The sequence below is a fragment of the Colletotrichum godetiae genome (assembly GCF_030913485.1).
Source record: "Colletotrichum godetiae strain CBS 193.32 chromosome Unknown BDP55scaffold_46, whole genome shotgun sequence".
NCBI lineage: Eukaryota > Fungi > Ascomycota > Sordariomycetes > Glomerellales > Glomerellaceae > Colletotrichum > Colletotrichum godetiae.
Window position 1 is genome coordinate 13,863 of NW_026851294.1, and position 133,379 is coordinate 147,241.

Below are 133,379 nucleotides of genomic sequence, written 5' to 3' on the forward strand. Positions count from 1 at the left end.
ATTAGGATAATTATACCTAGTATAAATAATTAGGGACCCCCTCGGCGGAGGTATCCGCCGGGGCACTAATATGTACGATACATTATATAATGGGAAAACTAGGTATATCATATTATATTCTTAATTACTAACTAACCGAACTTCGATTATTACCCCCCTTTATCGACTTCCGCCTAACCTTCCGCCGCCCCTATACCTAAATAGCTAACTTTACCTACTTTAATATATATAAGACCTCTTAATATTAGCCTATATAGGTAGCTAGATTTAATGTAATAGCTTTTTTTATATGTAAATTAATAAACCTTTTAATAATACTTTTTAATTTTATAATAAAGCGCTTTTTTATACTAAAGGCTTATTTAAATATAGTTTTAAGCCTAGTATTAATTTACTAAATCTTTAATCTATATTAGCCCGGCTATTTAGAGTATTAATAATCTTATTTAGGCGGATTTTATATTATTAAAAGGCTCTATGTTAATCCTTAGGCTTACTTTTACTAGCTAAAATTGCCTTAGCGTTAAGCTGGCCGAGGGCGTTTAGCCCGAGAAGGGCCGATTTACTAATTAATATTATTGGCCCGCCGAGTACTAACTATTATATACGCACCTAACTCAATATAATAATTTTAATTTAAAAAACATAATATAATATAGGTAAATAGGTTATATAGCGGCGTAGGCCGTTAAGGTCGGCCTTAGAAGTTAAAGACCGCCTATAAAGATATTCTAAACTCTAATATCAAAGTAGAGGCTTTTAGAAAAAAGGCCAATATAGCCAATACCTTACTATTCTTCTTTTCCAAAGCTCATAAAGATTTTTATTTTATTTTTTATATTCTATATTATATATATAAATATAGATATTCTATTATTTATAAATATATTATTAAATAAACTTATTAAATAATAATATCCGTTAATTACGTAGTATATAGTTGTTATTTAAGAGGTTAATAATATTTATCGCCCTAAATATATCTACTCCTCTCGGGCTTAATTAAATCGGCCTATTTAACGCCCTAGCTATCGTAGCTTATAAAGGTACGCTAGTAGAATAATATAAAACCTTCTAAAAGTACGATATTTAGTTAAGTAAAATTATAAATATTGTAAATAACTATATTAAATATAATATTAAAATCCGATTATTAAATATCTGGTTTAAAATTATATTTTATAAAGCTAACTTTATAAAGATATTTTATAATATAGAAAAAAGAGATTATTTAAAAGGTCTATAAACCTTAATAAAAAAAAAGCTATTATACTAGATCTAGCTATCTATATAGGCTAGTATTAGGAGGTCTTATATACTTTAAAGTAGGTAAAGTTAGCTATTTAGGTATAGGGCTAGAACCTAGAAGGAATTTATGCCGCGGAAGGTCGGGTGGAAGCTATTAGTAGTTAGAAATATAATATAATATACCTGGTTTTCCCGTTATATAATATATTATATATGTTAGTGCCCTAGCGGATGCCTCCGCCGAGGGGATAATAGATTTATAATAAAACACTAGTATATATAATCGAGATATTTCGAAAATAAAAATTATAATTATTAAGAATTAAATATTGTAAGGGTGCCCAGTGCACGGGCACCTAACCAGGCCTGGCTCAGCCATAAGGCTATAGCTAAGGCTCGATATAGCCCAGCCACAAGGCTACCACTAAAGCTTAGCAAATCTTTAATAAAGCCTAGCTTTAAAAAAAAAACTAATTCTTATAATGACCTTATAAAAATATTAAACTTAAACTTATTTAATATATTAGACCTACTTTTTATATCTTTCTTAATTATAATGCTTAACTATATCTTTTATAATTCTTAAACTTTTATAAACTAATATAATTAATATAAAATAAAAATATAGGATTAATATAATATAAATAACTAAAATAAAAGAAAATATACCGATAATATACCGATAATATACCGATATCTTTTAAAATAATAAATATTAATATAAATAAACTATAAATATCTTTTATTAACTATAAATATAAAGCTTATTAACCTTGAATTAATATTAGAATAATTAAGGCTTTAATTTTACCTATTAAGGGTATATTATACCCTATATTACATCTAGGTTAAAATAAAAAGTAAAATTAAACTCTAATATAAAATAATAATAGTAGTTAATAATAACTTAAGAACCCGCTAATTTAAGTATAAAAAAAAGGGTAAAAAAAAATTAAGGAAAGTAAAGGGGTATATATACTACTATTATATAAGGGAAGTAATTAACGGGATATTATAAATAAAAGGCCTAGTCCTATAATAATAGCTTTTTTTTTAGCGACCTTATTAAATTACTTTATTTAAAATAATTAAAATATTAAAAAGAAATCGCTTATTTTCTTATTAAAAGGTCGGTAAAGTTAGAAAAAATATAAAAATATAAAAACCCCCTAAATTATAATTATTAGATATTAGGTAATAATATAGTAATAGTCTAAATAAATAATTAAATTTAGGCGGTTAAAGAAATAAACGACCTCTGCCTAGGGGCCTTAAACGGATATTAAATCCAATAGGCCCTCTTTAAAATAACTTTATTAATCTAGATATAATAAAGAAACTACTAAATAAGTCTTAATAATAAAATAAATTAAAAGGTCTTTTTTTTTATTTATCTACTAAAAATATATCGACCTTGAAATATTAAAAGAAAAATCAAAAAATACTTTAAAGAATTAAAAAAAAAATACCCTTATAGTTTTTTATTAAATAGAGTATAATTTATAATAACGTAGGGTCGCTTTTTAAAAAATAGTAAGAAAGAGGCCCATAATTACTTCTTTAATCTATTAATAAAGCTATAAAAAATAATTTAATATTAAATCGCTATTAATAAACCGAGGATTATAGCTCAAAAAGTAGAATACCTTTATATATTTTACTTAAACTATTAAGGTAACTATAACTATATCGAGAATAAGAAGTAATCCGGTATTAAATTAATAATATAAAAAAGCTTAATACCTTTAAAATTTAATATAATTATTATAGTAGGTCGATTATGTGTAATAACGTAAAGGTCCTTATAATTGAGGAACTATAATGCCGAACGGTTATGAATAAGGATTAGGCTAAATAAAAGCTTCATAATATACTATTTTATAATAAAGTAGGATATATAGACCGATACTATTATAACTTACTAAATAATATACCGATAGGATAAAAGCTAGATATATTAAAGATATTTATTAATATAATCTAAAAAAGTTAAATAATAAAAATAGATAGTTTAGAAAATAAAGAAGTATAAATATACCGCCGGTATTATCTATACTCTTTAAAAAATTAGTATATATTAATATTACTATTCAAAAGCAGGCCTTGATAGTCTAAGGACTTATTGAAGGAGAGGTTTTTATAGATATAAATAGCTGTTTTTAAATAGACTTAATTAATATAAGGTTATTAAAAAGACTAGGCCTATATTGAATATATATTAAAATCCCTTTTTTATACGGAATCAATAGTAAAAAAATAAAAATAAAACCGGCCTTTTAATTAATGTTTTTTTATTAGATTTGGGAGGGCGCCTAAGGAAGATCTAGTAATTATTTATTAAGGCCGTAATAGATATAAAGACCTTAATAATTTTACTTAAAAAAAGGACGAAGATCTAATAATAACTATCCTTTAAAAATTATAAAATAAAGCGGTTATATTTAATAAAAATACGGTAATAAATCCGCCGGTTTTAAAAGAAACTAAATATAAAATCGATTTTTAAAAAGAAATAAAACTACTATATAGGCCTATATACCTTTTAAATAAATAATAACTTAACGAATTAAAAAGATATATCGCTAAAAACCTTAAAAATAAAAAGATCATCCCCTTGATAAATAAAATAAGAACCCCGGTAATATTTTTTTTTTTGAAAAAAACAGATCTATTGGGCTATATGTAGACTATAAAAGGCTAAATAAAATTATATTAAAAAATAAATACCCTCTTTTTTTAATTAATAAACTTCTAAATAAGCTTAAGGGGGCTTAATAGATTTTAAAAATTAATATTAAGGATGTATATTTTATATCGTAATTCAAATAATAAATAAATAAAAAATAATATTTAGGATAAAATACGGTTATTTTAAATATAATAATACTATTTGGCCTTATAAATATGCCTATATCGTTCTAAGCTTATATTTACTAGGTACTTACCGATTTATTAAATATATACTATATAATATATATAAATAACGTCCTAATTTACTTTAAAAATAAAGATTAATATATAAAGGACCTAAAAAGGGTCCTTAAAAGGCTAAAAGCGTTTTATTTATATATTAAATTAAATAAATATAATTTCTATTAATTAAAATTAAAATTCTTAGGATATATAATTACCCTAAAAGGGGGTTTAATAAATAAAGACCGAATATAATTTACTATTAAATAAAAACTACTATTTATATTTTAAAAAATATAATTATTTTTAAAATTTTTATAACTTTTATTATAAATTTATATTAAAATATTTGAATATAATATTATCTATAATAAACCTTTTAAAGGGGAGTAAGTCTAAAAGAAATAGTAAGTTTATTTAAATTAATAAAGCCTAGGCCGTATTTAATAAACTAAAAAAGGCTTTTATATTAGTAATAATATTACGCTATTAAGACCCTATAAAAGATACTAAAATAAAAATAGACGTCTCTTAAAAAGCAATTTTAGGTATTTATCTTAATTTATAAATATTAAATAATACCTTATAGCCTATTTTAACTAAAAATTTATTAAAATAAAGTAGAAATAGGCTATAGGATAATTAACATTCTTAATTATTATAAAAAGCCTAGATTATTAAGTAAGATACCTTTAAAAAACTATAAAATAATTTATATTTTTATGGATTATTAAGTATTTAAGGAAATTATTAATGTATTAATGAAAAATCTAAAAGAGCACTTTTTATATTAAATATATAGATTATTAGTATTTAATTTCGATATTTAACATTGGCCTAAATCTATAAATTTAAGAAATAAACTATTTAAAAAGCTAGATTATATAGAAGAGGAAATAAGTTATAAGAATATACTCCTTATATTAATAAGTAAATTTAGCCTAATTAATGAACTTTTAATAAAGGTATAAAAAAGTATAATATCCTTTAAAAAAAAACGGAAACTTTAAAAGTTTATATAATTATAATAAAGATAATTATAAATAAAGTCCTTATTATAAACGTCCTTATAATAATAATATAAAAATAGAAAAAAGTAAAATTAACGACCTAAAATAGATAAATAAAGATTTAAAAAGAATATATTTTAAAAAAAATTATAAAAGAACTATTTAAAGAAAAGATAGTATTTTTATAAAGGCCCTTAAACGTACTTATATCTTTCGTTAAAGAACTTTAAAACCTTAATAAAAAATACCGGATTTAATTAAAAAATATTAAGGAGCTATAGCTAAAATAAAAAGGTATTATTAAAATAATAAAGGTACTCTTTTTTATAAAGGACGATTAGTAATCCTTCAAAAAACGTTACTATAAAAAAATCCTTTATTAATATTATAACGACCTAAAATCGGGATATATAAAGATAAACAAAATAATAGAATTAATAATAAGAAAGTTCTATTAACTAAACCTCTTAATAGACGTACAGGATTATATAAATAATTATAATATATATTAAAATATAAAAATCCCGAAATATAAATTATATAGATAACTATAATTATTATTATTACCTATATACCCGTTTTAGAAAATTAGCTTAGACTTTATTATATTATTAAATATCTATTATATATTACTTATAAATAAATAGATAGACGGAAAAAACGTACTAGATTTTCAAAAGATACCTCTAAATATATACTAAAAGCTTAATAAGTTAATAGGCTATATATCTTATAAAAGCGGAGTTCGTATATAATAATAATAAGTATTTTATAATTGGTATATTACCGATAAAGGTAATATATAGATATTACCCTAGGTATATTAAATATATATTTATAATATTAAGGGTTTTAATTTAAGGGGTATAAAAATATCTAAATTATATTGCTACTTTAAAGAAAAAGTATAAAAATAATAATAAAAAGTAATGAAAATTTAGGCTAAAGAATATAATAAAAAATATTAAATAAAAGAATTCCGTTAAGGATAAATCGTCGGCCTATTAATAAAGAACTTTAAATTTAAAAACAAAAAGCTAGTACCCCGGTTTATTAAAATAACTATCATAAATAAAGTCGGATTTTAAATATATTAGGACTATCTATTAAAATAATACCGTAAAATATATAATATTTTTTAATAATATTAATTAAGCTTTAGAACTTATAAAATAATAATAATAAAAAATCGGCCTTATTATCTGACCTAAAAAACGAGCTAAATAAATAAAAATAAAGGAAATTATTATATAGTAAGAGAATAATAAATAGCTATATTACTTAACAAAATAAATAAAATAGCTAATAAAATACTTATAAAACGTATAAACTAAGGTTAAAAAGTTTCAAATATAATTAAAAAAATATTATCAAAAATAAAATAATTAGTTAGTAAAAGACCGGCTATTATAAAACGGAAATTAAAAATAATTATTATTTTACCTATATAAATACCTCACTTTAATAACTTATAATCCTTAAGGAAATTAAGATCCTTTTTATAAACCTAAATAAGCGTATTATTAAACATTAAAAAGTAAAAAATAGCTAAATAAAGAATATAGGTACGTCGTTATAGGGAATTAAAGTAACGATTCAATAAATAATATTATAAACAACCTAAATATAAGTTCTATTAAGGATATTTTTAAAAGGTTTAGTTTAATAAATAAACGGTATTTAATAAAAAGAATACGATTAATAAAATAAAAAGTTATTAAAATATTAATAATGAAGTTAGAAATTATAAAGGCCTCTTATATAACTTAACTATTAATTTTAAATTATAACTTATTTTTATAATAATAGTAATATTTTTATAAACTATTCTTATTAAACTTACTTTTCTCCTCTTAAATCTTATATTTTTCCTCCCCATTTTTATATTTTTCCTCTTTAATCTTCTCCTTTGAAAAAAAAAATTTAAAAAATTTAAATAACTATTAATCAATTAATAAACCGTTATAGAAAAAAAATAAGAATTATGTTAAAATAAAAGGTAATTAAGCTAAAAATATTAATATGGAAAACGCTCGATAATTTAATAATAAGGCCGTTTGAAAGATTAAAAAGAACTAATATTAAGGGGCTAAATAATAAATTGGTAAATATATTTCGGGTTATTTTAAAAACTATAAATACTGAAATTTATATTAAGTAAAATTAAGGAATTATAAAAAAAAAACAAAAAAAAAGACGATTAATAAATAATAGATCGGGGGTAAATAAATTATAAATATCCTTTAAAACAATATATAGCTAATTAATAATATTATTATTAAAAATCGTTTATAAAAGACTAATTATTAAAAAAGCCTAGGATAAATAATATAAAAATTATTATATCTAAATTAGTAAATAATAAGCCGGTAATAATAATATTGAAAAGTACTTTTAAAAAGTTAATTATTAAGGAATTAAAAATAAATAATATAGTAATCGTTATATTTAAGTTAATAACGGGACTTTAAATAAATAAAAAAGTAAAATAATAACGCTTTATAAAATGCTTATTAGCAGTATCTATACTTGTGTATATGATGTAGAATATGATGAGAATGAAAAGAATCCTTGCGAGCTCTGAAGAGCAGCAAGATATTAGCCATGTTGGCCCTTTCTTTGGAAGCCTCTACTTCGACGTTAGAGTTCAGAACATCTCCGGCGGCCTTCGACCTTTAAGGCCGACCTTGACGGTCGACCTCTACCGTCGACCTTGACGGCCCGCGCCGCCGTGCGGCAAGTAACCTAACTACTTATATTATATCGTATCTTTTAGATTAAAATTACTATATTGAGTTGAGCGCGTATATAGGGCATATTATATATATTATATAGTTATATTATATACCGTATTATATGATTTCCCTTGGAAGCTGATCCCGTTGAGGTTAATCTTTTGCGCCTATAAAGCTGGAAAAAAAACCACTATATAAAATACTTATTATCATTATTAATATCCTTAAAATTGACAATAATAACTTTAAATATAATAACTAACTATATAGTAATAAAAGTTTTAAAGACGGACTCGTTATTAGTAAGTTCGTTATCGTTACCAATAAGATTATCGTTATTATCGATAGGTTTATTATTATTACTAATATATTTATTATTATTACTATTAATAGGTTTATTATTATCAAATCCCTTAATTATATAGCCTGTTATTAGTAAGTTCGTTATCGTTACCGATAAGATTATCGTTATTATCGATAGGTTTATTATTATTTACTAATATATTTATTATTATTATTATTAATAGGTTTATTATTATTAAATCCCTTAATTATAGAGCCTTTAGCGGCGCTATTTTCCTTATTAAATACAATAAAGCTACTCTCCTCCTCACTCTCTTTTTTTACCTTTAACGTTATAGTTAGCTAAGGCTTTAAAGTTCTATTTAATAGAAATTAATAATAAAGCTAATTAATTAACGGGTATAGAATTAATAAGGCCGATAATATACTAAAAAACGGGATTATTAAAGTATTTAATAACGTTATAATAAAACATTATTTACTTAAAGAATATTTAAAAGTTAATAATTTTATCTTTTTTAATTTAAGGACCTAACTTACTATATCGTTATAAAATAATTAATTAATAATATTATAAAGATAAATAAAAAGATTATAATATAAAAGTATAGGGGCTTAAAGCTAATTAGGTAATCTATAATATTATAAAGATTTATAATTAAATAAGCTCAAAACAAATTTAATAAAAGAATATATAAAAAAAGAACGATAAATATATAAAGACTAAAATCTAAAAATAAAGTATTTATAAATTATAATAAGTTTTTATACCTAGATCTAGTTAAGGGCGCCTTTTATATTTTTAATTTATAAAAGGTCGATAATAGATTTACCTATATTTATTTCAATAATATTAATATAAATAAAAGTATTAAGGATAATTCTTTAAAAAATATAAAATATAATTATTATAGATAACGCTTAATAAAAAATAATAAAAGTATTTTAATATACTTAAATAGCACTATAAAGTTTAATAAGAATTTATAAATATAAATTAATAAAGATACCTTAACGAACTACTACGGAACTTATAATAATATACTTTTTTTTAAATTAATAAATAATAAAATATTAAATATTTATCTATATAATAAATAAATTTAATAATATTGTAATAAATATAAGTAAAATAGCAAATAAAGAGCGCCTCTAATAAGGCCGATAAAGCCTTCTTTTAATCAATACCTATAATTAATAAACAACGCCGTTAAAAAATAATATTTATAATAAATAAGCAGTAATTAATTAAATAAGGGGAATATAATAAAAAAAGAAAAAAATAGTTATTAAAAAGTATAAAAGTCCGTTATTAATAAAGGAAAATTCAATATAATAATTAAATAATAAAGAGATAAAAAGTTAAAAAAATAAGAAAACGAGAATATTAAAGTAATAATATTACTTAAAAAAATATATAATATTAAAGCGGTCGTTAATAACCTTTATATAACGGTAATCGGTCGCTAAATATCGGTATTAAATAATAATAAAACGGTTATTATAATTTATCAATAATAAAAAAAGAATATAAGAAATTTAAATTAATATAATAAAACCTATATTACTAAAATTACTAAGAATAATATATCAAATTATTATTTTTATTATAAATAAAAAAAATAGTTTTCAAAATACAAAAATTATAATAATTTATTAATAATTATTGGACTTATAATATTGAGTTTATTAATAAAATAAGGCTATTTATTAGTAATAAATTATATAATAAATAGCTATTTTAAAGGCTAAAGCTCAAGAAAAAGAGGGTAATTATAAAGGTACTTAATATATAGGTACTTAATTAGGCCTAGTTTAGCTATAAGGTTATAATTAAGGCTCCATATAGCTTAATTATAAAACTGTAATTTAGGCTTAATAAATCTTTAGTAAAGCCTAGCTTTAAAAAAAAAGCTAATTTTTATAATGGCCTTATAAGAATATTAAGCTTAAATTTATTTAATATACTAGACCTACTTTTTATATCTTTCTTAGCTATAGTGCTTAACTATACTTTTTATAAATATAAAATTACGGTTTATATAGATTATAAAAATCTTATTAATTTTATAATTAATAAAAAACTCTAATGAATAGTAAATTAAATAGACTAAGCTCCTCTCGGAATTTAATTCATAAATTATTTATGAAGAAGGATTAGAATATAACAAAATAGACGTTTTTAATAAAAGATTAGATTATAAAGTTACGGTCTTTAAAAAAATATAGATTATTTTTAAATTTAATAATAAAGGCGACGTTATATTTATTATTAAACTCTTTATAAAACTAAGAAAATTGATATTAATATAATTAAAAAAAGAACCTTTGAGCTTATTATAGAAATCTATGATATTAGGGTATATAGCTATTAAAATATTAGAAACAAATATAGAAATATATTAAATAATATTATAATAAATCTATAGTATAAATAGAAGTTATTAATATAATTAAGGATTATGAAACCTATAAAAAAAAAGTAAAAAATAGCCCTTATAAGCCCTATAAAGAGCTGTAATTATTATTAATATTAATAGAACTATAGTAATTAATCTCTTAAGATTTTATGATCAAGCTCCTTAAATCTAAAGAACTATTTACGAATGTATATTATAATAGTATTTAATTATTGTTAACTAATTTGCTGAATATATCTACTTTATATTTTAAAAGAAAAGTTAAATAATAATAAAAAACTAATATATACGTTCTTTAAAATAGTAATTACGAACTACGGATTATTAACTAAAATCGTTTTTAATAAAGATAAAGTTCTATTAAGGGGGCTGTATTAGTTAGCTAGGGGGGCTATATCCTACTTTTACTATACTAATTCGACTAATAAATGGCTAGGGATTATTCTAGCCTTTTATTATCAGCCTTGTATAGACTCGGCTTATATAAACTTATATAATTTAGAAATTATTTTAGCTTTTATTATAATAATTAAAAAATCTTAACGAATCTTAATTTATATTAATTTTAATTAAAACTTTCTTAATTACGGCCTTTAATTAATTAATTAAACTATTAAAATTATAGCTCCGCTAATACCGTCGAAGCTAGAGGAGCTTTAAGTTATTTATTATTTGTTTTTATTACCGGTTATTAGACTTTTTCTACTTTTATCTTTTAACTTCTACCTCTTATTATTATCGATTATATACTTTATAAAATTAATTTATTATTATTATTATTATATTTAAATATTAATTGATTACGATATATATTCTACTTAATTAATTACGGCGCTAAGTTCTAAGCTTTATAAGGTTATTTAAGTACCTTCGCTGTTAACTAAATTAGTATTATCAAAAAGATAAGTACCCTTAAAAAGAGAGGAATCGGTAAAGTACTATAATAAGGGATATTTTTATTTTTTAGGCGCCTATATAAAATAATAATAATGGTAAAGTCTTTAATATTAAATAGAATATCTATAATATTCTAACTTGATAGTAAAGTTAGTATAATTTATAAATCGATGAAATAAATTTATTAACGGCTAATATAATTATTAATAAATACAATACGATATATATCGGACCGTAATAAATAGAGAACTTTATATAATACTAATTATAAATAAAAACGCGTTTTTAATATAAAATCAATTATTAAAGGGTATTAATTAAGAATTCTATAATTATCTAAGCTTAATTTATCTTTATACAAAATATAATTATAAATTATAAAATATATAATAATAATAATAATAAATTTAATAAAACGGGCTTTTTAATAGAAATATTATTATATATAAAAGTTATTATAATTTTTAATTATAATAGAAGGCCTTATATAAAATAGTTCAATAATTAAAAATAGGTTTTTATTATTTAAAGTATATATATATAAATAGCTAAATTATTGCATCGTGTCTTTTGGATTGAAATCACTATATTGAGTTGGGCGCGTGCATGGGGCACATTGCGCGTATTGTATAGTTGAATTGCGTACTATATTGTGTGAATTCCCTTGAAAGCTGATCCCGTTGAGGTTGATCTTTTGCGCCTGTAAAGCTGGAAAAAAACCACCACAACCACCACATAAATAGCTAAATATTACTTTTATATATTATTATAAAAGGTAAATATTACCTTTTTTATAGTATATTAATAATTCATTCCCCACTAAATAGTATATCTACCTTAATAAAAATAGATAAATAGTAAATAAGATCGGCCTAAATTAATTAGAGTATTTTAAAAAAATTATGTAAAATCTTATATAAAGGGTATTAAATAAATCCTTATTTTTAATAAATAAAAAAATATATAAATTAATTTAAAATAAACTAAAATTATACCTTTTAATTTAAAAATAATTATTTTTTACTTAGATTTCAAGTTAAAAACGCTAATATTATTTAATTTATATTTAAATAATTAAGGCCCTTAGGACCTAAAGATATTAATTATAATATATAATGCCGTATAGAGTTTTATTTTAAAGCTAAATATTATAAGCTTTATATAATAAATCAGATATCAAATAAGTATTAAAAAGTTAAAAATATATAATTATATTTTAAAAAGTTATTCAATATTATTAAGATTAAAACAATTTAAAAAAGGGGATTATTAATATTAAAAGCTAAAATATATATTATAAATATATTTATATAAAAAGAGTAGAATTATATATTACGGCTAGCTAGTCATAATAAAGTAAGTTTGTAGAAGTTTAGGCCGTAAGGACTAAATAATAATAAATAAGGTTATTAAATAATTTTAGGAAATTATATTTTATAAGCTATAAAGTAAAGCTTTAATAATTAATAATAATCTTACTAAAGGGTTCTTAGTAAAGATAATTAAAAGTAATTATAAAATCTAATATAAAGTTAATAATTAAAGAAATTATAAAAAGTCTATTTTTAAGCCCGGCTTAAGTCTATATTAAATATAAGTTTTAAATTTAAATATATCCTTTATTTTATATTATTTATAATTATCTAATTATTAATTAAATAGTCGTTCGTTTTATTCATTTATAAATATCTATCTTATTTATTTATAAACGTCCGTCCTATTTATTTATAAGTATCCGTTCTTTATTTTATTATATAATTATAGTTATATAATTTATTTATAGTTCTTTTATTTTAAAGGGAGTCTTCCTAAATCTATATTTATATATATATAATATAATAGCTATTACGGTCCTATAAGGTAGGACCCTAGCTTTATTATATATATTAGGTCGTAATATTAGCTCCTCCTCTTAAAGATCTAGTCCTTAGGCCTATAAATAGGTCGTTTATTCTTAAGTTAGGGAATCATTAAATATATTTATTAAAATATATTAATATAATATTAAGTCGAATTAAAAACCTAAAATTTTAAATAGCCGTATTTTATTATAAATTATTATATATTATTTATTTTTTTAATAAAGGTATAAAAATAATACCTTATTTAAACTATTGTTTATAAGGTGTTTAATATTTAGTCTTTTTTAATTCCGAGATTTATAAAATATATTATTGCTTAAGTATTTTCTACAATACTTTTATTAATATTATTTATATTTATAAGTATTTATATTTAGTTCTAGTTAGTTATAGTTAACGGTATAATAAATTGTTTAATAATAAAATCCGATCGCTTTAATTATAAAGAATAGGTAGAGGAATTACATTTTTAAGAGAGGGCTATAGAGTTATAAAGGAAAATTAAAGCTTATTAAAAGGCTTAGATTAAATTAAATAAGTCTTTATTTAAATTAGAACGCCTTCGTTTTTAAAAGCAGATAATATTTATAAAGAGTTATATTATATCTAAGGAATTTTTTAAGGATATTAAACATACTTCCTTAGTAATATAGAAGGTATAGGCTAACGGTATTTTTAAAATTATTAATTAAGATATTATAATAATTAGGAGTTTTAAGTTCGATTTTAATTTCAATATTCCTTAAAAAGTTGTTAGGAATTTTAAAAGTTCGTAATAAGTTCTTATATATTTTCCTTATATCCATAATTTTTTTATTTAATTAAGAATTCTCGTGTTTTATTCTTAACTTTATAATTAATAATCCGTTCGATTTTGTATTTTAATTAGTTTAGTTTTATAATAATATAATCGTTTATACATAAACCTTAAAGTACTAGCTTTAAAAATAAAATATAGAATACCGGGTAATATTTTATAATATTAAGGAGTCTTAATTTATAATTAATATTTAAGACTTTTTAAATAATTTTAAAAAATTTAAACTTTTTATAATCTAACTTACTATTTAATTACTTTATTTTAATATTTTAATAAAGAAAATAGGCGCTATTTCCCTTTTTAAAGGTTAGTCCTCTAATCCTTAATTTATTAACGTATTTCTTTATATATTCTTTTATAAACTCAAGGTCCTTTATAGCCTTAACCTAGATCTCTTTAAGTTTCTTTACGTCTATTACTACTTTTATAGTAAATAGTCCTTTATATAGTTCTTTATAAACGGTTAATTAATAACTAATATTAAGCTAGAATAAGGATTCATTTATACTTTCGCTTACTATTATATTATATACGAACTAGGCCATTAATAAAAGTTCTACTTAATTATTTTATTAATAATTTATATAATAGCAGAGATATATTTCGAGAATTTAATTAATTCTTTTTATTTATTTATCGGTTTATAAATGAGATAACGTTAATAATGTATAGTCCATACCGAATTATAAAATTAAGGATCTTTAAAACTTAGTAATAAATAGTTTATTTTTAGTAAAAACGATTTTATTTGGTAATCTATAGTTTACGATTATTATTCTAAAGAACGTATATGTTAGTTCTTTAGTATTATTTATTTTCTTATAAAATATAAAATAGGTATATTTAGTAAATCGGTTAACGATAACTAAGATATTATCGTAATATATATTTATAAGTAGTTCTTTAGATTTAAGGAGTTTAATAATAAAGTCCTAAGAGATTAATTACTATAGTTCTATTAATATTAGTAATAGTTATAGCTCTTTATAGGGCTTATAGGGGCTATTTTTATTTTTTTATAGGTTTTATAGCCCTTAATTACGTTAATAATTTCTATTTGTATCGTAAATTTATTATAATATTATCTAATACGTTTTTATATATTTATAATACCTTAATAGCTATATACCTTAATACTATAGATTTTTACAATAAGCTTAGGGGTTATTTTTCTAATCGTATTAATATTAACTTTCTTAGTTATTATAAAGAGTTTAATAATAGATATAAGGTCGCCCTTATTATTAAATTTAAAAATAACCTATATTTCTTTAGGGACCATGACTTTATAATCCGATCTTTTATTAAAAACATCTACTCTATTATTTTCTAATCCTTTTTAATAAATAATCTAGAAATTAAACTTTAAAAAGAATTTAGTCTATTTAATTTACTATTTATTTAGATTTTTATTCGTTATAAAGTTAATAAGATTCTTATAGTCTATATAGACTATAACTTTATATTTAGTTTTTAATAACTATAATTTCTATTTTCGAAATCTTTTAATTATAGCTATTAGTTTTTTATTATAGATCTACTAATTTAATTTTAATTTATAAAATATTTTTAAATAGAATATATAAGGGTAAAGTTTTCTTTATTTATTTTATTAATTTAGAATTACTCTTATAATAAAGTCCGAGGTATCGATCTTAATTTTAAAAGGTCGTTTTAAGTTAAGGATTATAGTTATTAGTTCGGAAATAACTATATCCTTAACTTTAATAAATACTTTTTTATAATCTAAGTCCTAAATAAATATTATATCCTTTTTAATTAGGTTATTAAAGGGTTTAATTATATTAGTATAATTTTTAAAGAATTATTAATAGAAATTAACGAATCTTAAGAAGGTTTATATATTTTTAATATTTTAAGGTATAGGCTAGTCCTTAACTATTTCTACTTTTAATAATTATATATATATTTATCTTAATATAATATTATATTTAAGAAATTTAACTTTTTAAATATAAAACTTATATTTTTTAGGTTCGGTATAGAGCTTTATATCCTAAAGTTTTTAAAATATTTTATAGATGTATTCTTTATATATTTTGAGGTTTAAAGAAAAGATAAGGACGTCATTAATATAGACGATAACGAAAATATTTATATATTTTTTAAAAGACGTAGTTCGCTTTTATTTAAAATATAGCGGGTATATTAATAAGTCTAAAAGGTATAATTAGATATTTAAAGAGTCCTTTATATGTTTAAACTGCTATTTTTTATTCGTCGCCTTTTTTAATTCGTATTTAATTAAAGGCTTTTTTAAGATCTATTTTAATAAACTATTAGGCTCTATATAATAGATCTTTAAATTCGGTAATAAAGGGTAAAAGGTAGTAGTTTTTTTTAGTAATTAAATTAAGTCTTTTATAGTCGATTATAGGTCTTAATTTTCTCTTTTTCTCTTTAAGAACGAAAAAAAGTAATATACTAGCGGGAGATAAAGAAGGTTTAATATAGCCTTTTTTTTAATTTTTTATCGATATATTTATTAAGCTCTTTTTGTTTTAGTTTGTTTATTAAGTATAATAGATAGAATTTAGGCTATATCCTTTCTTTAAGTTCGACTTTTATATCCTAGCTACTATATTCCGAAAGTTCTATAAATTCTTTTTTTAAAATAAATAGTTTTATATATTTTCGGTATTTTTTAAGTATAGTTTAAAGTGAATTTAATCCTTAATTATTCGTATTAGATGTAATTATCTTAATTGGCTTTATTTTTTAATATAAGTAAGGTATTTAGGTCTTTTTTGTTTGTTAAGTATTATATAAGACTTATTTAAACCTTTTCTTTTTTTAAGTCGTTTAGTAATTAAGTCTATTTATTAAAAATAGCTTATATTCTAATTTATTTATAAATTATATTTTCTTAACTATATAATTCCTAAAATTATATCTTAGTTTGTTTTTATTTCCGTAACGTTATAGATAATCTATTCTATTTAATTATTAATATTTATTTAAAAGGGTATAGTTTCCTAAAATATATACTTATTACTATTCTAAATCGGTTTACTTTTAAATATATAAAAAAGGTATAGTAATCTCTTTATTTTTTATTTAATTTTAAATCTCCTTATTATTTAGGTTAATATATAGTTCGTTTAGGTACCGTTATCGATTATAGCATATATTTTATATCTTTAGATATAAATATTTAATATATAATAATCGGAGTTATCTATATTAACTATTACGAGGGACTTAATTTTTTATTTTACCTTTTATTATCCTTACTCAATTAGTATTTCTAGTTTTTCAATTATTTAAAAACCGGTACTCGTCCTTTTTAAATAAGTTATATATAAATTTTTTTAAGTCCTTTTGCCTCTATCCTTTTATAGTAGAATATAGGGTATTAATAATATTTTAAATATGGTTTTTTTTTAAATAGGGTTTCTTCCTCTGAAAAACGATTTATACCCCTTAAATACTTTAATATTAATTTAGGTATTTAAAATATATCGGTTTTATAGGTAGTCCTATAAGCTAATAATAAAGTTATCTAGGTTTCCTTAAAACGAGCTAGTTCTTAGTTATTCTTCCTAAATCTTCTTTTATAAGAGTTATTATTTTCGTAATTTAAATATAGAATAGATTTTATATTTATTATATTAGTATATATTTTAATCTTTTTTAATATTATTAAGGTACTTTATAAGGTAGTATAGGTCTAAAGAAAAAATAACGACGTCGTTATTTTTTATATCTATAGTCTAAGAAGGTAAGTTTATTCTTAAATAGGCTTTAAGAATTAATCCGTTAATAAATTATTATAGGTAATATTAATTATCGTCCTTTTAATAAAAATAATAGTAATAATTATTAATTAGGCATTTTACCTAAAAAATATCGTTATATTATATATAAATTAAAATTAATTTAAGGTTATCCTAAATTATTAATAGTATCTCTATATCTTTAATATAGTTATTCGTTCTTTTAAAAAGGACGAATTAATTATTTTATAATAGGTAATTTTATTTTTATTCGGGTCGTTTTATAATTTAGTTTTTTTTAGGATTAGAATTATTTTCCTTAAAGGTATTTTTATTAATAACTTCTACTTAAATATATCGTTATATAATATTATAAAGTTAGTCCGAGTTATGGGACGATTTTATTTCTTTATTTTTAGATATTATTATAATTTTATTAAATTATTTAAAGTCTATTTTACTATTCTTTATAGATAGTTAAACGTTCGATAGTAATAGAACGATATTATTATTTTTAATAGTATCTTTTAAGTATTTGTTAATTTCGTAAAAAAGTTTAGTATTAAAGGTTTATTACGTTATAACTAAAGTTTTAATATTTTTTTTATCGTTTTAGATTTTTATTATAGTAAGTATTTTAGGTTTTTTTGGTATTAATTAGCTAATTTTTTATTTTTTTAATAAATAAAGTAGTCGTTATTAAAATATCCGGTCTATAAAAGTTATTTATAGGGTGCTTCGGTATCTATTTTTAAGGTACTTTTAATAGTTATGTTAATAGTTTTAGCTTTTTTTTAAAGCCTCTTAGGCTATTTATAATCTCGGGCTATATATCTTAATTTATTATAATTATAATATCTAAAATCCTTTATAAAGGGTCCTTTAATAGTAGTACTAAGGTCTATAGGACTATTATATTATCTATAGGATATTAGCTATTATTTTTATTAATAATTACTATTTTTAAAACGTTCTTTTTATTTTAAGAAGTTTATTTAATAATGTTTTTTAAAATTAATTTAAGGTCGTTAGCCGTCTTTTTTTTCTTTATGCCGTTTATAAAATTAGGTATTAATCTAAATAGTTTATTTTATATAAAGTAGGAATTTAATAGGTTAATCTATCTTAATTAATTTATCCTTAACTTTATCTTTTAGTCCGAAATAAAAGATAAAGATACGAGTTTCTTTAGTTAAATTAAGGTATATTAAAAAAATTTTAAATTTAGCTATATGATAAGAGGCGGACTTAGTTTATTAAAGGTTAGCTAAATTACGTTCTATTTATCGTTTTTTATTTAGGTCTTAAAATAATAATTCGAGGGCAGTTTAAAAACCTATTATATTATTAAAAATAGTAATAGTTTCGGTTTTATAATTCTTAAGGTAGCTATTATTATTAAAAAAATCTTTTTAATAAAGTTCGAACTATTTAAAGGCTCGTCCTTATAAAAAGGTAGTTATATATATAATATATTCGGCTTTATTTTAGAAATTTATAGTATAGAAAGTTTAATAAGTTTTGATTTAAATTAAGAATCCCTTAAGTCTTTTTATAGTTCTATTAAAAGTAGTCGGAGTATTAAGTTTGAGTTTTTTTAAATTATTTATAAGGGTTTTAATAATATTAACGGCGGCTTTAAAGGTTCGAACCTCTTAAGCTAGGTTATTAAACTCATTAATTTTAAGTTTTAGGGTAGTTATTATTTTATTTAATATAGATCGTATATATACGATATTTTTACTATTTTTTTTAAAAATTATAATTAAATAAACGGTATTATTATTAAAAAGCTTAACTAGTTCTTTATTATATTTAATACTTTTATTAATAGTATACTTTATTTAGAAATAAGTATCCCTATTAAGTACCGTATCCCCGTCCGAATTATAAGTAACGTTAAGTATTTTATTATCTTTAATAATAGTTAGTTCTTAAACTAAGTTTTTTAACTAATTTTTTTTTAAAAAAAGAGGTAATAAGGGGCGTATTATTAAAAAAAGACATCGTTCTTATTATTAATTAGTTTTTAAAAAGTTAATTTATTAAATAGGAGCTATTAAAATATTATGGCTAGTTAATTATAATAAGGTAAGTTCGTAGAAGTTTAGGCTATAAGGACTAAATAATAATAAATAAAGTTATTAAATAACTTTAGGAAGTTATATCTTATAAACTATAAGGTAAAACTTTAGTAATTAATAATAATTTTATTAAAAGGTTCTTAATAAAAATAATTAAAATAATTATAAAATCTAATATAAAATTAATAATTAAAAAAGCTATAAAAAGTCTATCCTTAAGCCCGGCTTAAGTTTATATTATATATAAGTCTTAATTTTAAATATATTTTTTATTTTATATTATTTATAATTATTTAATTATTTATTAAACGGTCGTCCGTCCTATTTACTTACGAACGTCCGTTCTATTTATTTATAAATATCTATTTTATTTATTTATAGGTATCTATTTTTGATTTTATTATATAATCGTGGTTACGTAACTTATTTATAGTTCTTTTATTTTGAAGGGAGTCCTTTTAAGTCTGTACTTATATATATATAATATAATAGCCGCTACGGTCCTATAGGGCAGGACCCTAGCTTCGCCATACGTATTAGGTCGTAACATTATATAGGTAGCGATATAATAACTATAAAAAGATTAAATATAATATATAAATATATTAGATAGTTTAAAAGACCTTTAAAGAAAAGGCTAATAAGTAATTCTAATTAATTTTATATAATATAGCTTCATTAATTTATATAAATAATAGAAGGGTATTCAAAAGTGGGCGACTTACTATAATAAGCAACTTACTATATCTATACGTTAGGCCTAGCTTAATTATAAAGCTATAATTAAAACTTAATATAATTTAATTATAAAGTTATGACTAAGGTTTACTAAATTTAAATAAAGCCTAGCTTAAAAAAAAGCTAATTTTTATAATAACTTTATAAAAATATTAAGTTTAAATCTATTCAATATACTAGACCTACTTTTTATATCTTTCTTAATTATAATATTTAGCTATACTTTTTATATTTTCATAAGCTAGTATTAAGAGGGTTTTAAAGAAGTTTTTATTATTTTTAAAATAAAATATTTATAATTTATATATATTCTCAGGCTAATAATAATATACAGCTATTACATTATATAAGAGTTATACCCGTATATTAATTATTTATACCCGGGTATAAACTCTCTAATTTATAATATAGCTATATTAGTTCTTAATAAAAAGGGTTAATAACTAGAGGTTAATTAATTAATAATTAGATACATAATATAGCATACTTAGTTTTTTTGTTATATAATACATTGTATATATTAATACTTTAATAGATACTTTTAATAAGGTGATAATTAAATTATGTATTATATTATATAATATTCTTTAAAAGTTGCTATAAGAATTAATCTTTTATATTTATAAAGCTAAAAAATAATAATAAATTACTATATAGTATAATATTCTTAGTTTTCCTAATATATAACATATTATATGTATTAGTGCTCTAGCGGATGTTTTTGATAAGGGGATAAAATCACGTACAAAGGTATTATATTAAAAGGTAGGTTTCTTATTCGGTTTTGATGCCGTACGTTTCTGCTCACGTGTTCACTATCCGGTCGGTCCTGTGCTGACTGTCCCGTAAGGACTGTCCAATCAGCCTTTCTGTAATTCGATCTCATGGATGCTAGGACATCGCCTATCGGGGAGCGTTATTCCAACCCGTCTCCAGTTTAAAATATTTTTGAACGGGCGGTACGGAGAGGTACCTCTGACGTATAGGATCGGTACCCAGCCGCGCCCCACAGTACGTACGCAAGGCTACCTTAGTCTCGGCACGCCAGGGTGGGGCACTCGCCTTTTCCACACCTCATCGGACCCCTTGCGTATGTGGTCAGGGGGGCCTTCGTGAGGAAAGGTGGAGACTAGCCAGGAAAAAAAAAAAAGGAAGAAGGAAAAAAAAAAAAAAAAAAGGGTGCGAGCTTTCCCTCGTCCCAGTATTCTGTCGTTGCCCAGTACGCAAATCCCATCCACCACCCCCCATAACAAACGAGGACGCATGTTATCAATACCTCTTCTCTCCCATCGCCATAAGTGACCTCGTCTCTATCTCCTGGATGATCTTGTCCAAATAACAATCGCCTTCCATATTCATCCGTACATCCCATCTCATCCGGAAAAGCTCAGTCGTCGCTAAGATGCCATACAACACACGCCGCAAATCCTTGTCTCTGCCGTCGCTGGGCATCCACGTTCCAGGGAGCCATTCAAGTCGCAGTTCGGCCACCGCCGCCCCGAGTCGAAGCAATTCCGAGAATGGGGGGAACCGCGTAACGATTACATCGACAACAGTAGCGCGCCCGAACAAGAGACAAAAACGCTCGCATGGGGAGACATCACAAAAGCGTCCCGGGGACGCTGTTTTCGATCACACGCCACCGCCGTCGCCGACAACAAGTAATGTCGAGATGCAAGAAGCCCACAGCGACTCTGAGTCTGCCACTCACATGAAAATCGAGGGAATCAACGACGAGATTGTAGAAGCTACCATTGCCCAATTACAGGCCACCTGTAACCGACCTCATCTGGTGCGAGAGCTGGCAACTGTGCTTTCGCAGCAGATTCCAATTGTCAAGAAGTAAGCCCTACAGCTCCATTATCTGTAGTCACCGATTTTCTAACAGATTCGTAGTTCCGCAAATCCCTGCGCCATTGTTTCTTCCCGCCTCTCCGCCTACCTGAAGCGGTCCTGTTGGAGCGGCCGGACACCTTGCCCGATGGCCAAGGAACTCGAGAAGATACACCCGCGCCGGACATATTTCTTTCTCACAACGCGCCCAAGACAGCCCTTTCCAGAATCACCAGCCTTCGCTCAACGCGCCGTCATTTCTCCGTCTCTATCTAGCATCGCATCTGGATCCGACGATGGTGACGACATCGATCTTCGCCGGCGGGATCTAAGTCCGTCCCCTGAGGTCGATCTTTCCTCTCCTGAATTTGATGATGGTGACGAAGACCCTGCCATGCCTACTACGCCCGTTGGGTCACTACCAAGCAGTTTTCGGTACACGAGAAGCCATCGCAGCGCCTCCCCCCCTCTGGAGAAGGATGAACGAGAGTTTACCCAGACAGCCGACGGTCTGCAGAAACGCAAGCTCGCTCGCGAAATGTCTTTGACAGGCAATGGCGAACAGTCTGCCAATGCCTATGAACCGGTACGGGATGATGGCATGTTCGACGAGAAAAACAGTGTAGCCGTGAATAGCGGATTGGCATCGATGCATCAATTCATCACGAGCCCAGCCTTTAAGGCAACCGTCCCGACGAGCGCCAGAAAGGAAACTGACGGCGACAGCTGGTTAAAGCTGGGGGGCCTCCTAGAATGGGATCATAGCCCTGAAAGCATTGAACTTGACGAGCTTGACTGTTTGCTGGACTCTTGTTAACGGCCGTGATATGTTACGTGAAGCTAAGGCCTGCTCCACGTCCCATCTCACGGTATCAAGTGTCGACTGAAGATTTTAGGGGCAATCCAATGCCAGGTGCGGCTTGATCTGTCGATCCTGAAATCAACTGAACTCCTTTTCTGGAGATTTGATACTTGGTAGGCGTTGCTTGACGATGACGAAAACGAAAGTGGAACCACGGCATACGATAACAGCGTGAAGTTGATTTCGTTTGGGAGTACGATCAGGGAATGGGCGGATGTCTTTTTTGTATCAGTAGTTGTAACAGCAGCTGGTCCCAAGGACGTCTGCGCAGGCTTGGTGTTTGGGAATCTAGGCCGGGAGGAAAAAGCTCAAAATTTGGCCGGGTATGATTGAAATGAAATAAACAAACCTCCCCTTCTGTACAAATTTTCAATGTCAGCTGTTGACGTCAACTTGCGGTCCACCTCGGGACTGCAGAGAGTGTATGAGGACTCTTCGATTGCGAGTAGATGAAAGACTAGGTGTCGCGTCTAAGACACATTCGAATCCGAGACTTTCAACTCGATCCACAAGGTCGTCCCAAGCTGTGTAAAGTACGGGCGATCAACCTTTGTGACTTGAAGTCCCGGTGTAGACTTTGCGGCGTTCTCGACGATTTCAGCAATGTCTCGATTCCACCAGCATCCGTATTCTAAAGAGGGGGTGAGTTAGTTCGTGCTGATAGTCCCAAAGGAAGATAACAATCCTACTCTGGAAATGGGAAGTTGCAGACTTGTCAAGTAACCCGTTGACAAATCCCCACCATCCTCTACCATGCTCAACGAGGACGATCTTGCCTGTGTTCGGCTTGACTGTACGGGCTAAATCCCGAACCATTTGTTCTGGGTCGCGAACACTACACAGAGAAAACGTTGAACAGACAAAGTCGTACTTAGCCTGCGGACAAGGTTGCTGAGGGGGAGGAGGAATATATTCGTGAATGTCTGACCGGAACATTCGTAGTCTACCTGAGAGGTAAGAGATATTACTCCACTCATCAGGAGACGGCGCAGTCTGGTTCTCGGTTATAGGGTCTATGCCAGAAAACTCTGTGACAGTTTCTGTGAGCTTTTCGAGAGCGACGCCAAGCATTTCACTAGAAATGTCGACCCCTGTATAAGAGATTATCGGTACCACGTCGGTCTTGGATACTTGTGCGTTGGGCTTTGGCGCTGCAAGTGCCTGGACTGCTGAGTTCGATCGAGAGCTGAGAACATGACTCCAGTCGTAAAAGGGAAGGTTACGGCCGGTGCCCATTGCGACTTCAAGCACATGTCCGTAAGCCTCTACAGCAAGCTTTTTCCGCAGAGAGGTGATGCCCATCAACCATTCTGAGCCCTCGAGACTTTGGTCAAATTTCTTGGCTGATTCCTTGGTGAAGACATTGGGTCGACCTGTCGGGATCGCATCTAGCGCCGGCTCTGAGCCCTTGTGGCAGCTCGAAGAATAGAACGAGGATGCCAAAAGGCTGATATATATCCCGAGACCCAGAGCTACCACCCCGGAGGCAAGCAAAGGTATCTTCCTAGCCTTGAAGATGGCATCAGCTGTTTCGAGAGTATTTGGAGCGGGGGGACTCGAAGGAAGTTGATTGGTACGACGAGAGGCGTAGCTGAGAGATGATTAGCAATGCGTGTTGGGCAGGGAGCGGTGAGACTAACGGCCGTGGAGCTCTTGGACCATGGCCCACAGGCCGATTGGAAGCTAGTCGTCGAGATATTGTCAGAAAGCTACAGGCAGCCTGACGAGGGGCGCTCACGCCGACTGTGAGGTGTAGCATGGCTCGGAATCGCTGCCAGGGCCGGTATCAAGGTGTGCAGTGGTGATTTCGGGAACCAGTTGCGGTAGTGTTAGATCATGCCGCAGCTGCCCGAGGTACCACCATGCCACATCTACGAATATACTGCGGTAGATTGTGGAAATACTGACCTTGCCTGGCGATGTGTGTGTGTGTGTGTGTGTGTGTGTGTGTGTAGGTGTGCACAGCCGGAGCGTTTAATGACCCGCTAGTAAGCTATGGTCAGGTCTAGGATTATTGATAAGATATCCGAATCCGTAGAGGTGCACCACCTGACTACCCTGCAATAGCTAGTATTTAAATGTGTGGGCCGTGTCCCGCATCTACCATCCGCTGGGTTATGTCTTTCAACTCTGCTCCCCGATGCCATGGGAGTTCCGTGAAGGAATGAGTATCAGTAGAGACTCGGCGAAAACGCGGTTGATGCTGAGTGTAGGAAATATGCGCCATTGCTAGGTACCGCACAACGACTATATGTTTTACCCAATGTTGCCAATGTTGGCCTGCAAACGGTGACAACGAGTGTGATTGCTTTGGGTTGCCGAAAGACCCGGCATGCTACCGGTTTGATGATTTATTTCTTCGTACTTTCGGCGTCAGCTCGACGCAGCTGAAGTATCGTATCTAGCTTCAGCCAACCTTTCGCGCCCCATCCTGCAACCCCTGGCTGTACCTCTGGTCTTATGGATGCATACCACGAGAATGCTTTGCGATCCATCTCACGAGGTCCAAGGTTGCTCCAGCTATCGAATAGCAGCCTAAGAGCTCCGAGGAGGCGGCCTAGGTTGCGTGCCCTCTCGGCTTCATCCTCCACCTTGCTCATCTTCTTTTGTTTGGCTTTGAAAGCACTCCCGCCGATACTATCGCCTATGGGAACATCTTCAGATTGGCCGGTAGCAAAACTTTTGAGTAGGTACGCCCGAGCTGGTTCCGGACGATGTATCGGAACTCCGACGACGTTACGACTTGTTTCGCTGGCACTACGGCTACCGGATCCATTGTTCGTGTTCTGAAGATCCAGTGCCCAAACGGCCACATCGTCACATCCCCCGTGGATCTGTGTGAGTCGTAGCCGCTGGGAAAGCGCCTCTGTGACGACGTTGCGCATCAGCCTCCAGCGATCTGGACCTAGCATCTCCCCTCCGAACCACCTGGTCAGCACTACGATCACATCGACAATGCCAGCCTCTCTGATGAGTCTTTGTATGAATTCGCCGCAACCAGTTTCGCCGTCATCCTCACTTGCCTCGCGTACCTCTCCCGATCCCTGGGTTTGCCCGCCGCCTTGCCCTTGCCTCTTCACTCGATAGGCCCAGGCGTTATGTGTGGCTGTTTGTAGTTGTGGCTCAGATAGTAGGAGTGAACGAACGAGACCTGGCGCCTGAGTGCTGTCCTCGACATTTGCCACTCGCGCAACAAAGGTGGACGATTTGGAAGTGACCTGGCGGCTGGCAGACCACGGGGTTTCTGTGAAAGCAGCACTGCCATGGTGTTGCTTTGACGACTCTGACGGCTTCCCGCCTTGCAAACCATCATCTGTTGCGTATTTTGAAGATTCTGGAGCCGCCAAACCGCTGCCAGGCAAGTCGAAGTCGCCTCTCTTGAGAACAGCTATAGCTCTGCCCATGATGTTGACCTTTGGCTGTCCTTCGCCCCACGAGCCGTCTTCGTTGCCGGCCTTGGCCAGTCCAATGCTGATGGCCTTTGACTTTGAGTTGGCGCTGACAACAGCTTGGGCTAGGCTGAGACGACTCGACATAGGCTGCGTTGGCATTGTGTGTCTGAGAAGTTCCAACACGAAGGCCAACATCAATGGCGCCCGATTGGTGTAAATGGACGCCCCGGCGATCTCCTTCTCGTCCATAACAACGGAAAGACTTAGGGCAGCCTCCGTATCCTCTAGATGTTGGGCTGGGCCCTCGGAGTCGTCGCTGGGGTGATGGATCTTGGGACGCTTCTCACTTGGAGAAGTAAGATGATGCCCGGATCTTTTGGTGCTTCCCCTCTTCAGGTGAGTCTTGCATGCTGTCTGCAGGGCCTTGGCCGTCTTTGAGTCGCCAAGGCCACGCTCTATCAGGTCGAGCGAAGCGTTGCTTATTTGCTGAATACTGTTCATATGCTCGTGAGATTGGTGGAATCAAAAGCAGAACCGCGCACTCGATCAACACACCTCCGAAGCTCCACTGTCTGCAGTGCTTTGACCTGGCCCATTGCAGCCATCATCGATACTCCCTTTCTAGAGGTGATGACCCTCAGCAATTCTTGAAGATCCTGTTGTGAAGCCATTTTGAAATCGGCCAGGACTATGGTGTCACGGGTTGCTTCCTCGGGCTTTGCTTGTATCGGAAGCGTTAAAGAGAAAAGGTCCAGGCAGCGGTGAATGAGTTAAGATAGTATGAAATGGCAAGGGTCGCGTCAAATGATGTGAATGAGCGAGTATTGGCCTCACCCGGAGGCACGGCAGGTAAATACCTAGGTGAGATACTCACTATGATAGTTCCGACTGCACTGAATCATTATTCATTATACCTTCCTATCCGCACATCGCATGCCCGTTGGCTGTTCCTGCCCACCACTACAAACAAATCAGGCATTCGTCCTCCTTGCCTTGTGCACGGGCATTTTCACCGAGTACCCGGGTAGGGTACCTTACCTATGGATACATCGCCGCGGGGAATATCTTGCCCAAAGTATTCCTGCGCAGCGAGGAAAGCACCTACCTTACTACGGATACGTCACCTTGCCTTTGGTCAGGGAAGGTAGGTAACTACCCACTCTACCTAAGGTAAGATACTCTGCATTGGTATTGAGTATGGGTAGCTGATGCGGCGGGGAACGTCACATGCAACTGAAAGGAAGCGTTTTAGCCTCCCGAACCGAATGAATGTGCAGCAGCTCTACACTTTGCCAATATACCTCTTTTTTTTTCGAGGCAATACCTAGTGGAAGCCGTCGAAATTGGCAAATTCCAGCTGGCGAGGGCGAAGGATAGCAGAGCGGCATGTCAGCCCAGCGCCACACGTCTTTGAACTGGTACGGATACACACCCTGACACCTACTCAACGGGGCTTGAGCCACTTTGCCCATCATCATCCCTTTGCTCAGACCAGCTCGAGCTTTAACTTGGACGACATCATTCTCCACGACTTGATCACTTAGTCATTGTGACTAAACTTAGCTGCCCGGCAAACAGCGACATCTGTTCTCTGACACAATGGTACGATCTCTGCCCAGTATTGCGATGATTCGCAAGCTCTGTGATTCTAAGTCTGGGTGTGATAGGAGGTTTTGAACAAGGCATCCCGAGTGGCCACGTCCAAGACTGCACAGCGTACACTTGTGAACGTGAGCCTCCTCGTGGGCACGTCGCTATTTCTGCTACCCTTTGCTGCTGTCGCCTCGGTCCTCTTTTTCCGCGACTACCTACCTGAGCAAGTAGTGACGACCCCAGTCCATCTCCAGTACGGGTGAGTCTTTTTTGCGCCCTACCTGCTTCAAGATTAACACAACAAGGACGTTGCAGGCTAACACCACCTCTAGATCAGGAGCGAATCCCTTTGGAACAGCAACCATCCCGACGTCTGCTCTAAGGACGCAGCAGGAGTACGATGTCTCCGTCACTTTGTCTATGCCCCGTTCGCCTGCCAACACTCAACGAGGCAACTTCATGATTGCCATCCACCTGTTGGACGTTGGCGCCTTGTCGGCGGGAAGCGAAAAAATACAGCCTCATATTGCTCCTGAGCCATATGCCCATTTCGATGGAAAGAGAGTCCTTCTGTCTTCGCGGCGGCCCGCTTTGGTGCCATATCAAGATCCAATGGTATCGATGGCGTCGCGAATCCTCTTTCTAGCCTACCATGTTTTGTTCGCCGACTCGGAAACATGCGTTCTTAGCGTGCCTATGGCCGAGCGCGTTGAGTTGGCCAAGGGCTCATCCTTGCCCGCCTCAGCATACCTTGAGCTTCAGGGCGGCCAGGATATCGAGACGTACTCTGCCTCGATTACACTGACTGCTCAGCTTCGGGGCTTGCGTTGGCTGATGTACAACTATCGCGTGATGACTTTGACCGCTGCCGTCCTGTTTTTCTGGGCATCCGAGATCCTGTTCATGGTGGTGGCATGGTTGGCATGGTCTGGGCTCTCAAGATCGTCACCAGGCTCTGGCGTCAATAATGGAGGAGCCTTGTCGTATAGTAAGTCGATGGGTCAAATCAAGCGAGAGGATGGAAGTGGCATTGATGAGCTGTCGGATGCCCCGAGGACCTTCCCTACCTACGGGAATCAGGCTCCGTTACGGTATGAGCCTGAAGTGAAGGATGAGCAACACGTGGGGCCTCGTGTGGACGACCTGCTCCCGTTCGGTGGTGAGGCCGACGATGAGGAAGAAGATGACGGAAGGGGGTTCAGAGGGGACTCGGGTATTGGGACGAGTTACAGCGAGGGAGGTTCCAGTAGTGTGCGGCGGAGGTCATCGCATAAAAGTTGATGGTGCTTGCTGTGGTGGTGTTATCACCGAAGTGCAATTGGGATCTAGCGAGAGTATCTTGAGGCTTGAGGTCACAATACGTTGGGATGGAAAAGGTAAAAGGCTAATGATAAAGGCCATTGAGGATTCGTCATTCACTTTATGAAATATTCATAGCCAAGCTGCTTGCGTCGACTTCCTCGGATTGTAAATATACTATGAGCCTACCTTACCTTACCTTAAGGTTGCACAAGCCCCATGATGGGTAAACCAGTCAACGGTCAGCAGCGATCTCTGTGGTGCCATAGTGACAGGCAAGGTGCATGTAGGAGGGATTGGTGTTAGACCTCGCTGGGGTACGGAGTATGCATTCGCTTACCTAACAGGAGGCGGGGGGGGGGGGGGGGGGGCACCTGAGGTAAGGTACCTAAGCAATTAAGGTAAGGTAGGTACTCCGTAAGGTAGGTAGGTATTCCGGGCCGCGACTTATTACGCCTATGGCACTTCTTGGATGGAAGGAAGTGCCTGCCCCCACAGTGCACCAGTGCATTTCATCCCAGCGGATGTACGCAGTATTGTTATGAAGCTGCACTTGCAAGTCGCGGGAACATCCAAGCACGGACACGGGACACCCAAGGAACCTTCCCCCTCCAGGGCACTATCTTGTCGCTTCCTTGCCCTCCCACACCGCCAGCTACCGCCGCCATCGTCTTGAGCCTTATCCTATCTTCGACAACACCACGAAGTAGCCACCAATACTCTGTCTGGTATTTTTCAGCCTCATCATCTCCTACCTGTCGACAATTTCCTCTCCCAGATCCCACGCGTTTGCCTCTCCTCTCCCCTGTCGTCGGGGCAATATGCGCACCATTTGTACCTAGGCCTCCCCGCCCAAAGTCTCATTGCCCCCAGTCGCCAGATCCACATCAACCAGATCCATGCAGAGACGGTGAAGAAGAGCAATTTCTACTTCAGTTTCGACCTCATAGTCGCATCAACTGCTGCCCCAACACGCCGCAGTCACTTGCTACTTGCTACTGCGACTTTGATATCGTCGAGCCAACAATTCGCTTTTGGGAGCAATCATTACTTGCGCTCCCCTCGGCAATCACCAAAGGAGGAAGCAACCCCCACTATTCCCACCTCGTCCGCCGTGTGCCGCTGCGTATCCCGCAAACCACTCACGAAACTATCGACTGAACAAGTCATCCAGTCTACGGCCTTCAGCTGACCTCGCACAAATTACCCCAGCTGTCTGTCCGCCGCGTTTGCAAGAAAAACCTTCTGATCGCAACATTGTCACTCGCGACCGCGGTGCCCTCCGCCAACTATACTTCCTTACTCGGACTGCGGCGCCTCTACGCGCTCTAGTCCGCCTCGCAACCATGCCCTGCTTTAAAGGGATTGCTGTTAGCATACATGCCAACGGTGCCCCTCTTCCCGAGCATGGTATGCAAAAGCAGTCACGTCTGTCACGGATTAGCACCTATATACCCGTGCCTCAACCAAGCATCAACCCCGATTCGAACAAGCCCGAGCCTGCCAAGTTCGCCATATCAATCACACTTCTAACACCCGGCTTACCGATCCCGTACTCGACTCCAAAGTCTACCGAGACGAACCCTTATCCGAAGCCCCAGTTCGTCGGAGGCCTCCCCACCGCCGCTCAAGGCCCTTCGAAGTTCTCCGGAGTTGTCAACCCCTATATCCCCATGACCAATTCTGAAAATGAGACGATAGCCGCCTACATATACTTTGACGGAAGATCCAAGGAGGAAGTTGCCACGCTTCTGCGGCCGGGTGAAGAGACCTGGGTTAACAGTCGTTGGGTCCAGGTTCCCGACTCGGAAGGCGGAGGTCTTGCCGAGCGCGAATTCCTATTCCGCGAAGTCGGCTTGGAACGCTGGCTGAATGGCTTAGACCTACAAGGTCATGATGCCGCAGAGAAGCTGGAACGTCGCCGCCAAAAGTTCGAGAAGCGACGTAGGAGGCAAAAGGCTACACCTGGAGCGACAAGCATGCAAGTTGAGGAGGGTCCCAACGGCCCCCGAGACACTCTGCGTTACGGTGCCGAGGACGGATCCCCTGTTGAGGCTGTTTTCGGCGAAGACGACTCTGACTCCTTGTCCGATGATGATGAGATCCCCGAAGCAACTGGACAGATCAAGGTACTGATGTTCCGTGTGCTTGCTTCTGGCGAAATAAAAAAAGGAGAGTACTCTCCACAGTTCGACGCTCACGACGATGACGATGATGCGGAGTCCGGAAAGCAAGGCAATGGAAAGAGCGGCGTCGATGCTGATGTGGAGCACACCACAAGCTTTGCCAAGCCCAAGACATTGGATCCGAAGACTATCAGTACTCAGACCGTTACGGGCATCGACGGCCCCGACAAGCCATATGCTTCTTTCACATTCTTCTACCGTGGGGAGAGTAAGTCGGCCAGTTTCTCAAGAGATGAAACATTGCTGCGTTCTAGGAAGCTAACAGTGTGCAGGGCAACTCCAGAAGATTGGCATCATTGCTTCCTCAAATACAGCCCAGGCAACGCCAGGATCTGCCAAACGCCGGTCTGGGCAGCTAGACTTTTCTAGCCTCGGCCCTTTGAAGACATCTGGCACTGTTGGATTTTCTGCCTTCAGAGACCAGGATACAGAGGCCACCAGACGACGGAAAGCCCGCAAGAAGAGCAACGGTAATGTTGGGGGAGCTCTCAATGACGACAGTGACGACGATGACGACGAGAGTGAACTTCTTGGAAAGATGCAGGATATTGATGAAAAGGACATCAATAACAAGCTCGCTCCCGAGGATGTCAGATCTCAAGGGGAACTTGCCGATGGCGTGAACCGTATTCGCGTACGTGTCACTTCTCTTTCCCCCTGTCTAAGCTTGGTAACTGACTTCTCATAAAACAGCTCAAGAGAGCACACTCAGCCGAGCCCGACCGTTCTGAAAACGCAGGTGCCACGAATAACTCTGCAAATTCGGGCACGTTTGGTGGTCCGTTGATTAACACTACGAGCGCTGCAGGCAATGGCCATCTTTCTGGGGGCGCGAATCAGGAAGCTAGTAATGATGCTACGATAGAGGGAACGATCGGAAGCCCTTTGAAGAAGCACCGACCGAGCATTTCTGGTGGTGAAGACCAAGTCCGAGCTCAATCAAATAACACCACCGGAGGTTTGAGCGATGTCATGAACCGCGGTATCCCGGCACAGACAAATGCGCCGGCCACCTCAAGTACGAATGTGGAGGAGGAAGAGCTGTGATCGTGCGGTTATACTGGTTCTATCAGGTTCTACCAGGGGAGGGGGGCTGCGGAAGTCTGGTTCACATGGTAAAGAGGGCAGACGATCCGTGATGATATCCACGACAGGCGAGTGCGATAAATGAGAAAAGCGTCAGAGCTACGAGGAGGCCTGCTTGGTGGTTTTGTATGTCGCTCTGGCGAGTCAAGCGGCGATTTAGCTACGATACGACCGCGAAGAAAGTCACGAAGCCTGACCTGCTTTCAATATAATCGTGTATTCTTGTATGTGTGTACTGCTGTGCGGACTCATTGTGTAGCACTCCGTGCCTCAACTCTTAGGGACGAATAAAGTAGGCATCCCACATGAAAAGTCTACGAGTTTTGCTGAAGGAGTGAGGGAAGACCTTGAAGGGGGAATGAACCGGGACCGCCTTGTTTGCTCGAAGAGGAACATGATTCTGAATTTGTGGACAGCCTCTGCTGTATCTGACAACCAGCTCGCCCAGGATAAAGCCAAGCAAACTTCCTGCCTCTAGCATGGACCGTAGTTGACGACACCGGTCGGTCGCTGTCAAAATTGTGATCATCCGCTCTCGCGCGTACGCCAAATTACTGGGGGAATGAAAGTACTTTGCCCGAGCGAAAAGGCCGAGCAGGGGATGAGGCTGAGGATGAAAAGTGCCACGACCATGTGTATAGGTCTCTCGAAGGCATCGTCTATTTGGTCTGCTTTTACTCGATACCTCGACACCAGGGCTGCCACACAAAATAACCATCTGTTCCTGATTTCGTTCCGAATCTTTAACATGTCGCCATGTAGCCGCTTTGACGAACAAGGAATGAAGGCTAGGCGCTTCAGGATCGGAATGTCCAACATACCACCAAAAATCTCATTATCGTACATTAGCATAAATACTACAGGTCTTTTCCGTGATTTCCATGTAGAACGCCCTGGGAAGGAATCGCCACCCATGTCTCCTTTTTGTAAGCCCCCATTCCGCCTGTATCCCCCACCCGTCTTGTGCTGCAATTGATCCGAAGAACACACCATGCCGTCGCCTAATCTTATTAAAAGACGTGACCTTTAGATTGGAGCCGAACCTTCCCACACAGATTCTCATGCGCGCTGTAAAATGGCATGGAAGCGTTCAATGACCTGTTGAAGAACGTGGTATTAGTCATTGCTGAATGTTGACAGAGTCGGACAAAACTGCTTCGCTTACCTCCGGGTTTGACTTGACGAATGGGAGATCAAAAAACATATATTTCTCGTTCTTGAGCAACTCAACAACTGTCACCATTAGACCCCAGGGCTGGGGCCAGTAGCCGATCAGGCGTTCCCAAAGCACTCGCGTGATTTGCTGCCTGATCTCCGTCTCCTCAGGATCATTCATGTCTTGGCCGAATATTTCCAGTAAGGTACGGCTAAAGTAGTTGGTGTGGGCATTGGGGAAGCGCAGTTGATTTGCGATGCTGGTGATGAGGTAGTAGCGGGCCTCAGGGGGAAGCTCGCGAAGCAAGATAGACATTGTAGCCACGTCTGACGATGCTGGGTTGAAGACATCTGTACCCTTCTGAGTTGATTGCTGGACAGCATAGTTGCCGACATGTAGAGTGACTGCCTCGACTACTCGCAAATTGGCATTGATGGGCACATGCCCAAATCCGGTGTCGGATCGCTGGCTCTCTACAATGGCTCGAGTAATGTGCGCCAGTGTATCTTCGGAGGGGCCGTTCTGTAGCGCGTGGTCAAGGACATCAAGCAAGCCCAAGTCCCGGAGAATGGACGCAGAGTTGTCCAGGGATTCGGGGGAGTCTCTCACACCATCTACTCTATCAGCTTGCAGGCCAGGGAATGAAGGATCCGGCATCTTAGGATGAGCCGCTGGGTTCGCTGTCAATATGGCGTTAAGAAGTTGCTTGCAGTGAGGAGGGACACTAGCTATGAGCTGATGTGAGTGTGCCGCCAAGTAGTCCGAGTAATCGTGCTGCAGAATAACAAGTAGCTTGAGGGTGGCGCGATAAATTTCCCGCGCTACATTGGAGGGCTCGATTGCTTTGACCTGTTCGCCAATGTGTTCCAGAAGTAGTTGCAGAAGCTTGGTAAACGCGACCCACCCAGAGCGATCCTTCATGACTGTGGGTAAGAACGCCCGATGTTGGAGGAGGGAAAGCCAGCCGAAAACGAAGCCAGGAAGATATTTCGGCCCGAGGTCTGCGAGTCTAGCAGCGAAGTTCAGAAACAGCTCGGATCTCTCAGACTCGGGGAGCTGCTCTGCAGTGGAGCTGATTTCGTAAAGGAGAACCGACAACAGACGATGAAACACCCTTTGGTTGAAGTGATCCGCACGCTTCACATGGTGATGGTTGAGTACGAGAGTGATGAAGGCCAAAACGGAATCCAAGTAGACAGCCCGGCTTGGCGTCGGAGTCGACTGTGCTTCACCATGAAGTCTGATGAAGATGTTGATCATCTTTGCGAGGGCATCAACAGCCAGGAAGGCGTCCGTCAAGGTTCCCGTCGAATGGACGAAGTGCTCAAATCTGTCCACCGACATGTCTGTTGCGATCCTGAGGAAGACAAAAAGGTCGTCCTTACTCTTCACGACGCCTCTGATTTGCATTTGCTGCACGAACATGATGGACGAGTTCTCCGATCCGTCGGGGTTGTTGCAAAGATGGATCCATTCGTCAAACACATATTCCATCTGGTCCTGCTGGAGTGCCCCTTCGCTCTCCTGCTGCGCAGTTTGCGGCAGCGTCTGACCGGAAAGCTTTGCTTTCAAGCGCTGCCCGATCACCGAATCTGGCTCATCCTGTATCCAGGACCAAGCAGCCTCGAGTGTCCGAACAAAGTCGCCATAAAGCGCCATTGGCCGGTTGCCGAGGAGAGTCAGATCAACCATCTGGTCCAAAAAGTCCAGCGAGCCATCTTTCCTTTGCTGCAGCGCTTTGGACATGGACAAATCAATGTTTCTCCAGTCGAGAAGATCGGTGCGCAACAGCGCGGCAAGGAGTGGCATTTGGAGGAAGGTGGCTCCAGGCTGCTGGCGGAAGTGAGCAGTGACGCGGTTATTCAATGTGGGACCAGAAATCTTCCGCAATGTCTCCAGAACATGGACCAGGCTTTCCAAAGCTAAGTTATCGTCGATTGGGCTGAAAATCAACTGGATTATTTGATCGGCAGCAAACACCGCGAACTCGTCTGAAGTCTGTGATGCCTTGATCATATGCTGGACCAATGCGTCGACCACATCTAGGACGGGATGAGGCCTCGGGAGGTCGGCGAAGTGTTCCTCACGCGCTTCGGTCGCCACGCGCTGCAGTTCCATGAGAAGCTTCTGAACACGTTCAACCAGGGCGCGGCCGTCCATTTGGAATGCTTGAGGTCTCGCGCTAGGCATCGCTCCATTGTGAACAGGGGCGTACTGCTGAATCTGAGAGCCGAGGTGTTGGACGGCTGGCGCATCTGCCGCAGCTCCCAGGCTAGGGACGGTAGAAAATTGGTCTTGTAGAACCTCGTTGGCTAGTGATCTGGTCGCATCAGAAGCGGAGGGTACGTGTGATGGAGCATTCGAATTGGTGGTTCGAGGCTGGCGGGCAAAGTCCTCGTATATGGCCATTTGTTCAGGGTTCAGGCCGCCCATGCTTGGTGACAGCTTGAACGGGTTGGGAATAGTCCATGCCCATCGACTGAGAGAGGCATCGACATATGGCTCATTAGGCCGCTGGAGGCGATGACGACGGCGTGCCTCCAGTTCAGGCTCGATCATCTCCTCAATCTCCGGTACGGCTCTCTCCTCGGCTTGCTTCTCGATAATGTTACATGCGAGATCAAGGTTCGAGTTTACACACATGATGATAGTGCCTTCTGGTAACCCTTGCGGCAGATCATTGGATGAGTTTCTCATATAATTCGTGAAGTTGGCTCTCAACGGCTCCTTGGAGGTCACCAATGCCAAGCTTCCGGCCGTCGCCTTCACCATGCTGATGGCCGATGTCCTGACCCGGTTTTCATCAGGCTCAGTCGCAAAGTCTTTGTGAATCATCTGCTGTGTGGAAATGGCAGCAATAGTAACCGATCGGTCCACCACGGGCTGTATGATGTCTTGCAAAGCCTGGGTAAGAGCAGTGCGAACGATCTCGTGCAGGCGAGTAGCCGTGACCACCATCTCGTTGGTGGGCGGAATGTGAATAAGTGGACCAAGGTCTGGGATTGATGCAGCAATGACCTGTGGCGAGAGACCAGCTGTAACGCCAGTGGAAATCCCATTCAGAGAGAGATTCTCAAACGTCTCCAACGTGTCCTGAGAAACCAGCTCTTGGGCGTCTTCGACAGCCGCACGGTTGAGAATCTCGCCAGAAGGCTCAATACTTTTATGATCAAGATTGAGACCTTTGCACAACACTTCAATCTCAAACTTGAGATTAAGCTTGAGCTCGGCATGGTGATACAACTCGATGAGCAAGTGAATGATATCCATCAGCCATGGGTTTGGTGGTCGAAACACGGTGGAGTTGACGCCCTGAAGAATGACTTTGCAAACGAAGGGGATGACCACGATGAGCCTCTTTGTGTCGTGGGCCTCGATCAAGAGCTGTTTGAAGGCAATGTTCTTGTGCTTGATCGGCTTGTCGCGTGCTAGGGTAAGAAGACCAAGCCAGCCTCCAAGATTCTTGAGGTGCGAGCGTTCGGTCGAGTTCTGCATGGTGGCCTCTGAGTTGAGCATACGTGCAACGCTGACGTATGTCTCTCTCAACACCTCTCCCCACAAAATCTTATCCTCGAACAGCTTGACTAGTTCAAGATAAACTTGGTGATAATTAGGCTGCATCTTGGCTCGTTCCTCGACAAGGTGGCTTGCGAACCATTGCTGATAACGGTGCTCCAAAATTTCTCGCAACTCTTGACACATGGTCTGAAGGGTTGTCTCGGTAAGGTTATTCAGTACGAATTGGATCTTGCCTTGTGTATCGCTTGACGGCTCCTCGCAATCAACTCCAGGCGACCGGTCAGATGCGTTGATAGACGAGAAAGGCTGTGGTTGACGATCCGTGGGTCTGCCTTCGGTAACGTTGCCGTTGGAAAGAGACTCGTTATTGGCATGAGCTGAAGGCATAACGCCATTGCGCGAACGTGCAAGCTCATCCTCGTGGTCTCTAACGACGTCTTCAGCTTTCTTCCAGGCCTCAGTACCTTGTAGGCCTGGTATCTGCAGTAATTGTCGACAGAAGCCGGGCCATTCTCGGAAGCGAGAGAATAATTGCATCAAGGCCTGGAGCCCAAATTTGTACATCGAATCCTCCGGCGAATAGTCCCTGACAGCCTCAAGAATCATGCCAAGACCAATCTTGAGTGGGAGATCTGAGATAAGCTTATGGGAGATAATGCCGCCGAAAAGGACTGCGGTAGTCGCAAGTGCCTCTAAGGGGTAGTCGACATAATGAGCGTACTCATCGAAAAGGCCGTGGATCATGCATGCGAACACGTCTTGGTCTAACGGATCGCGAGAACGTTTGTATCGATCCAGGACCTCGACGATATTGCGGACTTGAATTTCGTCCCCGTACATCTTCTTGTAATGCTCTTCCATCTTGCTATTGGCTGCGGCAGGTAAAGCGTTCCCATCTTTACCGTTGGCGTCGATGAGGTCGTCGAAGCCTTCCCCATAGTTGATCAACCTTGGGTAGACAGTGATACAAGATCTTTGCACCATGATGAGATCCTGCAAGGGAGTCTTGGGCAGAAAGTCCTCCAGAATTTGCAGAAAAGCAGCCACTGTTCTCACTTGAAGAGTGGTGCTGGATTTGACGGAAGGTTGGCCATCGGGAGGGCGCTGGAATTGCAATTCCAGGTTTGCCTTGATAAGGAGAAACTGGAGCAAAGACCGCGCAATTTCGTTGCTTCTCTCAGAGTTGAGTCGCGCCCAATTGACCAAGTCAAGATATCCTTCGGCGTGAGCAAGCGCTGCAAGATCGAGCCCAAAGCCATTTGACAAATAAACAAGTTCATCGAGCCACTTGTGTTTCAACGCATGCTCAAAAATCAAGGGGAGATCGGTCGGTTTGATGGCATGTGCCTCAATAAGCCGCTGAATCACCCATTCCTTATCCTTCTTCCACAAGCTGTCGAGGACGAAGTCATATTCCGTTGATCGTTTGTAGAGAAAGCTTTCGAAAAGCGAGTTCAGCGTATCGACTGCCATCGTTGGCCATGGTTTCGGCACACCAAATGCGGAAACGACAAAGATGTCTAGGTTAGGCACCACGACTTCCTGAAACAGGCGCTTGGCTTCGACGCTCTGCGACGCGTGAACTGAGTGAAGCGCAACATGGAACACTGCTGATAATGCCTCGACAGAGACCAAAGCATGCTTGGCCGCGAACGCCGCGCGTTGTTGAACCTCAGGGGCAGATTGCGAGTAGGTCTCCAATGTCAGCGTTGGAATCAAGCCCGGAATGGTACTGGCGTCAAGCTGGTCCGGCTGAAGCGAGGCAAACGCGCAAATGAAGGATAGCTGGGTTTCTGGATGTTCCCAATTTCCACCCCATAGCTTCTGGATGTCAAATGTTTGGTCCTCTTCAGCGATTGGGAGCAACGCGTTGTACAGACGGAGGAACTGTCGTGAGGAGATTCGAGCCGATCGCTGATCGAAGTACGAAACCACGTCTTGCCACCTGAATGACGAAGGGAGAACTCGACGGAGGGCTGCCGCAAGAACCGACGGGTCGTAACGGGGTGTCTGGCTTATGGTACTATAAGTCAGGGCGATCGACACTTGCTCCTCACTGAGCTGAACATTCTGAGGCCGATTTTGCAGGTATGAGACGCAATTCTCCTCGTCTCGAGTGAAGTCGCCGCCCGTTCTTTGGATATACGTCGCCAGAGCATTGGGAGGTTTGTCGGCCAACACTCTCACCAAATCAAGCGCGGCAAGCACTTCAGATGGCGGCGGGGCCTGGTCTCCGTGCCACCTTGCCTGAACTTTGTAAGCTAGTTCAGACTTGGACGCGGCGTTGAAATTTGGCGGTTGATACTGTATGAAGCGATCGACGAGTACAGCGATGAAGGAATCGGTTAAGTCTGCGTGCTCTTCTAGTTCGCGGCGGGCAAGAATGTTCACAAAAGTCGGGAAATTCGTGGACAAGATGGCATCAGCTAGGTCGAGTAGTCAGCGTCAGAACCATTCCCCCGCGGGAATAGAACAACCAACCTTTGGTTTTCAGATCGGACCTGGATCCGGTTTTGAAGGCTAACGCCAGTATCGTCTTTTCGAGAGCATCCAACTTGAAAGCTTCCATGAATGTCGACATGTCAAAGTCGCGGAAAAGGTCTTCTGTGCCGGTTTCGATGGACTCAGCAATCTTGTTGGCTTGATTGACGTCGTGAGAAATCTTCTTCATCTCGCTCATAAGAAGGTGAAAATTGCCGTTGGTCCCTGGCCGTGTATGTCCATGGAAGATTTGGCCGGCATGGGCAGCGACAAGGCGCGTGAAGTACTTTGCAAAGACCTCCATTCCGTGTTCATTGATGAGCTAAGAAAGATGTGTGCGTATCAGCATTGATCAAGAATCAGACCAAATTTGAGATAATTTGGCTGCAAGCTCGATATGGGTAGGAAGGCTACCTTTTGTAGTTGTTCTGCTTGTGTCTCCCACTTGGCGCGGTCCTTGTCCTCCTTGATGGCACCGAGGAGGAGGTAAACTTGGGCGACAGCGATTTTGACCAGGGAATTTGGCCCTGTCGGACTACTCGTACTTGGACTTGCGCCTACAGTCAACACAGCGGATTGCGATGGATGGGTCGAGTGCCAGGCTCCTGTGTGCGGTGGCTGTGAAGGATGTGGAGAGAATGATCCCGACTTTGGTTGTGGGACCATGGGAGAGTATTGCGTATCGGAGCTGAAGGAATCTGGAAGGAGGAGCAGTCCGTCCTATAGCAAGACCAGACTAGACCAACTTCCTCGATGGAGGCTTCCGTTATCGAGCCGCCAAAGGAAACTATTTCGCGATCGAGTACGCCAACATCAACGACAAGCACTTCCAAAACTGTGGATGTGGCCGTCGGCGCGACGTGGCGAGCAGCAAATGACGCAGATAGTACGCGAGTCCGTCGAGAAAGAAGACTAGGCTGAGGCGAGGATGCCTAGGTCGTGTCCGATCGTTGCTGATGCGATGGGGGTGTACTGAGCAGAGGAGGGGAGGGGACCTGGCACTTGAGCCAGGTCGACCGAGAGGGCAATCTAGATGCCCACCGATGTTCGGGCGGGGATCGATGAAAGGCGCCTGGAAATAGCTCGTGCTTGCCAAAGGTTGAGAAGGAGGAGGATTGGAGGGGGATGGAAAGAGGGAGAGTTCGTAGAAGATGCGACGTTGATCGATCGGGAACGCCTATCGTGCGGTGCTTGACAGCTTCGCAAAGAGAAGAAGAAATTGGAGTCTGGCTGGATTGGGAGGTATGTGAGGACGTGGAGGCTCTCAGGTCGCCAGTAGGGGATTGGCTTGAACATGCACAAGGCGGAGAATGGATGGCAGGGAAAATGTGCCTTACCTAAGGTACCTGAGCTCATGGGCGAAGGCGAGGTATGTACCCTACTGAGTAAGTGAGATACCTGCCTTAGGTAAGGTACCTTTACCTTAGGTTTCTTAAGGTCAAAGGCTGAGGTGGATGCACCTACACCGCCCAGGGCGGTCAGATTTGACAGAACTGAACGCACCGAAGACAGCCCAGGTAAGGTACTTTAAGTGACTCTCAAGCAACATGCTGCACTTAGGTACTTACCTTATGGGCATAGCTCAGGCAGATGCTTTGTCAAGTCTATCTCGGGCTCGTACCTTAAGCTGTCCTGGCTTCTTTGGTGCTCTGGGTTTCCCGGTACCTATGTAGGTATCTGGTATCTGTACTGACTGGATGCGTAGCTAGTTGCAGCACGTGACCTATTGCTTGAAACTCGAAGAGAGGCAAGGCAAGGTAAGGTACCCAACACCTGATGACCGGGAGTTCCCTTATGGATGCAAATAGAAGACACCTATTTAGACACCGGGCTGACCTAGGTACTCTGTACCTTCCATTTCCATTACCTTGAGGTGCCCGTCTGTCTAAGGTTCCTTAGGGTGTTAGATACCTAGGTAGGTGGGCATTAGGACCCCAAATGCCCTATTGTCCCTGCCTGAACTACCTTAGGTATTTCGCTACCAAGACGGATACCTAAGGTACCCTACCTCCAACTCACCTCAGGTGTCTTACCTAAGGCAGGCATGCTCGGCCTGTGAATACGCTAAACTCAGTCTAGATGGGCTCCTCCACTTAGGTAAGACAGGATGAAAGCACTCAACTGCATGTCGCACACCTGTTGAGTCTCTTAGCCACCTCGTCTTATGTAATGACATGGTTACCCGGCAACGCAACCAAATAATATTACCTTGCTTGACCTGGCCATCAATCCATCAACCGACCGATCTGTCGCCCGAACACAGCTATTGACGCCAGTGTGGCTCTCAACCCATTCCGGCTTTCTTCCAACCCCAAAAGGCCAGGAACATCAGCTTGAGTTTCTGCACATAGTGGCTCGAGGGCTCTCTCTTCACGAACCTTGACACATTACCCTACTGTTAAGTAGCCCGAAACGACCGTACGCAACGCCATACCTATCTATCCCAAGTCTTTTTCACATCAAACGGCTTCAACGCAGTCGTAGGCATAATGCCTACATCCACGGCAGATGGGCCAAGTGTGGCTTTGTCCTGTATGTTGCAGTTCTGGGTATCTACGATAAAGCAGGAGCTAACCGAACCGATATGTAGTCGCGAACAACTTCTGGGGAAAGGAAGATGCTGGCGTAGGTCCTTTGCTAGATCGCATGCTTGCTGCGAAACAGACATGCGATGAGTTGAAGGCCTTCTACGGCGGTAAGTAACATCACTAGGTCTATTACAGCCGATAGCTAATGTCCAGTACAGCTCGTGCCTCTATCGAAGACGAATACTCCCGAAAGCTCCTCTCCTTGTGTCGGAAATCATTGGGATCCCATGAGTCAGGAAGCCTGAAGATATCACTCGACACTGTTCGAGGCGAGGTTGAATCAATGGCGAAACAACATCAGAACATCGCGGCGCAAATGAAGACAGAATTGGAAGAGCCTCTTGCTGCGTTTGCGGGTGGTATGAAGGAAAGAAGAAAGATTGTGCAAAATGGAATCGAGAAGATTCTCAAGACGAAAATACAACAGACACAACACGTTAACAAGGTCAGTTCTGATCGTATCCCCAAATCCGGATTGATCCATGAATATTCCGAATTTGATCTCGATGAGCCATGCATTGACGAAAATGACAGACGCGTGACCGATTCGAGCAGGAGTGTCTCAAGATCAAGGGCTACCTCGCTCAGGGCCATATGGTCATGGGCCAAGAGGAGCGAAAGAACAAGGCAAAGCTAGAGAAGACGCAGATCAGCGTTGCGACCTCTAATACCGAGTACGAGAATGCTGTGAAGGCCCTTGAGGACACGACAGTAAGGTGGAATCGCGAGTGGAAGGCAGCTGCGGACAAGTTCCAAGATTTGGAGGAAGAGCGTCTCGACTTCACAAAGAGTAGCTTGTGGACGTTCGCTAACATTTCCTCTACTGTCTGCGTCAGCGATGATGCTTCTTGCGAAAAGATCCGCTTATCACTAGAGACGATGGATGTTGAAACGGACATTATCAGCTTCATCAAGGATCAAGGGACGGGCCAAGAGATCCCAGATCCGCCAAAGTACATCAATTTCTGTCGAGGAGATGTCAACGACACGCAATCGGAAAGCTCGGACGACGATAGCTACTCCGTCGCCCAGTTTCCAAGGAGCATAAACCCAGCATTCAGGTCATCTTCGCCGCAGCCCTCAACATACGAATCGCATCACGATCCCAACTCAAGTCTTGCTCAGGACCTAGGACATAAAGATCCGCCATTAGCTACTCCGCGAAGCGTTATTGCTCCAGAGTCAAGGCGTCAAGATGCAAACCCTTCTGCGTCTAGACACCTCGTCCATGATACAACACCAAAGGATGCCAGTTCCGCCTCAAGAGGATTCGGGATAGATCTGGGCCATAAAGATGCAAGCCCAACCTCAAGAAGCTATCTCCAGGATACTGGCCGGCGGGAAATCTTGCCCTCGGCCGCTCGTGAAGCACCACTTGCCACACAGAGACCTTCAGACAAACTGCGACAGGCAGCCCCGGCTGCTCACCCCCAGGCTCAACAGCAACAGCAACCAAACCGACCTTCTCTTGACATGGGTCAGCGTGGATCATTTGCGTCAGTGCCTCACGATCCGTACCCTCTCGACGGTATGACAATGCTTTGCCGTACCGGCCCACCCTCGGAGCGGAGCTCGCACCCGCCCTCAGCTAGGCCTTCTAGCCGCGATTCTCTCAGCGATTACTCGAACCCGACCTCGCTTTCAAGCCAAGAACCGGCGAGCGGCAAAGTGTCGCCCGTCAAGCAGGAATCAGTCAGCGTGGCACCAGTCTCGGATAAACAAGTCCTCAAGAAACGAAGCGGCTTCTTCCAAAATCATAGCCCATTCCGTCGCAAAAGCACGAAAGAATCACCAGGCCCGCCGGTGAACAGGAACACCTGGCATCCCGTTACATCTCAAGGAAGTCCGGCTCGAAGGCCCCAGTTGCAAAGTCAGGAAACATCGGACCTCCTAGGAGACAGATCAACCATAAGCCCGGAGCCAATCGATGCAAATGCTAGTCTCGCGTTGAATGTTGGGCAGAATGTTTTCTCCGTTACGACTCCGGACTTGGAGAAGAGGAAGGGATCCAGTGCTCCCGCCGCTCAGCCTGAGATGGACCCAATTGCCTTGGCCCTGGCCGAGCTCAAGGGGGTCGGTGTAGGAAAGCAGTCCAGCGTGCGTGTTTCGGCAGACCGTTACCACGGCATTGCTACCCCGACGCCCGGCTCCCAGCAGTTCTCCAGGTCGGTCCCAGCGGTTGGGGGCAACAACGCAACGGTAGGGGGACTTCGAGGTACGCCGCCTCCCTATGATCAGCAAGTCGTTCAGAGACTCGGTGTACCGCCCCAGGCGGTGACAGCAAAGGCCATGAAGGAGACATCAGCCAAATTCACCGACCAAACCCGTAGTATGTTTAACCCGGCCAACCGCCCTGGGTCAAGCTACGGTGGGACGTCCAACTCACGGCCAATGACACGAGGTAGCGACGTCCCTCGAGCAGCGTCACCTGCGCCCCTCCGAAGCGCTTCCCCGAGAACGGCACCGATTGAGGACGTGCGAAGTGGCTACAGAGGTGCCCCGCGCAATGCTTCGCCGAGAACTGGGCCAAGCGAGGATACTCGGAGTGGATACCGGTCAGCGTCTCCTAACCCGCAAGGTTCTTTGGGTCGAGGCGCCTCGCGAATGAGCAACCCGCCGAGAAGGGGATCAGAACAGCCTTACTATCAGCAGAAATCACCAAGCGCAATGTCAAGAGCGGCGTCTCCAGCTCCTTACTTGGAGAAGATGAGACCGGGCAGCAGCCATGTCGCCAATGAACTGGCTGTCCAAATCGCGCCTGTCGGTGATGAGGGCTATGGGTCAGTGCGTGGTCGTGGTGGGAGTCGACCTGGAACGAGCTCCAGCAACCGGGCCATGGGGCTCTACGAAGGGGGTGGACCACCGGGACAGGGCGAGTCGAGACAACGCAGCAAGAGCGTGGCAGACCCCTCTCGGCAATATACTCGAGATGGCCGGCCCATTTTGCATTTTGGTAAGTGCTGGCCCTACAACACGAGGAAGACGGTGCTAACTATGTTGCAGCCAGGGCATTGTACGTGTACCAGGCAGCTATCCCAGAAGAACTAGGATTTTCCAAAGGAGACCTTCTTGCCGTCCTGCGTCATCAGGATGACGGCTGGTGGGAAGCTGAGATTCACGGTAGCAATGGACGCATGGGGCTGGTCCCAAGCAACTACCTTCAGCCGTGTTAAAGGAGTTGGGATGTCAGCGTGTTTGCTTTGAACGAGGGAGTCGAGGGGCCACGAATGGCTGAGTTGACGAACATCCATGACATAAGCGAGATTCCTAGGAGTTTGACAACTTTGATAGGTGGTTTGGGATATGCCTTACCGCAATTTGGAGTTTGGGTTTCCGATGATGCTGTATAATTGCGCTTAGCCAAAGTTGTTGGTCCTTTCCATAGACAAAATAGGCACTTAATGACAGTAAGCAATACACTTGTACTTGAGCGATAGGAGACTTTCTGGGCCCATGCACATTGCATTGTTAAAACCTGATGCAAAGAAACGGAGGGGCGGCGTTATTGGGATACATGTATGGATACGGATATCGAGTATCAATGGAAGAATCATCGGATCTTGCCGTTGGTTGTAAGTCTACCTAGGTAGAATATGACTCTTGTACGCCGTAGCTCGGGAGAAGAGTGACCAAGCCGAATGGGGTCTCGGTATTTCCTGCGCGCGCGGTTGCTTAGAAGTGGGTGGATCTCGTCGCGTGCTGACCAACGGTGGCGTCCACGAAACAACGCAATGGACGCTCTGAGGATTACGAGGTGTTACTTGTCATATGGATATAAAGGTTAGATGAGAATACTGTTCCTCAAAATTTTGGGGTCTTTTGGCGTTATTAAGGCTTAGTCCATTGACTTATCGGTACTCATCAAATTCAATTCTAACCTAGACATCATTACCCGTTGAGACGCCTACATACCTTAATCAGGAGAGAAAGTTGCAATGGCCGCCACTACCCCGCTCTATGCCTATGTCTCCCCTCGCGAAGGATACGAAAATGCCCCCCCGCTGCCAATTGAGCTCAACGAGGATGGCAAGAGCTTCAGGAATCCACCACGAGAGGGGTTGAGTAAGACGTATGAGGAGTTCCCGGCTCCCCTAGACACCGGGCGCCAAGGTGGCTTGTAAGCGACCCAACATAGCAGCGTACCTTACTTCGCGCTTTGCTGCAAGGCTAACATATGCACGGCAGTGACGTCCACATTTACCATTTCCAAAGCAATCCAGAACAAGTGAAGCATGCTAAAGACCTTTGGGAGCGCATCCGGAGGGAATGTAAGTGTCTTCAACTAATCCGACTTGGGAGAAAGGTCTGGCTAATGCTTGGCTCATGGTTCAGTCCCAGAGTTGAGGATTTACCGATTCTGGGAACAACCCATCGGCCCCCATCCCGTGGCTATGTTTGAAGTCAATATCTTCACGCCAGCGCAGTTTGGTGCATTCATACCGTGGTTGACCATATACCGAGGCCCTCTTTCCGTGCTTATTCATCCCAACACCATCGAGGAAGGCGTTGACCATAATGCCACGGAGCTCCGCAACCACACACAAAGAGCTACGTGGATGGGCGAAAGGTTGCCTCTGGACACCAGCATTTTCTACCGCAGAAAAAACTGAGTAGTCGCGCAGAAGGATTAGGTCGCGTAGATTGGATTTCACGAGAATAAAGTCATTCAAGACCCCGCCTCTTCTTACGTATTACCTCGCGGAGTGGTGACGTATCTTCGGCACATTTGATGAGATAGAATGCCCTTGGTGAGACTCACTTGAGTAAATTACATTAGTATCTTCCGTACATTTTTACTTTTTACCTACTCGATGAGTACCGCAGACCACTTCTGCCTTGGTAAGGCATGTATAAGTTAAGCCCGAGGGAAGCTTTTCGGGCCTGGGCATGGGAGGTCCAGATAAGGCAGTATCTTAGGCATGGGCAGTGAGCACCAGTCCAAAGTCACGTGGCCGTGTGGCAGCATTGACTTCTCAGATACCTTACCTTTGTGTCCATGAAGTAGGTACATGACTGCCCGCTGTTGCTGCTGCTGCTGCCATGACGTCATGTCTTCTGGTTTGTCAGCGACGAGACATCCGATCCATCCTATTTTCTTGCATTCTTTGGTATTCCACTGTACATACGGAGCCCTCAACCCAATCACCCAGGTTGCCTTGACTGAAGGCGGGTACCTACGCAAGGTACCTACGGATATCTTCCCTCGCGTGCTTGCCTAAGAGTGAAGTGCCTACTCATGGAAGGCAAGGTGGGCGAGAATACATCTAATCACAGGTTATTCACTCCGGCGATTCTATAGCAGACAATTTCATCCACCTTGCGTCGCGTCCTCTTTCCCCCGTCTACCTGTGCGTCTATGGGTTTCTCAACCTAATACAAACATTCACTTCAACGAGTGCCACAATGGCGGGTCGGAAACGAACCAGAGCCACCCGGCCCAGGGCCGCAAAGTTCGACGTACCGGATGTCTATCAAGAAATGCTGTTGGAAGCTGCTGTTGATGCCGGTTCATCAGCATTCTTAGAGCCCCCTGCTAAAAGACTGAAGCGACCTGGGGAAGGGAAAGCAGAGACTGCATCTGTCAAGTCACAGGTGATGGAACCAGAAGGATCCGAAGAAGACGAAGAGGCGGACATTGAGTTTGAAGACGTGGTTTTGCCTCCGGCGACCGTCCAGACCATGTACAGGGATTCCGATGATGAAGAAGATGACCTTGACGATGACATCGAAGAAGAAGAAGTCGGGGATGAGGAGCCTATCGATTTCGACGAAGTTGATTTTGGAGCCTTGCAACATGGCTCAGGGAATCAAGAAGAACCGCAAAAACTGACTCTCAATCTCTCAAAGCATGCCAACATGACGACCAGCACAAGAAAAGGAGCCAACAAACGAAAGCCAATCACAAAGGAAGAAAAGCAGTCGCGCGTATCAATACATAGGACTCATCTGCTGTGTCTTCTGCTACACACTGCCCTCAGAAATCGTTGGTGCGATGATGAACAGGTTCACAAAACCCTGCGTCCTCTGCTCTCGAAAAAAACAACTGGCTACTTGACACCGAGCTCCAGTCTTCCCCAATTTGGACAGACTGAGTCTCTAAAGAATGGCCTTCAGCAAGCTGGTGCCGTATTCAGGTCCAAATTTCAAATAAACGAACGGGGCCTTCGTCGATCACTATGGGCAGAAGATCCTGGTCATCTCAACGACGTGAGTCTATCCCAAGGTATCGCATCCGAAGAAGTCTGCTAAACCTATTGCTCTAGTACCAGCCACCTAGCAACATGGATTCATGTTTAGACCGTTCGGACTTCAGAGTTGCAGCAAGGAAGCTGGCAGGGTCTCGAGACACCGGCGCTCAGTTGTACTGTGCTTTGCTGAGGTCCGTAGGAGTTCGCGCGCGGTTGGTCTGCTCACTGCAGCCGCTCTCTCTTGGGTCAGCCGGTCCAACTCTTCCAAGAGCCAGAGACGCAAAACATTTGAAGAAGTCTACCAAGGAGGAAAAAATAAGGTCTCAATTACTACAATATCAGCCGGGTGCCGAAGAATCTTCGTCTTCCGCCTCTGCCCTGACTTCACCACTCCGTCGACTAGGCCACCCGAACGCTGCAGCCTATCAGTTACCAACGACGTCAACTTCACCGACTCAAAGGCGACAGGTAGAGGCTCCCGTGAAGATTCGCGAATCGAGCTTTCCGGTGTACTGGGTGGAAGTGCTAGACGTAGGCCACCAGAAATGGCAGCCCGTAGACCCTTTGGTGACGAACTCCATGTGGAAACCCAAACAACTGGAACCCCCGGCAACCGACAAGGAGAACTCTCTCACATATGTCATTGCTTTCGATACTGATGGCACAGTCCGAGACGTCACTAGACGATATGCCAAGGCATACACGGCCAAGACACGTCGTCTGCGCATTGAGACAGTCGTTGAACGTGGTGACGGATGGTGGCGCAAGGCATTGAAGCCATTCAGCCGGCGTCGGCTGACCGATCTCGACCAAATCGAAGACAGCGAGCTGAATGCGATTGAAGCGCGCGAACCGATGCCGCGAAATGTGGCAGACTTTAAAGACCATCCGGTGTTTGCGTTGGAGAGGCACCTGAGGCGCAACGAAGTCCTCACGCCAGACGCGCATCCGGCAGGAACGGTAGCAGCAGGCAGCAGAGCTCCATTGCAAAAAGTGTATCGACGTAAGGACGTCCGAATTGCCCGAAGCAGGGACAAGTGGTACCGTATGGGTCGCGAAGTCAAGCCGATGGAGGTTCCGGTCAAGTTTCTACCACGAAGGTCCAACGCGAAACCAGGCGAGTACGCCGACGATGGCTATGGTGGAGACGAACGCAATGCCACAGGAACACCAGTTTTCACGCATGATCAGACAGATATTTACCGCGCACCGCCGGTCGTCAACGGGCGAGTTCCAAAGAACAAGTTTGGTAACATCGACATATATGTGGAAAGTATGGTACCCGAGGGAGGGGTCCACATCCTCGATGAGTTCGACACAGCTGCCAGAGCTGCCTACGTGCTCGGAATCGAATACGCGCCAGCTCTGTCAGGATTCCAGTTCAAAGGCAAACACGGAACTGCGGTGTTCAACGGCGTCGTGGTCGCAAAGGAGTACGAGGAAGCCGTACGCGCGGTGATGGTTGGGTTCAAGGACGTAGACGCGCAGGAAGAGCAAAGCAAGCGATCTCTGGTCGCCATACGCACTTGGAGGCGGTTTCTTGTGGCACTCCGGATCTTTGAGCGCGTGTGGGCAGGCGCCGAACCCGAGGAGCGGGCCGAGGAAGAAAGGAAGTTGACTGAATCTGTCCTGACCGATGTGGATAAGGGTTCAGAGGGGTACAACATAGAGGAGGGCGGAGGTTTCCTTATGGAAGACGGCGTCATGATGGATGACCCTGCGCAAACATCGACCAGTACAGGGCTCATGATCCAGGCTGAAGCAAGGGAGAGTACGATTGACTCTGGTTCTGAGAGAAGTATCGATTCTGCTGCCCCAAATGCACATATAGGCACGGGCGTCGCCGATTCTGAGGTAATGGCTGATAGGGGTGGTTTCCTTGTTGATGCCGAGGACGAGTTTAAGACCATCAGCGCAGTTGAGCAAGCTGTTGGGGCCGAAGGCGGGTCTGGGGCCAAGGGAAAGGATGATGGTCTAAGGACAGGAGAGGACGACGAAGTCGAGGATATGCTGAGCGACGTGACGGAGGAATATGATATGGAGGAAGATGAGGGAGGTGGAGGGTTTCTGGTGGATTAGGGATAGGATGAATGACCCGGGCGACTGAGATACCCTAAGAATAAAGCCGAACTTGAAATCCGATGCTACGATTGTTTCCTGCTGCGTGTATAATCAATTGGAGGCACATTGTAAAGATATTTGAGACACATTTGTGTTCACAAGCTACCTAAGCTACCTGTGTCTCTGTAGTTTGTGTGTGAATACCTACCTACCTTAGGTAACTCTTCTCCCATCCCGTGGAGCTTTGGAGAGACTCGAAACTCGGCGAGGTGGCCCCAGCTCCTTGGAGTCGCACGGACGGAACGAGGCAGCTACGTATTTTCAACGGTGGTGTACGAAGTAGGTAGGTACCTTCCCACACTTGCCGACCCGTCACCCCAGTGGTTTTCCCGGCATCTCTAGAAAAAAAAAAACTCTTCCAGTCAAGCACCTCGGGCCCATGCTCGACTCAAAGTATCCACTCTCCACGTCCCCGGTCCCGAACAAACCCTGACGAACCAGGAAAGCCCGCCCTGTGCTGACTGAGAATCCCCAAGGTCAAAACTCCAGCGCAACCCGGATCAATCAACGCCTTTCCAACCTCCATCGGCAGCCTGGTTCTTCCTATTCCGTCCACCAGATCGCCTGCTTAGCAGATCCATCACGACAGCCCGCGTCGGACTATCTTTTGAAGAGAGAGTAGAGGTCAGTCAACCCGAATGATTATTTTCCCTCAACCTCCACGCGCTTTACTGCCCGAGTGACCTGCTGCTGTTGCGGCGGCACTGCTGCGATGAATGAAAATCCTCGCAGAGGCCATCGTTGTCGTACCATTGCGATTGACGATGGCTGCAGAACTGCTCGCATCACAGCTGAATTCCGCGACTCGCGCCTACCTGGAGCTTGTCGCGCGAATGGATAGGAAAACTTTTTGAGGATGCAAGCTACGATTCCGATTTGTCGCGTCGCAACGGGGAAGAAGAGAGAAAATTTCACAAAAGCCGGGAGAGTACAGATACTAAACAAATAGTCTTTTCTACAGTCAATTGAAGTCCGCCTCGAGCTCGAGGACTCACCGCTTGGTCGTGCAACCCAATCGCGACGCGCTCTTGTGCATGCACGAATTCGCACTACACATTTCCATTGACGCGTCTCTCTGTTGCGAAAAGCCTGCGACTTCCTACATCTATCTCCCGCTTGCCGTCGAGCAACGAGTGCTGTCTTCATTTTTGACGCAATCCTCCCGTCGCTCATTCGCCATCTTTCCAGCTGATGCCCAGTCCTACACCCGGAAGCCCAGAGTAATCGACCCTACTGTGTCTCGTGCAGTAGTGTCGCGAAACGAAACCGATAGTGTTCGACTTCACACATTCTGCCATAGGCATCTGTCGCCATGACTTCGACGCAGGAAGGCGAGACGATAGAGGAAGAGAGATTGAAGGTGGAAGATCTCCAACAGAGCAAACTGGAAGACGACAGCAGAATGCATGAAGACGGCTTGCGAGAGGACCGACTGGCAGAGGACGACATCCAGGTAGACGGCATGAACGACGATCGCACACAAGAAGAGGCACTCCACGACGCAAGGATGGATGAACGACTGGAGCACGAGAGACTGGAACACGAGAGTTTGGAACACGAGAGTCTAGAACATGAGAGATTGGACGAGGAGCGCATTCCGACTTATCCTTCCCCTTTGCCAGAGGAGCGACTCCAGGAAGCCGATCGAATGCAAAACTATCCTTCACCTTCGGCCGAGGCTCAAGACAGCGGCCCTTACTATCACGCGGATACGCGGGACGATGAACACCAAGACCAGCAGCAGCCGCCGCCCACGCCACAGCAGCCGTCGTCACACTCCGCCAGTGTGGAGGAGTTGCAGTTGGCTGCCCAGCTTGGCCAGGATCTTGCAGCAGAGCCCCTGATGCACGTCACAGATCCTGGCATCAATGTCGAAGATCCAAGTCTTCGTAGCATCATGCCCAATCCTCATTCCCATTCTCATTCGGAGCAACCTCAACCCCAACAACAGCAGGCACAGGCACAGGCACAGGCCCCAACCCCGGCCCAGACACAAACACAGACGCAACCGCAGACGCAAGCTCAAACACAGGCTCAGCAGCACCAACACCAACACCAGCAGCAGCAACAGCACCCTCATCAGCCCCCTCCCCTCCCGCCTGCCTCTCGTTCTTACGTGCCCGAGGAAGCATTGCCCGAGTCCCTACAGCAGCACATGCCTATGTCCATGCCCATGGACCATCATCATCTTGCTCAGCCATACGCCCTTGGTGATAGTACCCCGCCTAGAAAACGGTCCAAGGTATCTCGCGCGTGTGACGAGTGCCGGAGAAAGAAGGTCAAATGTGATGCCCAGTCAGATGCTGGAGACAGCCCATGCTCCAACTGCAAGCGGTCTGGCATCCGCTGCATGTTCAGCCGTGTTCCTCAGAAGCGCGGCCCAAGCAAGGGGTAAGTTGATAATGGTGCATGCTTTTGTATCTACAACGTTCACAGACTGACAAAATTCTTTAGATACATCAAAGAACTTGCCGACAGGATCAACAGCATTGAGGGCAAGTTGGAGATCCAAAGTGAGTCATTGCCACCCGAGTCAATGGTAAACTGGACTTCTGCGGCAGCAATGCTTAACTCCCTGTCAGGCCCTGGTGAGGACACCAGCCGGAAACGACCATTCTCCAGCATCTCCAGTACCGACCTCTCTACCCCAGCGCCACAAAGACAGGTCGCCTGGGGCAGCGACCCTCGTCCGCTTCAGCCTATAACAACACCGTCTGATCGTTACCAGCCATCCCCCTTCGCCACCAATGGCTTGGCACCTCAGCCTATGGCTTTGCCTATCAAGAATGACATGCAGCCGCGGCCCCCCGTTGCATCAATGGATGGCCCTGTGGCCGACATGCCTGATATCGACCAGGCGCGGGATGTGGACGAAGAGGTTTTCAACGGGTGTGTGGTCAATTCCTATGAAATGTTTGACCTTCTTGAAAACGCGACTAATACAACTCTTAGCTACCTCACTATGATCCATCCTTACTTTCCATTCCTGCCGAGCAGCAGGGCGCTAATCCAAGAATATCTGGCCCAGTGCCCCGGTCTTCTGCGGGAAGCATTCGTAGAGGCTCTGTCGGGAACCATCCACTCATTCCCTTCTTTTCAGTCGGGCACCCCTGGAGACGTACGCCTTGCCCATACGCTCTTAGTAGAATGGGAGGCTAGCGATTCGACCTCTCGGACTGCTGTTGCCAACCTCGTTTTCCTTCAGACACTTCTCCTCATGATTATCGAGGCTGATATTCGACCACTGGGTTCCATCGGCGCACCCAAGGAATCCCTTTTGGGTAGGGCGGTAGCGAGCGCCAATACCCTGAAGCTGTACCAGGCCAAGGCAGATCTTTCCGAGGCTGAAGTTGGCCCAGATAACGAAAGCCAGCTTCGTGTCAGAATTTGGTGGTCGTTGGTTTTGCTCGATCGATGGAATGCTGTGGGTGCTGCAGTGCCTTCACTGATCCGAGATGAAAGCGTGGTTCTGGCACCTGGTCTAAAGGCAGTCATTGGCGAAGTGCCGTACCTGCTGATCCGTAAGTTCTTCCCTCTTTTCTTTCCCTCTTCAATATAGAAAAGAACTTCTGTGTCGGTGAGTGAGAGCATTGCAGGGTGCTGACTGTAGCAGGTGCATCTAAGTTCCTCAGTCGTGCATCATCCATGATTACCAACTTCCAAGAGCCCCTCAACTCAACCTTTGCGGACCGTATGGTGGGTTCTTTCATGGATGCGTGGGTAGAAGACTTCCGCGAGGATCTGCCTGCCCATATCGAGCCCGACACTTATCCTGTTGTCCATCTGGTCTATTGGCACTGCCGCCTACTGGCGTATCTACTCAACCCATCTGCCAAGTCGACCGACGTCTTGTGGCCCAGTCAAGAGTTGATCAACCTCCTGATTGGCCATTCACAGCTCATCACGCCCTTGCACCATCACTTTACAGTCCTTGCAGTGCTAACGCTAGTCGAGTTGGCAAAGGTGGACAAGACAAAAGAGGAGGCCACGAGGCTTCTTGGTGAATTCCGAGATTCTTCACTTCCCGCTTCCGTCTTTGATGGACTGGTTCGGGACAAGATTGCCGATCACCTTCGTCCATCTACCAACACTGCCGCAGCTCCACCTCCGTCGGCCATGGAGGCAGCTGCGAGCCAAGGTCTGCAGCATCTGGCGGATTTGGCAACTCTTTCATCAGCGGCCGTGGAAAAGACGGAGGAGGCACCCGCCTACCGCACTGCGCCCGGCTACGAAGATATGGGCTTCGACCCTCGGCCATTACTGCTTGTCGGCTATCTCAATGTTGTCCGCGCAACTCAACAAGCAGCCTAGGAACCTTCTCACCTTGCGCAGATCGAACAACAACAGCAGCTGGCGCAGCGAATAACGGATTGTCAGCAGCCACAGGAGGCGAGGGATGCTGCAGAGCCACTTCATGTACTGCATCATCGACATCATGGAAAGGAAGAAATGCAGGTGCAGGGGTACCCACTGCTGCTGGAGCATCAGGTTCCAGAGCAGTGTGGTAACAAACAGGAATACTTCTGCAATCCGGAGAACACGGACCATGCGGAACACACAGAAGCGACTGGCAAAAAGTACTACTGGTACTATTGAAGATGTTGATAGCAACACCTCGATGGGAGAGTGTAGCCATGTAGGAAGGATGCTCAAGGTAGTCATTGCACAGAAGGTCGATATGAATCCGTCAGGTGGTTTACCTGCAAGGTTTTATCAACCGGGGAAACATATAGATGCTTGCGACACTGCGTGGGTGGCTCGGAATTGGCTTGTAATAATAAGAAGTGTAATGTACAATTAGTTCTCTCTATAAGCCACGTCCCTATATGCCCAAGCCTATTCTCACGTTAATGTCCGTCGTGGTCGATGGCTCAATACCATGACGCCATAAATATATCCACCGGATGCTCTCGTTTGGGAATCCCCAAATCATTTCCCTTGCTCGCCCTTGTTATCACCGAAGCGCTGCGCCTGGGGGAGGGGGTCCTGAGAACTTGGTCGTTGACTCGAGGTAGAAGGCGGTGAAGAATTTGACCCGAGAGTAAGGTAAGCTGCTAGGGAACCCCCCCTCCCCAAACGCTCTTCAATCTTCAAGTGGCACATGGGAAAACCTGCTAGTTGGCGCACCGCGCGCCTGCTGGACCCATGCAGGAAGAACCATGTGATGGATGCCGTCAGAGTAAATTGATTGACAACGTATCGAAACCGGGGTCCAACTTCGATGGGGAAAGCCGTGATGAGACAGTGCCGCGAGTTTCTGGCAGCAAGTATCACCGTATCCTATTCCTGAATCCTGTCCCACCACCCACTCACCCGCCCTCCGGGACTTCTCTCACTGCCGAGTTTGCCGTTCCATGACTTAATCTCAGTCACTGGCACGTTAGCCGCGACTCAAGGCCAAGGAACACACACACACTCGCATCGCACACGGCATCTACTCAAGTTTCGGGGTAGGTCGTCTATCCGTACATCGATTCGTTGCAGTCCCGACTCTCGAGCACCGGAGATGATCTACTGCCACGGGGGAATTGTACAGCCCCCCCGTGTCGACGACCCCCCTCTTGGCTCTTGCCCCCCCTTCCCATTCCCTCGTCCAAGACGCCGAGAGCCGCGCCGGTGTTGACAGCAGGTGATGACACACTCCACATAGTCGCGCACACACACCCACACTCTCTCGCTCTTTCTCTCTGGCTCGGAAGTGGCGCCTCCACCAACCCAGCCACCGTTGCCGGCCCAGATAAACCGTTTCGGCGAGCATAGCATGCTAAGAATTACTTGGGGCACTTATTCTGGCATCCCGTACTCCGTACTTTGTCGTCAGCCTTCGCTCCTACCAGGTGTGCGTATCCCTGGAGTCCACAGTCCACAACTTCTTACAACCCTTCAGTGGGGTTCAGGTCTGCCCGTGCTCTGGAGCTTGGACACCGAAGGCCTGATGGATCATGGGACTGGATGATTATAAGTCACCACTTCACAAGGTTCTCACGGAGCTCGGGTGGGTTCATCAATCGCCGTTGCATCCTTCTTCGATTCCCGTAACGCCAGTATCAGTGGAGCCCCTCTCACTCGAGGTCGCGCCTCCCCGAGAAAAGAGAAGGAGAGGTCCGAGGAGGAGAATTACCTATTACCTATTACCTATTAACACAAACGGTGGGCAGTGGGAACACTGGGCTCACTTGGCACTCTCCATGGCATGCAGCAAAGGGGGGAACTTCCCTGGATGGAGATTGGACAGGACCTGGGCTACGATTTCCGGGCCACAGCGTCACATTCGGTGACCACCGTCAAACCGTTAAACCAATCACCCCATGCACCAGGTGGGAAAAACACCCATTGAGGCGGCCACGGCGGGCTCACGCAGCGCGCAGAGTCGCAGAGAGTCGCAGAGAGTCACAGACACATGTTTTGACATGGTGGAAAACGCCGATGGTGAGGCGGTGCCAGCCAGCCAGCCAGCCAGCCTGGATGGATAATATGCAGGAACAGGAAATGAGGGTCTCCCCCAAGAGAGCCCTGAAAGCCCTAACGTACACCCGTACATGTAGTTCGTGAAGGGACGACCTGCAGGCTGCAGATGTCTGCCCGCGCCTATTGCCGTCCTTTTGTTCAGCTGCTTGCCTTTCTTGCAGTGACTTTGGCTCATGTAAACACTCGAGTACCTACCTAGGCAGGTCATAGTACTGCGCAAGGTAGTATCTATTAGTAGCAACGAACAAATGGCCGGTAGGCCACCGCAAGCATCAGCAGCAGCAAACGATGGTGAGGCAGCGGCACGGTACTCTGTCTCTTTCTCTCTCTCTCTCTCCACTTCGTAGGATTACTCTCCCATCTGTATTAACACGGATACAGCACAGAGCCCTCGCCTAAACAACAATAACCCAGCCTCCAGGCTGCCCCCTCCCCCAAGGCCGCATAACTCAATCGCTATTGCAAGGCCCTTTTATCTGATTGATGTGGGCCCCCGTCATCGAAGCTACGAAGCTTTGATCTTATTAGGTCGTTTGGGCCCTTGGGGCCTATGTGCCCCTCTCTCATCTCATTGCGCATTCGTCATCCACCATCGGTGTCACTTTTGTTTTCGGTTCGTGCACCGTTTTGACGGGGGCACTATGGTGTCCTATAACTAGGCTGTGTTATTGACTTGCCTTGACAATTAATGATGAAGGGGAAACTGCAAAAAATTGCCTGCCACAAGTAAAATGGAAAAGAGCAGCCAGTGAGGCATTAGGTCTTTGGTTGAATGGGGTGAAGAAGCGCATAGTAGAGCAATTCACAAAGAGATTGTTTCTTGAATCGCCAATGAAGAGACGAGTTCAACCTTTTTATCCACTATCACGGACTTGCGAATCTCGATCAGCGACTCCCATACTCACTCACCCTCGCTTTTGAGCCATTCCCACTCCTATCCATGACCTGCCAGCTAGTCGACAGGGAAGGGGAAACCACTTGCAGCCCGTATGAAGGGGAAAGAAGAGCAATTGGACGCAAAGACTCTGGACACGCGCAGAAAAAGCCACTGTCTGTTACTGTGTGGAAACCATACTGCGTACATGCGCCTTCGCGACCGCTTGGATATAGATATTGTTTCGATTGCCTCGCGCCTCAACAAGGAATTTATACCGCTCGAACGTCTATATACAGCTTGTCCATGTGCAGTGAGGGAAAACGATATGTCGTAAAGGTATGCCGATTGCACACCGAAGTCCGGTTTCCAAGGCCTACATACATAATTCGTTGTCGTCTTTAACCAAACCATACCCAACAGCCTCACCCAGATGCTACCCATTTGCCTTTGCGCCACGTCCAGTTGATGATAGTAATGATAATGAGATGCTGTCACTCTTTTTTGAGCCGCCCGCCCCGTCTTTTTTCTTTTTCAAGCCCCATGGTCAAGCCTAACGTCAAACATAAGAAAGAAACGGGCTCTAATGCTGTCCGAATAAAGTTTAAACAAAATTGAAGAAAAAAACAAGAGATCTACGCCAACTCCAGGTATGGAAATCGTAGCGGGCATCTATCCAGCCGTCCACCACAAAATCTCGTCCCGCCCATGCTCGCATTCCTTGCGCCTGTGCTTGCCGTCTAAAGTCGATGGACTGGATATCATGGCGTGCAAGCGTCGAAACTGTCATCATATCAAAACGCCTAAGGCATTGTCCAGGGTTCCGGCTGAAACGCAGGCAGACCGTCTGGCGATTCTTGGTATGTGGCGATGCCGTCGTTGAACTGCTGACCCCAGAACGCTGGGTCATCGTCAAAAGTGAGGGAACCGCCAGCAATCGGGCCGCCGTCATCAAATGAAGAAGGAGCCGCCATATACTTGTTGTTCGATGATTTGGCGAAGCTATCGTAGTCAATCGTGCTAAGGTCTGCGCTGGTAGCAAGGAAACTTGCTGGGTGGATGAAGCTGTTGCTTCCGGTGCCAAAGCCGTCGTAGTCACTGTCGCCAGCGATGAAGTTGTCCTCTACTTCAGAGACCTCTCCAGATGTCGAAGTAGTCGCGGCGAGGGTGGGAGCGGGCTCGGAGCCCGTACCAAAGTCGAATATGCCATTGAAGCTCTGAGCGCCAGCCTGGCTGTAACTTGAGGGAGCAAACTTATCCGTCCTGTCAGTGAGATCGATGTGGCTCCAATCCACGGACGCAGCGCTCAGCCCAGCACTAAAGATAGGCGCATCATGATCCGACGACATTCCCGATCCGCCAAACAGGTCAAAAGAGGCGTTGGGTACGTATGTTGGGTACTCAATGCCAGAAAGATCAAGGGGCGGAAGCTGGTTGTTGAGTTGCTGGAAACTGGATGAACCTCTCATGAGTGGAGAGGCAGCTTCAGACTTGACAAGTCTCTGTTGCAGAGGTGCGACACGGCCTGATACGGGATCCTTGAGAGGGATGTCGCTGATGCGCTCCGGAGAGTGACTGCCCAAGCTGCTGGTGCTGTGCAAGGAATTGACACGGTTGAGTTGATAAGGCCCGCACTTCTGAGAAGCCTTGTTGAGCTTGTGAGCTGGTTTGTGGTGGCCATGCTCATCAAAGGTCAACATGCCATCAGAATGGACCGTGTTCGCACGCCGCCTGCGGACGGGCGGCTTCGGTCGAGGAGGGAGAGCTTCCTTGTCTGAGTCGGATTCGGGGACGGTGTCGAGGGCTGGTTCTTTCTTGTGGCTACAAGTGCAGCGACCACCGTGGTTGCAGCAACAAGTCTCTGCGCATGGGGAACATGAGTGTTAGATGGGTAATGTTCTCATCATAAGGCTAGCGATTGTGCGTTCTTCAAAAACACAGAGCAGACTCACCCCGATGGCCGTCGGCTAAAGGTTGCAGGTGAGCGCATTTGCTCGTCTTCTCGCCACAATCGCACTTGATGTGAGCAGAGCGAGACTTGCGCATGGAGCGACAATGTTGACATTGGGAGACGGGGCGTCCCTTCTTGTTAATATGTTGAAGGGGACGATCTGCAGCAAGACAGACGGTTAGCTGCACATGTTTGCTAGGAAGTCGATGCTCGGTGGCGTAGGTAATTGGAGAAGGGAGCCCCCAAAGTGAATAGGTAGTAGCTTGGGGTATGTTGTGGTTATGCCCATGGTATGGCTAACTGAACTGCAACTGCATGGGTGCAATTGAAATGAAAAGAGAGTTGCAAAGAAAGGCCCAAGAACTTACCAGAGTGTTGGCAATTGCTAACACGGTGACCCCGAACGCAAGCCTCGCAGGCGTACTTCTCCCCGTCGATAATCATGTCAGGCGAAGCAAAACAACTAGCAAAATGGGAAAGGAATGGTAGGGAGGAAAAAAGCGATTCTAAGTTCCCCCGCCACGAGAGTTTGGGAAGGAGAGAGATCGAAGACAATCGGCGGTCGGCAGGCGTCGAAAGAAACGGTCGAGTCGAGGACGAGGATATGGTAGGTCGGGTCGGCCTGGAAAGTGGGATTTTCTTGCCCTGGAGCGTGGAGCGTGGAGCGGGAGCTCTTCGGTCTCGTCACAGAATGTTTGGCGTGGGCTTGAAGGGGGGGGGGGGGGGGGGGCCGTGTTAGTCCAGTGCCCCCTGGTTGGGTTGGATGCCGTGGGTGCGATGGCTAAAAGCTGGGCCGGCCGGTAGCGGAAGCTGGAGGTTTCTGGGTGTCTGTCCGTACTTTACGTCTGTTACCCGACGGCTGTACGGCTGGTGGTGGTCTGGAGTCTTTGGACGGCGAGGTAGGTACTGCTGGTGGTGGTGGTGGTGGTGGTGGTGGGAACTTGGCCAAGGGTTTGTGCTGTCCGTCCGGGAGGGTGACGGAACCTCTTGTGTGTCTTCTTTTCTTGTGAAGAAGAGGGGAGACTCGAGAGACTAGAGTGACAGCGACTGCCAAGCACAACAAAGTGTGGACTGTGGAGGTCTATGAATAGGACATTGGATATCCGTGGCGTGGGGTATACGGATAGCTGCTAAAAGATTTTCATAAAAATCAGAAAGGAAAAAAAAAGAGATGAGGAACCTAAGACGGACGAGGGCAGGTCGCAGGGTCGGCCAAGCTTCGAGGTACGAAGGTACTTTGGACCAATTGATCGATGTCAACGTTCGGAACAAGTGGGTAACTCTGCACAGTAGTGTCGAAGTGGTGGGTGTTGAGTGGAGAATTTTTGATCGCCTTTCCAATCTTGTGTCTGGGCTTGCTCGAGTTGTTCAAGCCTCAACCAAGTTAATAACGCACACGAGGTAGAATACCTACAACTGAGATTCTGTTCTCAGCAGTCGGGAAGCCCAGGAAGATTCGACAACGGACGGCAAAATTAAGCAGTATACGGTTGCTCGGCAAGCCTTGGGGTAGACGAGCTCCTGGTGTCGTAGACAAATGAGGTAAACTGTAGCTGAGCGTCCCTGGCCAGAGTGTCGTTGCCAGTGAGGGTCGCAAGAGGGTCGCAAGAGGGCCTGAACCTGGGGCGCAAGGGCTGAGCATGTGCGACAAACAGGATGTGGTCGGTGTGTGGCGGACCGTGGTCCTCGACAAAGACCGTGCAGTCACCAGTGCAGCGATTGCCGGTATTGGCGCCTTCCCAGCTCTTCTCTCGCCTTGTCGCCTGCTAGTGTAGTGGACGAAGTACCTACGTAGTAGTGTCCTGGTTTTTGGGGTTGCAGGGAGGCGGGACGAAATCGAGACTGTGATTCGGAGACGCGGGGGGGTAAGCCAGCCGACCAGTCGTAGTCGTTGAGGCCCTGGAGGGTGTGAAGATCGGAGGGGTTGGAAGCGAAGCGCAGCGCAGCAGAGTGGGGGTTCGAAGTTCCCTTCCACCCTTCTTCCACCCTTCTTTGCTGGCACGATGGCAGTCTGCAGCGGAACGGCGTCAAAGTCTGCACGTCTTCGCTGACAGGTATCTGTATTCCGTAGCCTGGGCTGCAGTATGTGTCAGGCACGGCCGGAGAGACTATGACCGAACGAAGGTACTCCGTAACTGACCTTGGCAGTGGGATTCCAACAAGACTCCCGAGAGGCAAGGGGAAAAGGTCGAAACTGTCTTTGTATCCGTAGGCCCTATTACTCCGTATGTACTCCTTACTGCGTAGGGACAGGGTGTACGGAGTACGGAGTAGAGAGCTGCAATAAAACGGAGGCACTGCCACCTCAACGGGGAGCTGGATCAAGCGGTGCTCTCTTGGCGGCTGGCCTTGGAGATGACGGCGGTTGGTCGGTGGTGCGGCCCTTCGCTTCGGTGGGTGAAGCCCGAAGTGGATGAGTTCAGACTTGCAGAGGTCGGGAGTCTGGTCGGCTTGAGGCGGGCGGAATCGGGATTCAGCCTTCAAGGCAGTGAACGGGTTACGGGTGTGCGGGACTCGTCGTCGGAGCTTCCTTATGTAACCTAAGGTATGCGAGGTGGCTGAAATGCTGAAGGCCCTTGGGAACGGGGGATTTGGAACGGTAAGGTAGCCTGGAGGCTAAGAAAAGGTGGACTCTGTGTGTTCAAGTGTTGGTACCTTGACGAGCTGGTTGTGATTGGCGGGAAGCATGCGTTGACTCGGTCGCCAACTAGGAAAGGTCGCAAAGCATTCGTACGGATAATCTGTCCAGGACTCCAGATTCCGGTCAGGCAGAGTCGAAGGACCAGACAGACGTAGCAGAGGCAGTTATGCCTTCTGTTATCTTGAAGGCAAAATTTTCAGAGTCCAGATCGACTTTGCGCTGGCGGGACGGAAGACGCAGCAACGATTGCCCGAGTGTAAGTGGCCTGGCAACTTCGTGCTGGTGACTCTGCACTTGCTGCCCGTGTCAGTGGTAAGCAGAGCGCAAGCTGTGTCCTGCCTTGGTAGTCAAGGTGGAGAGCAATGCGTCGCCTGACGGGCTGGGGGAGTAGGAGGCACAATGAAGTTCTCCAAAGATTGTAGAGTAGAGAAGGAACCGTGGGACAGGTGGCAAGGTGAAGTGGCAGGCGCCGGGGCGGACGCAGGATGCCATTTTAATGTTTAAGGGTGCCGCATCCAAGAATCGGAGGTGAGACTGAGAAAATGATGCATGGCAGGGCGAGAGGCGCCGCGGCTACTCCGTGCCATGGGCCACACTGGCACCTGCCTTGGTGTGAGTACTCCGTACCTACCTTGAGGTAACTGGCAAAGACGGCGGCGGCAGCAGCTGCTGCTGCCTTTGCCTTTACCTGACCCTGTGCCTCTTGTCTACCTGTGCCTCGTCCCCTACTTCCTCTTTCGTCCTCTTGTGCTTCTTCTTGTGCTTCTAGCGCTTCTTGGTCTCTTTCTCGCCGCTGCTGATCCTGTTCCCTATACTCTAGATTGAGTGCGCAGGTGTGTGGTGTGGTATGACTACGCGCCTGCCGCTTCAGAAGATAGGTACGGAGTACACTACGGTGCGGGACTGGCCGGACCCAAGGAGAAAATGGCACGGGAGGGGCATGGCAAGACGGAAGAGATGGCCATGACAACCGGCGATGGCCATGACCCGGCGCCATATCTGTATCCGTACCAAGAGGTGTCAAAGAGGTGTCATGTAGTGGTGGTGAACGGGATAAATAGGAATGGTGGCATGCAGGTGCTCGAAAGGGTACAGGCCTGAGGCAGGTGGTCCTCCTCTTCACGTTCCCCAGACCTTTCCCCTCTTCAAATCCTTGAGATGGGATGCTGACTTGCAACGTACGGCAGTATCCTTACAGGGGATCGTTCACGGTTCGCCAAGGCAACCGCATCGCATTCGCCCGGACTGGAAATGTGGAAGTATGGTCACTGTGGTGGTGGTGGTGTGCAAGGGGAATTGTCCGGAGAAGCTCTGGTCAGAATGGGCAGTCTGGTCCCATAATACTCAGGGTGAACCCAGCCAATGAAAGCATTGGAATCTTGGCATAGCAGATGAGGGATTTACCTGTCCGCACTCTGAACACTTACCTCTGAGTAACTGCGGATACAAGAGAACAATCAATAGATCAATCTTCACGATTATCTACAACACGAACTCCGTACAACTGGCCTGATCGAGAGCTCCAACTGCCTGGCTCGCTCCCAAGAAGAAACACCGTTGGCTAATACTTGAGAGTGTTGACGGTGTCTTTTCCCTTACATACACACCTAGTTCTCGCGCAGACGTTTTCTGTGATATGATTTAGACCGGCTTTCTCTTCGAGAACCATTTCACATATAATGCAATAGTTCTCAACCATTTCCCTACCATTAAGAATGACGTTTACGCTGTCACTGGCCGCTGATCCTCCCGCAAATGAGATGCGGAGCACCGGAGAATCGATATATCAAAATTTGACGTCGTCTTTCTGTGGTAAGATAGGGCATCTCATCGATAGAAAGGCGTCTTCTCGAACCTCAAAAGGACCGCCAGGCCCCCTTCTTCCTCACGGCAGGTCCCCGCGTTGGTAGCCCCCTCCCTGTTCCTGACTCTCTCTCCCTCCCTCCCCACGCGCGCCTTCCCGGAGTCGTTTAGAGTTGGTGGCTGACGAACGGGGCTGAAAAAGGGGAGGCCCGTGGGCGGGAAACGCCTTGTGAGGTAAAAGGTAATGAGTATCAGACCGTAGCGGCAGGCAACAGCAAATGAGCACGAAGAGGGAAAAAAAAAGGTAAGGAGACTGCGAGAAGTTTAGAACTAACAAGCGCGAAAATCCCACGCGCGCTGACATGATCCGGTTGACTCGCTTGGTCAGTTACCTGTCCCTCCAGCTCGGCAATGGGCTATACACGCGACGCGAGACTCGCCGAGGGAAGTGACAACCTTCAGCAGAAGTATGCAAGTCTGAGGTAGGATTCAGGATCAGCCCTTGATTCTGGTCCAAGAATCAAGCAATGCGGCGTGTATCGAGGTATCCGTAGATCATACCCCGTCTTCATCGATCACACATCCCACGGCCTGCATGGGAACCCACCCTTCTTCAGCCCGTATACTATTACTCCGTAAGCCTTAAGGAGGACCGGCAAGCAGGCCAGCCAAATTATTTCCTGAGCTATCCAATCCTGGGACCTGAATAAGGCACAAACCTCCCGGGGCTGAGAGGAAACAGAACCGCGCCAAACTCATCGTATTAAACTATAAGCTTGCCCCGGACAGGGGGGTGTTCAGTCCGCCAGTGGGATAGGCACATAGGTAACCCGTTTTTTGCTTTTTTTGGTCTTGCTTACAGTGCTTGCCTCGACCTGGGTTATTCGTATGCCGGCAGTCCTTCCCATTTTCCTTGACGCTTCTCCCCTTTCGCTTGTCCTGCTCACTTGCATCCCCATTTTCTTCCTTCCTTCCTACCTACATACCCTGGCTCAGACACTTGGCTGGACTCGGTCGTCTCCTCCGCAAATAAAAGGGGTTCTAACCTATTCGCATCGTACGGATATCTCTTGGCGATACACTTACAAGCTGCGGGGGGGATTGTCTCAAATATTCATTCACTTTGGTCCGAAAGACTTCCTTTCCGCTGGGAATCAGGCAGACATATTGCCAAGAGCGAGGGAATCTCATTCAAACAGGGAGGCGCAGCAAATCGGAGGAGCAAAGAGAAGACGGAGAGTCGGACACAGAAAAACCATTAAAGTCTCTTCAGGGGAGGAAACGCCATGGAGGGCCCGAGGCCAAGGGCATCCGAGAAGTTTCTCAAAATGACGGCGCCAACAAACACAACAACATCCACGACGAAACCACCACAGCAGCAACAGGTCTACGAATCTGGCCTCGAAGTAGTTGAACCAAACGCCTGGAATCGCAACGATATCCATCTCCCAGAAGTCTCACCTTACAATCACTCGGAAGCCAAGACCACAACTTTCCCCGAGGTCGCAGACGACCCGTTATCGTGGCATCACTACCACAAGCAGAACCCCAACCTTGAGGTCTCGTCCTCGCCCTCCATCACTTCCGCGGCGCCGCATTACTATGCCGCTGCGGGCCAGCAGCATCCCCCCGGGTATCACCAGCCGCCGCCCGGATCGCCGGGGTACGGATCCGGATCTCTCGACGGAGATGGGTCCGGTAAAGGGAAGGCCAAGATGTGTGGGATACGCAGGAAGGTGTGCTACATCGTCATGGGCGTCGCCATAGTCCTCATCGTGGCAGCCATCGCCGTCGGCCTCGGAGTAGGCTTGGCGATGAAGAAGAGCGATTCGGGCAACAAGTCTTCGTCAGGGTACGTTTCTCTTGCTCACACATCACTTTCATCTCACGTTCTCCTGCCTTTCGTCCATCTCCTCAGATGATCACGTACCCGAAGTCTCATTGAACTAACAACCCAAGCAGCAACTCAACAACAACCCCAGCAACATCAACCAAAAACGCAACAATCATCTGCCCTGCGGCAGACAACGCAACCTACTCCTCCCCCGACGCCCCAAAACGCACCTTCCGCATGATCTGCGGCCACGACTTCAACTCGGCCGACGGAGCCACCGACCTGACGTCCGAGAACGCCACTACCATGGCCGCCTGTATCGACCTCTGCGCGTCAAAGGGCGATGACTGCGTCGGCGCGGGTTGGGGCGATTACTACGGCAACCACGTCTGCTGGATGAAGAGTAAACTGGGCACGATGAACGTCTCGGGGAACTGGTACTTCGTCGTGGACGTCAATAAGACGAGCGTGGCGGCGTAAGGCTCAGGAAGGGGTCACTTGTCGTCTTCGCCGTATTCGTCTCCGTCTCCGTCTCCGTCCAGGTGTAACTTGGAGCCATGAGAGTATCGGTACAGTACAATCGTACATACCTCACGCAGCAGGAACACGCAATAGGAAACACGATTTGGATTATTGTGGGTGGTCATCGGCATAGTTCTGGATAAATGCCGGCGGCACGGGAAAGTCTGCGAAGCGCTCATTTATGCGCTGTAGGTTTCTGTTCGCAGATGACGGGATGATATCGGAACTCGGGGAAGGGTCTCTTACGATTGTAACAGGTCCTAGGGAATCTCTCGCGAAACAAAAGGACTCGTGAACATGATTGAAAATTGGCGCCATCGGTTCGGCGCTCGAGATATTTCAGGGGGCTAGTCGCTACAGGGATTAACTTACACACCAAGGAGGACACACAGTCACGATACCATTTGCTTTTAGAAATCGGATACTTTTCAAATCATCAAAACGTTCAAGTCTTTTCATTCGTTGCTTTTGGAATCTACTTCATAGCCCTCACTTGCAGCTCTTCGTCACACGCCAGGCAACGAGCCCACGTCTGCCAATCACCCTTGTCAGGGTATTCCAGATGCCGTCGTCCCCAAAGTCGAGGTCGTCTAGGTTCAAGTGCTGTCTGTAGCGCCACACCTCGCGAAACCTCAGGCCTTTCAGTCCCTTGTTGGGAAGATAGGGGTCGATCCACGTTGCTGATGCTGGTGCGATCAGGTAGGTTCCGTTCTTCTCCTTCAAATACTCCGAGTTGCGCCGGTCTGCTGGCGTGTCGCAGGTCGCGAGCTTTGTCAGCTCTTCGAGGAGCGTGTCGCCCTTCATACCCATCACGTCGCGCGTCGTGAGCACCTCATTCTTGCCGTTAAGAAGCCAAATGGGTGGCGTATAAGTCTTCCACCAGACGGCCTGCGTCGCGTCTGGCTGCTTGCTCAAAAACACCTGGCCCGGCACGATACCGCCTTGGTGATAGACACCCATGAGAATGCCAAATATCAAATTGAAGCCAAGCCACACCCCGATCCACACGCGGAGGACAGTCCGATTCTTTGGGACATGAACTGATGAGAGGATGAGCGGGACGGTGGGTAGGAGGAACCGAGCTTCCTGGTGCTGGAATATAGATAGCACGAAGACACCCGAGATGGCCGAGTAGAGTCGTAACGAGATGTACGGCTGAGTGAAGAGCAGCATCGCAGCTGGGCCGATCAGCATGGGGATGTTCACCAGCAGGTGCTGGTACCAGGGGTGCAGCCCATGCTGCGCAAGGTTGTCTGTGTCGATGTTGTACATTAGGTTGTTTAGTGGCGTGATGACCGGCCGTGAGATGAGGTCTGCCCACTTGATGGGCTCAGGGAGGTAAAATGCCGTATCCAGGGTGATGGCGACCAAGGTAGTCGTGAGAGCTGCCAATACCGTCACGGCGAAGGACATGGGTCTGGTGGATTGTTAGTGGGCGGCGGTCCCCTGATGTCAAGATGCCTGGGCAGTCCTACCTATTGAGGAAATGGGGTATCAAGCGAAGTCCCGGAATCAACAAAAACGCCGGGAAAGTAATCCTATTAAACAACCCAAAGACGGCCACTATGCCGAGAATCGTAGAAGCAAGAAGCGATGATTGTTGCTGTCACAAGCGTTAGCATTTACGTTGTGGTATCCACAAAATCGTGCCAAGGGGGTCCTTACTGGGCTCTCGACAATGCGCTGGATTAAGACCAAGCACCATGCAACCACCAAGCACTCCACCGAGTTGGAGAATGTATGCGTCTGGTACGTCCATGTGACATAGGACGAGGCGACCAGAAGCACAGCAACGCGACGGTGTCGTGGAGAGCTAATGAGCTCGTGGATGGCCCAATCCTCGAGCACGAAGCTGGTGACGAACATGAGAACGCGGAGTGTCCAAAAGACTGCGATGGGGGGGATCTCGCCATCCTTGCCGTTACCGATCCACAGCCATCTCAGCAACATCATGGGCAGGCCGTAGACGGGCCATAAGGGGAAGACGCTTCGTATCGGGTGCTCGTTTGTGAATTCCCAAGTGTGCCGTACCGGGTAACTAAAAATTTGGCCTGCGCCACACCGTTAGCTCAGGTCCTGCTGAGCGAGAAGGAGCGCCAAACGTAATCCGAGCTCCGTTGGAGGAAGCTCCATGGCGCAAAACAGAGAGCTGCGCACGCTCTACCCAGGCAACGGGATGCAGCAGCTGCAAAACAAGCCAAACGTACCTGCGATAACCTCTGGGCCCTGGAAATTCTCGTCGGGGTGCAGGTAGCTGGGCGACAGGGCGAACCACAGTCTGACCAGCACCAGGAACAGGTATGCTCTCCGCCACATGACTCTAGGTGCTCTCGATTATGATCGGGTGGTAGTTTTTGCTGCGCGTAGCTCGGGCATCGGTTCGTGATCGAAGGCTGAAAGTAGCCAGGTGTCGAGTATTAGGCGGAGCAAGGTCGGCGAGAGGTTTGTTGCGAAAAGGAGGGTATGTCGCAAGGTCGCATCATCAGGAGGAGAAGCGCATGTAAAGGAGCCAGGTATGCGATGGTTTGCCAGGCGCAGCAGAGGCCAAGGAGGTCGAGGTGGGGGTTAAGGTGAAGGCTCGAAATAGGTAGGATGGAGCAAGAGTAGCAAAGAAGGGAAAATATTATTATTTGCAAGGTGAGGCCCGGTGAGAGAGGTGGGAGAGAAGCAAAGGGAAAAGAAAAGAGATGCGCAGGTCGAGGTGCGACTAAGGCAAGGCAAGGCCAGGTAAATAAGTCCAAGGTCAGGTAAGGTAGGGTGACGGTCAGGATATTTTTTGCGTGGACTCGGGTCGAGAAAGTGACTGAGTGTCGCTGCCGGGCTCTGTCAGCCCGCACGGCAGCTCTTTTGGACCTTGGAGGGGACTTTCCAGGGTTAGTGTAGAGTACGGCGAACGGAGAACGAGTGCCTGCCTACCTTGCTCTTACAACCTTGAAGCTATGGAAATTGGAACCTGGTCGGTACGTGTATTTTGTAGGCACAGTAAAGTGGTGTAAGCTCCAGTTCCCGAGCAATAGGCCCAGAACTATCCATATGAGGGTGTATCCGCAATCTCTGAGACTACTTTAGCGGGCACATGGCCCCTGTTCTTGCTTCTGTTTGGTGCTTGGGCACTTGTTGTTTGATTTTTTGCCTTTGCCAGTTCCCACCAGAGGAGAGCCAGGTCACAAGTGAGATGAGCTCAGGGTGTGACTGTGAAGTGAGGTCTGCTGAGAACCTGAGAGACGGGAGAGGACTCGAGGAGGAGGAGGAGGAGGAGGAAGAAGAGGGACGGAGAGAAGGGAAGGAGGGACGGGAGGTGTCAAGGTTGGAAGCTCCAATCATGGCAGAGTCTAAGGACCGGGGAGGTAAGGCGGGTGGGCGATTGTCATTTCCTCCCAGGTTGTTGGCAGTTGCAACTCTTGTGTTTATTCTTTCCTCCCTCTCCCATCTGTTAATTTGTACCTTGCGGTCCACGGAGTGTTCGTTCCTTCCCACCTAACTTACCCGGTGTAAGGTTGGTATCCGTACGAATAACAAGGCACATGGGTGCCTTCCTGCCACGCCTGACGGTACGTAGGTAGAATATCAGTAAGTAATGCTTATTCCCCGGCACGCCGCACACCTCAGATACGAGAATCGCCAATCCGGTGCAGCTTTCCCGTCCCACGATGAAGCGAAGCGTGACGCACGAGTCCGCGATGTGTTAGTTCGGTACTGGCAGGTGGCAGAAAAGAAAACCGAACCTTTTGGCTCCCGTCAACTTTTTGGAGAGTGTGCCTCCTGAGAACCCGCCAGTCTGCTGCAACGGGCCCCTGTTCCCTGCCAGGCTCTTCTTGCTAGGGCCCTTCGGTTGGGAGCGCTAACTCCCAAAATGGCCAAGGCCAACTGCCACCGGCGAGCACCTGGGAAAATCTGGGACGGTGCATGCCACTGGCATCGTTGCCCATAGGGCCATCGGTGCGTTTGTTGTGAGCGAGGTGGCCCCATTCAAAGCTTCTTTTCCACCCTCAAATTCTTTCGGCCTCTTCGTCCACTCCAAACGCTCGCCAGGGGACAGCACCCTTTTCCGTGACAGCCAACCAGATAACGCCGACTCTGTCAGCAGGTTTCTCGAACCACGTCTATCCGTCATGTCTTGCTGTCATTATGCATCATTTCCCATCTGTCCAGCATGGGAGCTGCCTGTCAACAACCTGTCAACGTTTGCGAGTTGGTGTACTTGTCTCCAACATGTCTCTGGAGTCGCACCAAAGATAGCCATGCCGGGCTTCAACGCTCTGTTCGTCTGGTGAGAAAGCCGATATCGATATCAGACGAACGTAACGATGCCAATCCCGGGACGCCATCTGTGCATCCGCGGTCGTAGTCGCGTTCGCGCCTTGGACCGTCGACGGAAGCTTCGGGATCGCGGGCCCCATCAACATCCGGCGCTATGGATTGCGAATCATTAAATTTCACGGACGCAGGCGCGCCGCCCACTCCCACTGGCGCGTCTCCATGAAACCGGCCCAGTCATCATTGATGCATTCCACATTTTTGCCCTATTCCGAGAAATTGGTATCTCACTGACTCCGAACCTCAGCTCAACGAGCAATTCAGCTTACAGAGTATTCTGTATCATCCGTAAGGAGTACACATGCTCTGTAGACTGTACGCCGATTAGCAAGGAGACCAGGAATGCGAGACCAGCTGCCGCCATCTTCAGTGTCTTGCGCCACGAGATTGGCGTTACCCTGCTCGCGTCGCGGGGGCTCAGATCCGTGGAGAAGACAGGCTCCGTAAAGTGCTTGCAGCTCGCTTTCGCCATCGGCCCTGTCTCGTCGTGTCCACATCCTGGGCAGCTCCAGATTCCTTTCGGACATTTCCTTCGGTACGAGAGCTTGGTACGAGAGCTTATCCACGATATTTCTCGTATAAGTCGATGCCATCTTGCTCACGCGTAAGTAGTGACGGCAAATGCAGCCGCTCGCTTCACGAACCGAGACAGAGAAAACACGATCTGATGGGTAGGCACCAGATGTCATGAGCAAGCGTCGACCCTGAAGCGGGCCAGAGTCAAAGCCATCCACCGAAGCATGTTGTGCACGATGGAATCGTTGCCCAGGAGGAGGCGGTGCTCCGTCGCCGCAGATACGGCGCACTAAAAGTAGACACTGACAGTACCTTACCGACCCTCTCCGCCGCCCCGGTTCTGCTTTGCCGGTCTCCTCGGCCTCTAGCTTAGCGGCGACGAGATTCTTATCCGAGTGTAGCGGCATTAATCGTCTGTCCGGCTCCGAGAATTGGCCTGCCGCCTGCAGAGAGATGTCAAGCAACTACAATCCGTTGTAGAGAAGTATCACGTCGGATTGTACCAAAGTCCGAATACTATGCTCTTTGGTCTTTTTGCTCGGTACTTTGAGGGCCACATATTCGAATTGTACTGTTTCTTACCTTCTCTGAGTGTGGCAGAGTGGGAGAGAAGGACGATACTTGGCCGAATCTAAGGTACCTGAGCTTCCCTCATCACGAGTCACCCTCAGCAGATATCGCCTCAGGGTCATGGGATGGATGGTATATAGATCTAGCAGGCCCCATTTTTTTCGGACAATCTGTAGCAATCTGCTACTCTGTATCACCTCATGTTGTGGTTCGCTTCCCAAGTTTGCCTCTTTCGACCAGCAATGATGTCCAGAATCTAGCTTGGCTTAAAATCTCGACTTGAGCTTCGTCTACATACATTGGCTGTACAGGGAAGACACTGACTAGGGGCAAAAGCCCGATGAACAAAGATATCTTACTACTTTGGTTGAAGCAGCTGACAGACTTTGCCCCCTCAAGGAGGTCATGTTTTTCTCTATCACAGGTGCCTGGGAGTCGATGCGAATGTGCCTGTTGGAATCGGGCACAGGCTGAAGCTTACCTAATGGGGCCTGCCCAGCTAGGCCTGTGGGTGAATCAGCTCGGTGGGAGTCTTCCAGGTTACGTCAGGTCAGATCGCCTTGAGCCGTCAAGGATACACAAGCTTCACACTGAAGGGCCTTGTAATGATGCATGACTCTATAGTTCTTCTCAAATCTTACTGCTGGTGCTATTTCAGTATCTTTGCAAATATATTATAGACTCTCTCTTTACATCGTACCACCAAAAGAAGGCCGATGGGGCCAATGTCTGGGCGAAACTTCCGTACAAGCTGAAAACATCTCTTTGTCCGTCATTATGTAAGGGAGCCGGCTGTGCCTCTGTCCTTGCTTTTGCGCACAAAGGTGAGTTGTATTCGGCGAAGAGTCACTCAGGCAAATGGGTGTTTTCTGTATGGTAGGTACCTAGGGTAAGGTGATCTAACACCGCCAGGAACCTTCTGCCTTTGACTTTCTCTGCATGAGACTTTCATTTTCTACCATGTTGGACGAGAGGGTTGTTCTTTCCCAGGTCATGTCCAATGTCCATTGAGTTGCTGTGCCTTTGCTAGTCCACCGAGGCCATTGATGGCCTGCTGAAAGGCACCAAAGGGTAGGCACCTCCAGCCGTATAAAGTTCTCCAGGCAACAGATGTAGAGACCCATAAGAGCACGAACAGATCAGCCCGTTTTGAGCCAATCAAAGCAACTGCCGCCCTTCACCTCTGCCTGCTCCCTCAACTTCCACGGGTAGCGACGCCCTCTCTGCCTCCCACTTCTCCACAACCAACAGCCGCCTGGCCGCTCCGACCCCCCAAACTATCCTACTCAACGTCTGACGCAACAAAAGCCATCTTCGATCACATATTCACTGCTCCGTTTGGTCACCTCTCTCCAATCAAACTACTGTCGCCGGTCGCATACGAAATCTTCACCTTCAGCTCTATCTCCGAATCATAAACGTAAGGCCTCCAGCTATATAATCCCACTCCTTTGCTCCTTCCCCACCACCGATCGACTCTTCTGCCTTCCCCACCATCCTCCAGAACCAACTTCAATCCTTCGATCAATCACCGCCCGTCAACTATCGCCATTCACCACCTTCAAGCTGACCGCTCCAAGATATCCCACATCGCAGATACCAATCTAACCAGACAAAATGGCCGCCGAGAAGAAAGAATCCAAGATCTGGGTTCAGTCCAACGACAGCATCACGATCTCCGTCGGTACGTCAGACCCCTCCTTCCGCCAGCGGGCCTACTCTTTGCTACCCCATGCTAATTCATGCCCTCCAGATCGTGTTGTCGCTGAGCGCTCCATGCTCATCAAGAACATGCTTGAGGATGTTGGTGATGACGCCATCAGCCAGGAGAACCCCATTCCCATCCCCAACGTACGCGTCGCCTCACCTCACCTTTTGGTCAACTGATCGACAAGCGCTGACATTTCCTCCCAGGTCAACGAGGCGGTCCTTCGCAAAGTCATCGAGTGGTGCGACCACCACCGCGCCGACCCCGTCCAGACCGCCGATGACGAGAACGACGCCCGCAAGAAGACCACCGAGATTGAGGAATGGGACCAGAAGTTCATGCAGGTTGACCAAGAGATGCTCTTCGAGATCATCCTCGTGAGTTGCCCGTCGCTGTCGTATCTACTTGAATCAAACTAACATGTCCATAGGCATCTAACTACCTGGACATCAAGCCCCTCCTTGACGTCGGCTGCAAGACCGTTGCCAACATGATCAAGGGCAAGTCGCCGGAGGAGATCCGCAAGACGTTCAACATCACCAACGACTTCACCCCCGAAGAGGAGGAGCAGATTCGCCGCGAGAACGAGTGGGCCGAAGACCGTTAGACATCACGATAAATCAAGTGGCGGAAGAGCCGGAGTCTGGATTTGACTACTCTTCGGACATTTCTCTGCACAGCTAATGTGTGACGCATCGTACTCCGGCGTTTTAACGATCGTTCATTGATTCGTTTTCGGTTACCCAGGAAAGTTTGCGGGTTGCTCCACAGGTCAGGAATTCACGTCCCATAGGGAAAGGGACGCTTGGTAGATGAGGTGCTTAACACAAAGTCCATCCCATGCGCAGCAGATAATGCGCGCGTCCCACTTGGTTTTGCTACATCTTCATAGCAAGGCAATTAAGTCATGATTTCGCGTCTAAAGCATAGCGTTGTTTGTTGGTGGGTGACATTTTTGGCGTTACTAACCCCAGACGATCTATCTAGGTTCCATGAGGCTGTTACAAAATCCGATGTTGAGGTCGGCTATACAGCGAGATCTTTGCACAGGACGAAGGTCAACGAGTTCCAGGCTTTGAGCGGTAAGGCTAACGGGCAAACCTCACTGCCCACTAGCATGCTGTATCGTCGGCACGGGCTCGAATTTATTCAACAGTGAGTCATTGAACAATTGTAAGCCAGATGACTGTGAGAACTTGGCGGTCAGTATCACTACGGTCTGTTAGAAAAGGCTTGCTTGGGCCCGATAGCAGTGGCTTTTCATTTGTAGGCCTCTCTGCTACCCTTTCTGTCGATGGTACGAATCATCTTTTCCATGCGCATTAGCTATTGACGAGGTAGTTTAGATCTCCAATGGAACGACCGGATGGTGGCCCGTTGACAATGTGCAGGGAATTCGAAGACCGCTGACCAAAGTTGGCTCCTGCAACTCAAGGAAAAACCAGAAGAGAACTCTCTGCCGCTGGCGACAGCCTGGCTCGAAGAGCAGGGAGAAGCAGGGAGAAGCAGGGCTCATACGCAATACCCCATCACGCAAGAGCAGACGAGAAGTAATCGTGGGGGCCTCATCTCTTCAGAGGCAAATTTTGCATTTCCTTTCCCTATGACCGTAACATGCAATACGTAGAGTCTAGCCGAACCGGGCATCCATTTTGTTTCCCCTCCATCCTGTTGTCAAAAGAGACTCCCCCACGAATTCAGGACTCGAGCCAGTGGGTATTTGAGTCCATCAGAGTGAACCCCTCCCGTTTGATGTGAAAGTTTTCCCCCAAGTCGAGCGCGGCGTCGTCGTTCGGTCGGCGGCATCCATATAGAAGTCCGCAGGATAGGGTAGGGATTTGAAGAGAGAAGGAGGCGAGACGTTTAGATTCCGAGACGGGTCTTGCGCCAGTGACGACGCTTCGCGTTGTAGCTGTGACAAAATGTTAGTTTCATGTTTTTGGCGGGGTTGTTTTGTCCATAACGAAGGCTCTTCTTTCGCCCTGAGATCATTTCGAGACCCAAAGACGAAAAGACAGGCTTCCCGGACGGATACAGAGGGAGAGGATGTATCGTACCGAATGGTGTTACCAGTGCGAAGGCGAATCCATTGGGGGATGGGGCGGTTCTGCTTCTGCGCCTTGGCGAGCTTCTGCTTCGTGCGGAAAGACTTGTGGCTCTGTATCGCGGGAAATGGTCAGCGTTCTGCTTGAGCTCGAGGTTTTGTTCTCCTCCTCTTCGTTCAGGTCGCCCTCCTCGGTCGTTTGACGATGTTGCCCTTCACTTCTTCATCAACCCTTTCCACAGCCGACCGTACTCGTTCAAACGTGCACAGCCGTGGGACGCAGTATGTCGGTAAATTCGGTCGCGGGCAACATCATCATTCGTCGAAGAGATCGTGGAACGAGGGCGAGGGCGTAGTATATCACGTACCGGCATTTTGACGGCTTGTTGGCTGATCAAACTGGTGCGAGTCCTTTGGGGTGGCAGTTGTTCTCCAGATGGGTTGGGTTGAATCGATCTCACCACTAGAAATGAGAAATTCTTGTGCACCAGGCGCACTAGGTTAGCGAGCCCGCAGTCGTCTTGATTGGTGGACAGGGCAAGAGGTGGAGTCGGTCACGCTTTCGGAGGGGGAGGGGCGGCACGAGAGATCACTCGCCTCTTGAGGCTCAGCCGTGTGGCTCGCTCCTACTTTTTTTCTCAGGTGCTGATGCTGATTAGATAAGACTGGACAACGAAAAAAAGGAAAGTCTTTGTTGCCTCAGGCATAGCATCCCAGTAGTATGCCTACGTGATGATCCCTGCATGCCGATAGGCTTGAGCGGTCGACGATCCCAAAAGTGGCAGCCCGCGGACCCTTTGGGACGCCCAGATGTCCCATCCATGCATGTCTTGAAAACTGTCAATTAGGGGGGACCCGTTCCGCTACCTTACCTTTACTGTTACGCCTTAGGGGGGAAGTCAAGCCATCCGAGATTCTTTTGCAACGGTCCTTTGTCTGCTACTCGTAAAGACAAAAAAGACAGCTCGACGAAACGAAACCCACGACGAATTAAGCCAAACCCTCGGAAACAGTAAAAAGGAGAGAAGCTACTTCTTCTTTGCCCCTGAACGCCACTGAAATTCGTTGCCCTCTTCTTCTCACACCCCTTCCCGTCTTGCTCCTATTCTTCACCAACGGGAAAAGGCCCTGCGTTTGTACATAATTCCAGCAAGTGGGCGGAGCTTTTTCTTTGGTCAGCTTTCGTCATTCTACTGCTGCTGCTGCTCGCCCCTTGGGAAACAAGCCACCTTTTGCTACCACCAGCAACCTTAGCTACCTTGAACCTCCGTGACCCTCCTGTCCCGAGGCCAACCGCGTATATTGTGACAGCATACAAGTCGCAACTCAACCCCGAACCCGCACACGGCCTTCCGCATCCCTAACGAAAGCCCCGTGTATACACAAACGACCACCTCATCCCACACCGAGTTCCCCGCGAAAAGCAACAAATCTTCTCTTTCAAAATGGGCGCAAGCATGTCCTGGCTGTCGGGCCTCGTGTGGTCGAAGAAGGAGATTCGCATATTGATCTTGGGACTGGTACGCATCTCCCACCCTACTTTTTCGCCAACAAGCCCATGATGCAACAACTTCGTCCGAAACGCGGAGACGCCAGGCTGACAAACCACCGTGTTCTCATGATTATAGGATAACGCTGGCAAGACGACACTTTTGTACAGACTGAAGGTGAGTTTAAAGCCGACTTCTCTCCCGCTGTCGCTCAAGGTGTGCGTCTCGCAAACTGCTCTTGACTGACCCTCTTTGACATGTCCAGATTGGTGAAGTCGTCACCACGATCCCGACGATAGGATTCAATGTCGAGTCCGTCACATACAAAAACCTCAATTTCAACGTTTGGGTATGCAACCGCCCCCCTAAGCCCCTACCACTACAATACCACACGCAAACGAGAGACACAGAGGAACCTGGAAGAGACTGACAACAGCCATGCGCGCGCCCGACTATAGGATCTAGGCGGTCAAACCAGCATCCGCCCCTACTGGCGGTGTTACTACGCCAACACGGCGGCCGTCATCTTCGTCGTCGACTCAACCGATATTGAGCGTCTACAGACCGCCGCCGAGGAGCTGGGCGCCATGCTCAACGAGGAGGAGCTCAAGGATGCCTCGCTCCTCGTCTTCGCCAACAAGCAGGATCAGCCTGGCGCCAAGGGTGCGGGCGAGATCTCAGAGGCGCTACGCCTCGGCGAGCTGCGCGATCGGAACTGGAGCATCATGGCCTGCTCTGCGGTCGACGGTAGCGGTGTCACGGAGGGCATGGACTGGCTTGTTGTACGTGCATACTCTGAAGAATGCCCCCTCTAGGTTGCTAGAAGGGGGCCCAACTTTATTTTGGACAGGAGTACTGACTTCTTCTGCTAGCAAACCGTCAACCAGGAGTCATAAAGACGAGTACTTCGCCGACCCCTACACGACTAACCTCTCGAGAGTAACAACTTATATATAACGCCCCTCACGATTTATAATACGGCCCATTGGTTGGGTAGAGCTGCGCATTCATGTGTGTTTGTCGACTTCTTCTTTTTGTTTTGGTGAGAAAGAGAGGGCATTGCAAGATCCCCGTCGACCCTCGGCGTACCGCGGGAACGGCGTTTCTGCGTTGGGTAGTGCCGGACTCCAGCGCAAGTACTTGGAACAGTCAGTCTTCAGTCTGGCCGCCTCGAGTGTGCGTCTACGAATATCTGAGCGACGGTCTATCGAAATGCGAATGGGTGAATGCGTGTATTGCGCAGACACGTCTTATGCGGCGACCAGGGTGCCCGAACGGGAGGGGCGAGAGAGAGACACACAGAGACAGAGGAAGATATGACGGAGGAACCGAGTTGATTCGTCCATTTTATCAGTTTACACGCTTCTAATGCCAGCACGGGGACGTCGTACCGCGTCCCTGGTTTCTGTTCTGACACCTCGTTCAGTCGCTCGCGTGATGGCTAAACCCCTTTCCCAGAGTTTACGCGTCGTCAATGAGGGTTTGGACAGCAACAGGGCCAGAGAACGAGCCTTTGCGTATCCTAAACCCCGTCTTTAACATTCCTTACACAATGGGGTTCACAACTCTAAGAAGAAATGGGAAAAAGGAATCATCGGTGTAGTTTAAGCTAATCTGCATGGAGAAATCGAACCTCTCGTTTTTGCCTCTTCAGACCAACATCACAACAACCCACGACTGACCGATCACCGCCGGCCCGGATCCTCTAGCGGCACCCGGGACGGAAGTGGCCGAGGCCAACTCGGTGGGACACACCGACACCGTAGTCGTTTCCGTTTCCCGCCGTTGCCTATGCACGATAGGCGGCATCTCAAAGACGCACGTCGGAAGCTGGCGACCGCTTGTCGTCGTCGTCGTCACGGCCGTCAGACTTGCTCTCAACACCCTCTCTGTCCCCGTGGCGAAGGAGTCGTGGCTTGTTGTAGGGGCAGAGGATGAGGGAGAGGCTTGGTGTGGCGGGTGGATGCAACCGCCGGCTTCGTGTTTGCCGCAGACCATGCCCTTTCTACACCACCAGGTCTCGGAGGAGGCGTGGCAGCAGACGGCGTCGGGTGGGATGCAGCCTTCGTGGCAGGAGACTGTATTCCCGGGGCAGACTGTGCCGTCGTCGATGGGTGGCTGGGACGGGGACGGGGACGGGGACAGGGACGGAATGGATGTTGATTGGGAGGTTGCTGCCATGGTGATGGCGAGGAGGAAGTAGAGGGCCGTGGGTGTTGGGAGGAGCATCTTGTCAATTTGTTTGCCTCGTTCTTGCGAGTATCAAGGGAATTTTGGGTGGTGTGAAGTTTGGGTGATCAAGACGCATCTTCATGGGCTTCTTCTCCCTCGTGGCAAGATTGACGAGGCTTCTATTTGTACGGTCTTGAGGGCGGCACAAGTATGCGAGTAATGAATCACATCACGGAGTTGGCTGGCAGGTGAATGATTCACAAACTTCCTTCGCCTCATCTCTCATCACTCATGATGAAATCTTCATCATAGAGACACATCTTGTTTGCTTCCTGAGCTGCGTTACCACATGACGGACATATTTAGTTCGTCGGGTGCGGGTGCGACGCAGTTCGGAGGGTTTGCCTCGTTTGCGTGCTCCCGGCTCACTTCCCCGTTGAAGCTGGACACGTCGTCCAAGTTGCTACGCGCCTGTTGTTGACGAGGCGATACTGTTTGAGGCACGACTCTGGTGGCTTTGTCTCGGGTTGCTTGTCTTGGAAAGACCCGACCATCAGGGCGAGGTTGTGTCTATGATTTCTGCAACATCCGGACCTACTCTTGAAGTGGACGAACGTCAAGATGATTGGTGAGGCTTTCGACCGCTCCATCCCGTCTGAGGAGGTAACAATTCAAAGACTATTAAGTCTGTTTACGGTTTGATAATTGTACGCTCAATGCAGCGAATATGGAGCGTGGCTTCTTCGCGTTCTTGTTATTACTACTTTACTTACGCATAGGGTTGGCTGCTTCTTTTGAGCTGCATTACTCCTACCGGGCTTGGATTCTTCGTAGGCCTTTTCTATGAAGCGGTTCTCAGGCTTTACCTCCCAAAGGTTGTCATCCATGGCGAGATCGACAGAGATGCCAGCTCTTTCAAGCGAGAGCTCGTAGAGAGGCTCTGATGTAGATCACAGGCCCAGATTGCCTATGTCACCATTATCCTCGTACAGTGTACCTATCCGCAATTTTTGGCGACATTGGACGACATAATATGGGCGACATATGAACATGTCATTGATGAGCTAAATTAAGCACTGGCCAATAACATGATGTCTGTCGCTCGTTTCTGCGGACCTCCTGCGACCTTTCACTGCATCAAGTGCGCTCGGAACGGCTCCGGAACACGTTCCGCAGTAGTTACAGATTCTCTCGAGTCTTGCTCTCGAGGAATCGCGATCGACCAGTCTCCATACAACTTTGAGGCTAATTGAAGGAAATTTTCAAGGCTTCCTCTCGCTAGAGTGGAGTACATCCCGGAACATGCCTCCTCCCGAGTCCTTTACTATCGGAATAAGCCGATGGCGCAAGACTCCTATTCGAAACCAGTCAGGCAATGCAAAACCTTTTAACTCATCACGCCGTAGACAAAATCCTATCCAAATGATCGAATCAGATCGAATTTGTTAAAAAGATGAAAAGCTTCTGGTTCCAGGACCGAACGCGGGAATCCGGGCACCTCCGGGATATCGCCGAGATGCGAGGTCTGGCATCTCGGCGTTCTCGGTGCTTGAGACCAGCAGAGCCTGCGGCGGCGGCCCCCGGAAACGCTACCGACGGAGACGGTTCACCACCCGAGCAGCCTGTCACTGCTGCCAGGTACGCGCGCTGAGCCATGTGACAGCGCGAGACAGCAGCTTGACCCGGGGCCTCGGCCATGCATGCCGTTGGGGGGTTCAGAACCACAGCCTCTGAAGATTTGGTGACGCGACTTTCCCATGGCACATGTACAGCGGTCCTCCTGCGATCTCGGCGATAACCCAATTCTTGTACTCGCTCCACTCGGAGGAGCCCAGGGGAATGCCATCGCGAATGGGCTACCGCCGGCATGGACTGCCTTTCTGGCCCCAACCCGACCAGTGATGTCATGGCAGCTCACTATTGTTTGCCTGAAATGGGAAATTTTCCATTCTCCCGATCTGGGCAAAAGACACGAGGTGAGCAGACAGCGGGTCGGGGACCGGTGAGGCGGCTTCGCTGAGCCGTGTCGTTGACTGCAGTGGCTGTAAGTCAACTTTGAACCCCGCGGCCGGGCTCTGAAAAATCTCAAAGTTTGATGCCAGTTCATCCAAACCCCGACGGGTACCGGACAGCCGTCGCTTTCCGGCATGCTATTCAAATGTAATGTGCAGCTATGTTTATGGGGAAGGGTGAACATGGCAGACCTGTCTGAGTAAGTAGAAAAGCATGAACGGGCGTCCGAGGGACGCAATCCTCGGCGTTGCCTCAAAGTGATGAAAGCCTAGCCTAGCCGTTGATGTGCATGTATGTGGCCTGATGGACGCCGTCTTCACCAGCATATCCCACGCCGCGCCGCATCCTTTTTTTCGTATCAGCGAGTTTTCTCCGCATCGCAGAAAGGCTGGTATCTAGATTATTCCCCTCGATGCCGACATTGACGGAATCTAAAGAATCCCCCCCGCAACATCTGGGGAGGTATCCGTAGAGCAACAGACTGGGTCATGACTGATGTACCCGGGCAAAAGAGACCAGCTGGGCAATGGTGGTGGAACCCCCGCCGTTGTCGGAGGGGCCAGGAGAGACAGTGGACCAATCCGAGTAGTGGAAAACGCGAGTTATGCCTGAGAAGGCTGGCGGTGGTTGGCGTCGGAACATCAAGTTCACGATAACGCTGTTAAAGATATCCCAAAAACGTCGTGCTCCTTAGTTTTTATAACAGAGCCTCAAACCAAGGGTGCAGAATTGGAGTTATCTCTAGGGCGAGGCTAGAGACAACAGATCTGCCACTCAAAAGCAGCAGCAAGATTGATCAGTTTGGTCTTTGCACCTCAGCAACGAGAGGTGGAGTGACAAGGGGTGGCTGAAGGACGCTAGGAAACGTCGAGATGGAGCTCTCTGTGGACCTCGGCCATCCCAAGCTTGCATTCGTCTGCTCTCCAATTGGCCGTGTGTCCCACCAAAGCTTCAGAAATCAAAGAGGAAAGCCACCCTTGCCCGGACGACTTACGTCGTGTCCTGGGGTTTCTGCTTCGTAACTTCAACGCCCTGAGTGGGAGTACAGAGCTCATGGGGCTCCAGAAGCCGAGGAAACTGGGGCAAGTAAGAGGAAGAGGGAGGAAGAAGGAGAGGGAGGGGCCGAGGTGTAAGGAGGGTCCCCTCCCACTTCTGGTACGTCTTATTTCTTTTCTTTCTGCCATGGAGCTTTAGAGTATTTATCTTTTCGTCTTCCCTCTATTGGACCGTCCCCCCGAGACTTTCTTTGATCTGCTCTTTTTCGATCTGACTTGCCATTTGCCGCTCCTGTTTGTTGGTGTTGGATCTTGACAAGCACACAAGTTATCCCTCCGACTTTGAAAGCGCAGAACATCTCTCCTAACTGAACCGACGAGGACGAGAACCGCCGACAAGATGGGCTCCGAAGACGAGAAGCCTTCTACCTACCGGTATAACGAGAAGCCGACTTACACCACCTCCAATGGCGCCCCTGTCGAGAACCCCCAGGCATGGCAGCGCATCGGTCCCCAGGGCCCTCTGCTGCTCCAGGACTTCCACCTGATTGACCTGCTGGCCCACTTTGACCGCGAGCGCATTCCCGAGCGTGTCGTCCACGCCAAGGGCGCCGGTGCGTACGGCGAGGTACGTGAGACGGACGGTTCCTGTTGTGCTGGGTTGAGCGACGGGCAGCCCGGCGCTCCTCGAGAGAATATGCTGACCAGCATGCGCGCGGGGCTTACAGTTCGAGGTCACACATGACATTAGCGATATCTCCTCCATCGACATGCTCAACCAGATCGGCAAGAAGACCAAGGCTCTCGCCCGTTTCTCGACTGTTGGTGGTGAGAAGGGCTCTGCCGACTCAGCTCGTGATCCCAGAGGTTTCTCTGTCAAGTTCTACACCGAGGAGGGCAACTGGGACTGGGTCTACAACAATACTCCCATTTTCTTCATCCGCGACCCTGTCAAGTTCCCTCCTTTCATTCACACACAGAAGCGTCACCCGCAAACTAACCTGAAGGATGCTACGATGGTGAGTGTTGAAACCCCAACTCTTTTGAGATGACATGAGCTAACTTGAGTAGATGGTAAGCAGTGATGACCAGAAACACATTACAAACTCATTCTAACTCAAATTTCAGTTTGACTACTGGACCAAGAACCAAGAGTGCATTCACCAGCTGATGCACCTATTCTCCGACCGCGGCACCCCTTACTCTTACAGACACATGAACGGCTACTCGGGCCACACCCACAAGTGGACCAAGCCCGACGGTTCCTTCGTCTACGTCCAGATCCATCTCAAGACGGACCAGGGCAACAAGACCTTCACCAACGAGGAGGCCGGCAAGATGGCGTCTGAGAACCCCGACTGGCACACCCAGGACCTCTTCGAGGCCATTCAGCGCGGCGAGCACCCCAGCTGGACCGTCTACGTCCAGACCCTCACCCCCGAGCAGGCCGAGAAGTTCAAGTGGAACGTCTTCGACCTCACCAAGATCTGGCCGCAGAGCGAGGTGCCTCTCCGACAATTTGGCAAGCTCACTCTTAACCAGAACCCCGAGAACTACTTTGCCGAGATCGAGCAGGCCGCCTTCTCCCCCTCCCACCTGGTTCCCGGAGTCGAGCCGACCGCCGACCCCGTCCTGCAGTCCCGCCTCTTCTCGTACCCCGATACCCATCGCCACCGTCTCGGCGTCAACTACCAGCAGATTCCCGTAAACAAGCCCCTCAACGCCTTCAACCCCCTGCAGAGAGATGGCGCCATGGCCATCAACGGCAACTACGGCGCGAACCCCGTACGTCCCCCTTGGTCCCGATCTATACATTATGTATGGGAAACCAACTAACTCTGCCCCAGAACTACTCCTCAACCTTCCAACCCCTCACCTACAAGGCCGTCAAGGCCGTCAATACTCCGCACGAGCAGTGGGCCGGCGCCGTCGTCACGGATCTGTTCGGCCCCGTCAAGCCCGAGGACTACGAGCAAGCCCTCGGCCTCTGGAAGGTCCTCGGCCGCCAGGAGGGCCAGCAGAAGAACTTTGTCAGCAACGTGTCTGGTGCCCTCTCCGGCGCCCACCCCGAGGTCCGCTCGCGCGCCTACGAGATGTTCTCGCGGGTTACCCCCGAGCTCGGCGCCGCTATCATGAAGGAGACGGAGAAGATTGCCGAGTACGTTTTTTCTTCACCTATCCCTGAGGCAGAACGCCTTGATGATTGCGGACGTGTGGCTGACTGTTTTCCTCAGGCCTACCAAGGATGTTCGCTCCAAGTTGTAAAAATATGGATTGAAAAGTTGATGAGAAACGCCTGGATTCACGTTGTAAAAAGGCGCCCTGAAATTTTGATATAGTACCAGAGCTGCAAGAGTCGACGTAGCACGAGATATGTCAGCCGGGATTCAGCTCGAGGCAAGATGAGAGGGTTTATTGGGATACCCAAGTCACGGGGGCACTGACGAGACAGATTAGTGCCAATCAACTCGGAGTACTTCAGGAAGAAAAGAGAAAAAAATTCGTAATTGTTCAACAACAAAGATGAAAATCCTACAAAATTGTGACATTGTCACGAGCATGAAATCCAATGCCCTGGTATATGTTTGCGCCTGAATTCCCCCCTTGACCGCTCAAGCCCCCATCTCATGTCGGATCCCCACCTCTCTCTTCGTCTCCTTCCTCTCTCGCGGATTTCCAAAAGAGCATTTCGGTCTGATTCGTCTACGATAGCCTCCATCTCGAAGCAGCGTTCGGTCTATACGGAAGAAGTGACGGCAAGACGCGTGGCAACGACGGGTCTCCTCCTATCTAGTCTGCCTTCGGAAACAGATACGCAAATGGTGTACTGTTTAGACGGAACTAGCAGCAACAGCAGCAGCACTCGCAGCATTCGTAGCAACAGAGGCCGGCGCAGAGACCGCAGCAGACAGCCTATCAAAAGAGAGTTGTGACGTTAGCCAACGTGTGCTTCTACTGGGCGGCAAAAGCATCTCTTGCGTCTCTAGTAACACATTTCTGAATCCGCGCAACTTTACTCCTGATTTCGACCAAGATTACGGGTTGCGTAGGATTCTCAAAGGAAGAGGGAATTGGATTGTGGTTTTGTTTCACTTACTCCGCCATCGCCGCCGCCTCGCAGGTTCGCTGTTTGATTCATCGTCATCGGCTGATTTGGGCCCTACAGGTTTTTCAGGCTCCGGTTAGCTCGGGAGTCGGGAGGTTTGGTTGGACTCTCTGGGCTTCCTGGTGTGCCCGACTCGATGCGGGACGATGATGGGGCATCGTGGAAAGCGTTATCGAGAAGAGGAACACCAGAGTGAAGTGCTGATTTCTTTTTTTAGAGGTGGCTAAAGGGGGCCGCGACATACAGGTTGCTGAGAGCTGATCTTGTGTTCCGAGAGCACGGCTGGCGCAGGCTCTCTTGGCATCTGATTGTACTCGATCTGGGACGACATTGCTTTTTTGCGTTGTTTGTGATTACGGATTACAAGGAGGAACTTGTTCTTTGATGTGTGTTATGTGTTCGATCCGAAGACTTTTTGCAGAGTCCGGAGCGAGTCTCTTCAAATCGTTTGCTCGTTCGTGGTTGATAGAAACGAAGGTTGTGGTTTGTAGTCGTGGTCTAAGTCGAGTTGACGGTCCTTGTGTGCAAGAGACAGAAAGCAAAGTCACACCTGGAACCCAGCCACATTGAACGCGCAAACAGCGATTGACCGTTTTATTTAAAAGAAGAACCAACAACTAAAAAAAAAAAAAAAAAAGAGTGACAGGGCACAGGAAGAAAGTTATCTAGGAACCCGAAGTTTGAGAGGTGCGTGGCCCACGGTACGTCCGGGGGCCACCCCTTCTCCTTCCTGCATGATGAAAGGCAGACTTTCGAGTTGAGGCCCAGCTTGGCGCTCAGGTGCAAGGCAAAAGAAAATGGCGGAGGGACCAGATCGACGACCGTGGGCTGACAGGCCTGGTATCTCTCTCTCTTTCTGGCCTCTGCTACTACAAGTACATACCTTGCCTTGTCTACCTTATGTCCCCGCATGTTGAGTTTCCGTGGACGAGGGAGGGGGGACCCTCTGTACCTACGACACCCGGTGTGTAAGAGTCACCTCGAACCGGCACATTGATTGCGAGGGAGGTTGGAGGTCACTGCAAGGATGGACGAGGCTTAGATCAGGCGGTCCCCTCCATCTTGGGACTCTAGGATGGGAGAGGCGGGGGCTCTGGTTCGGTGTGTTTGGGGTTTTGGGATGTCTGAAGGGTTCAAGCTGCCGACCGATCTACGTCTCTTCTTTCTTACGGTTCTCTCATTTTTCTCTACGTAGCCTCCATTTGCGGGTTGAGTTGTTCTGTGCTGGCAACGTGATGCGAGCTCGGGGTATCCTTTCCTGCAGACTGCGCTGAGACAGGGCTTGCGCCTGACACTTTTCGTTGCGTGGTTGCAACTGCGGTTGAACGCGTGTTGGGGGGATCCCGGGATGGAGAAGAGGAGGAGGGGGGGGGGGCCAAACGGGGGGTGGAATGACCTCAGTTTTGGAGGAAGAGAAGTTTCTCAAGGGGATTGGATCGGAGTGGGAAAGGGATACCGAATGCGGTTTGTGTTGGTGATGGGCAGAATTGGTCGAGGCGCCCGTCGCACGGTGAAGTGGTATTAGGCAGGCAAGAAATGGGAAACTCTGTTTTGCTGACCTTGCATCGCTTTTGTGTCTTGGGAGTTGGGATGAATGTGCTCTTTTTTTTTTTTTTTTTTTTTTTTTTTTTTTTTTTTTTTTCGGTGTCAGTCGTCCTTTAGTTGAGTCTACCTTATGCAATGCGGTGTACGGGTCACTGTAGGAAGACGAGCCGATGTTTCTATTGTCTTTTTTCTTTTTGCTATGGATCCAAGTCCGTTCACAATTAGTGTAAGGCTTACTAGTCTTACCACATTTTCGCTTTCTTTTTTCCCTTGATTTTCTGAAGAGTCCTCACACCCGGAACGTTGTTGCGCTGGCACACCGGGCAGAGAGATTGACCTATCTTCGGTAACATGTTGGAACTTGCAAAGATCCCGGAGGACCCGATCGCGCGGGATCGCGCGACGCTGACTCGTCGCCAGTTGATGGAAAGTGCGGGACGACTGCCACAGCCGCGCCGAACCCGAGCGCGATCTGACGTGGTATCCGTTTGTGCGGATGCCATTACTCTAGACATGCAAGGTTACAGGGTCTAAGAACTACTTTCGGGCCTCAGAAATATACGCGGGAAACAATTACCCCCCCTTCGCACTCAGCCTCGGCTGGGGCCTATCCTCCTCAACTTGGGCGAGGAAAAGATTCAGGAGAGACATTCTGCTTCTGGTGTCGCAGCGAAGGATGTTTTGGGAACATTCTTGCCGCTGGGGAATAACGTGGGTCAAGGAATTTGGCCAGGATTTAGGAGGAAGCCTACCATGGCGTTTGGTGGGATTTTTTCCCCAATCCGAAACGGTGACACTTTAGATGGAGAGTCCAATGAGAGGGAGCGAGGCGTAGCATGCAGTGCGTTTGAGGATTGGTTGGACTGGAGATGCAGCTTGTATGGGATGGTTCACTGCCTGCTTCCAAAGCGGTTGCTGGTCGGCGGTGGCTATGTGACCGTACCTTAAACCCGTATCAGGTACGAAAAAGGAGTCGCGATGGTGGAGTTCCAACACGACATCCTTTAGCCAGTATCCATCGGCCTGATTTGCCGACAAATCTCCTTGGCTTGCGGTGAAGAGGACGGGTATCTTTGCCGGATTACGCAGGGGATCGGGCAGACTTTGGCGAGGGAGATCCTACGCAAGGCTGACTACAGAGTCCCTGGGCGTCGGAGCTTGAAACGGGTAAAACGGGGGGCTTTTCGAAGTCTCGGCCGCCACTGGTCGGAAGGGCCGCGCCGCTTTCGGGGCCGAATAGTGGGTCTTACGGCACCGGATATCGGGGGCCCAATGAGTGTCTCAGCAGAGAGTAACTGCCACAAACGGCCGACATTGCCGGTCAAGGGATCTCTGGTACTGCCCTAGTCAGCGCTCTCGTGTTATCACTCTAGATTCTAACACAGCATCTCTCGGAAACTTTCTAAACTGGTCAAATCAGTAATCATCGGCAAAAAAAAAAAAAAAAAAAACGAAACCCCTGCTTCTCACATAAAACCGGAAGAGTGGTCGGCTTAACAAGCACAGAGAAGAACAGAGCGAACGAGGGGCAGATAAACAGAGACGGTGACCCCAATAATCAATTTCATCAAGCCTTCAGACATATCAATATTCGGGACAGGTACCTGAAAGACATGAAGTCTCTGCCGCGGATCAGCATGCACCCTCCAGGGACCAGAACCAACATTGTGGATTTAAGGAGTAGCCCGCCCGTCATCCCTTGTCAACGAGTCAATCGGAGGGCGTAGAGTGGGCTCCCCGCCGAGACTAGTCTCCCCGCCCCCCGGCCGATCAGCGACTTCAAGCTTAAAAGGTGCCGGCCTCACATGAGCGCGAATTGCAACAGCTGCAAAGACATCTCCTTTCACATTTTCTTTTCTTGGGAAATAAAACAGGACAACGCGGAGTCATCCGTTCCTTACTTTCCGTGGTGTGCCTAGTAAGAGTCGCGACCATGTCTACCTCGCAAACGGAGCTCCAGTACCTCACCCCGCACACTGAGGCCGGAGTCGGGGGCAAGATCTCGGTCCCGGAACCCTCAAAAGCGGCTGCAGAATTTCGTACTGTCGGAGGGAGCAGCGGCGACGAGAATGGCGTCGCCGGCGTGCTCAATGACTCCCACAGCGCGAGCCAGGAGTTCTCCTCCCTCCCGCCCGTCGATGGCGGGAAACAGGCCTGGCTCTTCTTGGCCGCCTGCTTCGCCGTCGAGATGCTCGTCTGGGGATTCCCCTTTGCCTTTGGTGTCTTTCAGAACTACTACTCTACGAACCCGCCGTTCGCTGGACAGGGCAACATCGCCGTCATCGGTACCTGTGCCATGGTAATCCCCCCTCCCTCACTCTTCTTACCGATACTTCCCTCTCAAACTCTTAAACAAGGAGACACATCCCTCAATGCTAACTCATCCACTCCAAAGGGAATCATGTACCTAGGTGGGCCCCTCCAAACCGCCCTCCTACGTCTCTACCCGCGCCAAACCCGCTACGCGCCCATCGTAGGCCTCCTCATCATGTGCTTCGCCCTCGCAATGTCCTCCTTCTCAACTACGGTAACCCACCTCGTCGTCACCCAGGGCATCTTCTACGCCGTCGGCGGCAGCATCACCTACATGCCCTGCATCCTCTACATTGACCAGTGGTTCGTCCGCCGCAAGGGCTTCGCCTACGGCATTATGTGGTCCGGCACCGGCCTCGCCGGCGTCCTCCTCCCCCTGCTGATGGAATACCTCCTCGGCACCCTGGGCTTCCGCACGACCTTGCGGCTGTGGTCCGGTCTGCTCTTCGCCCTCACCGCGCCCCTGGCCTTCTTCATCAAGCCGCGCGTGCCCATCACGACGTCAACGGACGCGACGCACGCCCGGCCGTTTAATAACATGCGCTTCCTCCTATCCCGCCCGTTCCTCCTCCACCAGGCCGCAAACACGATCGAGGCCCTAGGCTTCTTCCTGCCTGGTATCTACCTCCCTTCTTTCGCCCAATCCACCCTCGGCGCATCCCCCTACGCCGCAGCCCTCACGATTCTCCTCATCAACGTCGCCTCCGTCGTCGGCTGCGTGGCGATGGGCACCCTCGTCGACCGCTGGTCGGCGCCCTCGTGCCTGGCGCTCGCCAGCGCCGGCGCCACCGTCGGTACCTTTCTCTTATGGGGTCTGTCGTCGAACCTGGGCGTACTCTACCTCTTTTGTGTCGTGTACGGCCTCTTTGCGGGCGCGTATACCTCTGCGTGGCCGGGCATCATGAAGACCGTGACGGAGCATGAGAGGGTCAAGGGTAGGGGCGTCGATCCGATCATGGTGTTTGGCATGTTGGCTGCCGGGCGCGGGATTGGGAACGTTATTTCGGGCCCGTTGAGCGAGACGTTGGTCAAGAGCGCGCCGTGGCGGGGTGAAGCTGAGTTTGGGTATGGGAGCGGGTATGGGACGTTGATTGTGTTCACGGGGGTGACGGCTTTCGTGGGTGGTGCCACGTTTGTGTGGAAGAGGCTCGGGTGGTTGTGAGCTAACATCACCAGTTTGGAAGAACCAAGCAGTTAGATAGAGGTAGCAGACATAACATTTCTCTTCGGTAGCAATCACAAAAATGAACATGCCACCGGGGGACCAACTCCTGACGCGGAGATTGAGAGTGAGCAGTCTCAACAAACATGCCACAAGGTCTCCTCGTCCGATAGTGATGATAAAAGGGATAGTTTGTAGATCTATTCTAACGAGTCTCGCAAGGTTCCTGAGGCTCCTGCCTCCTTCATACAACAGCCAACTCATGTCCCTCCTCGGAGCTGCCCCCAGCTCAACCCCCTTTTTGTTTTCCATAGCGGTGAAGTAACCAGCCTTTTATCCCATGCCTCTTAAGTCCTGTAATGCGATAGATACTTTTATAGTAAAACAATGACTACCAACCCTTTTTCCGTGTATCAAAGACGCCTTAGATAAATGTCACAAATGCGATTCTTCAAAACCAGTAACAAATGCGGGGAAAAAAAAATACTCTCATGACTCTCTCATGGGTAGACAGAGTCACCACGGGCGAGCAGCGGTCGCTGATCCCACTGGTCCTCGTCAATGCTCTGGTCATCCTCCTCCTCGTCATCGCTCGCGAACTCGTCCGCGCGGTACATGAAGTACTGCGCAAAGATGCCCATATCAAGCAGCAAAGTACCCAGGCTCCCTGCCAACCAGCTCAGGTTGACGAGCATGTAGCGGCCGTAAATGGCGTTCGCTTCGCCAGGCGCGCACTCGTCGTGCTTGCAGCGCGGGTCGTACGCGAAGATGCTCAGGACGTACGTCAAGTTGCCGAGGCAGGCGAAGAGGAAGAAGAGCATGCTCACGCCCTCGGTGGACTTGCGGCGGTAGTTGAGGAGGAGCTGGGGCAGGCGGGAACCGAGGTAGAAGACGGCGCAGAGCCAGCCGAAGACCTGGCCGAGGGTGTTGAAGGTCAGGGCGTCGCCATCGTTGGTCTGGTGGCCCGGTTCTTCGGCGTGGGAGTACTTGCGGCTCAGGAACCAGCCGACGACGCCGGCGGCGCAGACCATCAGGACGGCGGTAGTGTTCCAGGCGATGGCCTGGAGTGCGGTGGACGGTCGCGGGGGAGGGGCCGGGGTGCCGATGCCGGCCTCGGGCCGCATGGGCACGGCGGGGGAGAGGTTGGACCAATCCGAGCCTCGGCGCTCGCGTTCGACGATGGGGTTGGGGAGGAGGCCGGTCCGCTCGTTAGGTTCGCCGGTGCGGTTGCGTGGCTTCGGGACCGGGGGCACGACCTCGTCCTTCCAGGTGAATCCCCTGTAGTAGAAGCACTGGGCCAGGAGGACTATATCGGCAATGGTGTAGTAGATGGCGAGGATGATCTAAGGGGTAGAGAGGAGTCATAGCGTCAGCTGGGGTTCCTGATGCATGACAGCATGGGCTGGCTGCAGCAGCAACTATGCTTTGGCTTTGCAAGGGGTTCTCTTTCTAGGTGACTCACCATGGTAGGAAGGACGCCCTGGAGGACAGCGCCCAGGATGTTGAAGACATCGCCGGCGAGCCAGACGATGATGAACTGCAGTGAGAGACCGTCTGCGCTGCCGCGGCGGAAGTTCTCGAGGATCTGGGGGGAGAAGACGACGACCCAGCAGGCGATGGAGATGGAGCTATGCGCATTGAGTAAGCATTGAGGATGCAATTGGTCGATTTGATGACGGGTTGGAAAGTCACGCTTACCCGCAGATACCAGAAATGGCCTCGACATCGAGGTTGAGTGGTGCGGTAGGGGGCGCCATGATGCGATTTCGGAGGGGGGGGGGGGGGGGGGGGAATGCGACCAGAGAGGATGAACGAAAGGGGAGTGAGTAGATGCGAGCTTCAAGAGAGAATAGAGATTTCTAGAACAAAGAAGATTAAGCGACTAGATAGATTATTTCTACAAACAAATGCCAGGTGCTCATCCAAGATGCACGCACCAGCAATAATGGCTTGGGGGGAAAGAGATGGAGGACAAGTTCTGTTCCTCCCAAAATCTGACGATGAAAGTAGGAAGACTTTTACTCTATGCGTGCCACCTGGAATGAGACATTTGCATTCGCGAAGTCACCACCAATTTGCAGGGCCCTTTTTATTTTTATTTTTTTTACCTCTGTCCCGGTCGCCGCTCGCGCCATCGGAGTCCACGTGCGCTGGCAAGTTTTCTCTCAGCTGGGATTTTAGCGACGGGCCACGACGTCACCGACCACGCCGGAAGAGGGAACCAAAATGCGGGGGAATCGAGCGCTAAGGATGCGCTGAAACACCCACTTTTTCTTACTTTCCACAGCTGGCCGTCCCTGCTCTGCTCCTTGGTGTTGCTTGAGTCGGTCGAGGGTCAGCTTTTGGTGCATTTCAGCTTCGCCTAACTTTCAGGCGGGCCTTATTCATACTTTACGTCGAGTGTATCCGACGTTGGAGATGGTCACCTGAGGTAAGTAGACTTCCAAGCCTGTCAAGCCTCTCTTTTTCACGTTAGGTAGTCCTAGGCGAAAAGGCTTGGTGTACGGAGTAGTGCGCCAATGAAATGTACGAAGCTTGACGAGGGAATGGCTGGCCATATCTTTTTGGACGCGTTGCCTCAGTATTCTTACACTCCCTTAATCAGTGGTTTTCTATCCATGCCTCAAGGGAAGGATTCGCCTCTCAGAAAAGTGCCGACGTGATGCCGCCTTGAAAACACATACCCGTGCGCATTGTCTGCGCGGCGTCTCTGACCATGACGGGAACCATCGCCTGCAATGCAGCGTGGGGTCCTTGAGTAGGTCCAAGGGAACGGCGGTGTAATTACACCTCGCCCGAACCCGGCGCCGTAGTGGGGCTGTAGTGGTCATGTCGGAGTCCTGCGGGGCGAGGCAGAGCACACTTCCCAAGACGGGCGTTGCGACCTGAAGTTTCGGGCAGTCGAGATTATCTCGCCGACGGTCAGATTCTGCGCCATTTCAAGATACTCGTAGATAAATTACACAGTCGGCGACCTCTCAACCCAAGCAACGCCCATTTCGAACTGCCCTTGCCCTGCCCCCGCATCGCATGAGCTCCCCGCGATATCATGCAACGTCCAACGACCACCATCGCTCATAGGCACAAGATCCCAGCGGCTTATCGACGCAATTTCACAGTGCATTACAAGACCTCAGTGACGAATCGAGCTTCGTCGTCGTTCGCACCCCTTACGCTGCTAATAGTGACGAAGCACAATGGGCCACCGCATTGGCGAACCTGCGTGCCTACGCCTAGCCGGACGACGATGACGCCGAGATGGATCCGGACACCCTTGCGTTGCCCGCCATAGCCGACTGCATCGTTCTGCATGACGCCGACTACGCCTCCAGGCGCAACGCCTTCGACGGATGGATCACGAATCCGTTCGCCGCGAGGGACCCTCAGCTGTAGATAATGACGACAGAGAGGACGAAGAGTGGCCGTCTGACGTGCGCCGCGAAGCCCTCATCCTCGTCGCCGACCCCGCGCTCACTTCGCTGCTCAAAGCGCCAGACTTTGTCACCGGAAAGGTCCTGGACCTCCACCCGGAGCCTTGGATTGTCACCGTCGACGCCAAGGGTCCAGCGAGTGTGTCGGGCGGCGGGGGAGGCCTGTACATGGGCTTCACGAGGTCGCGCGCGCGTTCTGAGCCAGCTGTGAGAGCACATCGGCCCGCGATCTCTGGCATGGCTGAGTCCTTTAGAGAGTACGACGGCCAGGTCCCGTTTTATGAAGGTTCTTCGCGGGGCAAGCTCGTCGATCCTGCTGGACGGGCTGGAGGGACGGTACAAGTTCCCACAGAGTACGCCGAGGATTGCTAATGGCGCGCAGGCCATGTTGGAGAAGATTGCGCGAGCTATTGGCACGGCGGATGGTTCAGGGAGTTGACTTTCGTCACAAGGCGCGTGGTATCAGAAGGGGAGAACCCAATATTCTCCGCCATCTGACCTTTATTTGGGCATCATGCAATGACTATTTCGAGTTTGAGGTACCGTCTTCGACTCTTCCTAGCTCTTTCAAGGGGTTTTCGGTATTGGAGAACATTGAAATGACTACCAGCGTCGTAGCGGGCAATGACATGCGACTACAAAGCACCCTTGCCTCGACTTTGAGAAGCTTCGTCCTTCGACAAAAAACAGTTGACATCAATGCTTCCTAGAAGGAGGGGCCGGACCCGGTGTTGGATGAGATCCTTGTCATGTCCCAATTATCAACGTCACACATGACGGGTATGTGGACAGGTCTCAGGGAGCCATCCGTAGAGGGTGAGCAAGCAAACCAGGATCTCGGGGAAAGGTGCCAGCGAACATATCAACTTGATGTTTCCTTCTTCGAGCTCTGATAAAAGCGTACAAGTAATGCCATACTTGAGAAGTCTGGTCTGAGAATTTGATATATAGTCATGATGTTATCCCTGCTGGATCTGTATGTTGAATATTGTGGTGAAAGGTTAAAATTCCGCAGCGCAATATAAAGGAGAAGGAGGTCTCAAACTCTTCAAATTTTCTACCAGAGCCTGGAAAGAGTATCGGGGGTGGAAGAATTACAAGCTGCCCTGCTCAAGCTTACCTGACCGTTCATCGACCTGGTCGCAAGAAGAAGGTAAACATGGCCAAGAGAAAAACAGTTGGCAGTCTCGCATAGAAAATGTCTACAATTAATGCAACGACATGAGCGGTAATCTCATCCAGGCCCTTCTTTTCATAGACTCTGGCGAGTCGCCAAGTCCAGGTAGCGGTGGTTAGGAGCAAATTGCCCCACAACCATGGTCCTCCCTAGGTGAAGAGTCAGTCCCTCATTTCTGTTCAGTTCTCTGATGAGGGAACAAGAAGCGTCTCACCACTGATTGGAATGGTATACATAATAGGAGCCCTATAAAGAAGAGCAGGATCTTGATCATGCCTTCTGAAGCAAGGTCTTGCGATACAAGGCGTAAGTCCCCCGCTCCTGGCAGCCCCAGGACATGGTATTGCTTCATAATTGAAATCGATATTTGTATTCCAACGACGCCTACCGCCATCATCCAGCCAAGGGCGTGAGCGGCTTGACGTAATATGAACCAGAAGCTTCGTATTTGCTGCCTTTCTCCGGGCTGGCCCCAGAATAGAAGGCCCAGTTCTCCAACGAGCAACAGAACGCCTGCATGTGCTAGTGAGAGGAAAAATCCATCAATTGACTCGAGGTATTCGTAGGCGTTATAATATGATTTTGGAACGTCACATTTTTGTCGAGCTATCCAAAGAATTGAGCAAGCCTTGAGTATAGAAATCGCAAGATCACTGAGAAATCCAGGTCGTGAGCTTCCGATCCGTGACATTTTACTTGGACATTCCAATCCATATTTGACATAATAATGACACTTTCAGTTACTTACATGACGAAAAGACGTTCAAGAGCCCAGAGCATTCGTCTCGCTTGTCTAGTGACCTTGTTCTTCTTCCCTATCTCCGCCCAGGATGTGTTAAAAAGCTTGAAAGCAGACACAGAGAGTAGAATTAAGCTCATTGTGATCGTCAAAAGTGGGATCCTTTGAAATTGGTGCCATAGTTGGGAGTTCCCAGCAGCCAGCGACGCGACTTTTCCAGCGGCGCATAGTAACGCTGCGTCGGCATCGGAACTGATAGGCGAATTTGACTTGTTCATTCTAATAGTCTCCCTGGTTTCTGTATGGTTTGCGCTTGACAACTGTTAAAAGAGGATGTACTGCTCCTAGTTGTATGCTCTGGTGCCTACGGTGAGTTGCAAGGGTTTTGGCAGTTGACGTCACCTCGCAGTGCCAATGATGACTTGCATCCTCAACCTGCGGACAATGTTACTCTCGTAAAACCCAACTGTGGTAAAGCATTTTAAGCACTCCAAATTCCAAGCGGAACTTTATGCTTGTGGAACGTGGTCTTCATCCATTGGGTGCCGTCTTGGGGATTGGATGACCTTGCCTTGTGTGACGGGAAGAAAAAAGAACGTCGTCAACCTACCGATGACAATTCCGGATATATTACCTAGCCGGCACCTAACTCATAAGCCTTACTCAGAGTTCATTGGGGAATCAAGAAATAAAGCAGCCAAGACAAGCCTGCTCACGTTGGTGGGCTAACATGCCGAGACCAAGCTCAGTCTAAGCCAAGGCTTGGTCAATTTTGTCCAGGGCGGAACCGACGTCGTTGATAGACGGCTATTCGTAGGGCTACACTCTATTATCAAATCTATAGATTACTCTTCATAGGATACCAGAGTAAGTATAAGGAGGCACTTGAGCCCCAACACAATATCAGACGATGGGCTAGGTATGTCGTGTTTCTTAACACCCTCCCTCACTCTACCGATGGGATGACTAGAGAGAATAGACTGAAGAAATGGCATTAATAGTTATTGAGCTCTGCCGCGGTAAGGTTTGGGAGCACCAGATCTCCTTCCTTGATCTGATCTCTTCGACGGAGTAACACCGAATTCATGACTAGCAGCTACTGTGAGGACCCTACATCGCATCGTAGTACATTCAGACATTGGATAACAGCGATATCTGCCTCTTGGTCGGTCTTCGAGTATCATCCTAAGCTTATATGCGCTTCTGCGAACTTAGCGAGGTCCAGCACAGGTCTACGATCCCGGGCGCAACACCAGACTCGTCAATGAAGCTCAGGCTATATACTCTTGTGCTCAGCTCACAATGTGATCTCCCCAAGTCCCGTTACTCGTACCAGGCTCCCAAGTATAGTGATGAGACTCATATCACCTGTAGTTGATCCTTACAATGATGATGGAGCACCGGGTGAAGGGGGGTAAATATGGTGTTCTGTGTTATTTGAAGTAATCCAAGGCTCTACAGCGATTCACACAAGCTGGTGAATCAGTAATTTTTCATTCTTCCACGAAAATGTGTATGTCTCATTTGGTGTCATTGAACTACGGATGATGCCGTCTGGATGTCTCGTCGCCGTGGAGCCCCTGGACGTTCTAGATTCTTGGACATGTGAGTCAAAGTCTCTACGGGAGTCTCGGCACATCTGTATTCAAAAACAGGCTGTACAGTGTCGGAGGAATGCAAAATATATCACGGAATCTCATGTTCCCTGCCCTGCGATGATGAGCCGTCTCGCACGCGTCTGACCAATAACTGCATCTTGAATTTGGAAGGAATGAAGAAAGAAGTCTTGCCTAAACTTCTTGTAATTACGATAACCGAGTGAAAAAACTGCACAATTAATGCAATCCGCCCAGCTCAAGTACCTACGTTGATAGAAGCTTCGTTTGCGCATCCCCCCCCCCCCCCCCCCCCAAACCTTGCATGATTGGTGGTGGAAGGGTGTGTAAAGCATCATTTGATTAAGAATCAGGCATTACGTTGTCAACGATACGAAACACGGCGATGAAGGAAAATGGACCTTGATTAATTCGCTGGTATGCTCCATCATTCTTCATGCTCCGGCTCTGCTTCTGCACGTACAGATGCAATGGTACTGCGAGCCGTGATGTGTGTCTCCTCGGTATCTGTCTATGGTGCAAATGGTCATTTTCATCCACTTCGAGGCTCGTGTAACGTCTTGTTTGGTCTTAAGGACGTTTCGCCCTGTTGTAAACGGCCGGCACGGATGGCTGGTATGACTTTATCTCCTACCGCTACTCTTCTTATTCATTGGGAGATCATCCCACCTTTCATAGAAATCTCTGTCGTCTTGTCATGCGTCATCAGTCTTTCGAGGTATTCTCCAAGGGGTCTATCCTGCTTGCTGCCTTTGCAGCATTTGCGCCCTTGTGCGGAAGTTTCAGCGTCACCACCACCAGCGACGCTAATGTCCTTGCCAATGCCATCTTCAATGGTCCCGGGATAACAGTTCTACAAGCGACCTTTTCGGGAGCGGCCGTCAGCTCTGGGACATTCACTGACGGCCTTGGTGGCATTGGAAACGGCGCCATCTTGACGTCTGGGACCGCCGGTGGGGCTCTTCCAGGTGGCAATCAATACAGTGACAACGGCGCGGCCGGTTCTGACACATACTGCGGTGCGAATACATTCAATGCTGCAATCCTGACTGTGGGTATCGCCATCGACCCCGGATATAATGGCGTCCAAGTCGAGTTCATCCTCGCATCGGTAGAGGAGGGGTATGTGAACTTACAAGTCAGTATGGACTGGTGTAATTACAGGCTTACTGACACTTTGCAGTGAATCTCCTGATCCTATCGGCATCTTTCTAGTCAGCCAACAGTATGCCACCTATGGCGGCAACAGAATTACGGCCGTATCTGAACTCCTTCAGGACCCGATCGGAATCACGCCGCCAAACAGCGTCACGTCCTACCCGGGGTCATCCCCTCCTCTCCTCGTGGGGATCACTGCGTCTGGAGCCCAGACCATGGTATTTGCCATTTGCGACTCTGGCGATAATAATTATGATTCCGCCCTGATGCTCAATGCTGCTGGCTGTGTCAACTGTGACTCTGTGGCCAAGATTGACTATGTCACCATAACCTCAATTGTTGCCGCAGGACAGGAGTACACATCGACGGTCAAGGCTTCAGGGACTGTCTCGGGTACTGTTACTATTGGAGCGACAGCTACGACAACATCGACTACCAGCTCTTCATCTAGTCCTTCTTCCAGCTCTTCTTCCAGCTCTTCTTCCAGCTCTTCTTCTAGTCCTTCGTCTGGCTCTTCGTCTAGCTCTTCCACTACCGCTTCTTCTACTACCGCTTCTTCTACTACCGCTTCTTCTAATACTTCCTCTACCGCTTCCACTAGTTCTTCACCCAGCATTACTTCTAGCTCTTCAAGTATTAGTTCTTCATCCAGTACTTCTGTCACACCTACTACAACATCAACAACACAGTCAAATATCACCACGAGTCAAAGTCCAACAGGTTCAACAACATTGCCGAGTTCAACCCTATTAACTTCGGATCTTTTGACCACAATAAGCTCACTTTCAACGATGGCGTCCACATCAGATACATATTCTTCAAGGTCTCTCATGACGAGTAGCCTTATAGTTGGATCCTCTATCACACCACCGTCGATATCCCCCCTTTCTACTTCATCATTTTCGAGTCAGACCCCGAGTTCTAGCCTATCAACCGGAGTATGGCGAAACGAAACATTATCGGCTAGTTCAACAAGCACTGTTTTGCCCAATCCTTCGTCTACAACCTTTTTCAGCAGCCCACCCAGCCTTGCTAGTAACACACCACAGAGCACGCCTGCCCCTCTGTCGCCAGGTTCAACTTCCGCCTTGCTTCCTCCCACAACCACGGCGCAAGCCTCAATAAGCAGTCCAAACACCTCTCTGCCGTCTGTGTTGTCTCCATCCAGCACCGAAGGAATCTCAATCTCCAGTCAGACAACATCTTTATCATTGGAGAGCTCACAGACCCTAGTCGGAACTCCGTTCTTTTGGAAGTGTTAGCACCAACGGCCTCGCCTCCTGCTACACCAGGGGTCTGATGATCGATTGGGTCGGCTCTTTAGGTATATTAGCTTTGAATCAATCAGTGAAGGAGCATACGAGTGGGGGGGGGGGGGGGGGGGGGGGGAGGCTGCTCCAAGCCCGAAGCTGGGAACCGGAAGCACGCATTCGGTGCGATCCGGATAATGCCTACAATCCGGTCCTTCATGATTTTGCCTGCAATTACTTCTCATGCCCGGGTTGGAGCTGTTGAATGCTGCCAAGGATGCCTTGTCAAGATTTTGGTTCCGAGAAAGGCACCGATCATAAGCCTGGATAGGACGACAGAAATAGCTGCAGGCGACATTCAGTGACTTGGCCCATTTAGTGGTATGTTTTGCTCAAAGTACAGCCATTCCATGTGCCTTGGCCATGGTCCGTTATGTTCCCTCCTTCATGTTGCCACATCTTGACGTTCAGATGCTAAGGTAGGCGCATATATTTTGCTCGACTACGCAAGTGGTGAAGTAGATCCATACTACACTATCTGTGAAATAAATCCCCCTCTAAACAGGTTAGCAAGTTTTTGGGAAGTATGTGCAGGATAGCGCTCCTTCGAGAAATTCGCCAAGGGATACATGCCTACATCTGCAATTATAATAAGTAGTTTGAGGAAAGCCCTCTCACGGTTATACCCGCCCACATATTCAGGAGGGTTATACGCCATCGCGGCTCACTCCGTATTTTCACAAGTCCTGAATCAAAATGTATCAGGTGCACAATACCCCTTCTCTGAGAACAATTCGCCATGGGAAACGAGTTTTCATTCGACACCCTTTCCCCACCCCACCCGAATACACACAACAAGCCTTCACATACCCCCTCAAGTCCATTCCTGTCACCAGCATAGCAGGCGTATTCCTAGGTCGGTTGGTCAGGACAAACTGGCTAGGTGGTGGAGTGGTTAAAGGTCAACAATTAATCACCCCTTCAGCCTAATCGACAGGCTCCGAGTTCGAGTTCGCATACGATCCCAGCATGAACACCATAATACCCGCCAAGAGATGCAGCCACACCGGTGGGGACCTCTTTTTGTTTTGAGCTTTGCCTAGTCACAGCATTATGAAACCTCCTCTTCGTTATCTAGTAGAAGGTTCTGAGATCTACCCCCTATAGATATGTTTCTACTCATTGAGGAACGCGTGTCGCTCGAATAGCCCCAGCCATACTCACTGCCAGTGCTGCTACTCTTTTGGGTACAGCTAGCTCGTTTTACCGCATCTCACCACTCTTGGAAGTAAAGGAATACAATAAGGTGGTAAAATGAATATGCGATATGTGTATAATATTTGGGAATAGAAGGAGAAGGTGTACCTTGTTAGTGTTAACGTGCGCGGAGTTTTGGAAAAGGTAAAAAGGCGGTGGAATAAGTGCTTTGCCAGTATTTGACTGTATCTTCTTGCTAACACATGAAAGTGAATCTTGGCCCGACGATTTCCCAAGTCGCCAAGGAGGCCAGACATCTGGTTCTTCGCCCCTGAATCACCAAGCCGCGCTGGACGGAGCGGGCGAATGGCCTTTCAGAAAGCCTAGCAAGCAACACAGGAATGGCAACTTGATACAAAGTCACTTTAGTATCTAGCTCATACCCAAAGTATAGAATCACGCGTAAATCTTTGGGCCTATGAGATACTCCGTGTTAGGGTTTGGGCCAAGCCGCCGGTGGTTATTCTACTATGAGCCCACTCCATTCGGCCTTACCCTTCGGTCCTAGAATCAATAAGACTAGGTATCAGTGGCTAGACACATATTATATAGCGTCTCTTATTTGTCTTGCAAAGTTGTCGCGTGCGCTTCAAGCCCGGGTCTTCCCCTCAGATGTCAAACATTCAGCCTTAATGATCCCAATTCTCACTAATGGCCATCACATACGACCATACCCATTGGAGAACTCGGGATCCCGTCCGCTCTCCCATAGATAAGCCAATGAGGGCCGGATTAGTAGTTGGGTCGGTGACGACCAGCGAATACCTGGTGTTGTATGTTTTTGACATTTTGTGCAGTTTTGATGTCGGTAGCCGGGTTGGCCTTAGGACGTTGGAGGACGGTGGTCTGGCTCACCCATTCGACGCTCTGCTAACATCTGACAACCAAAGACACCTTGGGAGGTTCAGGGGATTGGTAAAGAGTGGACTGGCGGTTCATTGGCTCAAAACTTGGTATAAGTTCTGATCAGGGTTGGTTGAATCGGTTTACTTCAGCCTGGGCGATGACTTGGAGGCGACGTTGGAGACGGCAGAATAGGAAATTGCATGAGGTAGGTACCTAGGTAAGATCACGCTTTCAGCTCCCTTAAAATCACAGAATATAGATAAGTTCTGGCGCTGAATGACCTTCCCTTTTCTCATCTACCAAAGGTTCGCACCTGCATCAAACACCCAGATTTCTCGCGGGGAGCCATGTCCCCCCCAAGAATGTCTGTTAGTAGCACGACAATAATATGGTTGATTGGTTGACTCCTAGATCTGAATTCACGCGCAAGCAAAAGTCGTGTCTGTTAGACATCTGAATAATATCCCAAATGTCCACACCCCTCTCTCTCCTTCGGGTATTCCTTTGGTTTGCCCAATAAACGAAAATTCCTTTGAACTTGACCCGGAGATACTTCGCAACCTCAAAGGTAAATCGAAGCCGAACTCTTGACAGCGTTTTCCCTCAAAGGTTGACAGCAAGGCCCATCCCGCCAACCATGACGCCAAGGGCAATAGCCGCAGTCTCCTTTGGGCCGGCGTTCTTGGTGCTGGTGCTGTGAGTAGCCGGAGTCGAGTGCGAGGCTGTTACCGAGGCCGACTTGCCTTTTGCGGCAGTGGCGTTGACAGCGCCCGTGGTCGTGCTGGCCGGGGGTGTAGTGGTGGCCTATGGCAGTAAGAATTGTCAGCTTACTTATTCTGCTGGAAACTAGTCCAGGTAGAGTGGCAGAGGCTTAGGGCGGTGTTACCTGGGCCACTGTTGCCATAGCAAGGAGTGCGGTGAGGGAGAAGCGCATGTTAGGCTGGTGAGCTTGAAACGAAGTTGGTTGCGTTGTTTGAGAGGTTTATGTTGTCGTTGAGATGGATCTGTATATAGCTCTTGGTGGTCTTTAGGTTCTGAGGCTGTGAGAGATGTAAAGGGAAATCTAAATCTGAAGATAGACTTCGTTTGGGGTCTTATATGATATTTAGACAAAGAGAAGGACAATGTCTTACCGCACCAAGAAGCATATCTTGAGTTGACCAACAACAGTACTTACCGCATCTAAAAATAAACCCCGTGAATAACACAACTGTTCAGATAACACCAAAAGGGGCTTTAACGCCGTGCCTTGCAAATGATGAAGGCTGATCATGACGCCGTTCTCTATTCTCTTGGATACGGAATCCCACCGGAAGTGTCTGCCTAATTTTGTCTCCTCGAATCAGGAAACATCTACATGTTTTTGACATAGTCTTCAGATCTCAAACTATCCTGGATAGCAGCGCTCTATCGATCGATCGGGGCTATGGTGGTACTGTATGAAGCTTGTTCAAGCTTCACGCAAGTTACAAAATGATAACTCCTCGGAGCGGGTCACCAGGACGACCTAGACCGGCTTTGGAAAACCAAACAAATGAAAGTCATGCCCCGAGGAACCCGAAAGAGGCGAAGCAGCTTTAGTCTTTGGCGTGCGGTTCTCGGTTGTAGTTGCTCGCTCGCCATGCGGACTTCCATACCGGCTTGACGTGCCGAACTCAGGGGGCGGGAGAACGACATGAGATGAGATGCTTAGCTTTTCATGTCATGAATGGATGGGACCGGCTTCTTAAGGGGCGTATTCATGAGGCGCCAGGTCAGAACAACTATCAGATGATACAGCTGGGGAAGGAGAGTAGACATTTCACGCCTCAGGTGCTTCTTTTGAAAACACATTGAGCGGCGCGATGAGCTGTGTAGTGCACCACATGAAACGAGCCCCCTTCATGGTGGTTTCCAGTCGATGATGGTTCATGGACCAGACCGAAGTATGTTTCCTCGGAGAATTGTTCGTGTAAGTTGCTTTCGTTGCTCGGACTGCAATAGCACTCCGACAGGTGCCCAGGGCGGGGGCCGCGGGGGGCGCTTCGAGACTTCTTCGTATAGCAAGGAGTCAACGAACTAGTCCTTCATGCTACCGTTTCGTAAAAAGGCGTGCTGCTAAATTAAGCATTGCATTCCAGATCTTTGATCGTCACTTTCCGTCACGGTGCTAGGAATAGTGAGTTGAGTAGCATCGAGGGTCGTCGATGAAGATGCCCCGCTGACTTTTGGCTGCAGGGCTTAATGAGGTAGGTCGACTTGGAGCCTGGATGCTGGATAATCAGCTTTCTAGCACTGCCTCACCGATAATAAGGAGTCGAGGGATTCAACATTTGTAATTTTTAGTCTGTTCTCAGCACTACCTGAACGCGCGATGATCTGATTTGGATGAGCAGAGTTTACCATTCAAGACTCACTCTCACGCCCAATTCCGTAGACGCAAAGTAGACTAGGATCATTGGTGTTGGAGAAATATAGTCTCGGGACGGCTTGCAAGTTTCAAAAGAATGGTGTTAGAGACAAGATGACGGGAGGAAAAGCAGGTTTGCGTTCCTGAAATGATTTACTGGCAGCTGTCGTTCAAAACACCAAGATGAAAAGAAGCCCTGAGGTTGAATTGACTTTCCCCAAACGGACAAGAACACAAAACGGCAAGGCGCCAAAAAAGTCCCCACGCCAAGGCTTACCAGGAACCAAACCAACCGGCTGGCCGGAATCGCTCGCATTTGTTTGTCTTGGCGGCGTTCATCCCACCATCAAGGGGAATAAAACCATAAAATGGCCCAAGCCTAAGCACGTGAACCTCCTGTCAACTTCGCGCCAGTCTGACTGTGCCCACCCCCACTAAAGTACCTTGAACCACAGACGCGTCACGTCTCGTCGCCAGAGACATCCCAGCCGCTAATCTTCACTTAATCACCACCGCCGGAATCGCATCGCATCCCATCGCATTGCGAACTCATCTAAGCAACAAATCCATCATCACCCACAAATCCATCACCCACAAACCCCGCCCCTTCTTCCCAAAATGTCCGCCTCCGACCAAGACCAGTCACAACCCTCGCAATCGATAAAGGAATCATCATCACAGATTCAATCGCAAGATCACGCAGTCCAAAACCACGCCGAGAACGAAGCGCACCCCGCCGGCGGCGCATCAGCAACATCAACAACGGCAGCGGCAGCACCAGAAGCGAACCCCGCGACAACACAATTATCACAACAACAACAACAACCACAAGAATCAACACAACAGTCACAACCGCCCGCCTCCCCTCCTCTCCCCCAAAAACATACCCCCGCGACACCCGGCCCCCGCGCGGGACGCTTCATCCAGCTCTACGACGGCGCCCTCGCCAGCACACTCCGCAAAGTAAACTACGACAACTTTGCCTCGTGCTTCCCCACCGTCGCCGCCCACGCGCCGAATACTCTGCGCAACGTCCAGAAGCAAATGGTGGATTACCTAGAGGAGAGGTGTAATGTACGTTTGGGGCCGTCTTGTCTTCTTCCCCCTTCCCCACCGAGGGAGGACAGAGGGAGCAGAACCACATGCTAATAGTACTTGACCCCCTAATATAGAAAGACTTCCAATCGATCCTCGCCGACCGCGACGTCATCCGTAAACTAAACGAGTTAGAAAACCTCGTCAGCGACGCGGATCGCAGGAGACAAGAAGGCGGCGACGTCGAAGAGCCCATCCCGTTCGTCACCTCTACCCTCATTCTCGATACCCCTATACACTAGGGACACCTAAGAAACTAACACCAAAAAAACCAACAGACCACACGTCCTACCCCCTGACGAAATCCTAACAGCCCACCTCGCCCCGCGCCTCGCCCCGCAACAATCGACCCTCAACGCTCGCCTCCAAAACACCCAGGCCTCCAACGAGTCCCTCTTCACCTCTATCCAATCCCAGCGCGCAGAAATCGATGCCCTCCTTGCCCAGCTCGAGAGTCAGGTCGCCGATATCGACGGCGCAAACGCCCTGCTCGTAGACGTTGCGCCCGAGCTGGCCGCCGAGGCGCGGGCTTCCGAGGTGGAGATGGCGGGTATGTGAAGAGTATGAGACAGAAAGAGAGGGAGGGAAGGCGAGAAAGGGGACAGGTTACGATAATCGTACATAAGCTAGCAATGGACGGATTCAAGGTGATGTGTGGTTGTGGACGAATGTTGGAGTATGGTAGTAGACATGACTGCTCTTCCCAATGCATGAGATACCCTTTTGATTTATGTAGGCCATTGATTGGCTTTGTTGATTCATATCAAGCTTGACTCTCCTTATTGTGGCATTGAAGTATGAAGACAGTCAACAGGTTGCAAATAACTTGGATTCAGGTCACATTCATTTTACTCGTCATGGGCCACTGACTTGCCAAACACGGCCTTAGTTGTACATTCAGTTGAAGATATGCTGTTAACGTTCAGTATATTCAAGTCGACCAGGCTAAGCCTCAGTCATGACGAATAGAAGTTTTTAGAAACCTCCCTTGTCAACGAATATGCTCGCTGCCAAGGCTTTCGCAATGCCAGCTCTGAATACTCCATGCTACAAAAAGCAGAAGGACAAAATGAAATGAGGGTCGCGGATATTGCCGCTGCCCTTGACAACTCCGCCCAATGATGATATGCTTGGCGCAAAGCTATGCTCTCGCTCTCTCGCCCGCCATGAAAGACAAAGGAGACTGAGGATAAGTTGAGAGAAATCGAGGTGAAGTAGAAAGAGAAAGAGCCAACCGAATGCATATGCCGCGCCGTCCCGCCCGATTTTTGTTTTGGCCGCCGTACCGACCGACTGACCGCTCCCCAGCCTCTGGGGTATGTATGGTAAATTCCGTATCATTCGAATCTTGCGATTCTTCCTCGTGTCAATGCGAAAGAAAGGCCCCCGTCGTTGACGAGGGCAGGTGGTATGTATATGTGCAGTAGAAGTGAGGGAGAAACAATGATCCATCTTAAATCCTCCTGTTTTCTGTGTGGATGACTTGCCAAGGGCCGAAGAAGTCGATCTCGCCGTAGGCTGGCGGCAGTACGCGCACCATACGACCTGTTGCCCAGTCCACGAACCATCGCCTCCCCTTGCTGATGATGTAGTTTGACTTTCGGGGGCTCTTGAACAAGAGAACAGAGTAGCAAAGCTTGGCGTAAAGCAGATCGTGAGCCGCACTCCATTGGTGCTCAGGCGCCCATTTTCCGGTGTCAGGGTCGATGGCCTCGTTGGGGTACGATGTCGTCGACAAGCGGCTGCTGATCGGCTCGTTCCTCGCGGGTCCGGGGCCGTATATAGACTCGCTGTCTAACACGTTGGTCTCGCCGCCGCGCTCATTGACGACGGCCTGGTGAACGAGACCCTCTATTGTCGATGATGCTGGGAAGGGGTCTGGTGCCTCGGCAGAAACCACGCGGCGGAGTTCAGGACTCAGTGGTCTTGGCGTCGGTACGGGGTAATTGTTCGTCGGTGCTGGTGTCTGGCCACGGAACCAGCGGATGCGTTGGATGCGGGGAATGCTTTGGTCGCGGGGATAGTCACGGTCGTCGATCGGAGCGGCAACATCGATGGCGGCGAAGAGAGCCTCTAACCACCTGACCATGGTGCTTAATTCTATACATGATAGAAGGAACTGATCCTCCTCGGCCCTGACACGAATGACATATCGCCTCCTAGGTAGGAGTCAGTTTCTTGGCAGGTCTTGGCATATAATGAGGCTGAGAATCGAGGCAACCTACTTCTTGTAATCGGCAGCAATGCCAATATCGGCGTGCTGAAGACTGTATGCCCTGTCGAGAGAGGCCTTTCTCACCCACGGCGGGTTGTCGGGCGAGATGGTCGGTCCGTCTCTTGTCCTGCCCCATCCCCAATCCTTCTTCACGTTGTAAAAATTCAATGCAGTACCTCGTAATTGTACGATAGTGGTGTGCCAATTTCTGTCCTCTGCCCGTTTGGTGGTGTTTTCAATTTCCATCTTCTTCACCCATACGCCCTCCAACTCGATGTCGCACGAATAGCCTGGCAAGTCCTCCCCGACTCCATGTTGGGAGTTGATCTTGGGTGCCACCGGTCGTCTTGGTCTAGCATCCCGCTCATATGGTGGCGGCTGTGATGGTCGTCGGAATGGGGAAGTCATGACTTCCTGGTAGAAATAGTCCTCCTCCATCGATAGTCGCCGCCGGAGAGGCGGCGGCTGCGCAGCGGTATTAGATGGTCCATTTCCGCCATCCTCGCTGCGGGGATCCATGGGGCAGATGAGGTTTTATATGACAGGAGACGAGTGAGCCGGCAACAGACGAGTCGTGTCAGGCCAGGACCACCATGCGGCGGGTGGCAGCGGAGGCAGAGGCCCGTTCCCGTGCGTCTGTCTCGGACGGATTCCCTGGAGCGAGGGATTCACGAGATGTGCTTGGCCCGGGGGTTATGCTGACCCGCAAAACTTCATGGTGAGGGCCTTTTGTCGGCGGCTCTTTCTTAGGGCCACACGGGGCAGAGTAACGTAAAACAAATGCAAAGGGGTCCTGGGACGAGACCGGTAGATGAGATGAGATCGGGGAGTGGATTAGGTCCAGTCAGGTACGAATGCGTAGGTATGGAGAAGGACTGGAGACCTCGGTGGTGTGTGTGTGTGTGTGTGTCGTGGTGAGAAGGTGGATGAAGGATGGAGTGATGTGCCGAGAAGCGAGAAAGCGGTGGCAATGAGCGACGGGTCCAAGTAATAGGCCTGGTTCCAATGACCGGGCGTAGGACTAGAATCCGGTTCCTGGAGCGAGCGAGGTGCGAGACAAGCACGACAAGCAAGCGCAGGAAACACAGATGGGGGAGGTCAGGAGGAGGTGGAGGAAGGAGACGAGATGGGATGGGAGGTCAAGGTTGCAACGGGCTGGCGGGAGGAGTGAAGCGAAACGGGAGGCGTCGAGTCATCGGGTGGTGCCAGCGCAAAGAAGAGCCGCTTAACAAGGTTGGACTGAATAGGAAGCCCGATGATGAAAGCAGTGCAACCCGGATATGAGGGAACCGATTCCCGTGCAGGGCCGAAGAGGCGTGAGAGGTTGAAGACGATGTCCGGGACCGCGCAGCAAGGGCAGTACGTCTGTGTTGAAGGACCAGGGCCGCAAGGGGGACTTGGCTCTGGGGGCGGATCTCATGCGCATCGGACGTCGGGTCAGGCCAGGACAGGGCTCGTTGAAGAGCGGCGGGTGGGAACGTGGTTGCGTAGCTGACAAGGACGGCGTGATATGGCGAAAGAATAGGGTAACAGAAACCAGAGGTGAATGAAGACCATGTATGGTAATTGGTGTGTTCCGGGGGGCGCCACCGCGCGACTTGTGGTGATCAGAGAAGGATGGATGGACGGATGGAACCTGGTTGATGGGTGTGGAGGCGTGTGTCGAACGGAACAGGACCCCAAGTTTAAAAGAACGGTACGCAGTATTCGTACGGGGTTCACCGTTGGCTCCTCGAGATGAAGTCCAAGTTACGAAGGGTAAAACGGGGTTGTCTTTTTCCCGCTTTCTTTTCGAACTTCAAAAGGTCGAAGTGCGCGCTACAATCGGTCCCTGTCGGGATTTTTGGATTTTTGCAGGTACGGAGTAGGTATTGGGTGATTCGATAATGGAGAATTGGAGAGAGAAGAGGAGAGAGATGGAGGCTCGGATTCTGGCCGGGCGGTAGGTGTGGACGTATCCGTAGTGTTCAGTACGGAGCACCTTTCGATCAGCCAAGGTACGATTCAATTAATGATCCGAAGGTACGTATCCGTCACGGTCGGTCCAGTACCAGGAGTTCAGGACTCAATGCGATGCAGCGATATCCGTACTTGGTACGCGTACCCTTGATGCCTCGGCGCGATTTTGACGAATGGGCAGACTCTTTGTGGGATTGCAAGATTGATGATTTGCAGTTTGGCGCTTCTACCGTACTATTGTAAAGTGTGGTATTCCATTCAGAGAGGGGTGAGCAGTAGCAGTAGCAGTAGCAGCAGCAGTAGCAATAGCAGTAGCAATAGCAGCGGCGGCTAGCGAACGGAAACGCAGACCGTCGGCTTGAAAAGTTGAGGCAGGCGTGGCAGGTCGGCAGCAGAACAGGGGCAGACAAACGAGGGGGATGAAAGCGGCAGGGTGGTCGTGTGAATCCAGAATAGGGACAAGGAACCGGCCTTGAAGCAAATGGCAGGCTCGAATTAGGGCGAGTTCGGTGCCGATGATCGTCAAGACGAACACCCAGCGGGCAGTGATGAGTGGTCCACGAGTAATTCTTGAAACCTGAGTGGTGAATAGCCAGCAGTTCATCCGTTTAGCAAGCCGCAACCTAACCTACGGAGTACTGTACGGAGTACGCAGTACAGAGTACGGTGGTAGGAAAATAGAAAAGGACCACAACTCAACTGGACCTTCCATGCAAATGTGGTGGTCCCGGTCAGTGGTGGATGTGGGAAGCAAGAACAGCGCCGAGTGGACCGAGGCCTTTTGTAGACAGATCTAACCTGTTTGGGGAGGTGAAAGACATGCGACGACCGGGGTGGCGCGGACTCGAGGTACTTTTTTTTTCCCCCCCTTGACCAAGTCGACCTGCGGTGGCCCTGTGCTAGACTGCTAGTAGACCACCCAGCATTTTCTTTCCATCTTTTGATCTTTTGCAGGACGGTAATGGCAATGCTACCTCCCGTTGTGCCTAGACCCAGCAGGACGGCAGGGTATCTTTGTATTTGGAGACGAGAAGACAGAGGCTGGGTACCCCGTAGGCCAGCCGCCAACGTCCTCTGGCATTGTCATTTGCATTGCAACCTTGGAGATTGGCCGCCATAGCACAGCGGGCGCTTGCAATACTGCTTGACACTGCCTGTCCGCTGCGAAGTCAAGCAGGTGAGAGAAGAGAAGCAAAAAAAAAAAAAAAAAGGAACAAGTGGTCGGTGAAGGCGCAAAGCTCCAGACGCAATGTGTCTATCTGATGCAAGGAATGGCGCCTCGTCTCCAACATTCTAGATTGATGCCGGGCAGGCAAGCAAGGACCAGACGGGAAGGAAGTTGGTGACCTAAAGTACCAGTGTACTACATAAGGTACCTTACCATGGTCCGAATACCAAGGTAGGGTAAGGCAAGGTAGGTACCTAGAAGGAAGAGTCGCAGCGTGAGAATGCCCGGGTACCTTACGAAGTGCTCGAATTCTGCCGAGTATCAACCTGTCTCCTCGGCAAAGTATTGAGGTATCTTATGAAGGCATGGAAGGAAGGAAGGTAAATGCAAAAGTTTGAGCATAAGGTAGGTGCCTACCTAGCGAATCCCATCCTCCGTTTCACCCTTGGACGTACCTGCCCTCCACAAGTTGCCGACAAAGTACCAAATGGAAGCCACCACGGAAGGTCAGCTGAATGGATGCTTCTCCCAATGGCACCAATTACGGCATTACGGCACAGAAAGGCGGGGGCCTAGGCCGGCGTGGACCCTCCTTCCGTACCTGCCTCCATTCTCAGTCTCCCGTCAACTTCCATTCTCAAGCACTCAAGTAAAAGTTGTTCCCAAGTTCCCACCGCTTGAGTCGGACGCGACCCGACCTTAACACACCCAGGTCCCAACACGCATACTAGGCTAATACTAACACTAATACCGAGACTTGCTCCTTGACCTTTTTTCTTGCTCAACTTTCTCACAACCACTGGGCAGGCAGATAGTATCCGCCATATTGCACCTGTGCTCATCAAGGTAAGGCCAGGTCAGACCGTCGCAACTTGGCTTCAACTCCGGCAACAGCGTCTCTCTAGTCTTCCAACAGAGGAAGGTAGACTCTGTGAGGAGGCCCTTTGCATGCCATGTCCGCGTCATTCAATCTCTGGCATTTTTCGGATATAGACAGAACGGAACTTTGTCGGCAACTGCTACTTGCTGACTGGTTGTGGAGCACTGAGCTTCGTAAACCGAGTCCACCTTGGTTTAAGGTAAATTCTAAGGTAAATGTCAAGTGGATCTACAACGGGGGTGTCGGATATCAGAACGTTACACAGTAATACTCTGTACTCCGTACGGCAGCAAACCAAACGTTTCTCACCGTCACTCCCAGCATTCGTTTTCTTGTGTATATTCGCAGTTTGCTCTCGCGCGACTGAACAGAAGGCTTTGACTGCAAACCGAGGACTGTCAGGCAAGACGGTGATGCAGCCACGGATGCCATTCCCAAAAGAATCGTCTGAACAACTGCGAATGAGTTATTATTCCAATAGGATACTTCGTACGCATACATACAATCAGATGGGATGAACGGCATGGCCGCCAACATGCCCATGCTAAAACATGCCATACCACGCAGCACAACCACCGCTAGCTTTCATGCACCCAACGCCGCCCACACACTCACACCACACACACACACACACACACACACACATTTTCTCTCGAGACCCAGACCAACGCCAAAGGCCAAGACCAGGACGAAACAGGTCAGATATCCGCCACTGTGCCCGATTCTACCCTCGTCGTCCACTGACCATCCCCCAGTCTCTACCATTCTCTCTGCTATCCGGCCGCGCAATCAAGCATTTCTCCATAATCCATGTCGCCATGCTATCCCCCCTCAACGTTCGAATTGCCTGCCATGGCCTCCCCTTCCATTAATTTTCCCTTTCTTTCCGCCGCCGCCGCCGCCCGCCGCCGTCACCGTTTTTGCTGGCTCGGGATTCCTTGGCTCTGCACTGCAAGTCATGAATGGACGTCAATGGAGGGTTAGCACTGCCTAGCAGCAGAACGGGAGCGCGGCCAAGCTCGATGCACATGGCGATCCCGTCCTCAAGTGGCTTGGACTCTCGAATCGGCCGAAAGACGACTGTCCGTGTCCACGGCTTGAATCTCGTCCGCTGAAACGGAGGCAGCCACTAGTGTGTCCTTAAACCTACAACAAAGTACCTACCTTACCGTACACTACCTATATCCGCGTACGCCCACCCGAAACATTGACGGCGACGGGACACTCACACACCAGTGCTGTTTGCTGGCCTGGGCTTTTGACGGGAAGAGTGGTGCATAAACGAAACGAGGAACGGCAAATGCCAAGAGCGGCGGCTGGCCCGAACCACCTGCCACCCTCGCGCACACACTCGCCTCTCCTCGCTTGAGCGCTTGTCCTACTGCAGTCTGCGATTACGCAGGGCGGAGTGTCCGTTTGGATGAACGCCCGATTATTGGCAAAAGTCCAAAGGATCTTTTGCGAGCGGATCCCACTCAGCCGTTCCCTTTTGCTGACACTAACTTGAGTACAGCCCCTGGTTCATCGCCTGTCGTTGGTCAGCCAGCTGCCAGCCTACAGAACATTTCAAGCCAAGCACCAGCCGTGCAACTTTGGGTAAAAGACATCGAACTTTTGCACAGGCGCCTCGTATACTGTGCTGCTGCCTTTGGAGCAGAGTTTTCGCTTCGGTCCTGGTGCCTCAATGGCGCCGTTTTCCCATATTGCGACCATCATGCGCAATACGCTCTGCCTCACCACAAATTACAGAACGGAGCACTCTCCGCGACATCCGGCCCGTCAGACTCGGGACAATCGTTGAGCCAGCCGTTTGACAATGCCAGTTTACCCCATCCATCACGCCATGCCTGCCAGGATAGGGACCGTCTCCAGATCCCCCGTTCCCCAGAAAACGCCCTTCGGATGTCCTCCGGCACGCCACGAAGTCAGGTTTTGACCATGGGGGCGCCAGTCGCGACTCGAACGTCGCGCGCCCTCCCTTCTATGCCAGTGTTCGTAATTTTTTTTCTTTCTCCACGGACGAACATGGTGCTTTCGGGGCCTGTCAAGCAAACGTCACGTATCACTGATGGCGGACTGGTATGGAGGTATTAGTCTGTTGCAGGCCAGGCCAATACCACCACGCAGACACGCCCCCCGAACCCGGCCGCCCGTTTCTGCTTCTAGCGGCTTCGCCCAATCTCTTGGAATTTCCTTGGAAAGCTTGAGTGGACGCCATTCCCGCACCACAGCTCACGCCCCGTCTTCCAGCTGGCTGCTGCTGAACGTTCGCCCTGCCCTGTTTTGCTAGACTGGCCTCGTTTGTCGACGTGAAGCAAACGTTTCGTTATCGTCGAGGAGATAGGACGTTGATTCTGACGCCAATTTGTTCCATGCCACTCTACCTTGGAAGAGGCAATCTTCTAGAAGCACTCGCCAGTCACCAACAACGACAAAACCCAACCTCGAAAGACGTATTCTTTCCTAAACAAGAGTTGACGACGGAAATCTCCAAATAATCCCCACTGTCTAGCCGCTCTCCAAGGTGCTGATCTTTGATTATCGCCGGCAGTTCCCTATCTGCTACTTGAACATCTTCATCCTGGCTCTATGATCATCGGTCAGCAAAACTGTTTGCATGCTAGCTAACGGACTGTTGCAACCCCTCGCAAAAACAAGCGCGGTGAGGTCTGGCCACCTGCGCACAGAATCCCAGCCCACTCACACTTTGGGTTCCATATGCTACCACTACAAGGATGGAGGCATGCTCCGTACGGATACGTACAAAGAACTACTTTGAAAGCAGTGATGACAGCATGCCGCTCTGCGAGACTACGACCTAGAACACGCGCGCCGGAGAATAATACAACCCAACGGCAAGATTTCCCCTCTTTAGATTCTCGACGCCCGAGGAAGCTGGGGGTTCACGGCAAAGACGGCATCTTCTGGGCCATTTCTAATCGAGGTCCAGGTACCGGCCAACCACACAAAGTTGAAGTGACCGCCATCTCAATTGAGAAGGTCGCAAGCAAACAGGGAGGGGGTAGAAAAGAACTGTGGGTGCAAGAGCAAAGACAACTGCAACCGCAGGGCTCGCAACACCCGAGCCGAGCCCGCCGGCAAAAACCAACAGGAAGACGAGCATCAGCGAACACAGCCTCACCGGCTAGGAAAGGAGCCCCATTTGTCCCAGTGGGCTCTTTTCCTTCATCAAGTCGGCGAACTGTATCCGTAAAGACTCCCAGCTGCGACAGCAAATCGTTATCACTCACTCACCCAGTCTGACTGACGTTTTGGGTTGCGAGGGGGAACTTGGAAGAAACAAAAATCCCCAGCCTTTACCCCAGTTGGCCGGCCAAGCCCGCAAGCCAAGACTTGGAGCTGCAAGCCTCCGTACACCACTCTGAATACAGCAATTGTAGTCGCTGCCGTACCTTGATGGACAGAATAGAAATACACACGAGATCCGCTCATCATGAGAGTGCGTGCGTTGATGGCAGCTTCCCACTTGTCGCCTACGCGTGCTGCTGGCATTGCTTGGTTGGCAGCTCCTGGGAGTAAGGGCATTATTACGTACATCATTCTTGCGAAAAGGAGACTTTCTCTCAGCTCTGTACGATGATTGTGGAGACGAAATTCGCATACCGACGGCCTACCGTCAGCGCTTCCCAGGGCCTTGGCGACGAGGTTTTGAACTCGAGGGGTTTCAGACAAAAGGACACACGAACTTTTGGAAATTTCCACATTGGTCCCTTTGTCAGTCGACCCTGCACAACATGTGGTCCGATCACCAAGGCAAACAACCAGACGTGCAACCCGCGCGCTCCAGACTCCTCGTCAAAGTCGGGAGGTAATTCCGGGTGCCATTTCTGAATGGAGCCCCAAGACTCGAATAATGGTTTGACTTGGTCTCTCTGGAGTCGCACAGGGTTCGTTTGTTTATACGACGTTGTTTCCCCCCAGGTTCTTTTGTAAACAGGAAACTTTTTTTTCCCAACTAAGCGACCTGGCTAGTTCAGTCCCATCGAGGCCTCGACAACACATCGAGATGTTTGGAGACAAGGAGAAACTCGAACAAGCTGAGCAAATAGGTCCAGTCCAATGGCACCACAACGTGGTCCAGAGCTCTCTCGACTATCGGCCGCCTTTTGCAAGCCAGGATGACTTCTTTGCGTCCTTTCCCTTCTTTTCTTATTTCTTCTCTTGGGACCTTTGTAGTTCATTGTCCTACATGGGGCGCGATTCCACCTATGGAACCGCGATACGATCTCCGAGCATTGAATGGGTGAGAGAAGCCACGACGGACCCCGACATCGTCGATCTCGATGTTCTATTCTCTCCCCTTGCACTCATCTACTGACCTGCCTTCGCTATGCGCGAATGACACACGCTATGGTACGGAAACCTTGAAAGCACATCGTGGCTACCTCATCGTCATATCTGCAGTGAGCACAGTCGAACCTACAGATACAGAGATGCGATTTATGAGGTCTAAGTCCACTTATCTTAGTCAAAAGGACTTGATTTCTCTGCACTCTCGAACGAGATAGCGACCATGTCAGTTTCCACCCCTCAGCCCAGCGTGGATGGAAATGAAGCCTGAGTAAAGAGGAAGATGGGTTTCTCTGTATTAGTGTGTTGTCTACTGAAGCCGCCATTTTCGAGCGCCGGTGGGATATTTCTGCGTACTCGATTACGATCCCTTTCAATAGACGGACTCGAGACAGTATCCATCCCCCCTCTTCCGAAACCCCCGACGGTTCCTCAAGTTATCTACTTGCGCGTTCCCTCACAATGTTTATAGAGAGGTCGGGCACAGCTGGTTGTGGACATCATCATGATGGAGTCTTGTTCAAGAAGAGCAGAAACCCAATAGCTCACAGAGCCTGGTTTACGTAGATTTGGGGTTACAAACTCAGGAGCTGCTGCTGCTGCTGCGGCTGCGGCTGAGAAGAGGACAGTATTGCCAACTTCCCCTTTCCCGTACGATTTGGTCCCTCGGAATTCCAGTTCGATTTTCCGTTTTTCCTTTGGTATTGGAGATTGAACACTGATGCTCTCTCATGTGAGCCTGTATACATGCCCCGAGAGACTCATCTGTCTTTTCGGCGAATAATAGTTCTTGGATGTGATGGGTTCCCATAGGTGTGAGTCGTTTACGCTGGAATACGATGGACTTGATGGACGATCCATACAGGGAGTATTTATTACTTTGTCTGTCCTATTGCTCCATACATACAAGGAGTATACATGGGCTCATATCCTCATTACCTGTATCCTCCAATCGCCTACTCTGCGGGTTGAATTTGACTTGTTCAACCTTTTCAAACTCGAGTTGGAGTCCAAGTTAAACCAGTCGAGAGTCTTCCACAACCCTTTATTCATCAGAAGTTTCCCTTTCTATTCTATCTAGCTGTCCTTATTGAAGGTCACAAAGCCCCGTCTTGAGAATGATCAATGTTTGACAGTAACTATACATGAACGAAAACACCTTTCAATCCTTCCAAGAACAAGAGAACAAGATCTCAAGCTTGACATGATGCGAATATGGTCCATTTGCTAGAATCATCATTGCTTCATGACGGTAATTGTGACTTTGAATCCTGATTGCTCAGGGACTTTGAGATCCACGATTGCAAAGATACCAATACCCAAGTTTGAACACTCGCGAAGGCTCTTGCCCATGGAACCATCACAGGCCGTACATCACATCGCACGATTCTTCCCGGCGGACCTCGGCGTTGACAAGAAATCCCCCGATAGAGAACTAGTCCAAAAACCATTTCGTGAAAGAAGGAAGAGCGGGTTTAGAGAGTCAATCTCACGTCGTGTTTCATTCAATGGGTAAAAAGGCTACGATCAACGACAAGAAAGACATGTCAGGCGAAAAGCAAGCATGGCTACGTTTGGTTTCCTGGCCGTTGGTTAAGACCTTGACTTGACGATAGACCTAGGATCCATGTTCAAGTCCGATAGTCATTCTCTGACTTGAAATCAAACATAGGACCAGACACAGGACATTGAACACATGTCCTAAACAGGGTCAAACCCACAAGCACACGTCAAAAGGCACCCCAAACCTCACGAAGCAAAAAGATATCACCGCAAAAGACCCACGGAAACCCATTAGTAATTGTCGTCTGTTTCTCATTAAAAGAACCGGCTACGGATCTTCGGTGTAGTGGTTGTGTGTCTGTGTGTGTGTCGGTCTTGGTATGGTACAGCATCATCACCCAATCCCTTAGGCCTCCCCCCTTTCCCCTTTCCATTTCCCTTTCCCCCCCCTTTCCTTTCCTCCCAAGAAAATCAAATTCTCTCGGTAAAAGCAATGGGACGCCAAACTTTTGTTCATGCTGATCCCCGTTTCCTCCCAGTGCTCCCCTTTCCCCTTGATTCCGTTCCAACTTCGCCCAAATGTACAGGGAACTCAATTCTTGATCGCCATCAAATTTTGGTTATGATGGCGAAGAAGAGAAGAAGAGCTAGCTCAAAACGTCGTTTGCGCTGCGCTAAGGTAATCATCCTCTGGAAAAGGAGTACCTTTGCCACAAGCGCGGATGCAAATGCTGGAAAAACGCAGGCGCGAGAGAAGGGAAAAAAAGACAAAACATGAGAAATGAAAAGAATTTTGGGGGGTAAAAGTACAGGAAACGGTGTGTAAATCCACGCCCTTGCCCTGTGAACTCCTTGCAAAATGAAGGTGACTGTAGCTTTTCTCTCCTTTCCTCGTCGGCGATCGTCCGACGATCGTCCGACGATCGTGAAAATATTGTTGGTTTTGAGGAGTAGTGGATTTGAATTTGAATATCGTGGTTATCGTCTGAGTGTAGGGGGTAGTGGCTACACATAAGACAGTGGGTGATGGGATCGATACCTCGTGTCGTCAACGCCGGTCAAAGTCCCGAGCACCCATGATACCTAGGTGGCCCTGAACAGCGCTGCTAGGACATGAGTATCGGGATTTAAGCAGCAGCCTGGGAGGCACCACGGCCACGGACGCTGCCGCGACCACGGGCCTGGCCACCGGTGAAGTTACCGCGGCCACCTCCCTGGCTGCCGGAGCGGTTTCCTCCCTCAAAACCACCACGGCCACGGCCGCCGCCGGTGGCGTTACCACGAGGGGTGTTGGAGGAGTAGCTGCTACCGCCGTAGGCATTAGCCTTGGGGCGACGAGGCTCGACGATGATGTTCTCGCCGTTGACGGTGTGGGGGTTGGCGGCGGCAGCGGCCTGGTAGCCTGCAACAGTGGCGAACTCAACAAACGCGCAGTTCTGTAGAATGTCAGTCTCTCATCATTTAAGACTGTTCAGGGCACTTTGAATCTTACCTTCTGGCGGTTGATGTCGAAGTAGGTGAGCTCGCCATGGGCAGCCAGAGCGCCCTTGAGATCCTCCGCCTTGACCTTGTCAGTCACGTACTTAACGTATCCCAAGGTGCCGTAGTTCTCGGTGGGTGCCTGGGAGATAGACTGGGGGCGGTTCTGGCGCTTGGAGTCGGCTCCGACGGACTGCCACTCGGCGGAGGGAGAGTCCTCCGTGGCGGCCTGGGGCTGAGTCTCCTTGACGGGGGCATCGGCAGCGGGGGCAGCCTCCTTAGCGGTAGCGGCGGCAGGGGCAGCAGGGGCAGGAGCCTTGGCCTGGCCAGCGGGAGGGGTGGCGGTCTTGGGGAGGGGCACGACGGGCTTAGGTCCGACGGCGGCGGCAGCACGGCTGGCCCAAGACATGGGCTTCATCGGGACGGGCGCAGGGGCGGGCTTGGGCTTCTCGGGCTCGGCGGCGGGAGCCTTGGTGGGAGCGATAGGAGTGGGAGAGGGGTCGGCAGGCTTCTCGGGCTCGGTGACATCCTGCTCAGCAATTTCCTTAGCAGCAGCCTCGGGGTCAGCCGCCGGCTCCTCGACCTTGGTCTCACTAGCCTTCTCGGGCTCGGGAACGGCGGGCTCGGCATCGCCGTTGTTGGAGGCGACATCCTGGGGGGCGGCGCTAGCCTCCTCCAGCTTCTTCTCAACCTCGTCGACATCGATAGCGGGGCCAGTGGCCTCCTCGGGGGTCTGCTCGACCTTGGGCTCCTCAGCCTCTGCCTGGGCAGGGACCTCGGCAACCTCCTCGGGAGCGGCTTGCTCCTCGGGGGCCGCCTCAGCCTCAGCGGGGGCCTCCTCCTCGTCCTCATCGTTGATGTATCTCAGGATGTCGTTGACGACGAAGTAACCGGAGGGCTGAGGCGCGAGAACGAAAGTCTGGACAAACTTCTTCGGCTCGGCGGACTTGATGGAGCTCTCACCAATGACCTGGATAACGATGTTCTCAAAAGAGGCCTGGGAGTCGACATTTGTGATGCGGACTTTGCTGTTCTGGAAGTCGAGGCTCTTAATCCTCTCTTGGATAGTCTAGGAAGCGTAACGATCAGCATAATGCAGCTTTGAAGAGGCACTGAAGAAGCACAAAGAAAGTTGGGGAAACTGACTTGTCTGCCGACGGACACGTTTGCGACCTCTGCCTCCATACCGTAAACGAACTGCGAGCGCTTTCCATAGAAGAGCTGTGGATACGTGTCAGTATTACAAAAGCCATCTCGGGAGGGGGTCCAGGTTGGATGCTTACGTGAAGCTTATCCGGGTTCTTGCTCAGGGTTGTGTAGTATTGCTCGACAAAGTACCAGCCAACCTCATCCTTACTAAGGTTGTTGTTTACAGCCGAGGCGGCATCGTTGGTTGAGGTGGGACCTGATGATGTTGGCTCGACAGCGCCCTTGAACTGGTCCGGGTGTGTGTAGTTACCGTTGGTTGCCATGATTGCTTCTGAGGAATCTGGATACTGGGCGCAATCGGACCGAAGGAAGGTAGGAGGAGGAAACGGCGATGGAAGGTCGCGAGAGGGCGAAGCTCGAGGTTTCTGCGGGGCTTTTCGCTTTGCTTGCGGGGAGGTTTCTTCTTTCGCGGAGGATATTCGATAGCAGGGACCCTTTGAAAGATGGAATGTTAGGATTACAATATGCGCCAATGGGAGTGGAGATGGAGGATTAGAAGATTTAAGCTCGGAGGGGAGGAGGAGCAGATGCGAAGCAGGCGATATGGATGACCAGAACAGAGAGCAGAGAGCATACCTCAAAAAGATGCGATGGGCCGGGAGGGAAAGCTCAGCAGTGACTCGAAGGAGGTTTTGATGACAAAGAGCCGAGGACGGGAAGGGGAGAGAAAACGGGAGGAGGAGGATTCGCCGGAAAAAGGGTTTCGACGACGATGCGAGGGGGCGGCGGGAGCTTGAGGTTGGAAGAGGATGGAGACGCGTGACGAGCAGCAGCGATGTGCGGAGATCAAAGAGAGAAGGGATGGACGATGGGAAAGGGTGGAAAAATGAATGTGCACAGTTCGGAGGCAAAGGACACTGGGATAAAACCGGCTCAGGGTGTGTGTGGGTTTTTTGTGTGTGTTCAGTTCAGCAGATCTGGTCGTTCGGGGCGGCGGCGGCGGCGGGCGGGTTACTGTGAGGAAGAGCGGAGCGGGTTGCGAAGTGGGAGGAGAGAGTGGGACGTGGATGTGGATGTTCTTTTTTTTTTTTTTTTCTATTTTTCGTTTGCGGTTGGAAATGTCGTGAGAAGTAGAGGGAGGGACGCTTTTTTGGGCTTCCCGGGGGGGGCGCAATCCGAAGATGTGGAAAGGGCAAAGGAACCAAAAAGAAAAAAAAAATAACACACAATTGTTGCTGCCAGACCACGGCGTGCCCTGTGCTGCTCCAGGCCACGGTTCTCCTGCGGCAGGCGGCGCAGGGCCTGGGAGCTGATTACCGACCCAAGTGGGGTTTTGGCGTGCACAGATCCCGATACATCTGGGAGCTTCCCTGGTACTTGTGACCCCGGTAACGTTTGCTGAATGTTGGAAGTTCCGGGAAACCATCTCAAGTATCTACTGCTCCGCTTATATAATCAGGGTAGCACCCAAACCTGGAGCTCTTGGCCAAGCTCCCAGCTCGAGCATCGAAGCAACCGATCTGAAGACACAAAATGACTACTGCCATTGAGCGATGCCCCCGTCAGCAGAGCACTTGAAGCTCTGTGGACTGTATGTTCCATATCTGCCCGATGTTCCCTTGTTCTTTGATCTACTTCAAAGAGGCGCATCGTCCCGTAATGCCAGTCCATTCTCCAAACCACCAACATGTTGTGGCACCGTATTACCGAGGCAGAAGAAGACAAAGCTAATAATATGGGTGTCAGACGCCAAAGCAAACCTCAGTCTTTTGTTCATATACTGTCCTTTTATCAGCTCCCTGTCCGCACTCTTTGCTCATGGCTATACAATTACAATGATACAGTGATTTTGTTGTTCGATTTACTATCGACTTGCCCAAAAAAAAAGTCAGTTTATTCAACCCAGCCAAAAACCTCGCTCACCGCCATCGTGTTGGATCGGACGCCAATGAGGGTGATGACCAGGCCAACCAAGTCTACAACCAGCAGCAGAGCCGCCGCCATCATGAAGCGGGGGCTGAATACTCTGTACAGCATGAGATGTCTCCTCAGCCACCCTGCCCATGCCATAGTTGCCAAAGACTCAACGGCGAAGTAGGCAACAAAGATGCCCAGTGCTCTGCCCACGCTCTCAAGTACTCCCTTCCTCTTAGGACTCACTTTCCAGAGTACAATGAGAGGAACGGCTGCGACCGCAACGATTTGACCGGCAAACGTGTTGAGAGCCATGACGATGGGACTCCATGGGTAGCGGATGGTGAATAGCGGGATGAAGGCGCTGTCCCATTGGATGCTGCTGAGTGTAGCTTGATGACCTGTCTTGAAGTACCCAAAGTTGCCAATGATTGCAAGCATGATGGGACCAATTGCCTCATTTGTCAACGAGTTGAGGTCGAGAATCTCCACGAGCGAGAGAATCTGCCAAAACATCAGGGCCAGGGCACCGCCTCCCATCGGCTTCGAGAGGAGAATGCAGGCTCCCACAAGGTTCATCGGAAGAAGCAGATATCTCGAGCCATGCGTGTTTGCATAGCCCAAGACAGTAATCTGGGGGCCGGCGTTGGTAGGTGTTCTGAAAATAGAGACCAGCGGCGGCGCCCAGACAAATGCGGTCGTGCCTGCTACGAAGACCAGGGCGAGAATGACCTGAGCCATATAGGTTCCGGCATTCTTCAGAGTCTGGGCCGGCAGGTCTGGGAACCAATCGCCGTTGTCAGCGGCATCGAGAACCCAGTACGACGCTGACAGAAGCAAGCCAATGCGGTAGACATAGCCAATCCATGCTGGCCCAAGGCCCTCCCAATTTCGAGTAGGCAGAAGGAAAGACTGGATTATGGAAGGTAGAATGAGGGCGACGGCGAAAGGAATGGCCAGTTGCCAGGTAGAAGACGTCGAGGAGGTAGCCGAGGAATAGTAGGTCGAGGTACAGTAGGGCATCTGCTCCTCACGGCAGAGTTTGGAGAATGATGCGAGCCGACCAAGAATAACAAAAATAACAGAATGGTATATCGCGAGGGTACGTTCTCGCATCGTTGGCACTGAGAACGCAGCGAAGACGTTCGCCACGCCAAAGGTTGTGATGAAGAAGAGGAGGATCGAGTCCTCCCAGATTGTGTATGAGTTTGATGCGAAACCAATGGACTGGCTGAGAGTGAAGAGAGCGGCGAGCCAACCCCAAATAGTGTTGGGCAGAAGATTGCGGAGAGTCTTGCCAAAGCCGTAAAGCGAGAACATAACACCTCCCGCGCTGGAGATAGCGCCACCCGCAACAGCGTAGACCAAATCCTCAGGTCCGGTAAAGACGGAATACCCGGCGCCAACTAGTGCTCCAGGTACGGCGCCGAGAATTGCCGCAAGGAAGATCTTCTCGTGGAGAGTCTTGTACGACGCCGTTCCATCGGGCTGAATACCCTGAAGTTCCAACTTGACCTCCGCCTGGTCTAGTTCGAGATCGTCGAGAATAGCAAAGTCCTCATCTGCGTCGCGCGAGGCGTAGACGAGCAGGGTAATGACTCCGACCGCCATGACCAAAATACCCGTCACCATCTTGGGCACATCGAAACGAGCCCACAAGTCCTTGCAGACGCGCAGAGTTTCCTCCTGGAACATATTGAAGAAGCCGTAGGATTCCTGGTGGTTCTTCCACTGCCACGAACGGTCGGCCTTCCTCCAGAGGTTCGAGACATGGCCGGCCGTGGCGCTTTTGGACTGGTCAATGCCACGGGCAGCAAAGTACGAGTCTTGGTATCGTTGAATACCGGCAGCGGTCAGTCGCGATACGGCCGCCAAGTTGTCCCAGGCTTTGCCCTTCTTTCCAGCGAAAGCTTCCTCAATAGGACGCCCCAAATTGTTGTAGGGGATCGGGATGCCCATGAGGAGTGCCAGAGTTGGTACGAGATCGATCTGGTTGACCGGTCTGATCTTGGCCATGCTCGGGGGCTGCTTAAACTCGGGCTTGGTCCGGCCAAAAAATGGGCGCTTCGAGTACATCCAAAGAGCTGCCTCAACCTCGTCGTCGCTCTCGCCGCCGTGGTCTCCCTTGCTATCCATGCCATGATCTCCCATCACGACGAGCAGAGTGTTGTCGTCGATTTGGGCGGCAAGATCACGGATAAAATTATCCATCTGCTGGAGCTTGGCCGTCATTGCCGCATGGTTGGGCCCGTAACGGTGGCCGGCATGGTCGACACCAAGGAGGTGACCGATGAGAACATCCCACTTGCCCTTCTGCTCCTGCTTGAGGAGAGGGAATATGTGATCAATGACACCGTTGTCCACGGTGTGCAGGTCCCAGACGTTGAAGCTGTCGTACGCTCTGCTCACGTTGGCCTCGAAGTAGCCGGGGAACAAAGACATCCATGTATCGTCGCCCAGGTGAGCGATACGCTTGCCAGCGTCCTTCAGCTGCATGAGAAGGTTGTCTTCCTCAATGGCAGTGCCAGCGAAATTGCTACCGGCATCGATAAACGTAGGCAGTGTGCCAGTAGTCAGGCCCTTCAGCCTTTGGAGAGTAGTAGTCGGCGGGTCGGCGATAAAGGGGCGCAGGAAGGCATGTTCCGGAGACTTGACGGCCGTCTCGTGCAAGAAAGGCAACGCGTTGTGGAAGGGAGCCTGGTCGTCGACGGGAACAGTAAAGTCGTACCGCAGCGCATCGACGATGACGACCACGGCCTTGTCAAAGGACTTTGGGTGCCAGCATCCGCCCTGGACCGTGCCTTGACCCTTCCAGCTCGACGAGAGCTCGAGAGGGGGTGCCGTACAGTTGGACTTTTCGTCGAGGACCAGTCGCGTCAGGAGGAAGCCGCTGGTGAAGAAGGCGATGCCAATGGCATGCAGACACAGCATCCACGCCCAGAACGCGACAGTCCACCACCATCTACGCTCGTAGGCAGCTTTGCGCCGGCCTTCAAACACCTCGCGCTGCCTTTCGAGAAGTATTGCTCGCTCCTTTTCCGCCTTGATCTCCTCGGGTGATCTGCTAGCCTCCTCAATCTCTTTTTGGCGCTTCAATTTGGCGAATTGCTCGGCGATTGCTTTGTAGTCGGCGGGCGGCGGGCCCTTCGGCTTGGGGGATTTTTGAGGCATTGTAGCTTGTCTGGGCTGGTTGAGTGGTTCCAAAAAAAACAAAAAAAAAGAGGAAAAGAAAAGGTGTAAAATATTAAGGCTGCCACTTGATGGCCATTGGGTTAAGGAAGCTGTCAAGCCCCTGCTCTGGAGTCGTGTTCGTGTATTGTGGCTGCTTTGCGGATCGCAGCGTGTAGGAGAGACGGTTTCGAACTGGCGAAAGGAGCTCAAATTTGGAAAGTCCACCAAGTTCCGGCAGCAGCCGTAGGTAGCGCCGCGGGCCCAGCTCAGCTTTGGTGGGGCAGAGTCGCAGACGAACATGATTCAGGGGCCAAGGATCCTGCACCTTTTGGTGCCGGCAACCCCTGGGCCACTAACGGAGCTTGGATTGGGACGGGTATGTCATCACGGATGTTGCACACATGTAGAATAAGTGCCGGTACGTGCTTCTTGGAGCTTCTGCTTTTCAGACATGATAATTAGGGATCTTCATTTTGGAAACTCGAATTTTCATAGTTATCACATAATGCGTTATTCCAATACTGGATTCCAAAACCACACGAAACTGAACACAGGGCCTGATACACAAGAAGCAGAGACGTCTACCTTCGATCTCGATCATCTCACCCATCAGCCGAAACTAGACAACTGCGTGAGTAACAGCTGACACAAAAAAGACCACCTTATTCAGCTGTCAGCACGGTACTGCCAAACTTGCCAGCAGGTATGTTGAGCTTGAAAAGCTCATCCATCTCAGCCTGGGTTCTGTTCCGAACTTCGGGCAGATAAAAGTAGGCCCAGACCCAGAAGACGGTATTGATACCAGCGTACACAAGCGCTGTGCGAGGTCCAAGACCCCATCCGTTAGGGGGGCTCTCCAGCATCCTTGGCAAAAGCCACATGTTGAACTGTCCCGCGATGAGATAGGCTACTCGGCCAATGACAAGTGTCTTGGCTTTTTGTCGGGTCGAAGGAATCTCGGGGTTGATAGCGTACACGAGGGGTCCAATGGAAAGATTATAGACTCCTGTGAAGACCACGAGCATAACTGCCATGATCCAAGGAATTGCCTTGTGCAAATCGCTGAAGAACCCTAGCACGCCGACACCTGCCGTGAGAATGATGGAGCCCATTAGCCCCCAGAGCCAGATGGTTCTGCGTCCGACGTAGTTCATCAGGGGCCAAGAAAATATGATGCAGATGATGCCGATTGCGTACTGAACCAGCGTAAAGTCGTATGATTGGGAGGCTTCTATACCCGCCTTCTGGTATACCTTGGCCGAGTAAAACATGAGGGCCGAACCGCAGAGCTGTTGTGTCAAGTTTAGGGTGACGACAATCATGGTCCGGCGAAGGTTGATGCCGCGGAAGCACTCGAGGTATGTGATGTTGGAAGCTTCCTGGCTGTTCTTCTCCTGATCATTGGTGAGCTCGAGAACCTTGACCTGACCGTCAACTGGATACGTCGGGTCTTTGTTGAGTTTGGCAAGGGAGTTGCGTGCGAGGTCGGAACGAGACTGGCGCATAAGCCACCAAGGTGATTCGGGGGCAAGGAAGACGCAGAGGAGAACAGGAAGGGGCCATATCCATTGGATGCCGACGGGGACGCGATATGCCATGAGGTCGTTGGATTCGATCTTCTGAACCCCCTTGATCGCCGCCGTTGAGAAAAGCTGGCCGAAAATCCAGCACATGGAGACGAAGGTGGTGAGCGTCGGACGAAGCTTGAGGGGCGAGATATCTGAAGCGTAAGGTAAAACGCAAGCCTGGAAAACTCCCCAAGGAAGTCCCAACAGGAACTCGCCGGTGAAGATCATGCCGAGACCAGCATTGTAGCCTCCCGTAGGCAAGACCGCCGGCGCGAAGAAGTTGACGAGAAGCAGGATCATGATTGATCCGAGAGAAAACATCATCGTCTTTCGGTACCCGAACCTTTCCATGGATAGACCGGCAAAATACATAGCCGCGACCTGGCCGGCCTGGCTTGAAGTAAGGATCAAGGACTGCCAAAGTGCTGGAATCTCCTTGAAGGCTTTCCCTTGCGGAACGTAACCGAAGAGATTCTTGAACTGGTCCAAGGAGAAAAAGTTGCCTATGAGAGCGAGCTCGTATCCCTCGCCGACGATGGTCATGGCGAAGAAGATGGACCATTTGACCGCGGGGAAGTACTTGTTGACTGTCTGCATGTAATTGTGATGCTCTTCATAGTCTCTGGCAGCCTTGGCCTCCGGGTTAGAGGCAATCGTATCGGGAATCTCCTTATCCTGTACTTCTTGCACAGAGGACATGGGCTTTTCGTGTATAGAAGACATGGTGAAGTGGGTAATTGATGGAATACTGATGAAGCTGTGTTGTGAACATAGATCAGAAGAGATGCTCAATCCAGAATATGTTGAACGAAACAACGTTGTCTGGGGGGAAAGGAAAGGTCCGAGGAGATGTACGTAGGATGGCAAAGGAAGAAAAGGAAAAGGAAGAGAGGAGACAGGTGGAATGAACTGCAGGTGTTCAAAACCCATAGTTGTTGCTACCCTCTGAGGTCGAAGCGGTCCATGGCAGCTCCTTCTCCATCATACGACAGAAAGAAGCCTTCGTGGCGCGACCATTACTATGGTGAACTCTAAATAGGGAGATCACGACTGTGATCATTGATATCCACGGGAAGGCGCCACATGCATTGAGACCCGGATGACTTCTACCAACCTCCAAGGTTGCTTGGCTGCGTGAATCATGGTGTCCAAGGGGAATCCCCAGACGGATGCAGCGAAGCCCCGTGGGGTTACCACCTTTCCATCACGGTTTTGTCGGCCTCCGGGATTCTCATTTGATGGAACACAGACCTACATACCATACTTTAGAAATATTGGGCGTTTCCACCTCCCCACTACAGACCGACGCTTAGGTCAAAACCACCTTCACGAGGTAAGGTACTGCGGGCATCATCAATGCTGTATCACGGCGTGATTTCGGCCTTACTGGTCATAGGAATAGTCCGAGTAGGATGCGGTTTTCAAGGTATCCTACTGGGAAGCAATGTACAACCGGTCCGGCAAAGTGGTACTCTAGCATTGTGCTCCGAATCCATGATGGTAAATGGAACCCAGTGGGCTAATCTTAGTAGGCGCAACCAATACGACGGGCAACCCACGTTACCTTATGGACATCTTCTCGTGAGCATGAATAACATGTTTGGGTGGTCTATTTATCCATGGACAAAATAATCAACTCTGCCACAACCTGAAACAGGCAACAGCCTCTCACCAACCCGCTTCAGATTCTTCATCGTCGTGAGTCACCGCTCCGATGTCTCGAGCTGTAATAATCCCGATCTCTATCCCTATCCCTTTCCCTCTCCCTGTCACGGTGCGAACCCCCGTGCCTATCCCGATCCCGGTCCCTATCCCGCTCACGATCCCTCTCGTCCCTATAGCTCTCGCCCCTCCGCTCCTTGCGCTCGCTGCGCTTCTTCTCCTCCTCGCGGCGGTACTCGTCCAGCCTCGGCCGGCTGCTCTTCTTCTTTCCGCCGTGGTTCCACTGCCCCAGGTCCTCCGCGCCCTCCAGCTTCTTGGCCCCGAGGCCGAGCTGGTTTTGCCGCCTCTCGGTCGGCTGCTTCTTCTTGGGCCCGCGCATCTTGCCGTCCCAGCCCATGCCGCGCAGCAGCGCGGCGCCGAACTCGCCGTCCGGTATCGCATCGTAGTCTGCGAGCGTCGCGTCTTGGCCCACGCGTTTGATGTCGGAGAGGTATGCGTCCTGTTCCGTGGCTTGAATGACAACGTCCTCTTCTTCCTGGCGCTTGTTACCAAGCAAGGCGTCCATCGCGTCTTCGTCTGCTGTCCGAGGTGCCCGTTTCTCCTTTGGTGAACGATCGCCCTGGCCGTCGTTGTTTACCGTTTCGCCCTGGTTTGTTGGTGTGGCATCCCCTTCGCTCGTCTTGCGCTTCTTGACAGTCAAACCCCATTGTATCTCCCTGCCGGCATCGGCAGGCTCTCTTTCTGCCTCTTGCTGTGCACCATTCTGTTCTTGCTCTCGTTGTGCCTGCACCTCCGCGGGCAGCAAATTCTTGCCTCCCCTGCGCCCGCGCAACTCGGCCTTCCAGTCGCGGTTGCTTTGCTTACCAATCACCAGCTCGCGGGGCTTCTTCTCTCGTTTCCGGTCAGAGTCCCCGCCGATTTCTGTGATTACTTCGTGTCGTCCGCGACCATGATCGCGGTCGCCTTCCGAGTCCGAGTCAAAGTTGTTTAGCGCATTCGTCCGCGACCGCTTGCCTAGCGATGATGGTGGGTCTGGGCGTGAAGGTTTCTTGTTGTTTTTCGAGCTCGAGGAGTTGCCGAAGCTAATCGCTATCCTCGGGGCTTTGGAGCCGTCTGACATGGTGCTGGCGTCGACGGGGGTGTGTCGTGGTCTGTTGTTGAAAAAGATTGAAATTTGGTGATTGTAGCCTGGCACGCTGGTTCACACGAACCAGTGGTCGGTCAACCTTGCGACGTCAACTTGCAGGGATTAGAATTTGGGGGTCTTATGTAAGGTGGGGCACATTGTCTATAGGTACGGCAGCTCGGGCAATCGCAACACAGCTATCCGAATGCAGTAGCTCTTATCTACGGAACCCAACACCTTAGGATCTGAAAACGCATCTATGTCGACTTCTTCTGTTGCTTATTAACATGCAAAGCGCCGCTTTCCCCACGCAATGTTATTTTTCATTCGTTTAGGCAGATTTCCTTCAAGCTTGACACGCTTAGAAAGCAAAGATCTGGTCCTCGAGCTTGCTCACGGGGCGGGCCTTCTTGAAGCCAAGGCTCTCAGCCGTCTTCTTCAGTCCGCTGACCATGGGCGGGGGCCCGCAAAGCAGAAGCTTGACGTCGTCGGCAGCCTTGGGAAGAAGCTTCTACAATGTGTGTTAGCTCTGTACGGCGTACACGATCTGCAGGAAAGACTTACGGTAATCATGTCGCCCGTGACGTAACCAACACCGCCGGTCCAGTCCGCAGGGGGCTTGTCAAGAACGTAGTGCACGCGGAAGCCAGCGTCTTCCTTGGCGAGGGCATCCAGATCCTCCTTCAGCAGGATATCCTGAGGGGTGACGTTGGCGAAGATGAGGTCAATCTCGGTCTTGTCACCTGTGGGGCGGCCACGAATGACAGCGCGGACGATCTGAAGCATGGGAGTGATACCAGTACCGCCGGCAATCATACCAAAGTGACGGACCATGTTCGGGGTGTAGACGAAGGCGCCCTTGGGACCCTTGACCTTGAGCGTCTGTCCGACCTTCATCGACGCCATGTACTTGGAGATGTTACCGGTGGGATAGGACTTGATCAGGAGGTCGAAGTAGCCAGGCTGGTGGTCGCCGGAGATGGGAGTGTAGGAGCGCACAATCTCCTTGGTGGTGCCATCGGGCTGGGGGCAGTTGGCACCGATGGAGATGTGCTGGCCGATGGGGAGGCCGAGGATGCTCTTCTCGCTGGGGAGGTTGAAGCGGTAGCTTCGGACGCTTGTCAGCTGGAAACGCCGGGCTCGAAGCTTAGGGAGTGCGACTTACATGGCGACATTGTGCGAGATGATGGTCTTCTCCTTGAGCTCAAAGTCCTGGAAGGCATCGGGCTTGAGGACCTTCTTGATCTCTGCATGAGGGGGTTCGTCAGTGGGCAATTCCGAGGTATTCCGAGAGGGGCCGAACTCACGCATTGCGTTGAACTTGTAGGCTGCCAGGGCGAGCGCCAGGGCAACAGCGTACGGCGTCCATTCGCGCTTGGTGATGAAGCATCCGAAGACGATCAGGCCAGCGGGAATGTAGATGTTGTCAAAATATCTGCGGGTAGTGAATTCGGACATTTTGAAGACGGTGTCCGAGGACTTTTTCTCCACAGAAAGCGGGATAGGACGTGTAGCTGGGAGCTTGCTAGCTCTTCGTTCCGGGTCTGGAGAAATCTGGAAAAATTGCCAAAAAAAAAGGTTTCAGGTCAGTTGATGTCATAGGGCACGATAGGAAGCATGAGGTACTCACTCGGCAACCGCGAAGCTGGGGTTGGGAAAGCTGTCGCAGTCAATTAATGACGGGATGACGATTTCGAGCTAGAAGTGCGAGCGTGCAACCAGATATCGTAAGATCGCGAAAGTGGGACAGCCCCTCCAATTTTCTGTTGAGTTGGGTTGCCGAGTTTCTGCCAGCCCTCGAACGGCGAGCGGTCAAGTGCAGCTTTGTGGTTGCGAGTGCGTTCGGTATGCGGAGGCCAGGGGCGGGAACGTGAAAGCGAGCCCAATCCGGCAAAATAATCCGGCGGCAGATGCAGCAAGGTCCCGACCTCGGGCTCGGTTTGCTGGGGCATTTAGGTTTGATGCGTGGTCGGTTGGTCGGTCGGAATGTCGGTTCTACAGGTTCCAATGTGGCTTGAGGATATTGTGGCTTGGCATGCGGCTGACAAGACTCTCCAGCCACAACGCCACGATACGTTGAAGATGCGCCTCTTGCCAATGATCAACATGTTGATCAACCAGCTGACAGAGCTGAGCTGCAGGAGTCCTCTTGCTTTAGCTCAGTGAGTATGAATAGTTGCGCTTGTACCTAAGGTCGGTGTATCTGACTCATGAATCCTCCCAAACATTGGTGCCAGTCAATCAAAGTCTGGGCACAGATGATTATGATCAACCGCAGTCTCTCGTCGCTTCACCATCTCCAAATCAGAAAGACGCCTATTGCAACGTCATTGCCGACGGGCGAATGGTTGGCATCATGTTCGCTTTCTATCGAATGACAATCATACGCAGGATTCATTTCAAAATTTAATGTCCCAACCGCCGCTTAATGATAAGGGAAAGCCCTCGTATGGTTCGTTGTACTGACACTTACTAGGCAGAGGCTTCGGCAACTTCGGGACGCATGTCACCGACAAGCCATCCCCAAAAAATCAATTTAACAAAGAAGGGGTTGGGGAGCGCGGCAGGAGCAGCAGTTACTGAGCAGTCACCATGCGCGGGAGCTTGCACAGCTAATAACTGCTAGTTTCGGTTCAAAACTTCAATGCGCCTTTTGGCTTGTTCCTACCTACCGCGAAGGAAAATGAGTAGTCCGTTAATTTGCTAGTCGTCCTGACAGCGCGTCAACTACGTTATCTTCGCCGATTTGACAGATCGAATAATCTGAAGACATCGGTGAAGAACATGACATCACTACACGCTGGCGGCAGCGTGGCAGTGAGACGAAGGATGTGGAATGAAGCACTAGTTGGACTGGCAGATATGTATCCGTACTCAGGTCTCGTCTTGGTGGCCGTGTACGGGTACGGATACACGCCCCCGGCGACTGGGACAATCTGGAATGCTGTCTCTAAAGTACTTCGTACAGCTTTGGTCGTAGACTGGTGAGGGGAAATTCCGGGGAAAGATTCACTGATCGACCGGAAGCAAACTCGAATCATTTTGATTTGATCTCTGGTGCAAGGCCGGAAAGTGGGATTTCTTCGCCTCATCGTACGCAAGTATGATAACGCGTCCCTACCCCAGATGCAATCGTTTTTTGTCTGGATGAACCCTTGGATGCGGGCATATCGATGTCGCGGAATTTTTTTGATTACCTTG

At 47.8% G+C, this 133,379-nt stretch overlaps 37 protein-coding genes across 37 annotated transcripts; 16 read left to right on the plus strand and 21 right to left on the minus strand.

The window, feature by feature from the left end:
• Positions 1-22,169: 22,169 nt before the first annotated feature.
• On the plus strand, positions 22,170-23,417 carry BDP55DRAFT_635732 (uncharacterized protein; the record flags this gene model as incomplete). The annotated part of the gene is made up of 2 exons (XM_060572806.1): positions 22,170-22,609; positions 22,664-23,417. The coding sequence occupies 2 exons, from the start codon at positions 22,170-22,172 to the stop codon at positions 23,415-23,417; spliced, it is 1,194 nt and encodes a 397-aa protein (XP_060425474.1).
• Positions 23,418-23,932: 515 nt separating this feature from the next.
• On the minus strand, positions 23,933-25,221 carry BDP55DRAFT_696745 (methyltransferase OMS1; the record flags this gene model as incomplete). The annotated part of the gene is made up of 3 exons (XM_060577606.1): positions 23,933-24,093; positions 24,152-24,909; positions 25,103-25,221. 3 exons carry the CDS (start codon positions 25,219-25,221, stop codon positions 23,933-23,935), a joined length of 1,038 nt encoding a protein of 345 aa, XP_060425475.1.
• A 161-nt stretch (positions 25,222-25,382) lies between these two features.
• BDP55DRAFT_675670 (uncharacterized protein) lies at positions 25,383-27,942 on the minus strand. The gene is made up of 2 exons (XM_060575764.1): positions 27,410-27,942; positions 25,383-27,347 (listed from the first exon to the last, which is right to left on the minus strand). Exons 1-2 carry the CDS (start codon positions 27,523-27,525, stop codon positions 25,814-25,816), a joined length of 1,650 nt encoding a protein of 549 aa, XP_060425476.1. The 5' UTR covers positions 27,526-27,942; the 3' UTR covers positions 25,383-25,813.
• A 226-nt stretch (positions 27,943-28,168) lies between these two features.
• Positions 28,169-30,006, plus strand: BDP55DRAFT_289849 (putative adipose-regulatory protein-domain-containing protein). Its single transcript, XM_060566544.1, has 3 exons — positions 28,169-28,456; positions 28,522-28,706; positions 28,780-30,006. The coding sequence occupies exons 1-3, from the start codon at positions 28,454-28,456 to the stop codon at positions 29,726-29,728; spliced, it is 1,137 nt and encodes a 378-aa protein (XP_060425477.1). The 5' UTR covers positions 28,169-28,453; the 3' UTR covers positions 29,729-30,006.
• A 1,086-nt stretch (positions 30,007-31,092) lies between these two features.
• BDP55DRAFT_560207 (uncharacterized protein) lies at positions 31,093-32,979 on the plus strand (the record flags this gene model as incomplete). Its single annotated transcript, XM_060569967.1, has 3 exons — positions 31,093-32,140; positions 32,205-32,566; positions 32,626-32,979. 3 exons carry the CDS (start codon positions 31,093-31,095, stop codon positions 32,977-32,979), a joined length of 1,764 nt encoding a protein of 587 aa, XP_060425478.1.
• A 1,159-nt stretch (positions 32,980-34,138) lies between these two features.
• Positions 34,139-40,478, minus strand: BDP55DRAFT_560220 (CCR4-Not complex component, Not1-domain-containing protein; the record flags this gene model as incomplete). Its single annotated transcript, XM_060569969.1, has 2 exons — positions 34,139-40,119; positions 40,175-40,478. 2 exons carry the CDS (start codon positions 40,476-40,478, stop codon positions 34,139-34,141), a joined length of 6,285 nt encoding a protein of 2,094 aa, XP_060425479.1.
• Positions 40,479-42,357: 1,879 nt separating this feature from the next.
• BDP55DRAFT_675677 (uncharacterized protein) lies at positions 42,358-46,194 on the plus strand. The gene is made up of 5 exons (XM_060575765.1): positions 42,358-42,706; positions 42,765-42,869; positions 42,921-43,207; positions 43,297-45,715; positions 45,766-46,194. The coding sequence occupies exons 1-5, from the start codon at positions 42,664-42,666 to the stop codon at positions 45,933-45,935; spliced, it is 3,024 nt and encodes a 1,007-aa protein (XP_060425480.1). The 5' UTR covers positions 42,358-42,663; the 3' UTR covers positions 45,936-46,194.
• Positions 46,195-46,522: 328 nt separating this feature from the next.
• BDP55DRAFT_675681 (dopa 4,5-dioxygenase) lies at positions 46,523-47,637 on the plus strand. The gene is made up of 3 exons (XM_060575766.1): positions 46,523-46,879; positions 46,948-47,030; positions 47,095-47,637. The coding sequence occupies exons 1-3, from the start codon at positions 46,698-46,700 to the stop codon at positions 47,370-47,372; spliced, it is 543 nt and encodes a 180-aa protein (XP_060425481.1). The 5' UTR covers positions 46,523-46,697; the 3' UTR covers positions 47,373-47,637.
• Positions 47,638-47,756: 119 nt separating this feature from the next.
• Positions 47,757-51,398, plus strand: BDP55DRAFT_675684 (Rad4 transglutaminase-like domain-containing protein). Its single transcript, XM_060575767.1, has 2 exons — positions 47,757-48,969; positions 49,026-51,398. Exons 1-2 carry the CDS (start codon positions 48,166-48,168, stop codon positions 51,027-51,029), a joined length of 2,808 nt encoding a protein of 935 aa, XP_060425482.1. The 5' UTR covers positions 47,757-48,165; the 3' UTR covers positions 51,030-51,398.
• A 985-nt stretch (positions 51,399-52,383) lies between these two features.
• Positions 52,384-55,382, plus strand: BDP55DRAFT_560340 (uncharacterized protein; the record flags this gene model as incomplete). Its single annotated transcript, XM_060569984.1, has 4 exons — positions 52,384-53,462; positions 53,526-53,960; positions 54,024-54,592; positions 54,685-55,382. The coding sequence occupies 4 exons, from the start codon at positions 52,384-52,386 to the stop codon at positions 55,380-55,382; spliced, it is 2,781 nt and encodes a 926-aa protein (XP_060425483.1).
• Positions 55,383-59,216: 3,834 nt separating this feature from the next.
• BDP55DRAFT_560255 (copper fist DNA binding domain-containing protein) lies at positions 59,217-60,808 on the minus strand (the record flags this gene model as incomplete). The annotated part of the gene is made up of 3 exons (XM_060569975.1): positions 59,217-60,274; positions 60,366-60,524; positions 60,733-60,808. The coding sequence occupies 3 exons, from the start codon at positions 60,806-60,808 to the stop codon at positions 59,217-59,219; spliced, it is 1,293 nt and encodes a 430-aa protein (XP_060425484.1).
• Positions 60,809-61,839: 1,031 nt separating this feature from the next.
• Positions 61,840-64,002, minus strand: BDP55DRAFT_635741 (uncharacterized protein; the record flags this gene model as incomplete). Its single annotated transcript, XM_060572807.1, has 5 exons — positions 61,840-62,130; positions 62,156-62,441; positions 62,505-62,980; positions 63,020-63,115; positions 63,637-64,002. 5 exons carry the CDS (start codon positions 64,000-64,002, stop codon positions 61,840-61,842), a joined length of 1,515 nt encoding a protein of 504 aa, XP_060425485.1.
• A 2,134-nt stretch (positions 64,003-66,136) lies between these two features.
• On the plus strand, positions 66,137-67,122 carry BDP55DRAFT_732168 (uncharacterized protein; the record flags this gene model as incomplete). The annotated part of the gene is made up of 2 exons (XM_060579907.1): positions 66,137-66,660; positions 66,771-67,122. The coding sequence occupies 2 exons, from the start codon at positions 66,137-66,139 to the stop codon at positions 67,120-67,122; spliced, it is 876 nt and encodes a 291-aa protein (XP_060425486.1).
• Positions 67,123-67,653: 531 nt separating this feature from the next.
• BDP55DRAFT_696756 (Alg9-like mannosyltransferase) lies at positions 67,654-69,480 on the minus strand (the record flags this gene model as incomplete). The annotated part of the gene is made up of 4 exons (XM_060577607.1): positions 67,654-68,581; positions 68,640-68,767; positions 68,830-69,215; positions 69,372-69,480. 4 exons carry the CDS (start codon positions 69,478-69,480, stop codon positions 67,654-67,656), a joined length of 1,551 nt encoding a protein of 516 aa, XP_060425487.1.
• A 1,935-nt stretch (positions 69,481-71,415) lies between these two features.
• On the minus strand, positions 71,416-72,689 carry BDP55DRAFT_635744 (uncharacterized protein; the record flags this gene model as incomplete). Its single annotated transcript, XM_060572808.1, has 4 exons — positions 71,416-71,576; positions 71,609-71,687; positions 71,751-72,461; positions 72,663-72,689. 4 exons carry the CDS (start codon positions 72,687-72,689, stop codon positions 71,416-71,418), a joined length of 978 nt encoding a protein of 325 aa, XP_060425488.1.
• A 1,495-nt stretch (positions 72,690-74,184) lies between these two features.
• Positions 74,185-74,882, plus strand: BDP55DRAFT_732170 (Skp1 family protein; the record flags this gene model as incomplete). The annotated part of the gene is made up of 4 exons (XM_060579908.1): positions 74,185-74,251; positions 74,321-74,418; positions 74,482-74,652; positions 74,706-74,882. The coding sequence occupies 4 exons, from the start codon at positions 74,185-74,187 to the stop codon at positions 74,880-74,882; spliced, it is 513 nt and encodes a 170-aa protein (XP_060425489.1).
• A 1,256-nt stretch (positions 74,883-76,138) lies between these two features.
• On the minus strand, positions 76,139-76,433 carry BDP55DRAFT_560218 (ribosomal protein L39e; the record flags this gene model as incomplete). The annotated part of the gene is made up of 2 exons (XM_060569968.1): positions 76,139-76,187; positions 76,333-76,433. Coding segments are annotated over 2 exons (150 nt in total), but the record flags the coding sequence as incomplete, so codon positions are not given.
• Positions 76,434-77,453: 1,020 nt separating this feature from the next.
• On the plus strand, positions 77,454-78,941 carry BDP55DRAFT_290259 (ADP-ribosylation factor family protein). The gene is made up of 5 exons (XM_060566545.1): positions 77,454-77,839; positions 77,948-77,986; positions 78,075-78,158; positions 78,268-78,591; positions 78,682-78,941. The coding sequence occupies exons 1-5, from the start codon at positions 77,765-77,767 to the stop codon at positions 78,703-78,705; spliced, it is 546 nt and encodes a 181-aa protein (XP_060425491.1). The 5' UTR covers positions 77,454-77,764; the 3' UTR covers positions 78,706-78,941.
• BDP55DRAFT_291007 (uncharacterized protein) lies at positions 78,600-79,318 on the plus strand. The gene has a single exon (XM_060566546.1). The coding sequence runs from the start codon at positions 78,819-78,821 to the stop codon at positions 79,176-79,178; it is 360 nt and encodes a 119-aa protein (XP_060425492.1). The 5' UTR covers positions 78,600-78,818; the 3' UTR covers positions 79,179-79,318.
• A 141-nt stretch (positions 79,319-79,459) lies between these two features.
• Positions 79,460-80,038, minus strand: BDP55DRAFT_635747 (uncharacterized protein; the record flags this gene model as incomplete). The annotated part of the gene is made up of 1 exon (XM_060572809.1): positions 79,460-80,038. The coding sequence occupies one exon, from the start codon at positions 80,036-80,038 to the stop codon at positions 79,460-79,462; it is 579 nt and encodes a 192-aa protein (XP_060425493.1).
• A 3,556-nt stretch (positions 80,039-83,594) lies between these two features.
• On the plus strand, positions 83,595-85,489 carry BDP55DRAFT_675742 (catalase). The gene is made up of 5 exons (XM_060575768.1): positions 83,595-84,007; positions 84,037-84,040; positions 84,118-84,774; positions 84,837-85,147; positions 85,224-85,489. Exons 1-5 carry the CDS (start codon positions 83,760-83,762, stop codon positions 85,252-85,254), a joined length of 1,251 nt encoding a protein of 416 aa, XP_060425494.1. The 5' UTR covers positions 83,595-83,759; the 3' UTR covers positions 85,255-85,489.
• A 555-nt stretch (positions 85,490-86,044) lies between these two features.
• BDP55DRAFT_560287 (uncharacterized protein) lies at positions 86,045-86,426 on the minus strand (the record flags this gene model as incomplete). The annotated part of the gene is made up of 2 exons (XM_060569976.1): positions 86,045-86,149; positions 86,340-86,426. The coding sequence occupies 2 exons, from the start codon at positions 86,424-86,426 to the stop codon at positions 86,045-86,047; spliced, it is 192 nt and encodes a 63-aa protein (XP_060425495.1).
• Positions 86,427-89,365: 2,939 nt separating this feature from the next.
• BDP55DRAFT_675753 (major facilitator superfamily transporter) lies at positions 89,366-91,274 on the plus strand. Its single transcript, XM_060575769.1, has 2 exons — positions 89,366-89,939; positions 90,036-91,274. Exons 1-2 carry the CDS (start codon positions 89,574-89,576, stop codon positions 91,113-91,115), a joined length of 1,446 nt encoding a protein of 481 aa, XP_060425496.1. The 5' UTR covers positions 89,366-89,573; the 3' UTR covers positions 91,116-91,274.
• On the minus strand, positions 91,274-92,897 carry BDP55DRAFT_771644 (PQ loop repeat-domain-containing protein). Its single transcript, XM_060581116.1, has 3 exons — positions 92,814-92,897; positions 92,578-92,743; positions 91,274-92,458 (listed from the first exon to the last, which is right to left on the minus strand). Exons 1-3 carry the CDS (start codon positions 92,870-92,872, stop codon positions 91,616-91,618), a joined length of 1,068 nt encoding a protein of 355 aa, XP_060425497.1. The 5' UTR covers positions 92,873-92,897; the 3' UTR covers positions 91,274-91,615.
• Positions 92,898-94,373: 1,476 nt separating this feature from the next.
• BDP55DRAFT_732177 (uncharacterized protein) lies at positions 94,374-94,918 on the plus strand (the record flags this gene model as incomplete). Its single annotated transcript, XM_060579909.1, has 2 exons — positions 94,374-94,480; positions 94,522-94,918. The coding sequence occupies 2 exons, from the start codon at positions 94,374-94,376 to the stop codon at positions 94,916-94,918; spliced, it is 504 nt and encodes a 167-aa protein (XP_060425498.1).
• A 540-nt stretch (positions 94,919-95,458) lies between these two features.
• BDP55DRAFT_291364 (uncharacterized protein) lies at positions 95,459-96,771 on the minus strand. The gene is made up of 3 exons (XM_060566547.1): positions 96,472-96,771; positions 95,938-96,376; positions 95,459-95,872 (listed from the first exon to the last, which is right to left on the minus strand). Exons 1-3 carry the CDS (start codon positions 96,738-96,740, stop codon positions 95,675-95,677), a joined length of 906 nt encoding a protein of 301 aa, XP_060425499.1. The 5' UTR covers positions 96,741-96,771; the 3' UTR covers positions 95,459-95,674.
• Positions 96,772-98,419: 1,648 nt separating this feature from the next.
• BDP55DRAFT_675761 (uncharacterized protein) lies at positions 98,420-99,735 on the plus strand. Its single transcript, XM_060575770.1, has one exon. The coding sequence runs from the start codon at positions 98,776-98,778 to the stop codon at positions 99,262-99,264; it is 489 nt and encodes a 162-aa protein (XP_060425500.1). The 5' UTR covers positions 98,420-98,775; the 3' UTR covers positions 99,265-99,735.
• A 3,457-nt stretch (positions 99,736-103,192) lies between these two features.
• On the minus strand, positions 103,193-103,523 carry BDP55DRAFT_732179 (uncharacterized protein; the record flags this gene model as incomplete). Its single annotated transcript, XM_060579910.1, has 2 exons — positions 103,193-103,393; positions 103,476-103,523. 2 exons carry the CDS (start codon positions 103,521-103,523, stop codon positions 103,193-103,195), a joined length of 249 nt encoding a protein of 82 aa, XP_060425501.1.
• A 1,376-nt stretch (positions 103,524-104,899) lies between these two features.
• BDP55DRAFT_675766 (uncharacterized protein) lies at positions 104,900-105,347 on the minus strand. The gene has a single exon (XM_060575771.1). It carries the CDS (start codon positions 105,292-105,294, stop codon positions 105,082-105,084), a length of 213 nt encoding a protein of 70 aa, XP_060425502.1. The 5' UTR covers positions 105,295-105,347; the 3' UTR covers positions 104,900-105,081.
• A 249-nt stretch (positions 105,348-105,596) lies between these two features.
• On the plus strand, positions 105,597-106,631 carry BDP55DRAFT_560338 (Nnf1-domain-containing protein; the record flags this gene model as incomplete). Its single annotated transcript, XM_060569983.1, has 3 exons — positions 105,597-106,052; positions 106,151-106,272; positions 106,352-106,631. The coding sequence occupies 3 exons, from the start codon at positions 105,597-105,599 to the stop codon at positions 106,629-106,631; spliced, it is 858 nt and encodes a 285-aa protein (XP_060425503.1).
• An 895-nt stretch (positions 106,632-107,526) lies between these two features.
• Positions 107,527-108,807, minus strand: BDP55DRAFT_732181 (PH domain-containing protein; the record flags this gene model as incomplete). The annotated part of the gene is made up of 2 exons (XM_060579911.1): positions 107,527-108,232; positions 108,299-108,807. The coding sequence occupies 2 exons, from the start codon at positions 108,805-108,807 to the stop codon at positions 107,527-107,529; spliced, it is 1,215 nt and encodes a 404-aa protein (XP_060425504.1).
• Positions 108,808-110,473: 1,666 nt separating this feature from the next.
• Positions 110,474-110,851, minus strand: BDP55DRAFT_635755 (uncharacterized protein; the record flags this gene model as incomplete). The annotated part of the gene is made up of 1 exon (XM_060572810.1): positions 110,474-110,851. One exon carries the CDS (start codon positions 110,849-110,851, stop codon positions 110,474-110,476), a length of 378 nt encoding a protein of 125 aa, XP_060425505.1.
• An 8,385-nt stretch (positions 110,852-119,236) lies between these two features.
• BDP55DRAFT_560240 (uncharacterized protein) lies at positions 119,237-121,060 on the minus strand (the record flags this gene model as incomplete). Its single annotated transcript, XM_060569972.1, has 4 exons — positions 119,237-119,545; positions 119,602-120,657; positions 120,735-120,809; positions 120,872-121,060. The coding sequence occupies 4 exons, from the start codon at positions 121,058-121,060 to the stop codon at positions 119,237-119,239; spliced, it is 1,629 nt and encodes a 542-aa protein (XP_060425506.1).
• A 1,570-nt stretch (positions 121,061-122,630) lies between these two features.
• On the minus strand, positions 122,631-125,822 carry BDP55DRAFT_732184 (GPI ethanolamine phosphate transferase; the record flags this gene model as incomplete). Its single annotated transcript, XM_060579912.1, has 1 exon — positions 122,631-125,822. The coding sequence occupies one exon, from the start codon at positions 125,820-125,822 to the stop codon at positions 122,631-122,633; it is 3,192 nt and encodes a 1,063-aa protein (XP_060425507.1).
• Positions 125,823-126,484: 662 nt separating this feature from the next.
• BDP55DRAFT_560237 (general substrate transporter) lies at positions 126,485-128,089 on the minus strand (the record flags this gene model as incomplete). Its single annotated transcript, XM_060569971.1, has 1 exon — positions 126,485-128,089. The coding sequence occupies one exon, from the start codon at positions 128,087-128,089 to the stop codon at positions 126,485-126,487; it is 1,605 nt and encodes a 534-aa protein (XP_060425508.1).
• A 991-nt stretch (positions 128,090-129,080) lies between these two features.
• BDP55DRAFT_635759 (DExH-box splicing factor binding site-domain-containing protein) lies at positions 129,081-130,172 on the minus strand (the record flags this gene model as incomplete). Its single annotated transcript, XM_060572811.1, has 1 exon — positions 129,081-130,172. One exon carries the CDS (start codon positions 130,170-130,172, stop codon positions 129,081-129,083), a length of 1,092 nt encoding a protein of 363 aa, XP_060425509.1.
• A 367-nt stretch (positions 130,173-130,539) lies between these two features.
• Positions 130,540-131,636, minus strand: BDP55DRAFT_732187 (NADH-cytochrome b5 reductase 1; the record flags this gene model as incomplete). Its single annotated transcript, XM_060579913.1, has 4 exons — positions 130,540-130,689; positions 130,743-131,286; positions 131,344-131,425; positions 131,486-131,636. The coding sequence occupies 4 exons, from the start codon at positions 131,634-131,636 to the stop codon at positions 130,540-130,542; spliced, it is 927 nt and encodes a 308-aa protein (XP_060425510.1).
• Positions 131,637-133,379: the final 1,743 nt, after the last annotated feature.

Excerpts from the sequence above, each read along its gene's own strand:
- BDP55DRAFT_675753 (XM_060575769.1), top strand. The coding sequence starts at position 89,574 with ATGTCTACCTCGCAAACGGAGCTCCAGTACCTCACCCCGCACACTGAG. Across the intron at positions 89,940-90,035 it reads TCATCGGTACCTGTGCCATG|GGAATCATGTACCTAGGTGG; the intron begins GTAATCCCCCCT and ends TCCACTCCAAAG.
- BDP55DRAFT_675766 (XM_060575771.1), bottom strand. The coding sequence starts at position 105,294 with ATGCGAGCGATTCCGGCCAGCCGGTTGGTTTGGTTCCTGGTAAGCCTT.
- BDP55DRAFT_675742 (XM_060575768.1), top strand. The coding sequence starts at position 83,760 with ATGCTCAACCAGATCGGCAAGAAGACCAAGGCTCTCGCCCGTTTCTCG. Across the intron at positions 84,775-84,836 it reads GCAACTACGGCGCGAACCCC|AACTACTCCTCAACCTTCCA; the intron begins GTACGTCCCCCT and ends ACTCTGCCCCAG. Across the intron at positions 85,148-85,223 it reads GAGACGGAGAAGATTGCCGA|GCCTACCAAGGATGTTCGCT; the intron begins GTACGTTTTTTC and ends TGTTTTCCTCAG.
- BDP55DRAFT_291007 (XM_060566546.1), top strand. The coding sequence starts at position 78,819 with ATGTGTGTTTGTCGACTTCTTCTTTTTGTTTTGGTGAGAAAGAGAGGG.
- BDP55DRAFT_675681 (XM_060575766.1), top strand. The coding sequence starts at position 46,698 with ATGGCCGCCACTACCCCGCTCTATGCCTATGTCTCCCCTCGCGAAGGA. Across the intron at positions 46,880-46,947 it reads ACCGGGCGCCAAGGTGGCTT|TGACGTCCACATTTACCATT; the intron begins GTAAGCGACCCA and ends TATGCACGGCAG. Across the intron at positions 47,031-47,094 it reads GGAGCGCATCCGGAGGGAAT|TCCCAGAGTTGAGGATTTAC; the intron begins GTAAGTGTCTTC and ends CTCATGGTTCAG.
- BDP55DRAFT_675670 (XM_060575764.1), bottom strand. The coding sequence starts at position 27,525 with ATGGCTTCACAACAGGATCTTCAAGAATTGCTGAGGGTCATCACCTCT. Across the intron at positions 27,348-27,409 it reads CAGACAGTGGAGCTTCGGAG|TATTCAGCAAATAAGCAACG; the intron begins GTGTGTTGATCG and ends GCATATGAACAG.
- BDP55DRAFT_290259 (XM_060566545.1), top strand. The coding sequence starts at position 77,765 with ATGGGCGCAAGCATGTCCTGGCTGTCGGGCCTCGTGTGGTCGAAGAAG. Across the intron at positions 77,987-78,074 it reads CACTTTTGTACAGACTGAAG|ATTGGTGAAGTCGTCACCAC; the intron begins GTGAGTTTAAAG and ends TGACATGTCCAG. Across the intron at positions 78,592-78,681 it reads AGGGCATGGACTGGCTTGTT|CAAACCGTCAACCAGGAGTC; the intron begins GTACGTGCATAC and ends TTCTTCTGCTAG.
- BDP55DRAFT_291364 (XM_060566547.1), bottom strand. The coding sequence starts at position 96,740 with ATGAACAAGTCAAATTCGCCTATCAGTTCCGATGCCGACGCAGCGTTA. Across the intron at positions 96,377-96,471 it reads CTTGAACGTCTTTTCGTCAT|TGATCTTGCGATTTCTATAC; the intron begins GTAAGTAACTGA and ends TGGATTTCTCAG. Across the intron at positions 95,873-95,937 it reads GTATACCATTCCAATCAGTG|GGAGGACCATGGTTGTGGGG; the intron begins GTGAGACGCTTC and ends CTCTTCACCTAG.
- BDP55DRAFT_675761 (XM_060575770.1), top strand. The coding sequence starts at position 98,776 with ATGCGTCATCAGTCTTTCGAGGTATTCTCCAAGGGGTCTATCCTGCTT.
- BDP55DRAFT_675684 (XM_060575767.1), top strand. The coding sequence starts at position 48,166 with ATGGCGGGTCGGAAACGAACCAGAGCCACCCGGCCCAGGGCCGCAAAG. Across the intron at positions 48,970-49,025 it reads ATCCTGGTCATCTCAACGAC|TACCAGCCACCTAGCAACAT; the intron begins GTGAGTCTATCC and ends CTATTGCTCTAG.
- BDP55DRAFT_289849 (XM_060566544.1), top strand. Across the intron at positions 28,707-28,779 it reads CCAGTCCATCTCCAGTACGG|ATCAGGAGCGAATCCCTTTG; the intron begins GTGAGTCTTTTT and ends CACCACCTCTAG.
- BDP55DRAFT_771644 (XM_060581116.1), bottom strand. The coding sequence starts at position 92,872 with ATGGCGCCCCCTACCGCACCACTCAACCTCGATGTCGAGGCCATTTCT. Across the intron at positions 92,744-92,813 it reads GCCATTTCTGGTATCTGCGG|CTCCATCTCCATCGCCTGCT; the intron begins GTAAGCGTGACT and ends CAATGCGCATAG. Across the intron at positions 92,459-92,577 it reads AGGGCGTCCTTCCTACCATG|ATCATCCTCGCCATCTACTA; the intron begins GTGAGTCACCTA and ends TCTACCCCTTAG.
- BDP55DRAFT_675677 (XM_060575765.1), top strand. The coding sequence starts at position 42,664 with ATGCCTACATCCACGGCAGATGGGCCAAGTGTGGCTTTGTCCT. Across the intron at positions 42,707-42,764 it reads GCCAAGTGTGGCTTTGTCCT|TCGCGAACAACTTCTGGGGA; the intron begins GTATGTTGCAGT and ends ACCGATATGTAG. Across the intron at positions 42,870-42,920 it reads GTTGAAGGCCTTCTACGGCG|CTCGTGCCTCTATCGAAGAC; the intron begins GTAAGTAACATC and ends TGTCCAGTACAG.